General features: G+C 38.4%; 2 protein-coding genes, 3 non-coding genes and 1 pseudogene across 5 annotated transcripts; 5 read left to right on the top strand and 1 right to left on the bottom strand.

Moving 5' to 3' along the window:
* The first annotated feature begins 23179 nt into the window (after positions 1-23179).
* Positions 23180-57531, top strand: LOC108713571 (annotated as a pseudogene).
* A 1218-nt stretch (positions 57532-58749) lies between these two features.
* Positions 58750-59718, bottom strand: LOC108713687 (olfactory receptor 5I1). Its single transcript, XM_018257198.1, has one exon. It carries the CDS (start codon positions 59716-59718, stop codon positions 58750-58752), a length of 969 nt encoding a protein of 322 aa, XP_018112687.1.
* Positions 59719-76383: 16665 nt separating this feature from the next.
* trnar-ccg lies at positions 76384-76456 on the top strand. The gene has a single exon. It is a non-coding gene; the product is annotated as a tRNA-Arg (tRNA).
* A 1943-nt stretch (positions 76457-78399) lies between these two features.
* trnaq-cug lies at positions 78400-78472 on the top strand. Its single transcript has one exon. It is a non-coding gene; the product is annotated as a tRNA-Gln (tRNA).
* Positions 78473-79088: 616 nt separating this feature from the next.
* Positions 79089-79161, top strand: trnar-ccg. Its single transcript has one exon. It is a non-coding gene; the product is annotated as a tRNA-Arg (tRNA).
* Positions 79162-88991: 9830 nt separating this feature from the next.
* Positions 88992-93450, top strand: LOC108713570 (vomeronasal type-2 receptor 26). Its single transcript, XM_041591066.1, has 4 exons — positions 88992-89021; positions 89111-89338; positions 91185-91308; positions 92533-93450. Exons 1-4 carry the CDS (start codon positions 88992-88994, stop codon positions 93429-93431), a joined length of 1281 nt encoding a protein of 426 aa, XP_041447000.1. The 3' UTR covers positions 93432-93450.
* Positions 93451-133279: the final 39829 nt, after the last annotated feature.

Genomic DNA, 133279 nt, shown 5'->3' with positions numbered 1-133279 from the left:
GGGGGGGGAGCAGGGGGGGGACTATTTAGGGTAGGTGTAGGGGATTTTAAGCATAAGGGGTTTGATTCTCCTTTAATACTCCTGGAAGCCAATCTTGGAGTTCAGTTAGGGTGATATATGTGATGAACCCTTATTTGTTGTCCTAGTTATTTTTCTAACTATGGTTAATTAGCTGACACAGCAATGTTTTCAGATTCCTATAACCTTGTTATGAGCTAAAGGGGTAAAGGGGGTTCCTAGTGCAGAGTTAATGTATAGTAGAAAGGCTCACCAGTAGAGGCCTGTGGTCTTGGTGCCAATCGCCAGACATTCAGCTAAGGATGCATTTGTGTAGCACTAGGCTGGAACGCCAAAAGACTTCATAAACAAGCCCAGTGAAAACAATGTTTATTCCTTAGATGTGTCCATTACCAAAGCTTTACGTGTTTCATGCCAACTGACCAGTTTGTAGACTGCCAACTTCATGCTAAACACATATGATCAAATGTTCATTACCAAATATTTGACCTAAAATGGGTGCTTGAAGAATAAGTCTGAATCCACTGATATATTAACTACTGGTCATATTCTACAACAAGAACTGAAAAACGAAAAATCTTCAGGTTCCACATGTTTCAACTGGTCTGCAAAATCTGTGTTGGTAAAATACCCTGCTGTGTAGTGGCTGTCTCCTGCGGTGTTGGCCAAAAAATGTGCTTTCTTTGTTAGTCAGGCCAGTTAAAGCATGTGGGATGAATGAATCACATAGGAAAGTTTGCAGGAAAGACAACAGTGGACGTTTGTAAAGGCAAAGCAACACATTTAGAAAAGGGTACATCTACAAAATATGGTGTATTTTTTATAAAACAATGTTAATAATTTTGTTAGATTTGTTGTGGTGGTTTGATTGGCCAAACCCTAAAGCTATAGTACTGCCGGAGAATTATGGAATCTACTGGGTTGCTAATGGGAATTTGCACACTTTAACAACAACACTTATCTAGTACCACTGAGTGCCAAGTTACACACATATCTGCCCTAGTTACCTTTATGATTCTGAGGACCTACAACAAATGCCCAATCACCTTAAACACAGTTAATGCAGTATTTCATACCCTATTTATCATGGTTGATTACTTTCTAACATTCTTTATATATATAAAGTCGTAGAGGAGCACTCCCAAAGTCAGTTGCAACAGAGCCTAAAGGGATTCTGTCATTATTTTTATGATGTTGTTTTTATTTCTAAATTATACAATTTACACTGCAAATAATTCACTCTACAATATAAAATGTCATTCCTGAACCAGCAAGTGTATTTTTTTTAGTTGTAATATTGGTGTGTAGGCGCCATCTCAGGTCATTTTGCCTGGTCATGTGCTTTCAGAAAGAGCCAGCACTTTAGGATGGAACAGCTTTCTGGCAGGCTGTTGTTTCTCCAACTCAATGTCACTGAATGTGTCACAGTGGGACCTGGATTTTACTATTAAGTGATGTTCTTATATCTACCAGGCAGCTGTTATCTTGTGTTTGGGAGCTGCTTCTGGTTACCTTCCCATTATTCTGTTGTTAAGCTGTTGGGGAGGAAAGGGAGGGGTGATATCACTCCAACTTGCAGTACAGCAGTAAAGAGTGACTGAAGTTTATCAAAACACAAGCAAATGACTTGGGGCAGCTGGGAAACTGACAGTATGTCTAGCCTCATGTCAGATTTCAAAATTAAATATAAAAAAAATCTGTTTGCTCTTTTGAGAAATGGATTTCAGTGTAGAATTCTGCTGGAGCAGCACTATTAATTGATGCATTTTGAAAAAACATTTTTCCCATGACAGTATCCCTTTAAGGGGGTTGTTTATTCTTACATTAAATTTCAGTATGTATATAGAGTGTCCTTGCTTTCCATTTCTGCCTCTTTCCAATTTGCAATTTAAAATGATGTCTGATTGCTGGTTGTCACTGACCCCAGCTACAACAGACAATTGCGCTGTCAGGCTACGATGTTATTACTATTACTTACTTATTTATTACTTATCTTTCTATCCAGGCCTATTCATCTTCTAGTGTATCACTGAAACCACTGCCTGGTTGTTATGGTAAATTGAACACCAACCGTATACTAAAATTTCATTCTTGAGAGCTGCTGAGCAAAAAGCTAGATGATAAAATTGTTCAAAAGTGAATTCCTCCTTTATGGAAAATATGGAACATATGGGATTTATTAGCTGGAATATTTGGGACCTGGGGTTTACCATAATTTGGAGCACCATATAATTGAAACATTATATAAAACCCAACAGAATTGCTTTACTACCAATATGGGTTCATACAGCTTGGTTCCCATCAAGTACAAAGCACTGTTTTATGATACAGAGAAAATGGAAATCAATCAAAAGTTGGAATTGGTTGCTTAAATAGGAATATATGAAAAAAGGGCATTTCCATATGTCGTGGCTTTCTGGATAATGGCTTTCTGGATAACAGACACCACACCTTATTGTTTCATGCTCAATTTTTTGAATAAAATAAGTGCTTATTTAAAAGTTTTATTGAGTCAATATTTCATAGTGTAATGGCCCCTTTAAGACTCTGGCACGGTAGGGTGTGCAAGAAGATAAAGAGTCAACAGGGTTCAATCCATTGCCTAAGCCTTCCCATATCACTGTCCTGTCTCTGAAAACTGTCAGTTGAAAATTAGGTGGAATGTAGCACTGAAAGGTCTGAAGCGCACTAACTTAGATCCTTTGGATGTGGAAAAATGTACTTGCAGGCACGCAGCTGCCGATGATGTTATGTCCCAAAAGAATGAGGACATCTGGTAAAAAATATTACATTATTATTGGAAAAAACAAGCAATATGCAGCAGAACCCTGGAATAGGCCGAGAAGTAGGCTGAGCTTCCCCAGCTCTTTCTGTTGAAATCTGGAAAACATTCCAACCCAATATATTTTAGCTTCTTTCAGTTCTGCATCTTGCACTTGCCCCAGTCAGTAATAACCAACAGCATGGCTTCTCGTTATGGGACTACCATATATATATATATGCGTTTTGATCAATTGTAACGCTCCAGAAGATAATATTTACAGATATTTACAGCTGCAGGTTATCATGGGAAGGTAACATTATGTCCCAGAACTTGAAGGGGTTTTATGGACAGACATTTCTAGGTCTCAAATCCCACATTGGACAAATCTGCAGTGTGATGGGACCTTTCCACAATCCAAGAAAAGCAGGTACTGGGGACTCAAAAAGGTACAAACAGGTAGATGGGAATAGTCTAATCTACTCCATCATTTTAGGACTTCTCTGGGGAGAAAACTAAGGTACCATTTTGGAAATGTAGATTAATACAATTTCAAAATTGAGTAAAAGAAAAAAATGCAACCCTGGAAACAACACCAAAAATGTTCTGCTGAATTGCAGCTCATTCTCACTAAAATGATGGGAAATTGTACTGTTTTCTTGGTAAAAAAAAACCGTGGCAAATTGCATCTGAAAATACACTTTTCACACTTTCGGTAGTAAATTAACCTTAAATAAATTAAGCATTGTCAATCATGAACATCCAATCATGCTGTATATTCTTAAAACTAGTTGTCTCAGGCCATACAGGGCGTTTTGGGGAGATTTGGTCGCCTGGCGACTAATCGCCTCTTTTTGTGGTGACAAATCTCCCCAAACGCCTTCCCTGACTCTGCGCCAGCTAAAAGGAAAAATGCCGAGATTGGTCACCGCAAAGACGAGGCGATTAGTCGTCAGGCGACCAAATCTCCCCAAAACGCCCAGTGTGGACTTACCCTTACAGTCCCGAGAGCTCTCATTCTAAGAAATATTCTTCCACATAATGATATCTCAAATTAGACGGCCAGCTATGAATTGCTCATGAGGAGCAGAGCAATTCTAAAAGAAGTTCTAATCCCATACTGTAGCATACAGCTGCTTCAAGTATGTAGCACAAATTTAAGGAATAAGTAAGAGCAGTTGCCATATTCTCAGCCAAATCTACCCAGGAAGCTGCCATTTCAGTAAGAAGGGGGTACTGTATATAGGAACTGTTTTTCTGCACGCACTAAACAAGCCATTAAAGGGCATGTAAAGTCTAAAATAGAATAAGGCTAGAAATGCTGTATTTTGTATACTAAATATAAACATGAACTTACTGCACCACAAGCCTAATCAAACAAATGATTTATGCTTTCAAAGTTGGCTACAGGGGGTCACCATCTTGTAACTTTGTTAAACATCTTTGCAAGACTAAGACTGTGCACATGCTCAGTGTGGTCTGGGCTGCTTAGGGATCGTCATAAACAAAGCTGCTTGAGTTCTGCATGGCTGGGAAGTAAGGCAGGTGCTCCCCCTGCTGTTCATAAGTATGATTGTTTCCCTGCTCAGCAGTTAGGGACCGTCTGACAATTCCTATCCACAGCAGTAAATGAAGGGAGAATTTCACTGCATACATTCAGGTTTCTTATAAAAACGGTACACATTTTTTAATTAAAGTATATTGGAGATAGATTTCTTTTTCATTAAAGAAAGTAAAAATTGGATTTTTTTTTTTGCCTTTACATGTCCTTTACGATATGTGGAGTTTCTCAGAAAGATACAGTAGAAGCAATTACACTAAATTATAACTTGTTCCTGAAACTGCAGATTACAGCCGACTGTGGAAAGGAAGAGTTCATTATATACAATAATTATGGACTATGTCACAATGTAGAGGAAAAGAGTGCAGTACTATAGAGTTACTCTACATATAAGCTATTGCTTACTTCATTTTTTATCAGTTGCTTTTTAATAGTGATTGGCGAATTTTGACGTACAACAATTTTTATATGCGCCACTATTTTGTTCGAATGCATTAAAGTAAATGGGAGTCTGAATAATTTTTCTGCGTAACAATTTTTCTGCGCACGACTGTTCTGATGCGCGAAAAAAACATTTTGTCGATGTGGATTTTTCACCGTCGAATTTTCACCACACTTTCATGAATTTATTCGCTGGAGGTGAAACACAGAAATTCCCCACAAATCCATGCCTGCCGAATTTATTTGGCCACCTCTACTTTTTAATTATTATTTTAAAATAATGTGTGATCATGTGATCATTCTTTCCTGGTTCCTCTCTACATTGCACCGTCCATGATTATCCCTAACCTCCCCCCCCCACCCAAAACAAATAAATGCAATAATAGCCATATCTAGCTTGTTCCTAGAATAACAAGCTTGTATATGCAGTACAGATATGGGATCCGTTATCTGTAAACCTGTTATCCAGAAAGCTCTGAATTACGGAATGGCCGTCTCCCATTGACTCCATTTCATCCAAATAATCCAAAATTTTAAAAATTATTTCCTTTTTCTCTGTAATAATAAAACAGTAGTTTGTACTTGATCCCAACTAAGATATAATGAATCCTTATTGGAAGCAAAACCAGCCTATTGGGTTTATTTAATGTTTACATTACTTTCTAGTAAACTTAAGGTATAAAGATACAAAGTATGGAAAGATTTGTTATCTGGAATATCCCAGGTCCCACACATTCTGGATAACAGGTCGCATACCTGTACTAAGATAAACATATTTTGTTTTCTCTGGTCCTCTCCTTATAGTACTGTCTGGGATGTGGAAAGCTGTGAAGTTTAACTGTGTGGGCAAGTCTTCTTTCTACTTCAGACCCCTGGTTACCATCATTTAGATAAGGTTGAAAAAAACATGCTAAAAATGGGGTTCATTAAAGCTGATGCTATAGAGTGCCAATCAGGCAAGAATTTGTCCAAATTAATTTTGTCTAAAAACCCATCAGAAGCATCTCCAAGAAGAAAAAAATCTACAGGGCAATCAGACCCGTCCCTGGGTCACTGTTGTGCAAAGTGTTAATCATTTGCTATAAAGGGATCCAATCCTTTCTTATCAGTACAGCCATGTCTGGGTGAGAATTCAATTACTTAATAGCTCTCACTGCAAAAAATTTTTTTGCAACTTGAGATGGAACCTCCTTTCCTCTAAGATGGAGGGCTGGCCTTTTGTTCTCTTTAAAGCCATACATAAGATATAAGAGACTTTATTATATGGTGTCCTTATATATACATACATAGTGATGATCTATTCTCCTTAAATTGGTTGTTCACCTTTGAGTTAACATTTAGTTAAAAAGTTACTTTGTATTAGCCATTCTATAAGGGTAGGACTTCATGGACGTTTTCGTCAAGATCCGATGCGCTGCAGCAAATGCCTGCGACAAGAAATAAGGTAAGAGATAGAAATGTCTGATGAAGTCGCGACACGACTGTCGGATGCAGACGCAGCGTGCAGAAAACGTCCCTGTAGTCCTACCCTAACATACTAAAATGTAACTTAAAGGTGAACCACATCTTTAAGTGCTTTTTATTCATGTAAACATTTCAATCCCTACCTGAACAGTCTTTCTTCATAACTGAGACCTTGCATAGCAGCTTTTTTTGGAACGTTTCTTTAAATATTGTCTCTTTTACGTAATGGAGACTAACACTACACTGTATATTCTAGATGGGATCTTACTGGTTCTTTCCTCTCCTATATCCATTTTCAGTTGGACAATATCTTCATAGACTTCATAGACCTCTCCTACTGTTTACAAAAAAACAAGGAACCTTGATCAAAATTATAATATATATATATATATATATAAGGCATAAAACATAATAATATTATGCCTATGCAAATATATTCTACTATCCATGCTAGTATCTGCCAGGAGTTCTGCCACATTATGACCCCAGGCATCCATGTGACTTCCAAAGAATTATTTTGTATTATATCATTGTTTCTATAATACCTAACCCCAGACAGCTGCCAGATAACTGGTTCTCTAAATGGAAAAAAGTTGCACAGGACTGCTTCATATTGTCACACTGATCAGCATGTACTCAATCTATGAAAACATCCATGAAGATTGCACACAGAGTATAGAAAAAAACCATCTGCAGTTCTCAAGACAAAGTTTATATTTCTTTTAGAACCTCCTGCAGTTCTTACCAAAATGTGTTGTTTTTTGAAGGCCAGTATTCCAATCCTGTATAATTAATTTAGCTATTTCTGACTACATATGACATTTTTGTCACTATACAATAATGACACACTATTCTGTGCCTCAAAAAAAGTTTGATATTAAATATATCTTATCTTTTGGTGTTTTTTTACTATTTTGTGGTTGCTTCTGCGTCTAAATCTCCCATATGCATGTGGTACCAGGTCACTGAATGAAATGTTTTTCTCTTAATGGACAAATGGATGTGATGTTTGAGCAGAACTTTAGAACATAATAAGATTTTTGAGTTCAACCCGTCCCTCATTCCCCCCTTCTATTCAATTATGTAGCAAAAGTAGTAATGAGCATGTCAGGAGCACTCCTGTTAGGAGCACTCAGACCTGTATCAAAGATGGCAGCATTCTTGGTTGCAATACTGTGACATTATTGCCCTTGGTGCAAAATTCTAATTTGAAAAGACACCAGTAACCCAGGTTCAATGCCTGAATATTCTTCTCTCCCGAGAGTTCCTGAGTGCTCTGTAATTCCTATTGGACTGATTTCTGGCTCCTGATCCTTCTGATTCAACATCTGTCTGTGCTGATCACTGCCTGCCCTGACTTTTGATTAGATACCATCCTTGATCTAGAGTCCTGCGCTGAACCAATTTCTAAGACCCAGACCAGAACCGAACCCGCAGCCGCAACCCGACCGCGACTCGCATTTTTACCCACTTCGAACCGCTACCCGACCCGGACCCACAACTGCCTTATCAGCAACGCAACCGGCCGACCACCATCAAACCGGAAGTGATGTTGTTGCAAACCGGAAGTGACATCATCAAACGTGGCCGATAGTCGAGAGGGACAGAAGTGCGCCGTGTGATGTAAGAGAGCTGTGCCGGAAGTCAGAGGGGAGGGGGAAATGAGTGGAGGGAAATCTGCAGGGAGAGAGCCGCAGCAGGAAAAGACTCGCAACCCGACCCGCGTCCCGCAGACCCGTGACCCCGCATATGCTGAACATGTGGCCACCTTCTTGTTTTTTAAAAGTACATAATTATAGCTGAAACAGACAGAAAAGTGTTCAAGGAGCCCATGTGTCATGACAGGCAGTAGGAATGGGAGGCTGTACTTGATGCTAATGAAGGCATTATAGTTACTGTACCTTTTGTGCAAATACTTTGGAAGCAGTTTCTTGGAAAAGTGTTGGGTAAAATGCAAACAGCAGCACCTTTGTAAATGTACCCGTCCACAGCTTAGCACACTAAAGAGTTTATTAGTGAAAGGAAGAATCACAGAACTCCTTACCAGAAACTATAAAATGCATGTATTACAGGGGCACACTCGCAACTGCCGGAAAAATCCATGCAAAGTTTCAAATGTCTCAGTGTTCTTTGTCAGACTCATGACTAATGTGAGCCACATGGAAATATTTAAGCGATCAAAGCAGGTCACGTAACATGCAATTAATCAAGCAATAAGGGGTACATTACTAGTATGGAATAACAGACACTCTTATTCCTTATTCTGTTATGGGGGAAAAAGGCCTGTGAATCACAACAGAAATGAAAATAAGTCCACCAAAAGGATTACATTTTTTCGGCAATTGACTTATCTTTTTAGACAAATATCCATCAGTCAATGAACCAAGTTCACTGGGGCTCTGGGGAAGTCTTAGTTAGAAACAAGGTGGGTAAACCAAGAAGATCACCACCTTTCTCTGGAAATGCATGAAATTCACAGTGCTGCAAATAGGTTTCATTTTTTTTCCCATAGGGGCACAATAAGTTAAATTATCTTTCTTGTCAACAACATAAAGTAGCTACTAATTGCACTGGCAGTTTTAATTCAACAACATCTGAATTCCGAATCCCCAATGGTCCTGATTTAGGTAGGACAGTCCAAATGGCATGCCCTAAAAGGAGAGAGCTTAGCAATAAGCAGATCAGATTTCTGGTGGATAAGGGCGATCTGGGCATGGTCAGGATGTGATGGATAGGGTTTGGCCTTCAACTTTGATTTTTAAAAGTGAGGAGGTGTGTGAAAGCTCCCATTCCTGCTTTAACATCTGAACAGCCCCTATTCCTTTCATACCATGTAAGCATCTTTCTTCAAAGTTTCATAACAGAGATTAATGAGAACCCAACAATAATTCTTTCCCACACCCAAAAGAGATCCAGGATATAAACCTGTCAATATGATCATCATCGTCCATCTTCTGTTTACATTAATTCAATCCAGCTAAAGTAGGTAGAAATCACTGGCTTAATGCTCCCATGTGTACCCAGTTCAATATTTTATTCCAGATACATGATAAGAGGGCATGACAGAGAGCAGGACAAGATTTACAAATGTAGTGCTAGTGCAAAATTTAGATGCAAAGTTCTAACAACTCCAATGCGACATTTTACCCCATCATAATAGTGAGCACCCCACAAGTGGTGTCACAAACTCAAGGTGATGCATCAATATGGATGCAAATTTGTGTCTGTTTTGGCAAATTGCAGCTCGGGCTTTAGTCTACTATGGTACACTTCCATTACTGCTATTGACACAACCCCCTTGTGGGAACCCCAAAATTACTGCCAGGTCCATGCTGATTGTAATCCCAGGGTTCCCTTGCAATAATGTGCACAATTGCCCTGGATCAGACTGAAAGGGCACTTAGGCAATAATCGCAAGGTTTAATGTAGCTTGTATAAAACCAAGAACCTTTGTGAATAGCATCATCATCATCATCATCATTTATTTATATAGCGCTGTCAAGATACGCAGTGCTTTACTGCAGTTATAGCAAACAGGGAATAAATGGTGGCTAACAGACAAGGATTACAGAGTACAATAGGGTTTACAAACTAAAAGGTTAGGGTACAATTGAGACATTAGGATTATATAAACACTTTGTCATTTTTGATACAGCAATGATTAATTAAGGTACAACGAATAGGCCTCTTTAAACAGATGGGTCTTTAAGGAGCGCTTGAAAGTTTGGAAGGAAGGAGAAAGTCTGACAGCTTGTGGCAGAGAGTTCCAGAGAAAAGCAGAAGCCCGAGAGAAGTCTTGTAGACGAGAATGGGCAGAAGTGACCAGAGGAGAAGTGAGGCGAAGATCAGAAGCAGAGCGTAGGTTTCGTGAAGGAGTGTATTTGGAGATTAGAGATGAAATATAGGGAGGGGTTTCATTATTAAGGGCCTTGAATGTGAGTGTAAGTAATTTGAATTTGATTCTAGAAGAGATTGGGAGCCAGTGAAGGGACATACAAATGGGAGCAGCTGATGTTGAGCGGCGAGCTAGATGAATGAGTCTAGCGGCCGCGTTTAGAACAGATTGGAGTTGTGAAAGGTGACTTGTTGGAATACCTGTGAGGAGTGACTTGCAGTAATCAAGGCGGGAGATGATGAGATACTGAATCAGTGTTTTAGTTGATTCTGAACTGAGATAGGGTCGTATTCGAGCAATGTTGCGCAGTTGAATACGGCAAGATTTTGCAAGTGTTTGAATGTGTGGTGAAAAAGACAGATGAGAGTCTAAGATAACTCCTAGGCAGCGTGCCTGTGTGGTGGAATGAAAGGTGGTGTTGTTTACTGTGAGTGATATCTGAGGGACAGGGGAAGATCTTGGAGGAAATATGATGAGTTCTGTTTTAGAAAGGTTCAGTTTCAGGTGGCGCTGTGACATCCAGGAGGAGACAGCAGAAAGACAGTCTGTGACTTGGGAAAGGACAGAATTAGAAAGATCAGGAGTAGACAAGTAGAGTTGGGTGTCATCAGCATAAAGGTGATACTGAAGTCCAAATGACTGAATGAGTTTTCCTAGTGAAGTTGTATAGAGCGAGAACAGCAGGGGGCCAAGAACAGAGCCTTGAGGAACTCCAACAGAGAGTGGGAAAGTAGTAGAAGTAGAGTTAGAGAAGGAAACTTTAAAGGAACGGTCAGACAGATAAGATGTAAACCATGAAAGAGCAGTGTCCCGAATGCCAGCTGAGTGTAGAATGTCAAGGAGGAGTGTGTGGTCAACTGTGTCAAATAGCACAGATGTGCACTTTATTTTAGACCTTTGCTTTTGTAAATGTGCCCTTACAATCAAAGGCAATCTCGGAAATAGACTAGAAGGAAGTGTTCAGGGAATGGTAAAGCAGCCCCATATGAGGCCTTTTTAAAGGAGAAGGAAAGTCATCTTGCACTTGGGGGTGCCAAATGTTAGGCACCCCCAATGTCGGTCTGGGATGCCAGGGGCGCACCAGAAAACCTTAGGGCCCACTTTCCAAACTATTATACTTCATCTCCTCGCTCAACCCCTTTATTCTCCTTATCTTTTTTCTCTACATACTCTACATACTTTACTCAAATCTTCCATTATTAAACCTCTTTGTTCCCATAGTAAATGACTATGAAATTGGCTAAATGGTTAGAAGCAAGAGGCCCACTTACACCTAGCCACTGGGCAAACCCAAGTGATTGTATTTACTTACCTGAAACCACAGGCCGGTGCTCCTATCAGCAGAAAACTGCACCGGCCCGGGATTATACCAGTGAGCACCACGGAGCCATCCTTTTCCGGCTTCTTCTTTCTTTTAATTTCTCTGGGCAGGCGCATGTGCAGTAGAACGAAATAGTCCGATTTTTCGTTAAAGTTCGGCCTTTTGCTCTACTGCGCATGCGCAGCCGTGCAAAGAAAGAGGAAGATGGAAGAGGGTCGCTCCGTGATGCTCACTGAAAGAACCCTGGGCTGGTGCAGTTTTCTGCTGATAGGAGCACCGGCCAGGGATTTCAGGTAAGTCAATACAATCACTTGGGGGTGCCTAACATTTTGCACCCCCAAGTGCACAAGACTTTGCTTCTCCTTTAAATAAAGGACATACCTACTCACGGGATGCACTACATGGCAAATAGGTTTTTTGAGCCCTTTACTAAGACACCTTTCATACAAGTTTATATTGTGTTAATCCAATAGTAGTTTTTAGAATTTACAGTTCCTGAGAGATTGAGAGGTGTAACATTTACTGACAAACAGTTACTTTGCCTGTACAATACCCATCGCCATGTGCCATTAGATTCCGAAGTGCATTCTCTGGATAATATTAATATTCATATCTAGGAAGGAATGAGCAGTACGAGGAACAGACCTTTTCTAGGTTTATTATGTAGACCTTCCATGCCTAACCTGAATTAATGAGCTTATATTTTTATGACCTGTGAAATCTTTTATAATCTACAGAAAAATCTTTTAAAACCTGCGACTGTAAAATCCGAGACTTAATGGAGAATTTAACTTGTAAAACTGCCAAGTCAAACTGAATGAAGAGAGTGACCAATATATGGGGCCATTTATTACATATTAGAGAACAAAGAAATTGGAAACCCAGGTTCACACATACAGTATTTCATGTCTCGCTGCCAGAGCGACCTAAGCAATTCAGAGCCCAATTAGGGACCAAATTATTGTGGTGGAGTCCCTTAGATTTAAAATTATTTGAACATACTTACTGTATTAATTATAAATGGAATATATGCCATCTGTGCCTCAGTAATCAGACAGAAATTTGGTAGGTGCAAGAAAAGGAAATTTGAGCTGATCTGGGTCCTGTTGTTGCAATTTCATATACATTCAGACAGTGACATTGCTAGATACAGTATAAAAGAAATGTAAACCCCCACTTACAATAGCCCATGTTCCTTCCACAGTATTAATGATAATATTGGGTACTGTACAATACATTTCTGTGCCAGGTTTCCTTTTGTAACGATACAATCAGAAAAATATGGATTCAGGGCATATGAGTAATATATAACACATATCTCTCTATACAACAAAATACATTTCTCTCCATGGGGCAGATTTACTAAAGGGCGAATTGTTGTCAGCGACTAATTCGCACACTTTGCATCACTTCACCAGGTGCAAATTCATTACCACTACACTAATTCACTAAAATACGAAGTTGCGTCATGGGCACCAAACCCCGGCGACTATACGTTAGCGATACTTCTTCAGTGCGAACATTTCATAATGAAGATTCGCTAGAGTTTCTTTATGCCTAGCGAAAAGTCGCTAGTGATCTTATGTGTTAGGTTCAATTTGAATAGGGCAGGCAGGGGCAACCTGGCCCCTCTGCGGCCGAGGCAGCAGCAGTTGCCGCCGCCCCTCCCCCGTGCAGAAATTTGGCTCTTAAAGTACCAGGAGCAGCATTTTTGCCGCCCCTGGTACCTAGTGGGGCGTTGCCGCCTGAGACCACAGTCTCAAGTCGCCTCATTGGCGAAGTGCCAATGAGGGCAGGTACATTAAAGTTGTATGGACGTCTTTATTAGAGATGTTGGTGCAAAATGCTTGAAGTGGCCACTTTTTATTACAAATGTCCAAGGAAACTTAATAAAGACAAGAGAGATTATAAAATGCCCTACACATGAGCCCACTGTAAAATGAATGTTCCATGGCCCTCAAATGTCTGGGGAAAAATGTTAACCCAAAAAAAGTTCAAGTCAGGACTTTTGCAGACAATCCTTTAAAAAAAGGAAAAGTCGCCAGCATTTTTTAAATTTTAATTCATTTTCGGCAGACAGGATACATATGATGTAAGTGACATAAGGTTGAAGAAGATCTAGCTTCATTTTAGCATTTCGTCTGGTCTGAGGTGGAAAAGTCAACTCTAGTGAAAGGTCTCTTTTGCTAGCGAATTGTCACCTGTGCCTGATTGCTATGGTGGTGGGGTCCTGAGTTCAGTTCCAAGCTGGGCACTGATCTTCAAGAACTGTGTATGTCCTCCTGGTATCTTTGTGTGTGATAAGAAACAGATTGTGAGCTCCACTGGCCAGGGACTTCTGTGAATGATGATGTGAAACCTAAATTTTACATACCCTTATTTTAAATTTCCCCTCATATTACACTGCATTTTTGTAGTCTCACCAATATATATATAGTGTATAATACTTTTTCCTGATTTTAGATTGAGTTTACACCAATTCTTCTAGGTTCTACTGTATATAAATAAACGTTATTTATAATCATATCAAAGGGCCCTGTGATTATTGGAACTATAATACATCTCATATATATTACCGCCATTTACCCACTTTCCCTCTGTCTGTCACTATACTATTAACCACTACCATATGAGATAATATTTATATACTGCATTTATCTCCAATAACTTCCACAGTTCTGCCCAACCTTACGCCTATTTACAAATACATCTCCTACTTTACACTCTTTGCAGGCATATTATATCCCTTTCCGTGCATACCAGTAAGATTTTAATTTTACTAGGATTCCCTTTCATGTTCCATAAAAACCTCTACTTAAAGAGAAACTAAAGTCTCATATAGAATAATGATAGAAATGCTGTATTTTGTATTCTAAACTTAAACATAAACTTACTGCACTAGAAGCCTAATAAAACAAATGCTTTATGGTTTCAAAGTTGGTCACGGAGGTCACCATCTTGTAACTTTGTTAAATATCTTTGCATGACCAAGACTGTGCACATGCTCAGTGTGGTCTGCGCTGCTCAGGGATCATCATAAATTATCAAAACAGCAAAAGTCAAATAATATCTGCCATAGAATCTCTACACAGTGACCGGCTGCTCTACAGGGAAACAAACAAAGCTATTCCAGTTCTGGGAGATTCCCCCCCCTGCCATTTGAAAATATGATCGTTTCCCTGCAGAGCAGTTAAGGACCATCTGAAGTTTCCTATCCACAGCTGTCAGAGAAAGCAAATGAAGGGAGAATTTCAACATACATTCAACATTTCAAGCATACAGTGAGGTTTCTTATAAAAATGGTACACATTTTTTAAATTAAAGTATATCGGAGATAAGTTTCATTTTCATTAAAGAAAGTAAAAATGGGATTTTATTTTTTTACCTTTACATCCCCTTTAAAACATACATTACTCCCACACATACTTTTCCCAGATTTGTCACTGTGCCAACTCTCCAACTGGGGTTCTTTTGTTGCTTGTAGGTTCCTAGGACAGCCATAAATAGTACCTTTTAATTACAGTATTTCTCTCAGAGAACCACTGCGGTAATAAAATCAGCCTTAATTACAGAACTACTTCAAATATAAGTGAATGGAAAACATTCTGCATAATATTGGTCATCAAAGCGATGATAATCAGAGACCTTGGAAATCAATTTTCTTTCAAAATATTTAGGCAGTCCACAAAATGGTTTGCTATAGGAAGTTCACATCCAGTTCATAAAAATTGGCAGTTTTCTTAAGGGGAGTCTGAATTCCCTAAGGCTCATTTACTGTGGTGGAAGTGATTGAGGGCCACAAAGCATAAAGCGCAAAACTTACATATCCAAGGGAGGCCTGTATCTAATCCCTTTCTTCAGGAGGTGTTCAGTATAAGGCTCTAGAGCTCTTCAATCCCCTTCCTTACGAGTTTTGAATGGGGGAATGCCCATGTCCATTTTTTTCACCATCTGTCTTGTTAGGATATTGTGGTTTCAGGGAAACGTCCAGTTTACTCACTGCTTTTTGAACATCACTAACTAGCCTGATCCTGGCCAAAAGGGATATTTCCTATCCAACAAGAGAGAACGGTAAGGCCAAAGTCATCCAAAAATCAAATTTGTATTTTGAGATGCAGAAGTAAACAGCAGAGAGTTCACACAGATCTGACTTCCAAAGACATTGTAGCAGTTTTTATTACACTGGGCACACTCACTTCCCAATGCCCATACTCGTAACTGTAGAGGAAGCAAACCCTGTGGCCCAGGGGACAGGGGGCCCGGATGATTTGGGTCTGCTATACAGAAATTCACCTCCCCAAGGTTGGCTCCACTTCCACCTGTAGCTGCTGCCTTTCACTTCGGGAGGAGCCCTCCGCTAATCAGATGCCGCCAGGTCTTAATAGGAGAGGAGCCTAGACTGGGCCAGCAAACGCAGCATACAAGAATAGTCAGACAGGCAGGCAAGGGTCAGATTGAAGATTTCAGAATAATCAGGCGGGCAATGGTCAGATTGGAGAGGTTAGAGTGGTCAAACAGACAGGCAAGGGTCAATACCGGGATATACAACAAGATTCATGAGGAATAAGCACCCAGGAACTAAGTAAATTAGACCTAACGGGCAACATTCTCAATACAAAAATCCCCTAAAATATTGTTTGAATTTGGGCAAATGCACGATGATGTCATCATGCCGGTGCTTAAAGCACGGAAGTGCGCCGCTCGCGCCATAGGATAGCCGGCACCAGAAGACCACCAGGGTGAGTCCTTACACCCACCCATTTTCAAGCTGCAAAATTTGCTCGCCTACCGCAGCAAGATAAGCGAGGACACGTGCAAGTGGGCAGGGAGTGGGGGGTTGGAGTTCTGTGTGTGAGTGGGACCCCTCTGAAGACTTTTTTGCGGGGGAGAGGCGGCAACTGTCAATGCCTGAGCAAAATGGCGGGGTTGCCATTTTATCATAAACATTGTCTGCCAAATGCTCTTAACATCTCCTGGATCTTAAAGGACAACTTTACCCCCAAATGAATATTTAAGCAACAGATAGTTTATATCATATTAAAGGGGACCTGTCACCATAAAAAATCATTCCAAATCCTACTTATGATGTTAGTCAAGTAAAATAAACTTCACTTAAGCTGGCCATAGATGTAAAGATTTTTAAAAGATCCAATCGTTATCCCGAAATGATCGTTTAAATGTGTCCATCAATTAAAAAGACCATTTCAGGTGATATTGCCAGCAAAGCTGAAGGGTAGCTGCCTGCTTGGCCCTGCAAACATAGATAGATTGCACTGGGACCGATAAAGATTTTTAAACCTGGCCGATCAATTTTCTGACAGATCTCGGTCGAAAAATCGTAAGATGTACAATCGTTCGAATCCCAATAACCGCATTATAATTTGACGGATTGGTTGGACTGCACTGAAATCGGTCGTTCACCAAAGAAGAATCATCACGTCTATGGGGACCTTAACACTATACAAAATTATTTAAATATTATTTTTTTAGTCAATCATAGCAATTAGGCGGGTGCCATTTTGTAGGCACTGTTATGAAGTCAAGCTTTGTGTCATGCCAGAATTTGGTTTGTGTGCCAGAATGGGGCACCTGAGGTCCATGCCCCTTCACTGGCTACACAACTGGATGATGAGAAGGGAGGAGGAATGTGGGGAGTGCAGTGAAATCTAGGAAGTGCAGAATGGAAAATGAAAGGAATGACTTGCCCCCCCCGCCTCTATGCCTCATCATACAAGAAAATGCACACCTTTGTGAATGCTGGAATCAGTTTATTAAAGTGGACCTGTCACCCAGACACAAAAATCTGTATAATAAATGTCCTTTTCAAATTAAACATAAAATCCAATTTCGATTTTTTATTAAAGCATTCCTAGCTGTTGTAAGCTCATTTAAAAATCTCAGCTGTCAATCAAATATTGTCTGCCCCTCCTCTATGCCTTAGCCATAGAGGCGGGGCAGGCAATTACTTTCACTTTCCATTCAGCACTTCCTAGATGTCACTGCTCTCCACACATTCCCCCGTTCTCTTCACCGTTTAATTGTGTAGACAGGGCATGGGGATTGACATCGGGTCCCCATTCTGGTGCACAAACAAGATTCTGAGATGATACAAGGCTTGTCTTAACAACAATGGCCCCTGCCTGCTTACTATAATTATGAATTCCCAGACTGAAGGAAACAAGATGAAAATAATTTCTATAGTGTAATTAAAGTTCATTTTGCTTGACTAATGTGATAAAATAGGATTTTGAATATTTTTTTGGGTGACGGGTCCCCTTTAAAGAGATTATGTTCATGATTTATCAATTTTTTAATTTTAACTATTCTAATTTTTTTGATCACTCACATATTTACTACAATCTTGTTGCCCATAACAACTTAATCATGTTGCCCAACAATTGGTATATGAATAACAAATCGGAAAAAAAACATAAACTCTATTTTAAAAATATTTAAGATTGTGTCTTTTTTGCTGTGATATTCTCAAATTGCACGAAAAACACAAGCTCAAATTTTAGTACATTTCTCTCTTGCTGTTAATTCACACATAGCAGAGCATTTATTTTACACCACACTTTGCACAGTTTTACAAATATGTCCCAAAGGCTAATCTTTATGTAAGAAATTAAAGAATTCTATGTGAATCTGTCTTTGTATTTAATAGTACAGGAATGGGACCTGTTATCCAGAATGCTCAGGACCTGGCGTTTTTTGGATAACAGATCTTTCCATAATTTGGATCTTGATACCTTAAGTCTACTAGAAAATCATGTTAACATTAAATAAACCCAATAGGCTGGTTTTGCTTCCAATAAGGATTAATTATATCTTAGTTTGGGTCAAGTACAGGTATGAGACCTGTTATAAAGAATGCTCAAGACCTGGGGTTTTCTGAATAATGGATCTGGATCTTCATACCTTAAGTCTACTAGAAAATCATGTAAACACTAAATAAACCCAATAGGCTGGTTTTGCTTCCAATAAGGATCAATCATATCTTAGTTTGGATCAAGTCAAGGTCAAGTACTGTTTTATTATTACAGAGAAAAAAGGTAATCATTATTAAAAATTTGGATTATTTGATTATAATAGAGACTATGGGAGATGGCCTTTCTGTAATTCTGAGCTTTCTGGATAACAGATTATGACGGGATTTAGAATTGAATACTTTCCCACATCTTTAATCATTTTTCAGTCAGCAAGATAAGGTACACAAGACCAAAGATAACAATACAACTAAAATCCCAGGCTGCAAATGTTTTATTCTGTTTATTCTCCATGAACCAAATCACTGAAAAAACATGGCAAGAATTTAGCATTTAGTCAAGAGGCATTTCTGTATTTGACACAGGGTGAAATGTACTTTTCTCTCGAAGTCAGAATTATTCAGAAAGGCAGTGAATAGAGACCACGTGCCAACTCATTATAAAACAAATATGTGTTTTTAAGGAAAAAAAGGAGGTACAAAATAAATAAAAATAACAAATGTTTGACATTCCGGTGGGTTTCCCAATATTCTTCCAGGGTTACCAGTTACCAATTAACTTAGTAGATAGATGAGTCCAGGAGACCAAGCTGGGAGTTGTTCCTCTGTTTGAAACATTTCACCATGGATCTCTGGAAGAGTTATGCATTTTATAAGATACTGCTGATAAATTGGTGCATTGTTTCATTAAGTCTTGGAATCAAGGTGCGGATAATGTTTTTTTTTTTCCCTGTGAATCAGTATTTATGTTATTGCTGATTGTATATAACTGGCATGCAATGAAGATAGCTGAAACAAAGCCAAATATGTGTTTTTGTTTGTATGGGATGTTAAACTTTATAAAGGGATCTTAACACTTGCCTTTATGCATTATACAGTACAGAGATGGGATATGTTATCTGGAAACCTGTTATCCAGAAAGCTCCAAATTACAGAAAAGCCATCTCCTATAGACTCCATTTTATCCAGATAATCCACATTTTTAAAAATTAAAAATTTTGCATTTTTTTCTCCGTAATAATAAAACAGTAGCTTGTACTTTCTAAAAACTATGATATAAGGGATCCTTATGGGAAGCAAAACCAGCCTATTTTTATTTTTATCTATATTTATGTAATGTTTACATGGTTTTCTAGTAGACTTAACGTATGAAGATCCAAATTACTGAAAGATCCATGAGCCGGAAAACCCCAGGTCCCAACTATTCTGGATAAAAGGTCCCTTAGCTGTATTTGCAGTCTTAAAGATATGATGACTGTAAAGCATCAAAGCGGACAGCGAGTAAGACACTAGTAGACAGCAACAGAACCTACAGTACATACTTATGATATTTAGTACAGCACAGAATGCATGTTCCTAATTACAAGTTCCATAATTACCAGCAGATGTCACTCAAATTCCAAGATCTTATGATGGATAGTTTGGGGATACTGATTTCTTCCCTGATATAAATGAATGAATTTGGAATGTTTATAGATATATGTCAAATGAGCGATCAGAGGAAAAGCTGCCTTGCTATGAAATTGGTATGAGAGTTATTTTGTCATACCAGATGGCAAAACTGCATTCCTGTTCAACTTTTAAATTCATGTGCAATGACTGAAAAGGGGGTTGGATGAAGCCAATTTATTATAATCTATGCACAAACAGTAATGAGCTGCAGTTACTGGTCTATTTTCTTTTACTAATTCACTTATTTGTGTATACCTGATTTACAATGATTATGAGTAGGGATTATCGAATTTATTCGGCAGGCATGGATTCGCGGCGAATTTCGACACCTGCAAATTTTTTTGCGAAAACTGCTGCGAAAATTCACTGGCGTAAAAATTTGCTGTAACACAAAAATCGCTTGTGTAAAAATTGTTGTGCGTCAAAACAATTTTGCCGCTCATTGACTTTAATGCATTTGGACACAAAAGCTAATTGTGTAAAAATTGTCGTTCGTGTAAAAATTGTCGCACGTCAAAATAATTTTAAAGCCCATTGACTTTGGAAAAGCGAAACGGTGCTCAAATGAACTCAGAGGTGGGTACACCAATAAAAAAAATGTTGTGGTGCCATGGCAATAATATTTAATGTAATACAAAATTAGCTTACACACACACACTAATGCAAGGAATATAGCCTATTTATTGATGCACGTGCAGTCGGACCTAAGGACGGACGCGCTGGGAGGTAAGAGAACACAACTTCAGGAGTTCCCTCCGGGGCTCCCATAACTTGTCAGGAAATTTTCTGTGAAAAGCTTTGATCAAACGAGAAGCATGAGTATCAGAAGCTTTCACTCAAGACCTCTCCTCAAGCCCAAACCCCTTCCAGTGAATAAATATTGAATATTGCCTCTAAATCTCTGAGAATCCAGAATCTCTTGGACCTCAAACTCTTGATGATCACCAAAAAAAAAGAGCAGGAGGAGGTTGGTCGCATGAAAAAATGTTTCTCACCTGAAATGTTCTTACTAGGAGGAAGATCCAATCTGACAGACACAGGGTTAATGAACTCTTTTATCTTGAAAGGGCCAATATAACGAAGCCCAAATTTGGGAGAAGGCAAACAAAGTTTGACATGCTGAGTAGAAAGCCAGACCGAATCTCCAAGCTGATAGAGAGGACTGGAACGACGACGTTTGTCCGCAGCAACCTCCTGACGTGAAGAGGCTTTAAGAAGAGATTGATGAACCTGAGACCCTATGGACCTAAAGTCACAGACTAATGCATCTGCTGCCGGAACCTTCACTAGTGATGTTAGATGGAAAGGCAGAGGGATTATAACCAAAAACAGAGAAAAAAGAAAACAACCCAGAGAATCATAACATAAATTATCATGAGCAAACTCAGCCCAGGGAATTAGTTCAACCCAATTGTTTTAATTTTGGGAAATAAAACCGTAGGAACTGTTCCAGAGTTTGATTGGTGCTCTCTATCTGACCATTGCTTTATGGATGGTAAGCAGAGGAAAACTTTAATTTAATGCCCTAAAGTTTTGAAAAAGATCGCCAGAATGTGGAGACAAACTGAACCCCACAGTCAGACACAATAGATTGAGGGACACCGTGCAGACGAAAAATCTCCTTGATGAAAACTTGGGCTAGCACAGCAGCAGAAGGAAGTCTCTTTAATGGAATGAAAGAGCCATCTTGGAGAATCTATTGACCACTACCAGAATAGTAGTCATCTCAGAAGATTTAGGCATTTCCACAATAAAAACCATGGCAATGTCTAGCCAGGGTTGAATAGATATAAGCAAAGGTTGAAGAAAACCACAAGGTAAGGAACGAGGAATTTTCTGCTGTGCACAGACAGAACAGGCAGAAACAAAAAGCTTAAAATCTTTGGCAAGTAAAGGCCCCCAACAGTACCTAGAAACAAACTCATGAGTCTTGTTAACCCCAGGATGACCAGAAATCTTAGATGAATGAGCCCACATAAGGATTCGAGGAACCGTTTGTTGAGCTAAAAAAATCTTCCCAGAATGACATTCAGGAGTGGGAAATTCGGACAAACATAGAGAAGTAGGAGCCACTACTAACTCAGGGGGAATAATAGGACAGGGCTGGGAGGGATTGGATTCCTTTTCCATGAGACATCTGTATAGAGCATTCACTTTCATATTCATAGAACCAGGCCGATAAGAAATTAAGAAAATTAATCTGGAAAAGAAAAGGGCCCAGCAAGCTAGACAAGGATTCTGGCAGAGGAAATATATTCTAGATTTTTGTGATCAGCCCTCCAACAAATGACACCATTCCTTATTCCTTATAATTTGCAGTTGCCCACCTCATTTATTTCTGCAAAAGGATGAAGGGTTCCTTTGAATTCCACCCTTTGGGAGAGAACGGCACTGACGCCCACCTCTGAGACATTGACCTCTAGAATAAACTGACAACTAGGATCTGGATGAATGAGAATAGAGGCTGAACTGAACAACTGTTTGAGTTTAGAGAAAGCCATTTGTGCTTCAGGAGTCCATGAAGACTTGTATGGTTTCTTTTTTAGCGATGTAATGGGATCCAAGGTCTGAGAGAATTTCTTTATGAACTTACGATAAAAATTGGCAAATCCCATGAATCGTTGTATGGCTTTCAAGCCTGTAGCAATTCAAAATAGCAGAGACCTTGACAGGGTCCATCACAAAACCTGAGGGAGAAATAATATACCCCAAAAAAGAAATACTGGTCTTGTGGAATTAACATTTCCCAAGCTTGACATAGAGACAATTCTCTCTTAATTTGACTAAAACTTTTTTACTTGGGTAACATGATCAGAACATGAAGAAAAGTAAACTAGAATATCATCCAAATAAACACTAATATGACACAAGTTTGCAAAAAATCACGAAGAACATCATTGATAAAATCTTTAAAAACAGCTGGGGCATTGCATTGGCCAAAGAGCATGACCAAATATTCATAATCATTAAAGCCCAGATAGGGAAATTGGGTAGAGGCTCTGGCCTAGCCACTCGCTAGTGAAATAGTCAAAAATAAATGGAAAGCCAATACCTTGTCTGCTACAAACGGGTGAATCCCAAACTTTATTCCATGGTGCTCACAACACTTCAATGTTCAAACGTTTCGGGACCGCATGGCCCTTCCTCAGTGACCACGCGGTCACTCAGTGGCCATGCAGTCCCGAAACGTTTGAACATTGAAGTGTTGTGAGCACCATGGAATAAAGTTTGGGATTCACCCGTTTGTAGCAGACAAGGTATTGGTTTTTCAAATATTCATAATGCCCATCCTGGGTTTTGAAAGCTGTTTTCCATTCTTCCCCATGGCAGATACGTATAAAGTTATAGGCTCCACATAAGTCTAGTTTGGTAAAGACTTTGGCTCCCCTTAGTCTATCAAAAGGTTCCGAAATAAGAGGAATGGGATAATGGTTTTTAATCGTTATCTTGTTAATAATCTTGTCAAATGCATTTTTTTTTTTTTCAAGGACTGTTGATGGCGTCACAACTATTGGGACAGTGAAGGAGAAGGCTGAAGCTAAGATGCAGTTCCAAAAAGCAGTATCAAAGGGACAAAGTGCTGGTTTGGTTCAGTGGGTGTTGACTTTTATATGATCATCCAAATTCCCAGCAGTTCATAGCAAGGCAGACAGTAACATGGGGGGCCTTACGGCAAGAACAATCTTTAAAGAAGCCATGCAGGGTTTTGTACTGAAAGAACTTGTTATTTTCCCTGAAGAGGCTTTAGAAACAAAGAAAATCTTCAGCAGCACAGTTAAAAAGTTGACATTTTTGTTAAAATGATTTGGTGCCCCCAAGTGATTGATCCTTTCTTTCTTCTTTAAGTTGGGTTGAAAAAAGACCAATGTCCATCACGTTCAACACCTCCAAATGAACCCCATTGAAAATATATACTTATAACATGATCAAACATGGAGTAGATTCAATTTCCCTATTTGACATTTTTAACTTAAGAATAACAAACTCTGCCAAGCCCTATTCATTTAACTGATGATGAACAACGGGTATGCTGCCTCATTAACTCTTTCCCTGTGAATCACATTAAATGACACTATACGTGTTTTGATGGCCTACCGAAAAAAAGTTCTAGTATAAGGGTTCTGACCATCAAAAGAGAAAAGATATACCAAAAATGTGGGAGGCTTGAGCACAGGTCTGAAATAACTGCTTTCATCGATATCCTTTTACCTATGTTTTCCCGAATGCACTTGTGTTTTGAAATAATCCAGGTCTACAGGAAGGAAAATGGAACATTTTAAAGTGACAGTGAATGTTGCTGCCTTTGCAAATGTGATATTTGTACTGACTTATGAAGAGCTACTGAAACGTCATCTTGGGAATTATGAATTGTCTCTCAACCTAAACAGCTTATCGAAAACTTCCAGGTGAATTTATTCAGCTTTTAATAAAAATGCTCTCTTTTACGAGAGTAGTGGTTTGTTGGCTTTTTGATTTCACACACCACTTTGAGGTCCTCCATTTGTTAGCACATAACAATTACTACAATTATAATGATATTCTAATATAATAATAATGATATCATAATTATAATAAAAATAATGTCACCAGCTCACCCTTCTATAGTTGTAAGAATATTCAGGAAGGCAAATAAGCACCCCGCTTGCAGAATCTTGCTTTAACTGGCTGTTAGGCTGGCATTAAAGAAGTATCTAGAACAGCAAACTAGTATTCACCCCAGATCCAGATATCATGCCTTTAGGGTATTTTGTGAAACCCTACCACAGTGTTTGTATAGGAAAATCCTTAAAAGTAGCACAGAGTGTCCACAAGCTAATAAATATAGGCTCATTTACTAATAATGGGCATATTTTTCACCTTTGTAGTAGCAACCAATCAGCAGTTAGCTTTGGTCAGTCTACTGCAGGCTGATTAATAAGACTAATTGTCTTCTACAGATCAATGCATACATTATAGAGCCGCAAGGGATTCGCTTTTTGGAAGCTCATGGAACATTCATCACTAATGAATTAACTAATGTGGTCCAAATAAATCACACAGAGAAGCAGGTAATGTGCTTATATAGGAAAAAGCAGATTTACAAGAGACTTGTTCTTGATGGGAACTTCTGTCTGATCTACAGGCCCAAATCACATTCAAGCCAACGATGGACCAGCAGCGCAAGTGTCCTAAATGCACAGAAACACTGCTTGATGGAGACTTTTTAATAAAATATGATGTTAAGAGGGAAAATTCGGCTGGGAACATTCAGGTAACATTCAGATCTCAACATACAATCTGGAATCTAAAAAAAACACAATGAAAGGTTGAAGTAAGGTTAAAAAGATATTTTTTTTTTACAAAATGCATCAAATAACGCACCTTAAAAATTACACCTTAAAAATCATGACAGAATTCCTTAGGTGTAAAAATTGCTGTTAAATATGGATGAGATCATCTTGAACTTCAGTCAGATTCCTCAGCCAGTCATTTAACACAAATTCTGCAGCTCGACCAAAAGCAGATTTACTGTAGATCTCAAGTTTTTTGTACAGGCATAAGACCCATTATCCGGGAACCTGTTGTCCAGTAAGTTCAATTACGTAAAGGCTGTTTCCCACAGACTCCATTTTATTCAGATTTTTAAAAAAATGATTTCCTTTTTCTCTGTAATAATAAAACATTACCATGTACTTGAGCAAGAGAGAGAGAGAGAGAGAGAGAGAGAGAGAGAGAGAGAGAGAATGCCTAGGTGCTGGAACATATATCAATATCAATAGAGCAAAGAAATCCACACTCATAGGTCTTTTGTGATGAAAACGTTTCGGCTCTTAGACTCTAGCCGTCATCAGGAGTCTAAGGGGCCGATTCACTTACTTCGAGTGAAGGATTCGAAGTAAAAAAACTTTGAATTTCGAAGTTTTTTTTTGGCTACTTCGATCATCGAATGGGCTACTTCGACCTTCGACTACGACTTTGAATCGAAGGATTCGTAGTAAAAATCATTTCACTATTCGACCATTCGATAGTCGAAGTACTGTCTCTTTAAAAAAAACTTCGCCCCTCTAGTTCGCCATCTAAAAGCTACCGAAGTCAATGTTAGCCTATGGGGAAGGTCCCCATAGGCTTGGCTAACTTTTTTTGATTGAAGGATATTCCTTCGATCGTTGGATTAAAATCCTTCGATCGTTGGATTAAAATCCTTTGATCGTTTGATCAAACTATCTGCGCTAAATCCTTCGATATTCAAAGTCAAAGGATTTTCATTTCTAGTCAAATATCGAGGGTTAGTTAACCCTCGATATTCGACCCTTAGTGAATCGGCCCCTAAGAGTCTAAGAGCCAAAACGTTGAATAAATACATTTTTTTCATCACAAAAGACCTATGAGTGCGGATTTCTTTGCTCTATTGATATTGATTTATGTTCCAGCACCTAGGCATTTCCATTGTTTTCTGAGTGCACCTATCCAGTAGTTTGTTTATATATATATATATATATATATATATATATATATATATATATATATATATATATATATATATACATATATACATGCCTTTATGCATATAGCGCACATTAACCAATGCTTTTGCTTGGCTATATATATAATATACTATTGTATAATGTAATGATATTATAAGTCACTTGGGCTCATTTATCAACACTGAGCAGTTACCTATAGCAACCAATAAGTGATTAGCTTTTTAAAGCCAGCTGCAAGTAGAACAATGAATGCAGCAATTTGATTGGTTGCCATGGATTACTGCCCATGGGCAAATTTGCCCATTATTAATAAATGACCCCCACTGAGTAGTTACATGTACAGGTCATGGAACTCCAGGGTGACTTCTAGGGGTAGATTTATCAAGGGTTGAATTTCAAGTTAAAAATACTTTGAAATTCGACCATCGAATTGGAATACTTTGACTTCGAATATCGAGGTTTTTTTCAACAAATTTGGGTATCCTGCGGTCGAAGTAAAATCGTTCGATTGAACGATTAAATCCTTCGAATCGAACGATTCGAAGGATTTCAGCGATCAATCGAATGATTTTACTTCGACTACCAAAAACTTGCTCTAGAAGGTCCCCATAGGCTAACATAGCACTTCAGCAGGTTTAAGTATTGAAATCGAAGTTTTTTTAAAGAGACAGTACTTTGATTATTGATTTGATGGTCGAATATTCAAACTATTTTTCTTTGAATCGAAGTCGAAGTCGTAGTATCCTATTCGATGGTCAAAGTATCCTAAAAATTACTTCAAATTTCGAATTTTTTTTTCTTCAAAAATTCCCTCGAATTCACTTCGATTCTTGATAAATCTGCCCCTTAATGTCCCTATATTTTATAACATGGTTACTTTGTTTATTACACAAGTTTCAGTGAGTCATATGATAGAAATTGCATCACTAAGCACTGATTATAACTGACGACATCACTAAGAACTAAGGATATCATTTACATGATTTACTATCATGATTTATATCTTGTATTATAAAAGGATTAAGCCATTTGGTTATACCGCTAATTCTGCACAATAATAAAAGATTCCAATTTTATTAAACACACACTTTCTTTCTTTTATTTGTATTCATTTATTTTGTCTGTGACAGATTTTGTTAGAAACAACATCTAAATCATAAATAAAACAAAACTGTGACCTTGGTAGGCTGCAGATTGGCTTACACTTTGCCGGTATAAAATAGCAATTAAATATTCATATAAATCTGATTATTTTGCAGATTGCCAATGGATACTTTGTGCATTACTTTGCTCCTGCCAGCCTTCAAAAAGTGCCAAAGAATGTTGTCTTTGTTATTGATCACAGTGGGTCAATGCTTGGACAGAAAATTAAGCAGGTAAATGTATGAACATCTACTAGATTTTGTCAAAATCAAGATAGAGGGGATTATTCACTAAAGCCCAGTTGGGTTTTTTGGTGCCAAACTCAAATTTTTCATTTTTTTTAAACTAAACTTTTTGGGATTTAATAAAGTCTATAATAAATGCTGTTAAAAGTCCAAATTCAAAAATCCGCTATCTAAGATCTGCCGAGGTTTTATGTAAGTCAATGGGAGAGGTCCCTATCATATTTGGAAGTTTCTGTTGTCTGAGCTGGAATTAACCCCGAAAATCCTGGCAAAAATCCGAAAAATTTGGGCTTTTTGGGAAAAAGCCTGAAAAAAATTGAGCTATTTTGAAAAAAATCATATGATTCAGGTTTTCGTTTGGTTTTATTGAATTTTCCACCCAATCCAATTAAATCATGCTTTTTTTAATAATAAATAAGGTCAAATCGTGGATTCTAGTTTGGTCTGACTTTTTTTTATTTAAATAATCAGAAAAATTCGGATTTTAGTAAATAACCCTCAGAATGTGTAGCTACCGGCACCATAGGCTTGAAGTTTGTGGTTGGAAAAAGACTTGCAGGATAAGAGTTCCACCTTGTGGTAGATTTAACAGATCTTTACTGACAATTCCTGCTATACAGAAGGCCTAATCTCTAAGAATTGCAATGTTTTGTTTATCTTCACAGCAGAATTTGTAAAGGATCATATTTTATTTATTTATTTATTTTTTATTGAGTTTTTATGCCAAAGATAAATGTTAACATAAATTAACAAATAAATAATAAAGAGGAAGAGGAAAAAGAGAAAATATAGAATTAGGAGCAGTTTAGGAGGAAGTACCAATAAAGGAGTGGGGGGGGGGGGGGGGACAAGAATCCTAAACCATTTATATACCATATTGTTCTATCAACACATAGCAGTTTTAAAAAAAAGAGGGCTGTTGGTATCAGGGTGTAAAGGATCATATTTACCAGAAGGGAGATATTGTCATTGCATAAGGATTTCATATTCTAATTTAATTATAAACAGTTGAAAATGATCACCCTGTCCCTATCACACAGTGGCAGCAATGCAGAAGAAGTCACTCGTGGAAAAAAATATCCTTTGTGTGAACAGTTTTTCTGTCAACTCATCAGCCAGTAGAAAAAAGTCAACCATTTTATAGTTTGTGCCAAAACACCACCTTCCAGTAGTTCTTAAAAATGTGCTTTTAAATATATTACATTGTGAACTGCAAATTCTTTTCTTAATTATTCAGAAATAAGGTTGTTTTTTTTTTCATTTTTCAAAATATTTCTTTATACTTACATTTTATAGACATACGAAGCATTCTTAAAAATCTTGGCGGATCTACCAGAAGAAGATCATTTTGGAATTGTAATATTTGATGACAAGGTCGATAAGTGACAGAACACCCTTGTGAAAGCAGTACAGATAATATAATAAAGTCAAAACAATTTGTCTCAAAGATCTCAGCAAGAGGAGGTCAAATATTTACACATTCCTTGTTAGAATTGAAATGAAGACAATAGCTTCACTAGCAAAAATATTCCAACGTTACCTTCTAGGTAAAGGTGCTATTCCTACTACTATGGGACTCATTTATTAATATTCAAGTAAACAAATCAGAAAAATCAAATAAAAAAATTGATCATATATTTTTAAATCTGAAATATATTTTTTTCCACAGAAGAAAAAAAAAATTGCAAATGTGCAGATTCAGCCTCTGTGAATACATTTTTCAAAGACTAAGGTGTTAGTACCACATTTTGACCAAAATATGTTAGCTCACGTGGCACGTCAAGGCCTTTCATTTAACGTGAGACCTACACGGCAAAAATTAGACAAAATGCATTGAAGTCTATGGGAGACAACATTTTTTTTTGGCTCGCAACAAATTTTTTCACCCATTAAATTTCACTCATCGCTAAGGGGCGTATTTATCAAGGGTTGAATTTGGAGTTCATGGGAGTTATTTAAAACTCCCAGAAACTCCCATGAACTTGAAATTCGACCCATTGCAATTTATTAAAAAAACGAATTGTAGGAAACTCAGGTGAATTGGATTGACCCGCAAACTCGAATTCAGGAAGGGTGCAAACAACTCCAAATTAATCCCAGGATGTCTTCCACAGGCTAAAACAGCAATTAGACAGGTTTAAGGTGGAGAATAGTCGAATTTGAGTTCTTAAAGGGCCAGTGTATGATAAATCTTGATAATCGAATTAGAATTTTTAAAAAAACTCAAATCTAATTTTAACAATTGCCTAGTCAAATTTCACAGTTTTGGCCATAAAAAAAACGCAAAAATTCGAATTTGAAATTTGAATTTTTACTTTGACCCTTGATAAATGTGCCCCTAGTAGTATTTTCATAAATAAGTGAGTTTTTGTGTTTTTCCAACTTAATAAAACTCACAAATTCACACATTTTAAGTTAGTCAAGGCCTCCAAGGAACAGCTTTACCAGAATGGAATTTTTTTATTTTTTTAAAATTAGAAAGAATTTAAAACTTGAAAATCTTTCAGGATGTTTCGATAAACATACAACATAAATCTTTATTTTTTATTATGAATTGAATATTATGAATTAATCTCAAAATCATGAGTTGAAAACTTAAAATTAAACTCCTATTGACTTTTACATGAAGTCACCAACTTTTAGATGACACATTTTTGGAGTTTTTTGAACTTAATACATTTTAAAAATTTGCATTTCAGGATCACAGGATCAAAAACTTGAATTGCTGTAAAAATTCTAATTAAAATTTTGATAAACCAGTCCCATGACCCATTTACATTGGTATTGCTGTATTTCAAATATTGCCTCATTTAAATTGTTTTTCCCTTTCTGTCTAGTAATATATGAGCTCATAGCAGATAACACTGTAGTAACTGAGTATATGCCAATCAATATACAAGTACATGAAGATTTCATGTGATTTGGAACATCTAGAGGGCATTATTTTAGCTTACAGTTGCTGTAAAAATTACATTTTTAGTTTTATTTGTTTCAAATCTGTGTGTTTACTGCTACTCGATCTTCAGGACAGAAGTAGTGGAAGTTATGGAAGTGACATGAAATATTCCATTCAGATTAATGCATGTTTTTGCTTTTCAGGAATACCAAGCTATATTTACTCCTTGCAGAGTTTGTACAGATGTAGTTACAGATAGCGACCAATCAGCTGCAAGCATTTCCTGATTTCATGTATAAAAGCATTGGTTATTACTACATAGGGTAATTTGATTAAAGAGGCTCACCTTTAAATGATGTAGAAAGTGATATTTGGAGGCAAGTTGCATAACCACTATTCCATTGTAAATTAAGGTAATAAAAAGTTGGCACAAGGTCTAGTTTAAATAAATGATCACTCCCTGCAAATAGCCTGAATTAGAAAACATGCATGTATGTGCTGGTGATGAGTTTAAAATTAAATTAAAATAGATTCAAACCTAAATGACCCAATTTCACAACCAATATCAGACCAATCTCCAAATATATATATTCATGTTTTTTTTATTGAAACCTAAAACATAAAATACAGACAACTTATAAAACATGCCTGGAGGTTATAGACCCCTTCCTCAATGCAATTATACATTACTTGCACTACTTAAAACAATTTGTGCATGTGACACAGTACACATAAGTATCTTGCAAGTGAAAAGTAAAGATGATTTGTTGGTACAATATTACATTGGTGATCCAATAAGCACTTTCCACATGCAACTAGAATGAATGCGCATCACACTCACTTAGTAGTAAGAAAGAGGAAACTCAGCCCTCCAGGCATTGCCATCCTCAAAAGTCATTTTGCCACTAATGTGGATTTGTCAAGAATTCTAGTAACTAGTACACACAGCACGGTGTTTGATTGCTTTGGTTAACTTTATCTGAGCAAGCTCTATTAGTAAAAATGTAAAATGTAAAAATATTTAAAATTATTCTAAAGGAACAGAAAAATTGTAATAAATTTGTTTATCTTCTGTAATTTTATTGTGTTATGATTTTTTCTTGTTACTAACGCACAATAAAATAGATCAATTAAATTTAAACAAAGCCAATGAGAGACAGACCACGCTATACTGTTTGGGATTTGGTAATGATGTAGACTTTAATTTTTTGGAGAAACTGGCTTTGGAAAATGGTGGATTGGCGAGGCGGATATATGAAGACTCTGATGCTGCCCTGCAATTACAGGTGAGATATTAATCATGCAGTATATGGTTTCTCTGTATAACTAATCCCATATGCTGTGTTTAATTCACTCTGTCATATAAAAATACCAGTAGGCAGGACATTAAGCCAGACATTCCCATGTTCAGAGATGGTGGATCTGTCACTGGTTTGGATTTGTGAAATGAGACCATATGTTGCTTCTGCTTGTTCCGTCAGCATTTGCAATGGCACATGTATTAAAGATTTATCTCCAGATATTGTCTACTTTTGCCCTTACACAAGTGACACAGGATGAATCCGACAATATGAATAAGTAGCTCATTAGAATTTCACTTGTGTTTACTCCCTCTTCCTCACCATTTGCAATTTGCAGTGAGGATTAATGATTCAGAGCTCAGCTCAGAGCTGTTGTTGATCTCTAACAGTTCATTGAGAAGAATAGCATTTGATTCCTCAGATAAGCCAAACACATTATAGGGATAAATAATAAATTGTCAATTTGTAAAGTTCCTGACAGTTGGGAAAGTGTTGATGAACAGTAAGGGGCAGATTTATCAAGGGTCGAATTTCGAAGTGGAAAATACTGCGAAATTTGACCATCGAATTGAATATTACAAAATTTGAAGTCGAATTTGTAGGATTTTTTGCATCGTATTCCGATCGTACGATCGTACTCCAATCGAACGATTTTATCGTACAATCGTATGATTTTCCTTTGTATACAAAAAACTTACAAAAATGCTCTGCAAGGTCCCCATAGGCTAACATAACACTTCGGCAGGTTTAAGTTGGCGAAGTATTGAAGTCGAAGTTTTTTTTAAAGAGACAGTACTTTGATTATCAAATGGTCGAATAGTCGAACGATTTTACTTCTAATCGAAGGTCGAAGTCGTAGTAGCCTATTTGATGGTCGAAGTATCCAAAAATTACTTTGAATTTCAAATTTTTTCCCTTGAAAATTCCCTTGATTTCACTTTGACCCTTGATAAATCTGCCCCTAAATATTTCTTTAGCAGGGCCGGAACTAGGGGTAGGCAGAAGAGGCACTTGCCTAGGGCACAACAATTGGGGACGCTGGGCAGGTACTTCTTGAAGAGCTTTCTGCCTCCCCCTAGTCCAGACTTTCATGTCCTCGCTAGAGATCCTCACCGCTTCTCACCACTGTGTGCTCCCTAGTGACAGCATTGCACATAAGTATGCACTCTCAAAGAAGGGGAGTGTGCGATGTGGCTGGTCAGGTTGCCTAGGGGGCCCGGTTGACTTGGCCCAGTATGCCCCAGTTCCATAATTGATAAATAGGTCCCTGTATATTGATTTTTAATTTCTGAAAATATTATATTTGATCATATGCCATCTTAGGCACAACTGCAAATTCACTGAACTATTGTGGTTTCATTCCTTGCAGGGTTTCTATAATGAAGTTGCAAACCCATTGCTTCTGAATGTTCAGCTCCAGTACCTGGAAAATTCGGTATCAGATTTGACCAAAAACAACTTTAGACATTATTACCAAGGTTCTGAAATTGTTGTTGCTGGACACATTAACAATGGAAATCTGGAGAGTTTAACAACAGAAGTAGTTGGACAGGGGGTGAGTCTTTTATCTGTCAATGTCTTTTGTTTTTGAAATGTGACAAAAAAAGCATTGTATTCCTTTACTGCAGCATTTAACAGTTTGGCTGAATAAATTCGAACCCTACAAGTTCCTCAGCTCAGGCAAGTCTCCTAAAGGGGTTTTTCACCTTTGAGTTAACTTTTAGTATGATGTAGAGAGTGGTAGTCTGCGACAATTTGCAATTGATTTTCATTTTTTATTATTTGCTGCTTTTGAGTTATTTAGCTTTTTATTTAGCAGCTCTCCAATCTAGTTGCTAGGGTCCAAATTACCCTATCAACCATGCGCAGAACTGAGAAAGAGACTGGAATATCAGAAGGGGAAGGTCTAAATAAAAAGATGAGTAATAAAATTAGCAATAACAATAAATGTGTAGCCTTACAGAGTATTTGACTTTTAGATTTTCAAGATGGAATGTGTCAGAAGAAGAAGGCATATAATTCAAAAACTATAAAAAATAAATAATGAATACTAATTGAAAAGTTTCTTAGAATTGGCCATTATATAACATACTAAAAGTTAACTTAAAGGTGAAGCACCCCTTAAAAGGACAAGGAAAGGCTTCCACATCATTCCATAATATATTGTAGAGCCCCCTTGCCTGAAGCATATTCGCAATTTTTTTTCTAGAAATAACACTATGGGGCAAATTCACTAAGCGCCGAAGCGCCTAACGCTAGCGTCAATTCGCTAGCGTTGGGCATTTTCGTTACTTCGCAAATTCACTAACGAACGCTGGCGTAAATTCGCTAGTGTTACTTCGCACCCTTACGCCTGGCGAATTTTCGCTACGGACGTAACTACACAAATTCACTAACGCGCGCAGTGTACTGAACTCTACCTTTTACGCTAGACTTCCTTCGCCACCTCAGACCAGGCGAAGCGCAATAGAGTAGATAGGGATTGCTTCAAAAAAAGTTACAATTTTTTCTAAGTCCCAAAAACCGCTGGAGTTTTTTCTATATTATGGGTGATAGGCTGAAGAAAATCGAAAAAATTTTTGGGGCTCCCCTCCTTCCCCCCTACATTTCCTAACTCATGGCAACTTAACTATACTGTGGGCACATGTGTAGGGCAAAATAAAAATTTTATTTGATGTTTTGAAGGTTTCCCAGGTATTTGTAGTGATTGTACGTATTCCTCCATTGAAATTTGAATTTGGCGCCGTATGCAAATTAACCATCGCTAGCGTAACTTTGCTTTGCTTACTGAATCAACGCTAGCGCAACTTCGCAACCTTACACTACCCCTGTGCGCAACTTCGGATTTTAGTGAATTTGCGGAGCGCTGGCGAAACTACACCTGGCGAAGTGTGGCGAAGTGTGGCGAAGTTACGCCTGGCGCAACTACGAATCTTAGTGAATTTGCCCCAGTATGTTCTCCTGCAGTGCGCTGTTAAACTTTACTCCATTCTCTGCCATCTTGGCTCTTCAAACATCATTAACATGGTGCTGCGTACTACATGCACATGCACCGCCTCCCCCTAGATGCAAATATGTTTGGGATTCTTGTGTGCTGTAACATACAGTGATACATTAACAGTGATACAAGCTTCTATTCACAGTGCACAAGCAGTTAAAGGTGCAGTAATGTAAAATAAATTTATAAAACAGCTGTAGGCTTTATTTTTACATTGATTATAAAATGTCAAATGGCAACGTCTTTAATAGGTTGTTATTGGTGCTTGCTCATTGGTGGGAGGGCTTTGGTGCATCATTGTGGTTAAAATATCTTTGCTTGTTCTGAGAATGCTCCTCATTATAATGCACATGCGCTGCCCTCTGGTCTTCACAACTGCGCATGTATACCACTCTTGGTCTCGTTGCAGGAGCGTAGAATTATGGGTATTTCCATTTAAGAACTAAATGGTTTGTTTTTCCTATGCGGCTTCAGATCAGGAAAACAGCTTGAATATGAGGACATTTAAAGGCACGGATTACAGCACTGGAAGCATTCCTCTAGATGGAGATAAACTCTTTAGTACCTTTTCCTTGTCCTCCCAAGTCTCCCAACTTGCATATAACAGATGGTAATTGGGCCCTTGCAGGTTGCTTTTCTTCTGTAGTAGGACAACTAGGGGTCAATTTATCAAAACTCTGGTTTTTTCTTGATTCCAGAACTGCTGTGAAAAAAACACAGATGCAGGCAAAAACACAAGTATTATTATGAAACCTTCAATAGTCAGGATTTCTAAAAGAGAAAAAAACACGAAGTTGCCAAAAGTCTGCACGGCCGAAGGGAAATCGCATGACTTTTTGTCACATAACCAGGAAGTAAAAAATGTTTCCCCCTTCCCACCACTAATTTGCATATGCAAATGTGCATATGCAAATTAGGGTTCGGATTTGGTTCAGTATTCGCCGGAATCTTTCGCGGGTTTGGCCGAATCCAAAATAGTGGATTCGGTGCATCCCTAATGTTCTCTGATGTCCCAGCTATTAAGGTCAAACTGCTATAGTCATCTATTCCAAGTTGTCGCCACTGTAATTTTGTTCTGAAATGAGCTTGATTGCTAAATGTTGGCTAAAGTGATGTGTTTCTTTTGATGCAGGTCTCAGAGCAGTTTTCCGTTAATGTAGAAACAAATATAACAGAAGTAGAAAAAGCAACCAAGGAACTGCAATACATATTTGGAGATTTTACAGAAAGACTATGGGCTTATCTCACCATTGAGCAGCTGCTTACACAGCAGTAAGAGGCATTGCATGGATTATCATCATTATTATTAACAACACATATTTATAAAGCTCCAACATATTCTACAGCACTGTGCAATAAACAGGGATATATATTGAATACAGTGCCGCCCCCCACTGTTTGCGCATGCGCAGAGGACGCGATGTGCAAGTGCGCATGGGCCGGGGATGTGCAAGTGCGCATTTGCAGCCAATACGCAGAGGACGGAAACACAAGTGAGCAGGCACAAGAAGAAAAAACTGCTGCCACTGCTTCTGGAACTAGGGAAAGGCGTCGGAAGAGGTACAAGCCTGGTGCCCCTCTACCTTTGCGCCTTAGGCACGTGCCTCTTCTGCTACCCCTAGTTCCAGCCCTGATTGAATATACAGATTACCAACAAAAATGCGACTGATAAATGATACAAAAAGTTAAAAGGGCCCTGCTAAAATCTTACAATCTAAAATGTATTTTAAGAGGCCATTTAAAGACAGAAAGATTTGAAGAGTTGAAAAAATATCTGACAGGGAATTCCAGAGAAGGGGTGCAGCCCTAGCAAAGTCCTCAGTACATGTGAAGAATGAGGTGTTGAGGAGTAGGTCAGTAGAAGTACATAGGAAGGGATTTGGTGAGTGACTGAAAATGAGTTTAGAGATGAAGGGAAGTGAAAGTTGTCAATTGCTTGAACTGAATTTTAACAGAAGCCATTTCAGAGAGTAACAGAGTGGCGTGGCTGAGATGGAATGGTCTGCTGAGTTATATAAGCCAGGCAGAAGAAATTATTATAGGCTCGAGAGGTGAGAGGTGTCTCTTGAAGGGAAGGCAAATTAACAGAGAGTTACAGTAGTTGATAAATGATAAGATGAAATAATGAATCAGAATTTTGATTGCTACTTGGTCGATAAATGTTATTTTGGAAATATTAACTACGTGGCATGATTTAGTTATTTGTAAAGTCCAAGGAACTGCAGCACACTGTTAGGGTAAATCAATTTTCTATTGTGGTGACTTTATTGGCTCAAACAAAGGTAGACAAAGAAAGGCAATGTTTTGGGCCTTATTAAGCTTCTTTATCAAGGCTTGATAAAGGGCCCAGCAAGGCCCAAAACATTGCCTTTCTTTGTCTACCTTTGTTTGAGTCAATGAAATTTCTAATGTTAACAAACACTTCTAAGATGTGATGAGGGGGATGGATAGGGAAGAGAACTATTTCTATCTTGGAGAGGGTTAATTTGAGGTAGTGTTTTTACATTCATGCAGAAATGGCTGAGAAGGAAAGATGAAACATAAGTTAAGGGATTGATAGAGATACATTTGAATGTCATCAGCATAGAGGTGGTATTGGATACCATATTAATTGGTTTACCAAGGAGGAAAGCATAAGCAAGCGTTATAAGGGGCAAAGGTAAGAGCTTTGTGGGACCCCAACAGAGAGAGATGTAGGGGAGAAGCTAATACATTGTAGGAGATGCTGAAAGAGTGATTTGAAAGGTAAAAGGAAAACAGGACAGGGCAGGCTCACAAAGGCCAAGAGATTGGAGGAACTGGAGGAGAAAAGGAGGTTCAAAGCATCTAGCATCAAAATTAATAATTTTTTTTAGTATAGATTGAAAAATAAACACCAACACAAATTAAACTTTTAAATTGCAAAGCCTTTATTAAAAAATAACTTATTGAAACTCCACTTCCGATCTTCTTGAGAAAAGGCGACAGGGCGACCATCCATTCTGCAGCAGTTGATTTCTCCTCCCTGGCTATCTCTCCTGGCCGCTCTGCTCTGCCGGCAAGATGGGGCAGCACTTCTAAGCGATGCACATGTCGTATCTCCCAGCCGACGTCACCATTGCCTGCCAGTTGCTCCCCGCTTCCCAGCATTGCTCCTCTGTCTCTCCCTGGCATTTTTTTCTTCTCGCACCCCCAGCCCCCACACTGCGCTGCCCCGTACCCGCCATGGACTGCACACTTATTGTACATAGCAAGGCACTCATCTCATGGTGCATAATTAAATTTCGATGTTACTGGTCCTTTAAAGAGAAGTGTTTTTTAGCTTTTGCTGATAATAGGTCATTAGCTGCGTTACAGCAGTTTCAGTGGAACGTTGTGGCTTAAAGCCAAATCGTAGGGGGGTCCAGCAGGTCATGGTCAGAGTGGAATAGCATCAGTCAGTTGTATACTAAGCACAAGAAGTTTCAATATAAATGGAAACAGAGAGCTAGGATGGCAGTTACTAAAAGAGGTATCAAGAGATGGTTTTTCAGAATAGAAATGACATCAAGTGCTTGTTTAAATTGGGATGGAAAGATTCCATTTAGAAAGGAAGGATTAACTTGATGAGTTATAGCTTTAATTAGACAGGAGTTGGGATTGCAGAGAAGTATGGAAGGAATGGGATTGAGAGAACAGGTCTTTCAGTCTGATCTAAAAAACATGTCTAAAATATTTCATTTTCACAAAATAAATTTTCATAGCACAAACTGATTTTTGAGAATCCAACAATTTACAAAAAAATCGGGTTCATTTATTCTCTGCAGGATTTCAGCAGAAGGGGAAAACAAAGAAAGGATCATCAAAAAAGCCTTGGAATTATCCCTCAAGTACAATTTTGTAACTCCAATAACTTCCATGGTAGTTACTGCCCCTAAGGACAATGATGAAAACAAGGAACTTATTGCAAATAAACCACAGGAAGGAGGTAAACCACCCATCTGTTTACTACGAACTTGCGTATTAATTTTTTAAGAATAAGAATTCATAAAATTTTCTTCATTTTTCAGCTATGAATGTTTATGATACAGGTAAATAACACAATGTTATTTAAATATTATTAAGACAGAGGGAATATGGATTGGCAAGTCTATTCTGAGCTACAGTAGTAATGATTGCAAATAAACTTATTGCAAATAAATCAAAGGAAGGAGTTAAACCACCCATTTGTTTACTACAAACTCGCATATTGATTTTTTAAGAATAACAATAATATTTTCTTTATGTTTCAGCTATTGCGCCTGATACAGGTAAATAACACAATGTTATTTAAATATTGTTAAGACAGAGGGAATATGGATTGGCAAGTCTATTCTGAGCTACAGTAGTAATGTGCTAGGAATAAGCCTTTTTATGTGTGATATGTTCTATAACCTCTGTTATAGAACACTTACACTATAATATGCTATTTTTTGCAATTGGATCTTTACCATCTTGAAAAACTAAAACCCTAGTTTGTTGAATTTTACATTGAGCTTTATTAGATTTTACTGGAAGGAGAACTTTTGGAGCTGCTTACTTTTAATAAGTCACCTGTGGACATGAAGATACCCATGCTTTCTGTTATTTATATCCATTATCTAATTGAAATTTATATGGACTAATTAGTGGTGCTTGCGAAGCAAAGCATCACTACTGTTATCTTGCAAACTTATTTTTATTCTTCTTCCGTATGAAAGTTTGGCGCGTAACTAGTCCCGCACCGTTTGTCCTAGACCCATGAATGAGGTGTCAAATCGTGCGGCTTAATCGGGAATGGGGTGGTATGACTTTTCTAAGGGGTGGGTGGTTAATTGCCCCTTGCGGGGGCAATTAACCACCCCGAAAAGTCCCATAGATTAACATTGAGGCCAACTTTTGACGGATTCTAGCGCAGAGAGGGAATCTTGTAGAAACGTTAAATTTACCACATTTGAAGAGGTTTGCGACCTGTGTCAGATGATACCCCACACGAGGGTATAAGTTTTACCCCCGGGGCAGGAGAGGTCCCCAAATTTGTCCCATTGACTTATAATGGGGAATTTATCGAATAATTAGTTTGTCGCAGACCCATGAATAAGGTGTCAAACCGTTCAGCTTATTCGGGAATGGGGTGTTGTGACTTTTCTGTCCTATTTTGGGGACCCAAAAAAGTGAGCGGAGCCGCAAACAACCAATCAGATTTTCCCTATTGACTTCAATGAGAAAATGTAAACAGCTGTAATTCTCACAGTAATAAAGCCAGAGCTCCCAAACTTGGCACCGTGGGTCACTGGGTGACTGCAGCCAAAATTTACAAAAAGTGGGCGGAGTCTACAACAGCCAATCAAATTTCAGCCATTCAATTAAATAGGAAAATTTTAAACTGCTGCCGCTCTTAGACGGTTAATGGCAGGGTCCTCAAACTTGGCACAGTTGGTCACTGGGGGACTGGGATTAAAATTAAGAAAAGTGGGTGGAGCCAAAACCAACCAATCAGATTTCTTTGATTGGTTTTAATGGGAAAAATTAAGAAGGCTGCCATTCTCTCAGTATTGATGTCAGGGACCTTGAATATCACAAATGTGGTCGCTGGGGGTTTCCACTTCAAGTTTAGAAAAAGTGGGCGGAGCCACCAACAACCAATCAAATTTCATTCATTGATTTTCAATAGAAAAAAATAGAAATGCTGCCATTTTTACACATTAAATGACAGCATTCCCAAACTTTGGTATGTTAGTCACTGAGTGACTGTGGTTCACAATTAGGAAAAAAAGGGGCGGGGCAACAACAGCCAATCAGATTTGGGCCTGAGTTTTGCCACGGCAAGCACCACTCACATTTTCTTCAGGAAATGTACCTCTCTAGTTATATATACAATGCTCAAAAAATGCTCAAAAAAGATAGTGCTTTATTCCCAACGTTTCGGTACCCTCACTGGGGCCGTCTTCAAGCAAACTGAAAAATCATGACCTGCTTAAAACCACAGGAATAGCAATATACATTTCCAATTAACTTCTGTGGCATCTTGCAGCAAGATTTGCAGCAAGATTTGTGCCAATAAATAATAAATCTGCCCTCAAGAACTGATATGAAGCTATCAAAACTTTTACATTTAAGGTCAAATACAATCCTCTATGAATTTGGAAGTTCCTTTAACCTTTACATGCTGTCTCTCGTACAAGTTGTAAAATCTACAACACTCAAGAGTGCTGGACGGTTGCATGGGCGGTTTTATTTGTTAAGCAATGCAACATTCTGTTTGGAGGAAATATCTCGGTATGTGAAGGGTTTAGGAAGAGCTTAACACACCAGGAATGTCCAAACTGCCACCCACCTCCTTCCAGCACTGCTGGAATGTATAATAATGACTTATGAGTAAATGAGCTATTGAATGTTTCCAGCCTTTTTAACTGTATACTTTTGTAACACAGAGTATATTTCTCCTTTAAACTGAGTCTAGTGTATTATTAAAGGTACAGCAAACTGCTTTAGGGCAGGTGTACGTGCTCCAAATATTTTCCTGCTTTTTCAAACTTTTTCAGAAATATTGTTTTGTTTGAATATATATATATTCGATTCAAACGATTCGAACTAAAAATCGTTCGACTATTCGGCCATACGACCATTCGATAGTCGTAATACTGTCTCTTTAAAAATACTTTGACTACCTTCTTTGGCAGTTTAAACCTACCGAGGTACAATGTTAGCCTATAGGGACCTTTCCCGTCACTTTTCTAACCTTTTCTAACCTTTTTTTGATCGAAGAATAAATCCTTCGATCGATTGCTTAAAGTCATTCGATTCGAAGGATTTTATTGTTCGATCGAATGATTTTTACTTCGATCAATCAATAGAAGGATTTTCGCTAAATCCTTTGAATTTGATATTCGAAGGATTTAAATTCGAGGGTCAAATTCGAGGGTTTATTCGACCCTTGATAAATGTGCCCTTAAAAATCTTGATATTGTAATAACGACACAACGACAATTTATTGTAATGTTAATGATGTATGCTTTATTTGCAAAACAAATAAACAGAGATATGAGGAAAAAAAACTGGGCTGGTGGTAATCCTAATAACATACCTACATATAGGGGCAGATTCACTAAGCTCGAGTGAAGGATTCGAATGAAAAATACTTCGAATTTCGAAGTATTTTTTGGGTACTTCGACCATCGAATGGGCTACTTCGACCTTCGACTACGACCTTCGACTTCGATTCGAACGAAAAATCGTTCGACTATTCGACCATTCGATAGTCGAAGTACTTGCCCTTTAAAAAAAACTTCGACCCCCTACTTCGGCAGCTAAAAGCTACCGAAGTCAATGTTAGCCTATGGGGAAGGTCCCCATAGGCTTGCCTGTGATTTTTTGATCGAAGGATTTTCCTTCGATCATTGGATTAAAATCCTTCGAATCGTTCGATTCGAAGGATTTAATCGTTCGATCGAACGAAAAATCCTTCGATCGATCGATCGCAGGATTAGCGCTAAATCCTTCGACTTCGATATTCGAAGTCAAAGGATTTCAATTCGAGGGTCGAATTTCGAAGTATTTTTTACTTCGAAATTCGACCCTTAGTGAATCGGCCCCATACTGTTGGACAGAGCTGCAACTCTTCTGTTCATTTATATAACAACCCATGTGTCTCAATGTCCTGAATTACATTTCTTCCTTTAATATATCGTTATATTTAATATATCATTATTATGGTAAGTTGGCGGTATTTCTATTACAGGGCTTATTTTTACTTTTGTTATTGTCTACAATTGTTACACAGTCAATCGAGCATTTATGAAACTCTTTAATGGGTTCATCTCAATCCTGTAAGGTTTCGGCAATAAAACATTATTGCAATTTATAATTTTCAAGCAAACTGAAAAATCATGACCTGCTTAAAAGCACAGAGAAAAAAAAACGTAATAAAAATAATAAATCTGCCATCAAGAACTGATATAAAGTAATCAAAACGTTTACATTTAAGGTCAAATATAATTCTCTATGAATTTGGAAGCTCCTTTAACCCTTTACATGCTGTCTCTCATACAAGTTGTAAAATCTACAACACTCAAGAGTGCTGGACGGTTGCATGGGCGGTTTTATTTGTTAAAGGGGCATGTAAAGGCAAAAAAATAAAATCCCATTTTTACTTTCTTTAATGAAAAAGAAATCTATCTCCAATATACTTCAATTAAAAAATGTGTACCGTTTTTATAAGAAACCTGACTGTATGCAGTGAAATTCTCCCTTCATTTACTGCTGTGGATAGGAATTGTCAGACGGTCCCTAACTGCTGAGCAGGGAAACAATCATACTTATGAACAGCAGGGGGAGCCCCCGCCTTACTTCCCAGCCATGCAGAACTCAAGCAGCTTTGTTTATGACGATCCCTAAGCAGCCCAGACCACAATGAGCATGTGCACAGTCTTAGTCTTGCAAAGATGTTTAACAAAGTTACAAGATGGTGACCCCCTGTAGCCAACTTTGAAAGCATAAATCATTTGTTTGATTAGACTTGTGGTGCAGTAAGTTCATGTTTATATTTAGTATACAAAATACAGCATTTCTAGCCTTATTCTATTTTAGACTTTACATGCCCTTTAAGCAATGCAACATTCTGTTTGGAGGAAATATCTCAGTATGTGAAGGGTTTAGGAAGAGCTTAACACACCAGGAATGTCCAACCTGCCACCCAACTCCTTCTTCTGAATCAGCACTGCTGGAATGTATAATAATGACTTAAGACTAAATGAGCTATAGAATGTTTCCAGCCTTTTTAACTGTATACTTTTGTAACACAGATTTATCCCTCTTTTTCAGCAATTTTTGAAAATTGTAAGTATATTTCTCCTTTAAACTGAGTCTAGAGTGTTATTAAAGGTACAGCAAACTGCTTTAGGGCAGGTGTACGTGCTCCAAATATTTTCTTGCTTTTTCAATCTTTTTCAGAAATATTGTTTTGTTTGTATATATTTATATATATATATATATATATATATATATATATATATATATATATATATATATATATATATATATATATATATATATATATATATATATAGACAAATACAAGATTCCTCTGCACTCAACCCATTATCAATATATTTAAGACAGCGACATTTTGTGCACACTGCCACTGAAAAATGCCTTACCCTTTAAACAACACAGGGATTGTTTGTCCATATATTGCAATATATTTAAGCTGGCCAACTACGTCAAAGTCATCCCATATCTGGCCAGTCCCACGCCCAACCCTCATCTGATTCATTAAGAATTCTATGGTTTAATTATACATTTTATAAAAGGGACGAATACGTTTTACCTGCAACTTACTAGCTGCTTTCAAAGTAAAACTCCCAAACTTGGCTGTCCTTTCATTAGACACCAGCGGGATCACCTGACTATAGTTGGAGGGGGTGGGAGCTACAACATGGAGCTGGTCACTGCTCCTGTATAACTATAACAAACAGGGGAAAGTTGTGCTCACCACCAGCTTAAATATATTGCAATATATAGACAAACAATCCCTGTTTTGTTTAAAGGGTAAGGCATTTTTCAGTAGCAGTATGCACAAAATGTCACTGTCTTAAATATATTGATAATGGGTTGAGTGCAGAGGAATCTTGTATTTGTCTATATGTTTTTTGTGGTCACACCCTCATTGCACCCCCGCCTAATGATTTTAAAAACTAGTGGTGAGCACAACTTTCCCCTGTTTGTTATATATATATATATATATATATATGTATATATATAATTTTGAACAGGAGTGGTGGCCGAGACATCACAGAGGGTGTGGGCAGTAATGTCGTGGGGCGGAGAAGGTGATGTGGAAAGGTGGGGCCATGGCATCAGGGTGGAGTTATGATGTGGTGATCGGCGATTGGCCACTCTGAGAGAAGAAGGAAGTTTTGACCTGGACAGCCCTTCCAAAAACAGGGCTATCTGGGTCACAACTGGCCAGGTGGTAAAAGGACTTTAACTTGACATGCTCTACTGAAGACTGGTCTAAAGCACTGAAATTAACGCACAAGATATCTCCTAAATTTGCAATACGAGAAATGGCCTACAAAGTAATTTCAAGATGGCATTTTACACCAAAACGCAAACGTGCTATATCTTCCACCTCGACTTCACAATGTTTTTGGGGTTGTGGGGAGCTCGGCGATTACAAACATTCTTGGTGGACTTGGCCAATTATAGAACATTTTTGGAATACGATAGTACAGATTGCATCCGCCCTGTTTAATAGCCCTATAACCCCTGAACACATTCTATTGAACTATTCTTATCCAGGAATTGTCTGCTATTCCAAATATGGGCCGCAGCACGATGGGTTATAGCGTTAAATTGGATCTCTTCTACACTTTCTGTAACTCAATTTATATCTAGACTTAACAATATCCAAGAAATGCATCATTTAACTGCAATCATAGAGAATAGAAGGGAGATTCATAATAATATGTGGCAACCTTGGGAAGATTTAAAAAAATCCCCCTCCTTTCTGCTACAATTTACTCAACCATGATATTTCCCCTTGTACTGAATTATATTACTCTGGCTATAAAAGACACCCCAAGAACAACTGCTACTGTCTTCCTAATCATTAGGATACTACCTGATGTATTTATATCTTTTTCAAAGTTTTTCATGTTGATTCTTAGAGGTAAATATCTATGCTATGATATTAGAAGATTATTTTTTTCTTCTTTTTTTCTTCTTTTTTGATTTATTTATTTAGTGAAATGTTTCATATACAATATTACCTGTTAACGTTACTTCTAATGCTTTGACATGTACATCGACACTAAGGGGCACATTTACTAAGCTCGAGTGAAGGATTCGAATGAAAAAAACTTCGAATTTCTAAGTATTTTTTTGGGTACTTCGACCATCGAATAGGCTACTACGACCTTTGACTTCGATTCGAACGATTCGAACTAAAAATCGTTCGACTATTCGACCATTCCATATTCGAAGTACTGTCTCTTTAAAAAATACTTTGACTACCTACTTTGGCAGTTTAAACCTACCGAGGTACAATGTTAGCCTATGGGGACCTTCCCCGTCACTTTTCTAACCTTTTTTTGATCGAAGAAAAATCCTTCGATCGATCGATTAAAGTCGTTCGAAACGTTCGATTCGAAGGATTTTATTGTTCGATCGAATGATTTTTACTTCGATCGATCAATGGAAGGATTTTCGCTTAATCCTTTGAACTCTATATTCGAATTAGAAGGATTTAAATTCGTGGGTCAAATTCGAGGGTTTATTAATCCTCGATATTCGACCCTTGATAAATGTGCCCTTAAAAATCTTGATATTGTAATAACGACACAACGACAATTTATTGTAATGTTAATGATGTATGCTTTATTTGCAAAACAAATAAACAGAGGACTGGACAGGTAGTAACCCTAATAACATACCTACATATACTGTATGACAGAGCTCTACCCCACTAGGGATCTGCAGATCAGGACTCTACTGGGGATATGGATCTCACCCTATATAAAATGGTTTTATTAAAGCTGATAGACGGTATCTACCCTATAAGTGGATTCATTTTTTTTTGTTTCCTCATTCCTCTGAATCACCACTGCTGGAATGTATAATATGCCTTAAAGGAGAAGGAAAGGTTAAAACTAAGTAAGCCTTATCAGAAAGGTCCACCTAAATATACCAGTAAACCCTAAAAGTAATGCTGCTCTGAGTCCCCTGTCAAAAGAAACACTGCATTTCTTTCCTTCTATTGTGTACACATGGGCTTCTGTATCAGACTTCCTGCCTTCAGCTTAAACCTCATTGCCCTGGGCAAGAGCATGCTCAGTTTGCTCCTCTCCCCCCACCCCTCCCTTCTCTACTGTAATCTGAGCCCAGAGCAGGAAGAGACTCAGGCAGGAAGTGATGTCATACCATGTTAATACTGCAGCTCCTATCCTAAAGAAACAGAGAGTTTCTAGAGTTTTTTACTCAGATATGGTAAAACATTCTACAGAATAAATATAGCATTCTAGCTTGCACTAGTGCAGCTAATCTATTGGAAATAAAATGCCTCTATAGCTTTCCTTCTCCTTTAAGACTGAATGAGCTATAGAATGTTTCCAGCCTTGCTAACTGTATACTTTTGTAACACAGATTTTTCCCTCTTTTTCAGTTGATTTTGATGATCAAGGTAAGTTTATTTTCTCATTTAAACTGTGGCTAGAGTGTTATTAAAGGTACAGCAAACTGCTTTAAGGCAGATTATTTCAATTTACCTAGAAGGGCAGCACCAGCCTATACATGCTGCCATGCTTCATACTCAGGTAGGTGGTTGGCCTATTTAGCATGCATCCTTTGTACTGATATCTTAGCTTTTTATACAAAATAATTACCAGTATTGCCCAGTCTCATGGCTACAGAGCTTGGCCGACCCAGTCTTCCCTGAGTTTAACCACTGCATAACTATAAAGGAAACAGACGAGGGTAGCAATTTAAGCATAATCCACATACTTCTAAAGGTATTTTACCCAGACCTGCTATGATGGGCTACATCCTTCAAGGATTTGACCCAAGGGGTCATGGAAGTGCAGACTTTATTATGTCATTTCAACAGAAGCCACAAACTGATACACACCATCAAGTGTTTCCAGTAATTGATTTAAATTGATTTAAAAAATGACTGCAATTAATGGGATAAATATTTAAAACACAGACATTGTTCAGGTTCAAAGGTTAAAGGCAGAAATTGGGAAAAAGGAGAAGGTGGAGTTGTCCCAAATCTACTACCTAAATTATTTCTTTCCCTGGGACACCACAAAGAAGGCGGAGTACCCGGGACTGTGGTCTCAGATTTAAATCTAAGTCCTAGTCTGTGAAGAGCTGTATTAGCCTAAAAAACCCCAAATCCACGGGCTCCTGAGAATTCAGTATCAGAGAAGAAAGAGGTAGTGAACTGAGCACTGGTTGAAGTTTTTATCTTCCCCACCCCTTCTATTACTTCGAGACCCAAATAAATTAAAAGGTTTTCAAAACAAGACTGACGCGCGTTTCACAATAATAGCTCTGTCAAGGCGTTTTTAATATTTATCCCATTAATTGCGGTCATGTTTTAAATTGATTTCTTCTAATGATAGCATTGTTGGGTTATCTTCCAGCAATGGTACAAGGGACTATGGAGAAGTAGCCTAATGTAGGAACATGAACATTATGGAGTATTATGTATTCAGTGTTGAACACCGATTCCACCAGTGAACCTCCCTTTAGGGTCAGACCAAAAAATAAGTGCACCCACTGCTGCCCACCCCAGCTGCCAGTGCTTCCTGCCATGGACACAGATGAGCAGGGCTGTCTCAACCAAATATAGGGCCTGAGGCAAAAGTGAACTTGGGACCCTTATAAAATGCACTGCATGGAATGTCATAACAAAAAGGCTGTTTCATTTGGCACTGCCTTTAGCCATAATTTCCCAGCTATGTTGGCATGTTCACTACAGAAACAGATAAGCACTCCATTGACCCCATGCTAGTCAGATCACTGCAGTGCAATCTGGATTGATATAATAATCATGCTACTGGACTTTTTTTTCAAGGTAATCTTTTTGTTATATTTAAAACTCAATAAAAACAAAAAAAAACAACTTGTTAAAAAAGTTGTTCTGTTGTATGATTGGGACTTAAAACCTACTGCTGAAGGATAAAAGGGGTAACAATGTATTCTATGCTGGGAAGAGGACAATGCTTAGAGTGCCCTCACGCTGTATTTTATTGGTTTTCAGCACCTCTCAACTTCGATCCACAAATGATCATGATATATTCTTCATGGAATATGTGCCTTGGAATTTCTGATGCACAAAATGATATATTGAACTTGCTGCACGATGAGAAAGCAGGTCGGAGCTTTTATATTCATATTTAGATACACTGCAAGATGACAAAGTTGATTGCTTCACTTTGCTGGTATTTTAAACTATTTCACATTATGATGTTTAGAAATATTTGTAAGAGTGTTACAAAACCAGCTGAATATTTCTTTGTTCAGACTGCACTCCCTGCACATTCACAGGGATCTAGAAATTTAGCATTTAGCCCATCATACAGTAGTTGAGCTCTATTTACAGGCCACTAACCTTCACTGATATTTTGATTTGGAATATTTTCTACTTTTCAAGATATTAGCAGTGCCATCTGCTGGTCAGTTCTTCTGAGCAGCCTGACAGTTAGGAGAACATTTCAGTAGAAGAAGATGAGTCTTCAGATGTTGTTCTTCTTAGAAAAGAGTAAAGAAAAACTTTTTTCTTATTTTCCTCCTTTTTTGTTGTATTCTCCCGATTGTTAGGCTGGTCAGAAGAACTGATCAACAGGTGGCCCTTTTGTTGCAGTTTCATTAAATTAGCAGTTAAAAATGACTAATGTTTTGAAGACTACAAAAAAAATTTGAATATAAATTGAAAAAGTGCTCAAATGAGCATTCCGAGGCATTATGCATTCATTATTTTACATTTAGCTTAACTGGTCTGTAATATAAGCTTCAAATTTCAATAAATGTATGTTTCTAATAAGCAAAAAGTGATTTTCATCTATGTTTTTCACTGTTCACAGGTATTACCCTCAATGGTGTAATGACAAAAGACAATATGTTTAACAGATTTGGTATTGTAAATAAGAAGAGTAACTTAAAAGTGGATGTTTCAGTGGAAAACATTACAGTAACATTACATGATGAAGATACAAAAACATATCTGTGGACTTCTTCTTTTCATGAAGATGGGTAACTACAGTATATTACTATATGATGCCATATTTAGGTGGGACTAAGGCAGAGAACACTTTTCAATCCAAGGTTTGGAAATAATGGTGGTTCTTTTTAATTTTCACAACTTCACAAATACAATATATTAGGTTGTTGTTGTAGTGAATTTTGGTGAAGTGCCGTATGCAGCACTGCAATTCATTTTTGGTTCTTGCCCCATCGATCAGATCCGCTGTATTAAAGGGACATTATAAAAGTAAGAACTCCACAGTGACAGTTTTCTACAGCTTTTGATCCAAGGGCCTGCTTTATCCATGTTCTATTTTTTGAGCAATTTAAGGTTTTTTTTGTGCTAAAACTCGAATATTAGATATTTATTAAGCAAAAAAGAAAGGTGAATGTAAAAGTTAGGCATCTAATACCTGACGAATTCATGTAGAAGTCAATGAGAGTTGTCCTTGGCAAAATTTAGTCTTTTACGTTTTCAAATGTTTGGTAGACCCAATGAAAATGATGAGTAGAATACAAATTCGCTGCATTCAAGCTTTTTTTTCACATTTTTATTCGATCAAGTCTTCTATATAAAAGTTTCAAAAATAAGCACACATTTGAAAAATATTCAAGTTTATTTGAATTTAAAAAACTCTACAATTCACAATTTAATATTTTTATAAATAACCCTCCCCGAGTTGCCATAAACAGACAATTGATCAACCTTATCTCACAACTATTTGTGGTGTGTACAAAGAATAATGTATAACACATATTTTTTTACTTATTCTCACCCACCCACTTCTCTATGCACACAGTTTTTGAAAAATGTAAAAATTTTGTGCATACAGCCTAAAAAAGAAATTAAAGGGAAAGTGGAATTGATAGGGCTGAATTCAAGTAAACAGCTCAGCCAAATGCATAACATATATTAGCCCATTGAAACTAAATAAATGCCTGAGTCTTAGATATGAAGCTTTTTAAACCAACTTATGAAGTTTATTTATTAAGGGCAAATTCACTAAAGCGCAAAGCGGCTAACGCTAGCACAAATTCGCCAGCGTGACGTCATTTTGTTACTTCGCCGATTTACTAACGGGCGCTGGTGTAAATTCACTAGAGAAGCGGACCTACTCTAGCGCTACTTCGCACTTACGCCAGGTGAAGTTGCGCTATGGCGAAGGGACATAACTCCTTTTTTAAGGCCGATAGGCTGAAAAAGATCGTAATTTTTTTGGGGGTACCCTCCTTCCCCCCTACATTTCCTAACATATGGCAGCTAAACTATACAGTGGGCACATGTATAGGGCAAAATAACAACTCTATTTTATTTTATAAAGCTTTCCCAGGCTTGTGTAGTGTAATGTATTTGCTGCTACATATACGTCCATTGTACTTTAACTTGGCACTGTAGGCAAATTAGGCATCACTAGCGTAACTTCGCTTTACTTACCTTTTGCCTCCCTGAGCGTAACTTCGGATTTTGGTGAATTAGCGGCACCCTGGTGAAACGTGGCCTGGCGAAGTGCGGCAAAGTGTGGCGAAGCCTGCGCTAGCGCAACTCCGCAGGTAAGTGAATTTGCCCTTAAGATGGGTAAAAACTTTTAAGCAGATAGCAGACGTCATTACATTTAAGGGGTAGTTTATTACGTGCAAAAAATGGTCAAGGAGCAAATAGTGAATAGTGAAGAGGATAGGACAGAGCTTTATGAAACCTCAATAGATATACTGTAGTTAAGGAAAAAAATGACTCTCCATTAAATGAGACACTAAGGGGGCCGTTTATCGAAAATATTTTTTTCTCAACTCAAAACCAAATGTGAATACAGGAAAACCATGGCAGGTGGTATCAAGAGGTTCAGGAGGATTGGGAGAGTGGAGAGAAAAGGGAGATGGATACTGTCAATAGCTTCTTGTCAGGAGCGCATGATGGTGCTCTCGTCTCTGGCAGCATCGCATTCAAGATTGTGGTGCCCATGACCACGAAAATTGAAAATAAAAGGAATTCCAGGTCACAGGTTCAATGACCGATTATAGGAATTGCTGACTTATGTTCCTGGGTTTCCTAAATTCCTAGATTGCTGTTTCCTGGATTCCCGACCCTCTGCTAAGACCCTGATTCTGAGCCTTCCTGCCTGCCTTATTGAACTCTTGCCTGAACTTGTCTATTCTTACACCTGACCCCTTTGGATACTGCGAACTTGAACTTAACCCCTTAGCTTCCTCCTTGGTCCGGACTTCTCCGCTAGGAGCTGATAGGCCCCTGACACTTCTGAGAGATCAAGGAGTATTAAAAAGGAGAAATTGTTTCTTACTTTCCCTAGGGCTATTGCACTTGCTTCTGGCATTAAATTGATACCTAATAAGTTTCATGATCAGTGATAATTGGGTTACAGACATTGTATTACGTTTAATAATTTAAATGCTATTTACTCAGCAAGTCCAGTCACATTAGACTTACCCCATTAACATCTCTGGACCTGGATGAATGAAAACTTTCAAAGAGAAATCAAACTAGATGACGTATTTGACATACTTTGTTTTCCCTGTTTTGTAGGTTTGTGAATTTAAATGGGGAGATCTTAACTGTATCACTGGACAAGAATGCTTTGATTGTGATTTCACGTAAGATTCAGCACCTCACATTTGTGGTACAAAACGACTTGGCTTTAAATGAGATAAGTGGACAAATTGGTATGTATTATTTAATCTCACCTTACATATAATAACATATAGAGGGAAGGACTCACGGTTACATTACTGCATTCATGGAGACCTAGTTGGATTTTTCAGCATAATGCAAGTAGCATAATAATTAAATTAAAACAAATTTGAACATTTTTGTTATGTTATGTTTGTTGTTTACTTTATAAGAAAAAAAACAGCCAGCAAAAGTATTAAAACCATGTGCTATACTTTTGTTTGCATTGCCATTTCTAATAACACCGTTTTTTTCTTTCTTAAAGGGATACTGTCATGGGAAAACATGTTTTTTTCAAAACGCATCAGTTAATAGTGCTGCTCCAGCAGAATTATGCTCTTTTCTCCTGTTTCACTCTGCATTGCTGTTATATATCGACCACCAGGACCAACTGCACAATTTCTGGACAATTTTGCTGCCTGGCTTCCTTACTTTCTTTCATCTAACATCCCATCCCATCATACTAGGTGACTTTAACATACCCGTTAACAACATTAACAACTCTTCTGTCTCTAAACTTCTTTCACTAACCTCATTCCTAGGCTTTGTGCTCAGACTCCCCTCTCACTCCAATGGTAATGCTCTGGATCTCATATTTACCAGACTCTGTTCAAGCACCAATTTTACGAACTCACCATTTCCCCTCTCTGATCACAATATGCTCACATTTCAACTCTCACTAACTCCCTCCTCACCCCCTGCTATTCCCCAAACACGTACTTACCGTGACTTGCAAGCTGTAGACTTGTCACTTCTCTCTCCTTCCTTTGACTCTCTTTACTCCAATATCTCAGCCATCTCATGTCCTAATGTGGCTACGTCTGTCTACTATAGTACTTTCACCACTGCCCTAAATGAGCTTGCTCCTATAAAAACTAAACGTTCTAGACCCAAACCACTTCAACCTTGGCATACTGCTCATACAAAAGCTCTCCAAAGACACTCACGTGCACTTGAGTGTCGCTGGCGCAAATCCCGTTCAGAATCAGACTTTTGGAGCTACAAATCTGCCCTGCGCTCCTATAACTCCAGCCTCTTCCAAGCCAAACAAACTTACTTTACTTCACTCATTAACTCCCTTTCTAAAAAACCAGCACAACTTTTCTCCACCTTTAACACTCTCCTTTCCCCTTCTCCACCCCCTCCATGCACATCTGTCTCTGCTCAAGATATTGCTGAGCACTTCAAAAACAAAATTGACTCTATCAGAAGGGACATTACACTACTCAACCCCCCTAGACTTCCACCACCCTCCCTCCACACTCCCCAATCTCTCCTGTGCTCCTTCACCCCTGTCACTGATGAGGAAGTCTCAAAGCTTTTGGCCTCTTCTCACCTTACCACCTGACCGCTTGATCCAATTCCCTCAAAACTTCTCCGCAATACCAATCCTTGTTTCGTCAAAGCCATAACTCACCTATTTAATCTTTCGCTCTCAACTGGACTGTTTCCTTCTCAACTAAAACATGCTCTTGTCACCCCCATTCTGAAAAAACCCTCTCTTGATCCCTCCAATCTTGACAACCTCCGACCTATCTCTCTGCTACCTTTCATCTCTAAACTACTTGAGCGCCTAGTCTACAACCGACTAACCTCATTCCTCTCTGACAATAACCTGCTAGACCCCCTACTGTCAGGTCCCAGCAGATCTGGCTCAAGCTGAGCCGACGTCTCCTCGGGCCAATATCCCCACACCGGCGCCTGTTGCTAGTTCGGGCGCGTGTTCTGATGCGCGCGCGTTTTGACACGGGCGCGTATTTACGTGCGCGCGCGTTCAGACGCAGGCGCGCGTTCTGACGCAGGTGCACGTTCTGACGCCGACATGCGTCCTGGGGTTAAAAGGTCACTCCGGCCTAGGCTCAATGCAAGGTGATCGTCTCTACTGACACTAAGCGTATTTCTACTGATGATTATTCTGATTACGACTACGGCTTGTTCCTGACTACTCTTCTGATTATCCCTGGATTCCTGTATTTGTTTCTCCTGGTCTCGACCTTGGTTTCCCTGACTACTCTACTGGATTTCCCTCAATTGGCACCTGTTTCTTGATCGTTTCCTGTGTATGACCCGGCCTGTTCCTGACTTCGCTTCTTCAACTGCAGACTAGTGCTGAGTCCTTATTACGAACTGTTATTTCTGCGGGCTCACATAGCACTCCTGCTATTCCTTATCTGGGACCGTCCTGTACCAACCTTCAGGGCGCAACTCAGTGGGAAGCGTGGGGGAGGCTCATACCTTCAGACTCGCCTTGATTCCTGACACCTACAATCTGGTTTTAAGCCACAACACTCCACAGAAACTGCCCTGACTCGACTAACTAATGACCTTTTAACCGCTAAAGCTAACAATCATTTCTTACTACTAATACTGCTTGATCTCTCAGCCGCATTTGAAACTGTAGATCACCCTCTCCTCCTCCAGTCCCTCCATTCGCTTGGCCTTCGTGACAAAGCCCTGTCCTGGTTCTCTTCTTACATCACCAATCGTTCCTTCAGTGTCTCCTACAATGGAGTATCATCTTCTCCCCTACCTCTTTCTGTTGGAGTTCCTCAAGGCTCTGTCCTGGGACCATTGCTATTCTCCCTCTATACTTCCTCCCTCGGCAAATTAATCAACTAGTATGGTTTCCACTACCACCTCTATGCTGACGATACTCAGATCTATCTCTCATCTCCTGATCTCAACCCAGAACTCCTAACTCGCGTCTCCTCCGGCCTGTCCGCTATCTCTACCTGGATGTCGCAACGCTACCTTAAATTAAACCTCTCTAAAACGGAAATGGTTCTCTTTCCTCCAACTAACACCAGTAACATCCTGGAAGTATCCATCATAGTTAACAATTAACCCCCTCTCCCCAGGCCCGGTGCCTTGGGGTTATCCTAGATTCTGCTCTATCATTCACTCCTCATATCCAGTCACTTATTAAATCATGTCACTTCCACCTAAGGAACATATCCAAAATACGATCATTTATCACCCAAGATGCTGCCAAAATTCTTATTCACTCTCTCATCATATCACGCCTAGACTACTGTAACTTCCTTTTAATTGGCCTTCCCCTCCAGAGACTGTCACCTCTCCAGTCCATAATGAACACTGCTGCGAGGCTCATACACCTCAGCAACCGCTCCTCCTCTGCCTCGCCATTCTGTCAATCCCTGCACTGGCTTCCGTTACCTTTCAGAATCAAATTCAAATTAATGACACTGACTTTCAAAGCACTTCATAACTCTGCCCCACCCTACATCTCTGAACGCTGCACCCCTCCTCTGGAACTCTCTCCCACGGTCTGTCCGTCTTTCTCCCAACCTTTCTGCTTTCAAGAAATCTCTTAAAACGCACTTCTTTCGAGAAGCCTACCCTCACACTGCTTAACTACCAAACGCAACACCACATACAGTACAACATTTCTCACCCACTTAATTCGATCTTGCCCACTCCCACACCTTGTGTATTACTCCCCTCCATTTAGAGTGTATGCCTATGCATAGGGCCTTCCTCACCTTTTGTACATGTATTGATTGTGATGTATGTAACTCCATATTTTCTACAGTATGTATATAATTCATGTGATTTAGTTGTATAATCACATTTACTTTACAGTGCTACGCAATATGTTGGTGCTATATAAATACATGTTAATAATAATAATAATAATAATAAAATCTGACATGGGGCTAGACATACTGTCAATTTCCCAGCTGCCCAAAGTCATGTGACTTGTGTTCTGATAAACTTCAGTCACTCTTTATTGCTGTACTGCAAGTTGGAGTGATATTGACCTCTCCCTTTCCCCCCAAACAGCCTAACAACACAAAAATGGGAAGGTAACCAGATAACAGCTCCCTTACACAAGATAACAGCTCCCTGGTAGATCTCAGAACAGCACTCAATAGTAAAATCCAGGTCCCACTGAGACACATTCAGTTACATTGATTTGTAGAAACAACAACCTGCCAGAAAGCAGTTCCATCCTAAAGTGCTGGCTCTTTCTAAAAGCACATGATCAGGCAAAATGACCTGAGATGGCTGCCTATTCACCAATATTACAACTGGTTCAGGAATAAATTTTTATTTTGTAGAGTGAATTATTTACAGTGTAAACAGTGTAATTTAAAAAAAATTACACCATAAAAACCATGACAGAATCCCTTTAAATTGTAGATGTTTGGGGCAGATATTCACTGTGCCTTATTATTGCATACGCTAGAAAATGCACTATGAATTATTATATGTAAAAATAAAGATTGTGGAAATTAAAAAACTAGGACACACTGGAAAGACTTCCAGGAAAACTTTGCCTTTTGCCCATGGAAGAAGGGGGGACCAATGGAGGGAAGGGGATGGGGGCTTTCTCTTAAAGGGGAATTAGTTCTCCAGTTTAAATTATATTCATTATCGAAAACAATACAGGACTTTTTTCAACAATGATTTTTTTTTTCATTGCAGGACCATTGCTGGGTGATGTTACGCTTCATGAGGGCACAGGAGAAATTGTGGTACAGGGAAAACACTTTCAGGGTAACCGGTAAGTGATACAAATGTTTCACCAAACAAGAATCTACTGTTTTTAGATACAAGACACAGGCATTTACAGGACTGTTTATAATGATAGATTCTCCATGTTCTCTTGTATATGAAGGTATCCCACTCAAAATAGCATGTTTGCCCTTGGGCTGGCAAACATTGCTTTAGACCAGTGGCTGTCAGACACTTATAACTCAAGCCAGTTTAGAGGTGTAATTTTTTTGGTCAGGGCCCCCCTTAGTTCACAACAGGTTACATTCACCCTAATTAAGTTCTAGGATTACCCAAAGCAGCAAATAAGGACTCCAAATTAATAAATCATTGACTTGCTCATTTATTGGCAGTATAATATCTTAAGTACAAATCTAAGGGAAAAAAGTTAGGAATTTGTGATAATAAAGTTCAGTTTCTACAACTTAACATACTGTTGCTGGTTTGTTTCAGTGAAAGGTTTTGCAGCATCGTATCAAGTGGGAATTTTTGTGGATCATGTTGGAAAGTCAGTATAAAATCTAATGAATTAACCAACGGGACCAGCAAAAGCGTTTTGAATATTTTCGATAGTACTCATGAAAAACCTCTTGAGTCAAATTGAATAACATAAGTAATTGTCATGTTTCCACATTTGTACTTTATTCACTTTTTAATGGAAAAAATCCACCAATTTCCAATCTGAAAACTATGGTATCAGTAATACATCTTGAAGTCTTACATTCTTACTGTATTTTGCTTTATTAAATGAATTATCCTTAACATTTGTCTGATTTTATGCTAGGTATAAATATCAGTGCTCAGAGTTCTGTGAAACAGTGCTTGGAAGACATGTATGTGTGGCTTAGAATAGTACAGTATGGTGTATGTTCTGGGCCAAGGAGCATGTGATGTTCTTCTGATCAGGTAATTAAACTGCAGCTGAGTGCAGAGCGGCAGAACTCAAACCTGGTTACTCTGCACTGGATATGAGAAGGAGAGATGGCTCTTCAATGTGAGAAGGAGAGCCATGGGTCTGACTGGACCTTGTGAGTAAGATAACCTGACAGTAAGCGAATGAACTGTAAGAACGTCAAGTGGCCCGAGAGAGAACCTGGGAAAAAGCAGGAACTGCAAAACTTTAGAGACTGGATATGTCGTGTGTATAGGCCTTGAACAATAGCCCCTTGTCCAATAATGAACAGGAAAGACACTTAAAGGAGAAGGGAAGGCGTTGTGCACTTGTGGTGCCAAATCTTAGGCACCTCCAAGTGATTTTATTGACTTACCTGAAACCCCGGGCCTGTGCTCCTATCAGCAGAAAACTGCACCAGCCCGGCGTTATACCAAGGAGCATTATGGAGCTATCCTCTTCCGTCTTCCTCTTTCCTTCACGCGGCTGCGCATGCACAGTAGAACGAAAAGCCAAACTTTAACTTAAAAGTAGGCTATTTCGTTCAACTGCACATGTGTTTACGGGAAATTTGAAGAAAGATGAAGCCGGAAGAGGATCGCTCCGTGATGCTCACTGGTATAACCCCGGGCCGGTGCAGTTTTCTGCTGATAGGAGCACTGGTCCGGGGTTTCAGGTAATTCAATACAATCACTTGGGGGTGCCTAACATTTGGCACCAAGCCTTTCCTTCTCTGTTTATTAGGTAGTGCTCGATACTGTGGCATAACTAACAATGGGCCCCCCCCTATGAAATCGAGCACCAGCATGCCCCTAAAAGATTCTCTCTGTCCTGCAACCCACATAGCATAGCATTTATCAGGGTTCAGTTGGGCTCCAAAGGGGTGCGGGCCTGGTTGCGATCACCCCCCCCCCCAGTAGTTACAGGTTGGGGTACAGGATAGATTTTCTTATTCATTGCAAAATTGTTGCAAGCTATTTATTCATTTTATAAATGTATACTTGCATGCAATGTACTTTCCTTAAACAGAATTTTCCTAAGTGATTTCTTTATTTCCTTATTTCTCAGGGTATATATCATAGGATTCAGCATTGGGGTGATGATAGAATAGAACACTGTTATGAACTGATTAGCAGACCAATACACTGCCATGGGTTGGACATAGACAAAAATACCGGTCCCATAAAAGATAGTAACCACAGTTAAGTGAGAAGCGCATGAAGAAAATGTCCTGTACCTTCCCTGAGCGGAATTTATTTTCAGAATGCTGATGACAATATATCTGTAAGACACAAGCGTTAATATGAAACAAATAGGTCCTAAAATTCCTGGTGTCGTCAGAAGCATAATTTCATCCATGGTCGTGTCCGAACACGATAGTTTAATAAGCGGCGTAGCGTCACAGAAGAAGTTATCCACTTTATTGTAATGGCTGAATGAAAGTCTCAACAGGAAAGCTGTATGGAATGTGGAATGAATAAAGCCGCCAAGCCATGAACAGACTTTCAATGTTATAACTACGGATCTTCTCATAATAACACTATACCGCAAGGGATTGCATATGGCTACGTAGCGATCATAGGACATTGCAACAAGGAGGAACATTTCAGAGCTCCCTAATACATGAAAGAAATACATTTGGGCTATACAGCCATAGAAAGAAATGCTCCTATTGCCAGTCAGCTGAAGGTCCAGCAATTTAGGAACAGTGACCGAGGAGTAGCAAATGTCCAGAAATGCTAAATTGGTCAGGAAAAAATACATGGGAGTCTGTAGTTGAGCATCCAACTGAACAATTAAGATAATGACTGCATTCCCCACCAAGGTTATGAGATAGATGAGCAAAAATGAAATAAAGAGAAGCAGCTGGACCTCATAAATAGTGGATGTGCTCAAGAGAAAAAATTCCTGTACATTGGCCTGGCTGGAATTTAAATGAAGGGGACAAACATTCATCTGGGAGACAATGGGAAGACATAAAATGATTAAATCAAGTGAAAGAAAAAAAAAATACACAGCATTGAACACATTAATAAATATATGTGCTTGCTTTGAACATTACCAACCACTATATTCCCTTTATATATTATTTTAGGAAATTTTTATTTCTAAAATTACTCTTAACATCCCTCAGAATAGCAAACCTTTCTCCAAGCACTGAGCCTTATTTGCTTTCTAAATTACAAGCAGCTTAACTTTAGCACTTTTAGCTACTTCCTTGTCTAGAGTGAAACTCTGCTCCTGAGCTCTTCACTCTTCAACTATTAAGACCTCAAAGAGGTGCCTACTGCGCATGCCTATTTGATTTCTATTGAAGCAGAGGCAGTGAGCATGCCCAGTATGTACCTTTTTGAGGTCTTCATAGTCCAAGAGAGAAGGAAAAGGCAGAAAGGAAAAGAGGGTGGAGCTTCATTTTAGACAAAGAAGTAGCTAACAGAGCTGAAGTTGTAATTTAAAAACCCAATAAGACTCAGCGCAGGGAGAAAGGTATATTGTTAAGAGGGGATGTTAAGAGTAATCTTAGGAGATTTCAGAATTAGAGGCTTGTCGAAAGGGGCCATTACACAATGAACAATATTATCAGAAAAAAATGGACATTGTATATAAAAATAATGCAAATTGTTACGTATTTTGCACATATGTTCAGCCCAAAATGAATTAAGTGGAATATATATCACAGTATTGGATAAAGGGGCAAGGCAAATCAGAATGGAGCTCACACTTCTTCTAATTCTTCTAATTTCTATTGTTTTCATGATTTTATTTTTTCTCTAAAAAATTTTTTTAAAAATTTCTCTAAAACCCTAAAAATGTGGGGGATTTATAAAAAAAACCCCACAAAATCTGTAATACAAAACATCAGCAAGTGAGGTCCTATAGAAGTCAATGGGCTCTATGCTGATTCTATTGGGAGTTTTTTTTAACCATTACCAAGTACTTGTCAGAGAAATGATACGGCATCCGTGGTTTTAGAGAAAATTAGTTTATTCATGGTTTTGAAAGCCTCTAAAACAATTATAATGAGAATGTTGATAAATTGGCCTCTTTTTTTATCATATCTCATATAAAAAAATATGCACAAAATTATTCTCAAACATTTGCTCTGTTTTGTTGTTATAACCATTCTTTTTGCCAATAAGACTATAAGGTTGCAGGATCTGGCTGTCATCTTCAGCAATAAGTAGCACTGGCTACTATATCTTAGCACAGGCATTACATTGGATTATCTATTGGCCTTTAAAAAAAACACACGCCCCATTTGCCGTAAAAATGTTTTGCATGAATGACAGAAACACTATTTCTGGGATGGAAGCTTATTCCCTTGCTCTGAGTGTAAACAGAGAATAATTTGTTCTCTGCCAGTGCATACCATGCTTTCCCAGAATGCCTAATAAAGAGCATATACAGTATATATGTAATAATAAGATAAGATAAGAAGGGTTTTAATAGTGACCATGGTTTGAAGGGAGTTCTGGGACTTTTGAGAGAGCACTGATAGGAATTATGATAAATACGATAAATATCAGTCTCATGTTTTAAATAATGATGATAAATAGAAGTTAAATATGTCTTAAATACAAGCTATTAATTTGGCTACTTTATAAAAGGTGGCTATGGCAGCGACGTTAGCTCTTTTGGTTTCATTAGGAAAATAAAACTAGATATATTTGTAGTGATCAAAAAAGATGGTGTTGTATGCATTCTCATCTACACTAACCACTCTAATCCGACTGCTGTACGAAGTTGGATCTATGGAAGTTGGATGGAGTCCCAAGCATATGATCCAGCACAAACTGTAAGTAGTTGCCATAAAGGAGAACCTTAAATATGAATATGACTAAAAATGCCATATTTTATATACTGAACTTATTGCACCAGCCTTAAGTTTCAGCTTGTCAATAGCAGCAATGATCCAGGACTTCAAACTTGTCACAGGGGGTCACCATCTTGGAAAGTGTCTGTGACACTCACATGCTCAGTAGGCTCTGAGCAGCTGTTGAGAAGCTAAGCTTAGGGCTCGTCACTAATTATCCAGCAGAAAATGAGGTTTTCTATAATATAAGCTGATGCTACAGGGCTGATTATTAAATTCTGATGCTAATTACACTGGTTTCTGTGCTGCCATGTAGTAATTATCTGTATTAATTACTAATCAGCCTTATATTGTGACAATTCTATTCTATGTGTACTATATATTGTGAGTGGGTCCCTAAGCTCAGCAAGTGACAGCAGCACAGAGCATGTGCAGTGAATCAGCAGAAAAGAAGATGGGGAACTACTGGGGCATCTTTTGAGACACATATCTTTACTGCTAAAGGGCAGTGGTTGCTTTGGTCTGGTACAGAAGCCCAAAATATAATGTACAACGATTCTAAACTACTTCTTTGGTACTTCAGCTTTAGTTCTCCTTTAAAGCAGGGGTGTCCAAAAGGTAGGATCTACAGTAGCCCTTTAGCTGGTGATCAGTAGATCTCAAGACACTGTCAACACAGCTTGACTAAATGACGCTTCTATTTTATTCTTTTCATTCAGATATTTATTCTGTTAAGGTAACATAAGAAATAGTTGCTTTTTGGATATAGTAAGTACATTTTCTTATAAATCAATATAATGTTTAAGTAATATTTTCCATGGAACAGAATGCTAACAGTGATATTATGGATGTAGATCATAATGGGACAATATCACTAAAAGTAGACCCCATATTAGTAAAGTTTGGGCGCTCCTGCCTTAAAATGATAACATGCTGCAAATTTATATCTGACAGTCTTTTTTCACCTCTGATTAAAATGCAAGTCAGTGGATATGAGTATGTAGTATGTGATCCAGACAATTAATCCAATGGTAGCATGTCCGACTGATTTTAAAATAAAATCATAGACCTTAGAAATCAGTAGCAGACTGGGAGGAATTAGAAAGCAGCTGTGAAAACTGGACATCATGAATGATGAAAGAAAGAGAGAAAAAGAAAGAAAAAGAAAGAAAGAAAGAAAGAAAGGAAAGAAAGAAAGAAAGAAAGAAAGAGAAAGAAAGAAAGAAAGAAAGAAAGAGAAAGAAAGAAAGAAAGAAAGAAAGAAAGAAAAAGAAAGAAAGAAAGAAAGAAAGAAAGAAAGAAAGAAAGAAAGAAAGAAAGAAAGAAAGAAAGAAAGAAAGAAAGAAAGAGGATCATGAGAATGTAGATGATACTTTCCGCTGCTCTCAATGCCTGCAATGACTCGGAAAATTATAATTACTCACTTACCCTAAATCCAAATGAATATTATTTTCTTGGGGCTGATTGCTCTCAGTTATTTTATGTATATATACAGTATATCAGCATCAGATAATTATGTATGACATATTATGAAGCTAATTGGGTGTACACGGTATATCCAGTCGTTCTCTGGAGCTTTTATATTCTCCCTGTGGTTTTGCAGGAATGATAGAAAGGTAAACAGTCAATTAATGATCTTAATAAAGGACCAATATGTTAAACAAACCTTTTGTATTTAACTATTTTTACTCCACTCCACTCAGGGGCAGATTTATCAAGGGTCAAATTTGAAGTAATGAGAGTTTTTTTAACTCAAACAACTTCGAAATTCGAATAAAAAAAGGCCAACTGAAACTTATTTAAAAAATCGAATTTGGACTATTCCCTAGTCGAAGTACACAAAAATTAGCTCGAAATTCCAATTTTTTTAATTCAAATTTTCACTTCGACCTTTGATAAATCTGCCCCTCAGTGTCACAAATCACTAGTGATGTGGTTAAAAAGACAAGGCCACTGTCAGTGTCAATCGTGTTGAATTCTATTCTAAGCCTTTACTGGTACACTCTCTTAAATAACAATTAACCCTTTGAAATCCAGGGCCCTGAATTCCCTTTGCATGAAAGATACTGGGAACTGGGATTATAGAGCAGTGCCTCCACCTAGTGGGTACTGAGAACTTTTACCTCAGGGGAATTCTACTAGGAAAATAAACCACACAGTTTTCAGTAACTAAATATAACTTTATATTAAACTGAATGCAATAATTGTAACTATAAATCACACAATATAACTCTGCTTTGAGGACCCTGTGTGGACTATATAACCTTTTGCGCAGTCTTTTAATGCCACAGTCCCACACTCCACTCCGGGTGGACCAATGCAAATTATCACAGTTCAGTTCCTGGTAATTTGTCTCCTTCCCCAGGTGCTCTTATGTCCCCAGATAGCACTACCTGCCCCAAGGTACCGTTACCTTTGGATTTAGTAGCCACTCCCACGTGGCAGGTGCACAAGCAAGACCTGTCCTTACCTTGAGAAATCACACGTGGCAAAAGTATCCGCACACAGGAGACAGAAACCGTGCACCCTAAATGTCTGAAGCTCAAATGCTTACTCAAAGCAGAGCACACAGCAGCCCTTTCCAAGCTCTCCCTGGTCAGTCTATCCAAGCAGCCCTGGCACCCTCTCTAAATGAGTCTGTCTAAGCAACTGACAAGTATGTTGTCATGGAAGTAGCCCTTCTCCTGAAATCACCCTCACTCAATCACAAACACACATTTTAAATACAGTATTCATATCTCTACACAAACCCATGTAATCAGCAGATTGAAAGGTCTACTTCGTTTTTGGCCTAAATAAAGAACCCAAATAATATCTCACTTAAGTGGATAGGTCACCTTAAAACCATAATAATATATACCGTGACAGCTAGACCAGTAAGGGGACCTGTGTCAGTGTCTAAGGCCGCTGTCCACAGTCTTTTAGGGTAAACAAAGCTGTCACAGAAGTCACTCTCTTAAAGGACAAGGAAAGTCTAAAATAGAATAAGGCTAGAAATGTTGTATTTTGTATACTAAATATAAACATGAACTTACTGCACCACAAGCCTAATCAAACAAATGATTTATGCTTTCAAATTTGGCTACAGGGGGTCACCATCTTGTAACTTTGTTAAACATCTTTGCAAGACTAAGACTGTGCACATGCTCAGTGTGGTCGGGGCTGCTTAGGGATCGTCATAAACAAAGCTGCTTGAGTTCTGCATGGCTGGGAAGTAAGGTGGGGGCTCCCCTGCTGTTCAAAAGTATGATTATCTAGTATAGGTAAATCTAAAAACAACTGGACTTGCTGAGTAATCTGAGTAAGCAGCTTTGTTTATGACGATCTCTAAGCAGCCCAGACCACACTGAGCATGTGCACAGTCTTAGTCTTGCAAAGATGTTTAACAAAGTTACAAGATGCATACCTCCCAACTGTCCCTTTTTCGGAGGGACAGTCCCTCTTTTGACAGCTCAACCCGCAGTCCCTCATTTGTACTGGAAAGTCCCTCTTTTCTCTGCACTAAACAGCCAGAAAAAGAAACAAAGTTTCTCACTTAATTGGCTTTTAGCAGAGTGCCCAGAACAGCTAACAGGTACAAATAAGATACTTTGTAACAATTTTGAGACACAAAAACACAGTTTAGATAAGGAGAAATATTTTAAAACTTTCATAACCTGCCAAATTTTGTAAAACGAAGATGGTAATTAGGGGGTGTGGCCACAGAAAGGGGTGTGGTCAAAAAATTGCTGCGCTACGTGCGGAAAAAAAATTTTTGTCCCTCTTTTTACTTCCAAAATGTTGGGAGGTATGAAGATGGTGACCCCCTGTAGCCAACTTTGAAAGTATAAATTATTTGTTTGATTAGTCTTGTGGTGCAGTAAGTTCATGTTTATATTTAGTATAGAAAATACAGCATTTCTAGCCTTATTCTATTTTAGACTTTCCTTGTCGACAGGGTGTCAGCTATATTTACCTCTGGAGCTTTCTCCATTTCAACAGGAGACTGGGATGCCATTAACACCTCTCTGTCCTTCCATGACTTTAGCAGGTTGTCGTGGTATAACTTCTTCATTCTACCTGGTTGCTGTATTTTATTCTCTCCAACTCTCTTGATTACTTCAAAGGGGCCATGCCGAGTTGCTAGACATAGGCATAAGGGCCTCAATCCTATCTTGCATCTGAGCCACATGCTCTATCACGTTATGGAAAGGGGTAGTTTCATGCTCCCAGGTTTCCATGGCTATGTCCAGCAAATTTCTGGGGTACCGACTAGTGATGGGCGAATTTATTCGCCAGGCGCGAATTCGCGTTGAATTTGCGCGATCCGCTGCCAGTGAATAAATTCGCAAAACGCCCGCGAAAATTTGCGGCAAAAATTCGCCGGCAGCAAAAAAAAATTTTCCAAAAAATGTACGCCGGCGTCAAAAACGGGCGCCGGCGTCAAAAAATGGCCGCCGGCATCATAAACGAGACGCCGGCGCCGTTTCGCGAATTTTTCGCGAAGTGAAACGGCGCAAATTTGCCCATCACTAGTACCGACCATACAATAATTCAAATGGGGAAAATCCTGTTGAGGATTGGGGAACTTCCCTAATTTAAGATGCTTTATTTGCAACCATTTGCATGACTTTTTAATGACTCTAGACATAAATGGCGTCGCTTGGTTGGTTACCATTTCCTTTGGGATACCAAACATTAACATTAGTTATTTTGCAATAGTCTTTGCTGTCTATCTATTGTGTAAGGGGGATAGCCTCAGTGTAACATGTGGCATAGTACCCAACAACTAGAATATATAGGTGTCCTCTAGCAGACTTTATAAGTGGGTTAACCAGGTCCACGCCCATCCTATCAAATAGAATATAAATTAATGGTATAGGTACCAGTGGGCTACTATAAACTTTTCAGGGGGCAGTACACAGGGCATGAGGAACAATAGTTGCTAAAGGCAACAAATACACCCTGCCAGTAAAATCTCCTTAGAACCTGTTCCCTTGTTTTCTTCAACCCTAAATGTCCTTCTAACACGTGACTATGCACCAGCCTAAGCAAAGTATTATGGGAGACCTGGGCAACCAGCAACTGTTTATGTATGTCATTATTTCCCTTTTCTTCATGATATAGGAGGTCATTAGACACTTCAAAATAAGTTGTGAAAGTGAGCAGTCTGGGTTATTTACAACACCATTTGTCACATGAACATTATGCCTCGGTTCCACCAAATGGGATCCTCCCACTGAGAACTCTTAAAATTAATGGGGCCAACTTCTAAGTCAGCTAATTCCTTATTTTGCTCATCAGAATTATGGGGCTCAGTATAACTACTTGTGTTATCCCCTACCAAAGCATGGAGAGTGGTTGGAGTCTCATCACATGGTACTCCATCACATTGTATGCCTGCAAAGGGAAATAAATACTCAAGGTCATTTGTATCCCTTAAAGGGGAAGGAAACCTAGTCGGCGCAAACCCCCCACCCCCCCCTCCCGTTTGTTGCCCACCCTCCCTCCTCCCCCCTGGCCTAACCGTACCGCTGGGCAAATGCCCCTAACTTGTTACTTACCCTTCTGCGCAGGACCAGTCCAGGGAGTTCACAGACGACATCTTCTTCCACGCGATCTTCTTCCTGCTGTGAACGGCGTTTTGGCGCATGCGCAGTAGGATAATTTCGCCGGTACGATCTACTGCGCATGCGCGTGACTTTTGGCGCATGCGTAGTAGATCCGTACCGGCGAAATGATCCTACTGCGCATGCGCCAAAACGCCGTTCACAGCAGGAAGAAGATCGCGTGGAAGAAGATGTCGTCTGTGAACTCCCTGGACTGGTCCTGCGCAGAAGGGTAAGTAACAAGTTAGGGGCATTTGCCCAGTGGGACAGGTAGGCCAGGGGGGAGGAGGGAGTGTGGGCAACAAACGGGAGAGGGGGTGGGGGGTTTGTGCCGACTAGGTTTCCTTCCCCTTTAAGGGTTCTTGCAAATTACTATTAACAAAAGCACATACAGTAAATCAAGAAAATGAGGGAAATCTCTTTCCAAAACCACTTCAAGTGCAAGCCAGTGAAATGTTCCAACTTTGTACTCAATAGACCCACATGGGATTAACAGGGTGACTAGTGCAGTAGGATAATCCTGTCTATCTCCATAAACACAGACAACTCCCACTCTTTTTGTCTGATCAAATTTACACTTGGGTACAAGGGAGCGGTTTACTAACTAACTTGTGTGCTTCTCAGTATATATTGTGCACTAGCACCAGGACCAAGTCGGGTCAACGGAAAGCCTGAACCACAAGTGCAGTTTGTTTTAATTAACGGGTGTGCGGTGGATCAACTGCCTACAACAAGGAAATAAGACATTTGTTCTATTATAAAGGGATTTCATTAGGCAACTCTTAATGAGACCCATATGAATTTCCCTTTGATATAATGGTTATTTTGAATCAACTTCTTCAAATAACGCTAATTGCTGTTTCAACACACAACAGATATTCAAAACACCTTTATAAATAGGAAAATTAGCACTTTAATTATTATTTATAGAGAATACTGTAGGCTGCCTATCATTAGAAAATGCATATTTTCATTACTGCCACTATATAATGATGTTGTAAAAAAATTTAATAATAATAATAAATCCAAAATATGGGTTAAAATATCCTCCACTGTTTTCATTGTTGTAGCTGGTTTATTTGTCTTGATCTCTCAGGACAAGTTCATTACATCGTAGCAACTTTTTTTTACTATAAGGGCCTCATTTTCTGCTATTGGGCACAGTATCAAGTACAAAAGCTTTCCCCTTAAACATTGCTCCAGTGGAATTTGTGAAATTAGCTAAGAAGTCTGATTCCCATGATGTTTATAATAACGTTGATGCAAATTGTGTACCGTTTAAAAAAAGGATGAACAGAGATACTGGAAGTTTAAGAAAAAATGCTACATTATGTAAAAAAACAAAGAGGATTGTTCTGTTTTTGTTGCATTTTACATATAGTGCCCTTAGTAATAAGGTCCAAAATCTGGAAATGAAACATTTGAGTGCATGTTAGAATTTTACCAACTCTACATAGAGCAGAATGGCCTAATACTGGGTCTAAAGGGCATCAGTCCTTAACGCTGGGGATTGTGGACTCAAGTCCCCATTGGGAGATAGGCTTTTAAATTAATTGTGAACATTAGTCCAATCAACAGCCAGCCATTTAGAGTACACGGCAATAAAATTATATAATTAGTAAATCTCGAATATCAGAGTCCGGAAAACGCAATTTGAAAATAACAGTGATTGCGGGGTTTTTTGTTGTCTCTGAAAAATACAATCTTGAATTTTGAGTAACCAGTCCTTTACTGCATGTATGCTGAGAGGGGCATTTTTACACTTCCCTTATTACGATTGGTATCCCAAACCTAGACCAAACCCCTAGGTCCTGGTCACGGCTCAGTCTTCTGACTGTAGCAGCCACCTTTGGCTTCGGGAAGAGCCCACCGCTACTCGGGTGCCGTCATGTCTTAATATGAGTGGACCCAGGGAAGAGTTCTAGGCAAGCAAGGAAACCGCACGTTAACCTTACTGGGAGAACAAAGAATGTAGTCGGGGTCACAGTCTGGGTCAATACACCAGATGTAGCTGAGCATAACTATAACAGTAGGCGGTAGCATAATCGGGGTCACAAGCCAAGTCAGTTACCAAACGGGCAACGCAGTACCAAACAGTAATCAGTATCGTAATCAGGTCACAGGCCGGGTCAAAATACCAGATGGTTTTCAGGATCCAAGAGAATGGTCAGAATTCAGGCAGGGGTCAAAGGCAGGTAACAATCAGGACTTGGTCAAAACAGGCAGTGTCAAACACTAATAGAAACACAAAGAATCACACCCAGGAACTAATAAATAGACCTTTACATTGGGCAAAGAAAACTAAACAGATATTTAAATTTTGTGGCGCCGATGACGACACGTTCGGCAGTTTCCAGATAAATCCGGAAACAGCCAAGAGGCATGAACCGGGAATATGCTCATTCAAGAAGATGGCACCAACAAAGACGGACGCGGCGAGCGTCCCTGTCGCACCCTGACTAGACCACCAGGGTGAGTCCTCAGACCCCTAGAATAACTTAAAATACTAGGTGAGGGTAAAAAAAGACACATGTCCATCAAGTTCATCCTTTTTGTCCAAGTGAAACCTGCCTAACTGCTAATTGATTTAAAAATACACAAAATTTAGAAAATCTAAACATCATAAATTATACAAATAAGCTGTCAAGCAGATTGGTTTGTTGTTAGAAAGGCTCACAAGCAAGCTGGTATAATTTTGCAGTTCATCTTACTAAGAATTGTCATTAGTCTACATAGGACCTCTTTCTAATGCAGCATTTACCATTATGTCCATATAATATAATTTTCTCAGCAGTTTTGCGAAGACATTTGCAGTCTGCGAAGTGTGGAAATTCACCCATCCCTATTCTCCACTCCATACATGTGAGGACTGCTATTTAATGCAGATCCAACTTGCCTCTGAGGGGACAATGCCTTCCTGATTCCTTCCTTCTGACCAGTCCCATTTCAGTAACTATTTTATTTGCTAAAAAAGCATCCAACCCTGTTTTGCAACCATCTAATGCAGTAATCCACAGCCAGTAGCTCGTGAGCAACATGTTGCTCACCAAATCATGGGATTTTACTGCCAGTAGCCTCAAAGAAGGTGCTTATTTTTGAATTCCAGGCTTGGAGGCAAGTTTTGGTTTCATAAAACCAGATGTACTGCCAAACAAAGACTCCTGTATCTGCCAGGCTACCATATAGCCAATCACAACCCTTATTTGGCATCCCCAGGGACTTTTTGCATGCTTGTGTTGCCCCCCAACTCTTTTAAAATACGAATATAGCTCAAAAAAGCTTGAGTACCCCTGATCTATCTAATCTGTCAGTACAACTGCTTTGAGAATTCTGCAATTTCACAGCTCTTGTTGTAAAATGGAAATTCTTTTCTTCTAAACCGAATGGATGCTCTCATGTCACTTACTGGTGAATAAAGCCCCCGAAAGTTTATTTATATATTCCTACACACCTATTGACAAACACAATAACTAATTTACACACCCATACATACACTCACACAGACATTTACACATCCATACAAGACAGCTGTATGATACCATGTTCTAAAGTGTTGCTCGTTGTTTAATATGCAGTGGCCTAATGGATAAGGCATCAGCCTCTAGGGTTGGTGATTGTGGATACAAGTCCCACTGGGGTGTGTATTTTCGACAAAATTACGTGCTTGCAAAACATCTAGCAATTATACTAACCAGCAATTAAAAGTCACTGAATGTTTTATTACACTGGAGATTATAGCTGTAGAGATTTAAAGGGGTTGTTCACCTTAAATTAACGTTTAGTATGAAGTAAAGAGTGATATTCTGAGACAATTTGCTACTGGTTTTCATTTTTCATTATTTGTGGTTTTTGGTTTATTTAGCTTTCAGCAGCTCTCCAGTTTTCAATTTCAGCAATCGGGTTGCTAGGGCCAAAATTACCCTAGCAACCATGCATAATTTGAATGAGAGACTGGAATATATATAGGAGAGGCCTGAATAGAAGGATAAGTAATAAAAAGCAGCAATAACAATGCATTTGTAGCCTTACAGAGCATTTGTTTTTAAATGGGATCAGTGACGCCTGTTTCAAAGCTGGACAGATTCAGCAAAAGCAGGCAGGCACGCTTTACTTCCCAGCCATGTAGAACTCAAGCAGCCCAGACCACACTGAGCATGTGCACTGTCTTAGTCTTGCAAAGATGTTTAACAAAGTTACAAGATGGTGACCCACCCCTTTAAGTGAGCACTGGGCATCCAAATATTTCATAATAACTACTCCAATGGGCATAATGACTTATACAAATTGTAATTGATACCATTTTGTATTTTTAGTAACAACTTGGATTGTTTGCCAAGGACCCTCTGTGCGAATGACTTTTGTGGCAGTCTGCACAGCTGTTATGGCAGAACCCCTCTTATCTGAAATTGAAATGTTCATATTATGATTAGCAAATTACATGTAGTCAATTATGTCCATGACTTTGGAGACTGATAATGTAGTAGATCTCCACTGTGCAGCAATATGAATCCTTGTGACCATACATATATGTTGTTTCAATCTTTGCACTGGGTTATTCATCCCTTCAAGCTTGCCCCTTAATAAAATATATTTTTGGCATCGGGAAATAATTGTATAAAATAATTTTGACATTTTGAACCACTGGACAGGTCTACCATATGTGCTACATGATTCTATGGTGGGACAGTTCCTGAAACAAAGGAGAAGGAGGAGGTGCATATTGACGTTCTGATACATAGTACACCCTGTGAAACAGTTTGAGTGAGGTTTCCTTGATGGAAACATTGTAGCTTCCTTTAGAGGCTGTTTGATAACATTTGATTCTTCTTTCTGGGGAAAGTGTAGATCCCAAGTTTTTCTCGCAGTCCTCCATATTCTTCTCAGGTGTTGTTGAACCAGATGGTCATCTATCATGTACAGTGTCTTTCTGCCCATTGGAGAGGCGTTAAATACGATTTCCACTGGAGTTTGAGTCAATGTTTCCTTGCCCCACAGGTATGGTACAAAGTGAGCTAGTTGATCTGCACAGTAATGTTTGGTGGGGGGAATTCAAATTTTGGTTAGAGTTGTGTTAACTGTAATGGTTTGGACCCCTCTGTGTAATTGATAGACATATATACGTCTTTTGGTGGTGCTCCACCATCTAAAAGACTTAATTGATTAACCTGGTGTGAAATGTTGGTTCCTAAATAATGGGATCATTCCAGATGGTTTCTATGCAAGACGGTATTTCGTAGGGTAGTCCAAAGTTGTAAAATGTAGTATGCCAGGTTGCCAGCTGTGAGGTGGATTTGCATATATTAAAGTCTTAAGTTGGATTCCATAGGAGGCTAGGTAAAGATGTAGAGCCTAGCAAATCATATTCTATATCCATCCAAATTGCATATTTTCTGTCATGTATCTTTGGGATTTGTGCAAATCTTTCCAAGTGCTGCAAGTGTGGGACTCCCATTCCGCGATCTGTTTTATGCAGGAAAATTATTTTTAGGATAATTCTTGGTCTTTTGTCATCCAAGATAACGGACATGATTGTAGTTCTTGTTAAGGTTTAGCAATGGGTAAGACTCTAAAATAGTACAACAGTCTAGGTAATGTTAACATTTTCACACAGTTGATCCTGCCTATCTAAGAGATATGTTGTGTTCTACAATCTAGTAATTCACTTTTGTTTTGGTTGAGTCTAAGACCCATTACTGTAGTTAATTGTTGTACCAAATTAACCATCAGTGAATAAAGAAACTTGTGTTTCCCTGCTATGGACAGACCTCTAATGCTTTGGTTCTGCCTTATCACTATAGCCAGTGGTTACATTGCAAGTATGAATAGAGCTGGGGAAAGGGGGCACCCTTGTCTTGTGCCTTTTTGAATTTTTAAAACCATTGATTTTAGATGAGGGTAGCTGTAGGGTAGCTATTGGGGTTGTATAACAAGTTGTATAATATGTTATTATACCCAGAAATGGCCCTGTTATCCCTATTGCCAGTTAAGGGAATTAGATGCCTTTTCTATGTCTAAAGCTAGTATTCTCAACTGTGTGTTAGTACAGTTAGCAAAGTGAACTACAGTATATTGAGGACTTTTCTAATGTTATCTAATGAAAGGTACTGCATATTGGCACTTCATAAATGCTGTGAAGATTGAATTTTGAACACAGCAGCATCATGGGACAGGGTTCACATGAGCTCAAAATACTGCACTTGAGTTTTGGTCTATTGCTGGATGCAGTAACATAGACTAAATGCACAATTTGTGATTTTGTATATTTTTGTAGCTGTATATTACTACTTTCTACAGTTATTTTTACTTCAACTATTTGCCCAGTGGCCTAATGGATAAGGCATCAACCTCCAAAGCTGGTGGTTGTTGGTTCAAGTCCCACCTGGGACCAAGTGAGGTAATTGCAGCAAATCATCAGGGTAGCAATTATAACGAATAACAATTCAAAGTTACACAGTAACTACTCCTAGGAGCCAAATGGCTTATACGAGTCAATGTAGTTATAATTCACAGAATTTTTGATTTTTTCTAGAACTCTCCATGCTTATGACTTTAGTTACAATCTGCACATCTGGTTAACAGAAACCTTCTTAACTGAAATATAAATTCTCACATTTTGATTAACAAATTGCACACCCCACTTGCAAATGACCATGACTTAGTGGCCTAATGAGGATTATGTGTTTAATTCCCACCTGGGTCGCAGGTTGCAAATCAATGAAATTAGGTACTTGCAACAAATCATCCAACATATTAAACAGCAATTATAGTGAATAGCAATTAATAGTTGCTGAATTAATTATGACCCTGGGGAATATAGCTATATATGTTTTTATGTATGGGCACTCCTGCTATATCTGTACAAACTCAAACAAAATGATTTGCTGTTTACCAGAACACCACACACATAATAAAAGTCAATTCCCAGGTTTATTTAAATATTCACAAGAGTTTTTCAAGGTAATTAGTGTTAAACTGCAAAGTAAAGGATTTCTAAGCGGAACTCTGAGTAAGAGACCCTTTATAGATATAAAAAGTATTTTATGCCACTAAGTTCAAAGTTCAGGAAATTCACATTGTAAAAGCTGGTATTGTGCAATTGTTTTTATTTTCCTGATAATTGTAAGAGAAATGCTGTACATAACTGGTTTGTATAGTGAATTTTATAGTAAAGTCTGTACAGTACTGTTAATTATTCACCCTAAAACTATCTTGTAAATATTTAAATAAACCTGGGAATTTACTTTTATTATAAGTGTGTGGTGTTCCGATAAAGGAAAGATAACCTGGTAAACAACACATCTGAAAACATTATAGATTGATAATGGTGGATCTTTTTTCCCATAGAAAAGATCAATGAACCAGAGGTCACTCGTTTAGACTTGAGAAAATTAACTTTCATTCAAGCAGTGTAGGTGGTTCTTCACGTTCACGGTGAAGACAGTGAGGTTGTGGAATGCACTGCTGGATGATGTTGTGATGGCTGATTCTGTTTTTGCAGTAAGTGTGGCTCAGATAATTTCTTGAACAAGCATAATATCCAAGGCAATTGTGATCTTAAAGAAGAAGGAAAGGCAGCCATATGAAGCATCTCCCATATATTAGTTTAGGTTCTCCTTACTGAACCGCTAAACTCTGCACATAGCAGTAGAGGAATGGGAGGAAAAAAAGTTTCAAAGACAGCTGTGGGGAGAAATGCGCATGTTCTCTTTGTTCCTTTTTCAATACATTTAATTATCTTTTATGACTTGGAGGCTTGTTTCTTTTGTTTTCAGTATTGTGATGAAGATTTGCTTTGAAAATTGGGTTTCTGAGCATCACAATTTTATAAATTTATAATGAAAGTCTAGCATAAAATCACATTCAGGACGGACAAAAATCAAATAAAAAATCCACCACTATTTTGCAAATGCAAAAACTATGCACAAGGCTACATAGTCTATATATTTGTAGCAACATTATATTCCAATGCCTAAGTGTATTTTCCCACGTCCTTATAGAAGACTCATTTACACGTCTATAGATGAACACAAAGGCTCAGTAACACACTCATAGGGCTCATTAAAACAGTCAATAACTTAAACAAACACTGATTTACACATCTGTGCTAGCATACAGCCACCGAAACACACATATAGAATGACTTGATCGGGGCACTTCTTTGCTTACCCCATGGTTTATTCTTTGTGGAGCCTTGCAGAAGTTATAATAGAGAACAAATATGGGGTGAAGCATGAAAGCCAACTCTACAGGGACAGTCTCATTCTAGTCCTCAAAGTATCTGCCTTTCTGGAGGAGGAGGTTATTACAATATCCAGTAGTCTTTCAATTTTTACAGCATAGCGTTGAAAATTTGCTGACAACTGCCAATAAAATATTTGCAGATATTAAATGCTTTAAAATCAAATATAGATACTTATTATTTTGTGAACAAAAGAAGACAAAAGTAAGTTGTGTCTGTTATATGCATATCATCTCACAGTCTCAATGCAGAACACCTATGGAGCAAAGGAGCATCTGGACTCTGATTAAGACAGGAATGTAAATAAAATGCTTTCTTGTCCCTTTGCACATTGTACTTTGTGCCAGATGAACTACCAACAGCACAACAAGCACAAGGCACTAGGGTAGGACCAAGGAGCTAAGGGCATGGCAACTTAACAACACTTAATACCTCCAATGTAGTTCAGAGTCAAAGTATTCATTTTATTAGCAATATTATTGTCTCTTTGGTAGCATTGTTGCCATATATCAATATCAAAGGGTTTTCATTTATCCAGAATATTCAACTGAATATCCTCCTCCTTAGTTTGTATTCTGAGTGATGGGACTGTTTATGCTCATGTCTAAGGGTAAGGGCACATGGGGAGATTCGGGGAGATTTGTTGCGAGTGCCATTCTGCTGGCGATTTCTCATTGAACCCGGCGGGAAGGTAGGGGAAGGCAGATCCAGGAGATTGTCGCCCAGAAGAAGAGGTGATTAGTCACCAGGTGACTAAATCTCCCCGAATGATGTGCCCTTACCCTAAGGCAAATACATTATGATGTAGTTTCATTAGATAATATTTGTTTATTTGTGCATTGTGGGAATGTGTTGCTTGAGCATTACAATAGCAAGGTATTTACTTGTTTTCAGAAGATAGGTCTAAGTATCTTCCACCATCTTCATAGTTAAACATTTGGGTTTTGTCTAGACCCTATGCTAACTCTATGAGAGACGAAGGCCCAGTGGCCTAATGGATAAGGCATCAGCCTCCGGAGCTGGGGATTGTGGGTTCAAGTCCCATCTAGGTCGTTCATTTTACATTAGTTTACTTAATGATGCATGGTCTGTAAACATATGGACAAGTGGCCATTTATGTTGTAATGAAATGTTACAAATGTATTATTCAAATATCTATCTACAAAATATACATGCATATATCCTGCTAGCACATTGAGAATTGTTGTAATTTGCACAATTTAATATCATTAACCCACAAAGTTTAGGTGCTTTTTGGATTAATGTTTTCTTTAAGTCAAGTTGTTTTATGATAATTAAGGCAGTTATTGATTTTAAGCAATACTATGCCTTCGTTGTTGGATCTACTTACATTATAATTCATCCATATTAAAGCAAGTTTAGGTATCCAGAATATTACTTTAAATATCCTCAACTATGTTCACTGTAATAGCAGGGCTGGTTGCCTAGAACCCTTGGGGAAAATGCATTCTTTTGCACAATTTTCGCCACATAATCTTACTTTTTATTAAAAAGTGTCATATTTCTAGGACAAAAGCAAGTAGTCTTTTGTTAATGAATAAGGTGTCAGCCCTAAAAGTCTAGTGACTCTAGGCTCAAATTCCACCTAGGGATTCAGCCATGATTTTTATGGTTTACTTTTTATTTTTAAATTACACTGTTTACATTGCAAATAATTCACTGTACCATTTCAAATTTTATTTATTTTTTAGCTGTTATATTGGTGTGGAGGAAACCATTTCAGTGAATTGTGCCTGATTCTGAACTTTGAGAAGGAGCCTCACTTCAGGATGGAACTGCTTTGAGACAGCCATTGTTTCTTCCCTTCTCACTGTATTTCACCATGACCCAAGTCTGCTCCCTAGCCCCACCTAGTGTTAGACATGTTCTGTTGATAGGCTGTTGGGGGGGAAGGGAGGGGGGGATTTCACTCCAACTTGCAGTGTAGCAGTAAAGTGACTCAAGTTTATCAGAGCACAAGTAAAATGCTTTGGGGCACCTTGGAAATGGAAAACATGTCTATCCCCATGCCAACTTTCAGAATAAAATATAAATATTTTATATATTCAATGAGAGATGAAAGTATTCTAGTATTGTGACATATATCTCTAGCTTCTTCATAGTCTTTTAAAGCCTATATTTCAAGGAACATTAAGACAAAAAATGTAACATTAAATTGGATTGACCTGAAACCAGGCATTTTCTTACATGCATTTGGTAGCACAGTTTCTTAGAAAAGAATGTAAAAAGAAGGCGGCTCATCTAAAGAAACTGATCTGAATATCAGCTACTATCTTTATTTTAATAGCCAGGATGGTTCTAAGTAGTTGCATGTGCGGTTTGACCAGTGGCCTTCATGAATTCAAGTCCAACCTTCTCAGTATGGAGAGTAATGGTTTCTATAACTCAAGATGATTATGATAAAGCCAACTTATTTTTTGGCAAACACTACGCCATGATTATTGGTTCTATTCAACATCAAAAGGCATTTCATTTATCTCGAAGATGAATATCCTCCACTATTTACACTGTGATAGCTGGGCTATGTTGTGCATTGTGTTTAGTTTTGTTTATTTTGGTACATAAAGGCTTACTTTTTGTTAGAGCTAGCATATTTTCAGTTGTAAAAGAAAATAGCAACGCTGACTAACAGATAAGGTGTCCGCCATTGAGGTCTCGGTCTTCAAGGTTCAACGCCCATTTGTTGAAAGTGGACTGATTAATGCTGAATGTTATTCAGATGTTTTCACAGTACATGGAACTGCAAAGTTATAAATTATATGATTATAACTATAAATAACTGAGTTTACATACATGCCATTCAAATGATTTAATGCAAGTTCTCTAATTTCTTTTGAAAGAGTAAGTTTTGTCTCATCATAATAATAAGCTATTTTCCAAGTATCCAGTATCAACATTGTTAAAACTGGCGTTGTTATTCTAGAACTCAACGAGAATGCATTTTATTGATATGTGCACAACAGGAGCATTAAAATGGCCCTGTGGCCTAATGGATAAGGCATCAGCCTCTGGAGCTGGGGATTGTGGGTTCATGTCCCACCAGGGTTGCAGTATTTTAAAAAAACTACATTAATGGCAGAGAATAATACCACACTGTTGAAAATATTAGTGTTTGCACAACACTTTGTCCAAAACGTGGTACTAACACCTTATTATTTGTAGCAATTATCTTTAAAGGTAGAAACAGTGCACTGACAAGCAGTCTCCTTCTATTCTTAGAGCTGGTTCGTTAACAATGGTATTTAAAAAGATGTGTTTTGCTTGATACTTTGAATGTTTTTCCAATGTGTTTTTCCAAATGTGTGTTTGAGTAAAACTGCCTTTTCCATCTTTCCAATTTTTCCAACTTACATTATAAATATTGGGACTGGTTAATGGTGAATGATCTTCAGATGTTTTCACAGTACGTGGAACTGCGAAGTTACAAACAACAAGATTATAAATAAAAATATAAATAATTGAATTTCCATACATGCCATTCAAATCATTTGATGCAAGTTCTTTAATTTCTTTTGAAAGAGTAAGTTGTGTATCATCATAATAAGAAGCTATTTTCCATGTATCCAGTATCAACATTGCTACAACTGGGGTTGTTTGTCTAGAACTCTGTGAATTTTGTCTAGAACTTATTTTATTGATAAGTGCACAACTGCTGCATAGAGATGGCCCTGTGGCCTAATGGATAAGGCATCAGCCTCCGGAGCTGGGGATTGTGGGTTCGAGTCCCACCAGGGTCGCAGCTTTTTGAAAAGCTACATTAATGATAGAGAATAATAACACATTGTTAAAAACATAAGTGTTTGCACCACATTTTGTCCAAAATGTGGTACTAACACCTCATCATTTGTAACAATTATCTTTAAAGGTAGAAACAGTGCACTGACAAGCAGTCTCCCTTAGAGTTTGTTCATTAACAATGGTATTTAAAAAGCTGTTTTTTGCTTGCTACTTTTTTTTTGTTTTTTCAATGTGTTTTTCCAAAAGTGTACAAGAGGGGGGTTGTGGGTGCACTCCTAAGGCCATATAAAAATATATATAAATACAATAATCCCCTGTCTAAAAAAAGAAAAACAGGGTTTTTTGTTACAAAGTTATGATCATAAAATTGGTAAGCCGCCATACCACGTTTCCAAATGTGTGTTTGGATAAAACTGTCCTTTCCATCTTTCCAGTTTTCCAACTTATATTATAAATATTGTGACATGTATTTGTTGGTTTTCACGTGAGGACAGGAAGTAGCAAGATAATTATAAATCACCCCCCCCCAGACTCCCACCTCATAATTCTTTATAAATCCTTATATATATATATATATATTGCATAACTTGAGATACTTACATTACTTTAATTTATATTACTATGACTAATCACAATTTAACAACATAGAAAAGAGTGGCCGAATGGATAAGACATCAGCCTCCGGCGCTGGGGATTGTGGGTTTGAAAAGCAGGACGAAAGAAAGGGATGGAGAGGAAACACTGAGGGGCACATTTACTAAGTTCGAGTGAAGGATTCGAAGTAAAAAAACTTCGAATTTCTACATTTTTTTTTGGGTACTTTGACCATCAAATAGGCTACTACGACCTTCGACTACAACTTCGATTCGAACGATTCAAACTAAAAATCGTTTGACTATTCGACCATTCGATAGTCGAAGTACTGTCTCTATAAAAAAAAATTTGACCCCCTACTTCGCCACTTTAAACCTACCGAGCTTCAATGTTAGCCTATGGGGACCTTCCCCATAAGGTTTCTAAGCTTTTTTTGATCAAAGGAAAATCCTTCGATCGATGGATTAAAATCCTTCGAATCGTTCCATCGAAGTATTTGCGGTAAATCCTTCAACTTCGATATTCAAAGTCAAAGGATTTTACTTTGAGGGTCGAATATCGAGGGTTAATTAACCCTCGATATTCGACCCTTAGTAAATGTGCCCCTGAGAGTAGACAAGTACAGGCTCTGTAACAAACAGAAAAATAGAAAATGATAGAGGCAATAAAAAAAAGGGAAATGTCCATAGTTTGCGCTTGTTGAGAGTAAAAAAATAAGGGGAAGAGGACAGCAATTGGGTGGGAAGAAAATGGAACAGCAGTAAAGAAACAGAAAAAAGAGACTTCAGAAATCAAGAGAAGGAAGGACATAAATATGGGTTATTTACTAGACCAGTGTTCCCCAACCAGTAGCTCGTGAAATACATGTTGCTCTCCAACCCCTTGGATGTTGCTCCCAGTGGCCTCAAAGCAGGTGATTATTTTTGAATTCCTGGCTTGGAGACTATATTTGGTTTCATAAAAACCAGATGTACTGCCAAACAGAGCCTCAATGTAGGTTCACAATCCACATAGGGGCTACCAAATGGCCAATCACAGCACTTATTTGGCACCCCAAGAACATTTTTCATGCTTGTGTTGCTCCCCAACTCCTTTTACTGCTGAATGTTGCTCACGAGTTCTAAAGGTTGGGGATCCCTGTACTAGACCTATATTTGAGTGCCAATATCAACTATGAATACACAGAAAAAGGTGCTACTGTTCCTAGCATTATTTGTTTTGGTACAGCAAAAATATATTAATATATATATATAATATTTTATAGATTTACATTGTTTCATATGTGATATCTGTGCGCATTTGGCCACCTTTACACACAAGTGACTACAAGGAAATTGGTCATGATATCTTGTACTTGTAATTTAGTACATGATACTCCCCAAAAAATTTTTAACCAGAAAAACTCAGGCACCAAGCATTCTGGAAAAAAAAGATCTCATACCTATACATATGCTTATTTCCAGCTATGACACTTTCTTCATGACGAGGTTCAATTATAATAATTATAAGACTTTCAAATGATAATTAATGAGGAAGCACTTGACATCCATCTTTCCCAGGGGGCCCCAGCTGGAATGTCACTTTTAATTATCATCGTTTGTAAGTTATCATGTCAGCGCTTTACACTATGATTATCTTATCCTGGAATTAAATTAATTGTAGTGGAAAAGTTGCAATTTTTGTTCAACCTCAGCTGGCCAATGGTCACATCATTTCAATTAAATGGCACTAAATTCCAGAGGGGCTAACACCAACATATATAAATGAATAACATGCACAAAGATTGTCAGAACCTTTGCACTTGTACCTCAGATCTATCCTGTCAGACCGGTAAGTTGCCTGCAGTGTAAAGTCATTATCTGCGAGGAAATGATTTACCAATAAACATTTGTAATTGCTGAACGTACCATGTAAATGAATGTAAAAATATTGCTTAGAATTCTGCTTTTTGCTCGTAGTTCCTCTTCATGCTTAATTTTGTGCGGCATTTTAATTGTGATCATCTGTTGGTATAAATGCTGTTTAGTAACATTAAACACATAAGGAGTAAATATTCATTTTAATTTTTTAATATCCACTAATTTTATCCATGAGAGTTAAACATTACGGGGGTCATTTATTACCATACCACACTGTGCAAAATTCAATTTTGGGTACAATTGCCATTTTGTTTTACCCAAAATACAGCATTTTCTCCCATGATTCCAGTATAATTGCAGTTGCAAGGGTAAAATATTCATGAGGCTTCTGGCCACGGGGGGAGTGCATGATAGAATTGTGGCTGATTCGTCAAAATTGACACAGTTGTACTTTCATATTAACGAGAATCAAACAAAATACTAATTCTGGAGTTTGTGTGTGCCAAAGCAGTCATGTAGTGATGGGTGAATTTATTCACCAGGCGCAAATACCCACAATTTGCCGCCGGCGAATACATTCGCGAAACCGCCGGCATCCAAAAATGAGACCCCGGTGCCGTTTCTCAAATTTTCCGCCATTTCGTGAAATTTGCGAATTTTTTGGCGAAGCGAAACGCCACAAATTCGCCCATCACTGGTCATTGACAATTGCCACAACTGCACTTAATTCAGAACAGAAGGTGCCAGAATGAACTATACAGAAGTGCAGGGTGTGCATCATTATGCACTTATCTTTAATGAATGCAATTTTTCATGCAGCTGAATGCGGCTATACAGGTCTGTGATCCGTTATCCAGAAACCTGTTATCCAGAAAGGGCATCTTTCATGGACTCCATTCTATCCAAAAAAAATTCTGTAATAAAAACACAGTACCTTGTACTTGATCCCAACTATGATATAAGTAATGCTTATTGGAAGCAAAACCAGTCTGTTGGGTTTAATTAATATTTAACTGATTTTTTTAGTAGACTTAAGGAATGAAGATCCAGATTATGGATTGATCTGTTATCTGGAAAACCCCAGATCCCGAGCATTCGGGATAATAGGTCCCATACCTGTACAACTGTGCATGCAATAAATGACCCTTTATTATACATGATTTTATTTTCCTATAGAGTTGATTTAATAAATTGAGGCTTATTTATATTGTCTAAAACATATTGAGAAGCCCAGTAAAATAAATGTGTTTATACAAAGAAAGCTGATTTCTAATGCAATTAATCAACATCACCTCTAGGTAACTTTTAATGTACATTCATATTTTAAAATGTATTTTTTTAGTGTCTGTATCACTTTAAATCAACTTCATAATTTTTTATAAAATGAACATTTCATCCATAACCGTTACTTCTCTTACTTTCCCCAAACAGGAAATGCTACTTTTTATTTTACGGTTTCTATTGATAATGACAAAAGCTTCCTACGCCTCTTCTCCTTGTCATTATTCTCCTTCTCCTCTCCCTGCCTATATCCACGAAGGGGAAGTCATCATTGGGGGACTGATTCCTGTACATGAGAAAACTGTAAAACAGACCATAACATTTAAACAGAGGCCACCGGAGAGGATCTGTGAAAAGTAAGTCTATAAAAAAAAAATACAGTCAAACCTTAATTTTGGGGGTTATTTACTAAAACTCAAATTTATCTCATATTTCCATTAAACCAAACTTGACCAAATTCCCATCCACGATTTTATCTTATTTAACAATAAAATAACTCGAAAAAGTTAGTCCAGGAAAAATTCAATAAAATTGAGAGAAAACCCTAATCGTACAAATTTTGAATATTATGCCAGAAACACTACATTTTTTTGGGTTTTCTCTCAAAAATCCTGCATGTTTTGGATTACTGGGCGAAACACAGTGCAGAACATGATATCTGCAAATTGTAAAAGGGACATCTCCCATTGATTAAAACATAACCTCAACAGGTGTTTGAAATGGTGGATTTTCAGATTCAGACTTTTTGCAGCTTTGGGGTTTTAATAAATCTCAAAACATTTGAGGTTTTTTTGCCCCCTAAAGTTTTTTTTTGCCCAAAAAACCTTGACCAGAAAAAAATAGAGTTTACTACATAACCCCCTTTATGTACCTTTATTTTATATTTTATGCACAGTCCCAATACATTCTAATGCATCTCAGTGACATTTCCCAGATTTTAAGTGGTTTTCCCACATTTTAGGTGGTAATTTTACTTAAAAACCAGTTTTCTCTGTGAATGTGACATTTCCTGAATTTTAAGAGTTTTTTGTAGTTTCCAGCATTTTTACAGAAAACCCCTGATTTTATATAACCCTATTTTACATTTTTCAAGATTTTAAAATGCTTTCAGTGAGCCTGAAAAACTGCAACTGGTTTAAAAAGTTTAAAGATGGTGATGCCTATATCTGTTATCAAAGCAGGTTTTAGTTGAGGGTCATTTTGAGATGAAAAGGTCATGTTTTAATCATAAATCTCAAAAAAACTAATTTGACACAATTTTCATACATCATGACAAACTGTTAATAAATGTGCCCATTAGAATCCACATTAAATTAGAAGAAGCTCATAGACACATGAAAAAAACCCATAAAATTATAAATAAATATCCAAATATGGAAAAGTATTCTTAACATAGCATGCCTTAAGACTGGATCTTCCATCAACTGTTGGGCCTCCATGATTGGCCAGCCCCACAGGTTGTAGGAATATACAATCAGCTAACATGTCATGTTAATATGAAATTTCACAATTCATTTTCATAGGCAAAAAATATCAAGGGGACAAATTATAAGATTTGTTGTGCTATTTGCTATGATTTGTGCTATGAAACTGTCTATAAATCAATTAAAATATTTAAATTAGTCCTGGTATCACACCTCCCTGTGTTGGTGATTTATGCAGGACAGCTCAGATACATTTTCATCCACACTGACAATTTTAATATAATTTACGTTTATATTCCCTCCTCTTTTCTAGGTTTTATACTGAAAAATATCAATATACTCTTGCTCAGTTGTTTGCCATTGGGGAAATAAACAGAAACCCACAATTAGCACCAAATGTGACGCTGGGTTTTGAGCTTTATGACTCATGCTATTCAGATGCAGCAGCTATTGACGGTGTCATGTCTTACCTATCTGGAAAGCAAAGGAAGGTTCCCAATTACAGCTGCAACACAGCCCCCCCTAAACTATCTGCAGTGGTTGGAGACTCCCCATCTTCTGGCTCGGTTGCTATTGCACGGATCCTTGGGCTTAGTTTGTTTCCTCAGGTATGAGAGAAATTATGAATTCACTGACTTCAGACTATGCTGGAATAAAGTGATCTATTCTCTGGGATAGGCATGTACTGTATGACTGAAATTAAAGGTTTGCTATGAAACAGTCAAAATGGTTGTTAGGCAGATAGATAGGCAGATAGATAGATAGATAGATAGATAGATAGATAGATAGATAGATAGATAGATAGATAGATAGATAGATAGATAGATGATAGATAGATAGATGATAGATAGATAGATAGATAGATGATAGATAGATGATAGATAGATAGATAGATAGATACTGTAGATAGATAGATAGATAGATAGATAGATAGATAGATAGATAGATAGATGATAGATAGATAGATGATAGATAGATAGATAGATAGATAGATAGATAGATAGATAGATAGATAGATAGATAGATAGATAGATAGATACTGTAGATAGATAGATACTGTAGATAGATAGATAGATGATAGATAGATAGATAAATAGATGATAGATAGATAGATAGATGATAGATAGATAGATAGATAGATAGATAGATAGATAGATAGATAGATAGATAGATAGATAGATAGATAGATGATAGATAGATAGATAGATGATAGATAGATAGATAGATGATAGATAGGTAGATGATAGATAGATAGATAGATAGATAGATAGATGATAGATAGATAGATAGATAGATGATAGATAGATGATAGATAGATAGATGATAGATAGATGATAGATAGATAGATAGATAGATAGATAGATAGATAGAAAGATAGATGATAGATAGATAGATGATAGATAGATAGGTAGATGATGGATGGATGGATAGATGATGGATGGATGTTTCACTACTTGTCCGAGCACTGGTGTGGGAAGTTCTCGGCACATAAACTCTTCCACTAATCCAATTACGATGGCACATTGTAACTCTTCCACAGCAGTAAATGAAGGGAGAATTTCACTGCATACAGTCAGGTTTCTTATAAAAACGATACACATTTTTTAATTAAAGTATATTGGAGATAGATTTCTTTTTCATTAAAGAAAGTAAAAATGGGATTTTATTTTTATGCCTTAACATGCCCTTTATATAGTTATATGCCCTTTATATAGTTCTATAGTTTGCCCTGCATAATATGTATGGGTTTAACAATATCACGATATAGCACCCCTATATTCTGCACAGTCATTTCTCAATAAGTTGCCAAACTTTCCCTTACATTATCAGTAGAATAGGTTACATTTTCCTCTGTGTGTTGGATCTGCATGAAATCATTTTTGGATGCAAACACACTGATATTGATTGCTCAGTCAGGAAAAGCCAGTCAGTTTTTTGATGGTGTTTGTGGAGTCATTCAACTGCCAACCAGTGATGTCAAACTGGCAGATAACAGGTGATCCTTTCATTTTGTCCATGTGAATGGCACCACAACAGTGCAGAGTCGTATCCTGGTGTGCACTTGTGTTTTGCTCTTGCCCATTCTGCACTAATGAACGTAATGGAGCACTGTACTTGGCACCTGCAATAAATACAAGGCTTCCTAGTGCTTTATTTCCCCCAGTGACCCCAGCTAATCTACTCGAAATGACACGGAAGCTAGGGGTATTCCACAGGATGCCCATGTGCCACTCAACTCTTCACCCACATTCAGAAGGAAACACAGCACTTTGCACCCTTTTGACACATCGTCCCTTTCCTTTATTTTCTAAATAAGCCATGTATATGCTGTTCATTTGTATGGGCTACTGTAATAAATCCATTTGGCATGTAGATACTGTTCTAAATGCAGTTGGAGATTGTAGGATGAGATTTTACTAAAAGGAAAATTGTGCCAAGCCAGTGAATAACTTATTCAAAGCTTTTTATTTTCCTTGCAGATCAGTTATGCCTCTGCTCTTCCTACATTGGCAGATAAAGTCCAGTTTCCTTCCTTTGTTCGCACCGTGGGCACAGTTGACTCACAGCCTGATGCGGTGGTGCAAATGATAACACATTTCAACTGGACCTGGGTGGGAATCTTGTCTTCCAATAATGATTATGGGGATCAAGGCGCTCAAAAGCTGAAAACTGAGATGGCAAAACAAGGTATCTGTGTTGCTTTTGCCAAAACCCTATTGACCCCACCGACCAAAGAAAACCTGGATACCATTGTCAGTGTTATACAAAAATCAACAACAAACGTTATTGTACTTTATGCCTACGCCACTGAACTGATTGCTTTATTGCAAGCTGTTACGGATCAGAACATCAAAGGAAAAATCTGGATCGCTGTGGGTAGCTGGATACCTTCAGCTGTTTTTTCCCAAAAGGACTTATGGGGGACCCTAAATGGCACAGTTGGACTTGCCAAATACAGTGCTGACATCCCAGGCTTTAGAGACTTTTTATATAGCATACACCCCTCTCAGTATCCCAACGACATATTCATAAAGGAATTCTGGGGGCATGTATTTTCATGTAAGTGGGTAGATAATAGAACAGAAAATGACACCCTCTACTATGGAAACAGTACCACATTTTGCACAGGCAAAGAGAAACTGACCACTCTGGATAGCTCCATATATGACACCACAAACTTTCGACTTGCCGTTTCAGTGTACAACGCCATTTATGCTGTGGCAAATGCCATACATAATATGCTCTCCTGTAAGCCTGGAGCAGGGCCATTTTACAACGGGACATGTGCCACCATTAAGGATTTTCAACCTTGGCAGGTACAGTACAGTAAACTACTAAGCACAAATGGAATAGAAAGAACTGCTATGCGTTTGATCGACATTATTGTTGGCCATTTGTGCTACACACGCAGCAAGGGTGCATAAACCACATTTAGGAAGTATCATATGATAATACCAATAGGATTAAAGCAGCCAAGAAATATACAAGGACTATATAACTTTTTAAAGAAATCTATCTATCGCTACTAAGTCTGTTAAATGAATGCAAAGTCGAAGTTGTAATAATTTTTCTTTGTTGCTGGTTATTAAGTCTCAACTCAGTTTCAGCCTATGGGGCAAATTCACTAAAGCGCGAAGCGCCGAACGCTAGCGTTAATTTGCTAGCGTTTGGCATTTTCGCTACTGCGCAAATTCACTAACGAACGCTGGCGTACTTTCGCTAGTGTTACTTCACAACCTTACGCCAGGCGAATCTTCGCTAGCGACGAAACTACGCAAATTCACTAACTTGCACAGTGTAGCGAACGTGCTACCTTTTACGCTAGACTTCCTTCGCCACCTCAGACCTGGCGAAGCGCAATAGAGTAGATAGAGATTGTTTCAAAAAAAGTCAACATTTTTTCTAAGTCCCAAAAAACGCTGGCGTGTTTTCTACATGATGGCTGATAGGCTGAAAAAGATCGAAATTTTTTGGTACTCCCCTTCCTCCCCCCTAGATTTCCTGACTCATGGCAACTTCCCTAGACAGTGGGCACATGTGTAGGGCAAAATAAAAATTTTATTTCCAGATTTGAAGGTTTTCTAGGCATTTGTAGTGCAGATACGTGTTCCTCCATTGAAATTTGAATTTCGCGCCGTATGCAAATTAGCCTTCGCTAGCGCAACTTCGCTTTATATAGCGAAACAACGCTAGCGCAACTCCGCAACCTTACGCTACCCCTGTGCGCAACTTCGGATTTTAGTGAATTTGCGAACCGCTGGTGAAACTACGCCTGGCGAAGTGCGGCGAAGTTGCGCCTGGCGCAACTTCGCATCTTAGTGAATTTGCCCCTATGACTCATCCCTTCCCGTTTATAAAACTGTTTTGAAACCATCTGATGAACTGCTGTATTCTAATTGGTTCTTTTTTAAGCCTACTCTTTGGATAAGGGATCTTTCTGTAATTTGGATCTTCATAGCTCAAGTCTACTTGAAAATCCTTTTAACATTAGTTAAACCCAATATAATCGTTTTGCTTCCAATAAGGATTAATTATATCTTAGTTGGGATAAAGTACAAGGAACTGTTTTATTATTACAGAGAAAAATGAAATCATTTTAACATTTTATGGGGTCTATGGGAAATGGCCTTCCCATCATTTGGAGCTTTCTGGATAAGGGGATTCCGGATAATGAATTCCATAGCTTTATGTGAAACTTTGGTAATATTTTAATATATGTGGAAAATAAGCAAATGGGACACCAATAACCTGTTGTACTAATTAATTGAAATTTCTTCTGTTCCTTCTAGCTTTACTATTACATTAAAAATGTGCACTTCCTGAACACTGCTGGAGAGAGGGTGGCTTTTGATGAAAAGGGAGAGCTGAAGGGTCTCTATGATGTATTAAACTGGCAAGTTTCACATGACATGAAAGGCAATATGGCAAAAGTTGGAATTTTCGATGACTGGGGACCGAATGGGGAGAAGCTGGTTTTGAATGAAAATTCCATAATTTGGGGAGAAAAATATTCACAGGTACTACAGAAAATACTCAGCACTACTTATTCCTTTAAGGGATTTACTCAAAGTATTCTCTTTATTTATTTACAATGGTACAGAGCAAATCAAAATCATGTCTCCGTCTGCGAATGCCCATAAACAAAAATCTAACTAATGTTTGTTTCACAAAGATGCCCCCAGTAACTCCACTTCTTATGTTTTGTTGATTCTATGCACATGTCATATGCACTTACCTGAGTTTAGGGACCAACTCACAATATACAGAATAAAAAACATCATTCATTAATGCAGTTTCACATTACATGACAAAGCAACTAGTGAATTCTGCCTCATTATTTATTAGATGAGCCCTAAAGTTACTGGTTTTATATTGTGTTTGTAGCCATAATCTTTTAAGTGAAACACTTGCGATGAAATTGCCTGACTTTTTAAAACAAAAACAAATCATGTTCAAACATGTACATGTTCATTCTACTTGTGCCCATGCTAAAATAAATATTTTATTTGCTACTGATTGCAATATAAGACACTAGGGGGGTTATTTACCAAAATCTGAATTTATTTCAAGTTGTATTTAAAAAAAAAAACCACAACCAAACTCCCACGCCTGACTTTAGCTTATTTATTAATTATCTGATTTCATCAGATAGCGGAATTTTTTTTATAAAATCGAGCGAAAACCCGAATAACTCAAATTTTTCTGTTTTTTCCCCTGAATTGCTCAAGTTTTTGAGCTTTTTTTCTCGAATTGCTCAAATTTTTCGAGTTTTGCCCGAAAATCCAGAAAAAGTTAAACCCAGTGCAGGCCAAAAAAATTTCAAATTGAGATAAGTGTTTTTCCCATTGACTTTTAGGGCTAGTCCACACGGGGAGATAGCGACGCGTTTGCGGTCGCGGCGACAAAGCGCCGCGACAGTCGCCGCGACCGGCGCAGGCGACAGTTTTGTATGGGCGCCTATGTAAAAACGCCTGTGCTAACCACACGAGGCGATGCGCTTTTCAACAGTCGCCTGAAAAAGCCTGGCGAGGCATTTTCAGGCGACTGTTGAAAAGCGCATCGCCTCGTGTGGTTAGCACAGGCGTTTTTACATAGGCGCCCATACAAAACTGTCGCCTGCGCCGGTCGCGGCGACTGTCGCGGCGCTTTGTCGCCGCGACCGCAAACGCGTCGCTATCTCCCCGTGTGGAATAGCCCTTAGAGGATTTCGACAAGTCTGAGATTTTCAGATTCTGGCTTTTTGCAGCATCGGGGTATAAATAAATCTTAACATTTGTATTTTTGTTTTTTTTATTTTTAAATTTGTGCCATGAATATGGCCATAGACTTCTTGCAACCTGTATTATTACCTCAAGTAATTTGCCATCATTTGTACAGGTATATCATCTCTTAAAAAATAGTTTAACTATTGAAAAAAATTCAGTAGGATTGTTTTGCCTTCAATAAGGATGAATTGTATCTTCGTTTGAATCAAGTACAAGGTATTGTTTTATTAAAAGGAAAATCATTTTTAACAATCTTAGTTATTTGATTATAATGGAGTCTATGGGAGATGGCTTTGCCGTAATTTGGAGCTTTCTGGATAACGGGCTTCGGGATAATGGATCTTATACCTGTAATTAATTTTTATTGATGGTTAAACAATCCTATTGGGTTTAATGTTTAAACAATTTTCTATTAGACTTAACTGTATGAAGATCCAAATTACAGAAAGACACCTTATCTGGAAAACCCTAGGTCCCAACCATTCTGGATAAGAGGTCCTGTACTACTGTTAGTTAAAGAATTAAGCTTCACCAGTAATTTTCATAAAATTATATTCAAAGAATAAAAATACATGTCTGATTAAATCGTATCCTTTAGGTGCCTTCCTCTGTATGTTGCCAAAGCTGCTTGCCTGGATACAGGAAAGCCCCTAGAGAAGGAGAGCCTTTTTGCTGTTACGATTGCATTCCATGCTCAGATGGGGAAATTTCAAATGCCACAGGTATGTTCGATAAACTTCATGCACATTGGGGCACATTTATAAAGTGGGGAAAATTTGAACCCATAGCAACCAATCTGTGATTAGCTTTTTTCAGCCAGCTGCAGGTTGAACCATGAAAGCAATAATCTGATTGGTTGCCTTGGGTTACTGCCCAGTTGCAAATTTGCCCAGTGTTTATAAATGACCCCAGGCTGATTTGCACAAGTGATGTTGCTAATAGCATCTAATTAGCTGTTGATTTGTCTACTACAAGTTTGAAAATGAAAGCAAACACCGGACTGGGTCTATTGACCACTGCCTCAGTCTGTATGCAGCAATGCTGATCTAAGGGTGAAGACACAAAGAGCTACTAGTTGCAGCTACTTGTCATGACTACAAAAAAGACAAAAGTGATAAATGGATTAGCTAAGACACTACGGGGTTATTTACTAAACCTCAAATTTATGTGGTCAGGCTTTTTGGGGAAAAAAATAGAATTTTGTTGAGATTTATTACACCCCCGATTTCCAAAAATCCGCCATCTCAGACCTGTCGAGGTCATGTATACAAAGCTGGGGATGGGAGTTTGGTCAAGCTTTTTTTACTGAAGCAATGAGATAAATTCGGATTTTAGTAAATAACCCCCTACGTGTGTTTTAGCAGAGGCAATTCTCAATATTGTCTATGGCAGGATATTTTTTTTTGCCATTTTGTAGCCACAAGTAGCTGCTACTAGTAGTTCCATGTGTCTTCGCCCTTAGATGTGTTATTTTTATTTGAGGCTATTTCACATATAAGCTGCACATTCTTTTTCTCAAGCAATATGTCAGGTTCACACAACAACTCCATTTAGATCATCTAGTTATAAGTAATAATACCAGTATGTTTTATGTGATTGTCGTTCACTAGCCCCATGTCCCATAACCCAGTTCTTAAAATGTAGCTCTTGCAAGAAGCTTTATAACATGGTGTCTTGTGTAAATGATCGATAGATCATCTTGTAAATAATGTATAGCCTAAAAACTTTTACCTAATAATGTGAATTAGGTGAAGTTCCGGTTATTTCTAAATAATTAGGCGAAGTTCCGGTTATTTCTAAATAATTGTTTTAGTTGGGTTGAGAGTGTCTCGGTAGGGTCATTGTTAGTTATAGTAAGTAACAATATTCTTGTATTATATTATATTTAAAGAAGGAAGCTATAAGCACAGATCTCGTTTAAATTGGGTGCTGTTCTGTTTGCTCAGATACAACCGACTGCATGAGGTGCCCAGAGGATCAGTGGCCGAATGAGAACAGGATTTACTGCATTCCGAAAGTCATTGAGTTCTTGTCCTATGAAGAATCACTGGGCATGGCTTTATCTGGTGTTTCCACTGTATTTACACTGCTGACTGTTTTTATTCTTTGCATATTTATTCGGTACCGGGAAACCCCATTGGTGAAAGCCAATAACAGAAGTCTGAGTTACCTGCTCCTTGTTGCCCTCCTTCTTTGTTTCCTTTGCTCGTTCTTGTTCATTGGCCATCCTTTACTGATAACCTGCCTTATCCGCCAAGCTGTATTTGGGATCATATTTTCACTCTGTGTGTCCTGCATTTTTGCCAAGACAATGACAGTTGTTATTGCCTTTAGTGCCACAAAACCAAACAGCCCCCTAAGAAAATGGGTGGGTTCTTCAATTCCAAACTACATGATACTCGGTGGCTCCAGCATCCAAACTGTAATATGTGCATTATGGGTTATCACATACCCTTCATCCCCAGACTTGAATACCAAGGCATCCAAAGGCAAAATAACAGTAGAGTGTAAAGAAGGATCACCAGGCTTTTTCTATGTAATGTTGGGCTTTTTAGGGTTTTTAGCTCTTTTGACTCTTACAGTTGCTTTCCTGGCAAGAAAATTGCCCGATGGTTTCAACGAGACCAAGTTAATTGCATTCAGTATGTTGGTTTTCACAAGTGTTTGGATCACTTTCATTCCAGCCTATGTCAGTACTGTAGGCAAATATACTGTTGCAGTTGAAATATTTGCTATACTGTCATCCAGCTTTGGCCTTTTGGTGTGTATCTTTGCTCCCAAATGTCATATCATTATTCTTCGACCTCATCAGAATACTAGAGACTTTCTAACTGGTAAAAAATAGCTAAAAAAATAAATAAAAATGTGGAACTTACTACAGCGCACTGTGATCAACCTTGATATATATGAAATGATAGTGTTCTTATATCCTACAAACACACACACAGCATATCCATATACAGGTAAGGGATCTGTTATGCAGTAACTGTTATCCAGAAAGCTCCGAGTTACGGGAAGACCATATCTCATAGACTCCATTGTAAGCAAATCATTTTCATTTTTAGAAATGATTTCTTTTTTCTCTGTAGTAAAAAAAAACAGTACCTTGTACTTGATCCAAACTAAGATATAATTAAGCCTTATTGGAGGCAAAACAATCCTATTGGATTTTACCTAATGTTTAATTTATTTTTAGTTGACTTTTAGGGAGTTATTTATCAAATTCTGAATCCAAAAAACTCCAAAAATTAAATGGGAAAAAAACCTAGAATTGTTTGAGATTTATTATACCTAGAGGATATAAAAAGTCAGATTCGGAAATTTTGGCATCTCAGACCTGCCAAGGTTGTATATAATCAATGGGAGAGGTCCCTATCATATTTGGAAGTTTCTGTGGTCTGCACTGAAATTAGCCCAAAAATCTGATTATTTCGGACTCTTATTGCAAAAAACTGAAAAAGTCCAATATGATTCAGATTTACGCGTGATTTCTTTTGCGTTTGTCCCAGATCCGATTATGTTGTGCTTTTTTATTAATAAATAAGGTCCAATCGTGGATTCTAGTTTTGTCAGACAGTATATATATATATATATATATATATATTAAGAAGTCTGTGATTTAAATGCTTATTATTTTAAAGGATGAGGAAAGTCTAAAATAGAATAATGCTGTATTTTGTATACTAAATATAAACATGAACTTACTGCACCACAAGCCTAATCAAACAAATAATTTATGCTTTCAAATTTGGCTACAGGGGGTCACCATCTTGTAACTTTGTTATACATCTTTGCAAGACTAAGACTGTGCACATGCTCAGTGTGGTCTGGGCTGCTTAGGGATTGTCATAAACAAAGCTGCTTGAGTTCTGCATGGCTGGGAAGTAAGGCGGGGGCTCCCCCTGCTGTTCATAAGTATGATTGTTTCCCTGCTCAGCAGTTGGGGACCGTCTGACAATTCCTATCCACAGCAGTAAATAAAGGGAGAATTTCACTGCATACAGTCAGGTTTCTTATAAAAACGCACACATTTTTTAATTAAAGTATATTGGAGATAGGTTTCTTTTTCATTAAAGAAAGTAAAAATGGTATTTATTTTTTTTGCCTTTACATGCCCTTTAAGAAATGTATCAAATTTTTTTGGCAACTGACTACGCCAGAGAGATGCCATTTTTGCGGCACCCGTGTGTTTCCATGGTTTAAAATATTATCATCATCATCACAAGCTACCACGCAGAAGTTATTTGCATATATTAATTGATGTTACCGTATGTGTTACCAGTGCCCTCTCAAATCCTACAGTACCAAACAAATTGCATCACAAAATATCCCATCTGAGATACTCTATGTAAGAAAACCAGGGTTGCTTTCTGCAGTGATACTATAATCAGTCCTTCATTCTCAAACAGTATACTCCAACCTAAGCAAGACTTCCACTGGTTGCAGTGAGAGCTTCAATAGATGTACCAAATACATAAAAGGATTTGCAAAGATAATTGTAAACACAGCCCAAATTAATATAATGATAACAATTAATTGTATATGTCTCCTGTCTGGAGCTGTATCTTTTGTGTAAAGAAAAACATAATAATGTTTTATCTTTTACTGCATATTTTTCCCCCTCCAGTTGGCCTGTACCACCATTCCTCTCTGACCACTGCACTGGTTTTGTTGCCAATACCCAGGATAGATCTTGGAGCTTTCCATCTTTTTCACAAATTTCAAAGTGATTAAATATGTCAAATTGTTTTATGGTACTTTATGGGAATTGCACAAAAGCACAGCATGGCATGTGGGTCAGCAGACAAGATGTTGTCTGATGGTCACAGACTGGAGGGAAAAATATTTGCTGGGGTTGACACATGTCAACTGGCAGGTTAAAAAAAGTAAAAATGTTGAACTTGATGGACGTGTCTTTTTTAAACCAAACTTACTATGTTACTATGTTATTAATACAATTTTCTGGATAGAATTTTAGTACTGACATAACCTTTTCAATATGTGATTTCCATTATGTATCACTAATATTCTTAATATTATATAGCACCAACATACTATACACACTATACAGAGTCTGTTCATTGTTCCTGTCCCTACATCAGAGGAGCTTGCAACTAGATTCCTTATTCTATTCACCCAACACAGACACAAGTCTAATAAAGCTCAACTTTTAGCAGTTACCTTTGAATTTAAAGTGTGCATTCAGCTTTATACTGAATTTATTGGGACCATGCCCACTAAGGGGCTAAATGTGTTCACAGTTTATTATATAATTTACAGTTTGGCTTTATGACCTCACATATTTATATAGTCATGGAAGTCAGAGGTGACATAATATATACTGTATATAATGCTTGGGACCTGGGGTTTTCTGAATAAAGGATCTTTCCATAATTTGGATCTCCATATATTGTCAGCTCAAAAATATTTTAAACATTAAATAAACCCAATAGGATTGTTATGCCTCTAATAAGGATGAGAAGGGTGAGGTGATCTAAGATATCATTATGCAAGTTGAATATATAGGGGCTGATGTACACACATCACACGTACAGCCATTTTAGCACTATTATTAAAGGGCATGCAAAGGCAAAAAAATAAAATCCCATTTTTTAATGAAAAAGAAGCCTATCTCCAATATACTTTAATTAAAAAATGTGTACTGATTTTATAAGAAACCAGACTGTATGCAGTGAAATTCTCCCTTCATTTACTGCTGTGGATAGGAATTGTCAGATGGTCCCTAACTGCTGAGCAGGGAAACAATCATACTTATGTACAGCAGGGGGAGCCCCCGCCTTACTTCCCAGCCATGCAGAACTCAAGCAGCTTTATTTATGGCGATCCCTAAGCAGCCCAGAACACACTGAGCATGTGCACAGTCTTAGTCTTGCAAAGATGTTTAACAAAGTTACAAGATGGTGACCCCCTGTAGCCAACTTTGAAAGCATAAATTATTTGTTTGATTAGGCTTGTGGTGCAGTAAGTTCATGTTTATATTTAGTATACAAAATACAGCATTTCTAGCCTAATTCTATTTTAGACTTTCCTTGTCCTTTAAAAGTAATTATGTCTCGATACACTACTTGTATCAAAAAAAAAAAATTAGTTTTACAGCAACAATGCATACAAAGTAGAGTAATTAGAACAAGGCACAAGAAAAGATGTGAGGGATCACGTGCAAGGTACCTGCCTTTATTAGAGGTTTATTCCAGGGCTCCCTTTGCCTTTGGAAATGACATGCAAATAAAAATCACACACTAATGTCAGTTGTGGCACTATAATTTATGCCTATTGCAACAAGACCATAGAAATAACAAATAAGCTGCTCAGATTGTAAATAAAGGTAAGTAACCATGTTAGTCTAGACTCCAGGCTCAGTGCTTAAATCAACAAAACCACATAAACCCTTTAGACCCTATTCTCATAATAGACTCGGTGCCTTAGCTCTTACACACATGGGTAAAATTTTTTAAAATCCATACATGCCGAGGAGAAAAACAAAAGGGTACACTTATATGTGACCCAGGTGCATTTCCCCAAACCCATAACTGGAGGTTGTTCCAAATTAATATATATATGAAGCAAGTACTTCTAGTATCGACAAAATCATGCAACAGTTTGAATCGTACAACTTAACGAATATGCCGATCAAAACTTTAGATTTTTTTAAATTTTCACTGAAAAACCCATATGAACAAAAACCAGCGCACACCACAATGTCAAGAAACATCTTCATATAGTAAAAGGGATATCTGCCATTGACTTCTACATGACCTCGACAGGTTTTAGCTGTAATATTTTCGGATTTGTATTTTTAGCAGCTTTGGGGTAAAATAAATCCCTTAAAATTAGTTTTTTTCATCTAAAAATGTAAGTTTTACCCTTTAAACAAACTCGACCAGAACAAATCTAAGCTTCATAAAAAGACCCTATGGACTTGGATAATCCTCCACTGGCAGAGAAAACCCTGTTAAGTTCTTGTAAGTTCTGTAATGTATTAAACAGACTTGAAAAAAAATCTAAAAGTGATGTGGGTAAATCTACGATGGGGTCAGAAAGTAGGGTGATGATGAGAGCAGCTAATTTTTTGGAAAATTCTTTTCAAAGCTGCTTGTACTTCTTTGTTTCTAAGACTGTATATAATTGGATTAAGGCAGGGAGTAACTACACTGAAGCAAAGAGATATTATACTTCCATTGGCCACTGGTGATTTTGGGTTGTTATGAATGTTGTGGTACTGTAAAACAGAGTAACCACCAAGAGGTGTGAAGAGCAGGTTGAGAATAGTTTCCATTTCCCTTCCAATGTCTTTATGGATAAAATGGTGGCACTGATATAGATATATGATATCACAATGACAACAGCTGTAATCAAGTCTATGATTACACCACCTAATCTAAGAACAATTTCATTCACTGTTGTATCAGAACAGGAAATCTGGAAAAGGTTTGGAATATTAATTAATTAAGCAGTTCATTTAAATGTCAGAAATGTAGTTGAGAAGTCAAACCTATGTGGAGAACTGTATGAAGGAATCCCACACACCAGCTGAAAGTTGCCATCTGGAGACACACAGTGAGGGTCAAGAGTGCTGAATAGCGGAGAGGGTAACATATCGCCACAAAACAGTCATAAGCCATGAAACATAATATGAAGCATTCGGTGGCAAGAAGTATATTTGCACAAAACAGCAATGAATTGTAATCGCATTACTTCCCTTTTCAAAACTAGCCAACATTTTAGGAACAGTTACTGAAATAAAACTTTTTTCCAGGAAAGATAAATTGGCGAGAAAAAAAGTACATTGCTGTGTGAAGGTGGGAATCAGTGAGAACGATGCACAAAATGGCAAGATTTCCAATCAAGGAGAAAATATATACACCCAGGAGGAGAATAAAGAGCAGAAGCTGAGTTTTCATGTGATAAATTGAGAGATAACTTTTTCTCACTAAACTGAATCTGGCTTAAAATATTGTGCTGTTGTATGACAAGGTCTTGTGGGTCTGATAAAGTCTGACCCACAAAATCTAATTTTCTATGCAGTGGTATAACTAGATATTACTGGGCCCCACAGCAAATTCTTTTTCAGGTCCCCCAAATACATACAGGCTGACCTGTTTTACCAATATTTTTTGAAATTGTATATAAATGAAGGCCTCATGGGGCCCCCCCCTGCAGCCGCAGGGTCTGCTTCCTCTGTAGTTATGCCTCTGCTTCTATGTATTTTAAGACCAGAAAAAGCTGGATGGTGTGTTTCTTTCCTGATTCCCCCAGACCCCCGTGCTGGAAAGATAAACTGGCGAGGGGGCAGCATGGCTGCCTCAGAAACATCCCTGCCTAACACAGGTTAAAGGATCAGGTTATTGCAATAACTCTTAAGGTATAATCATACAAACAAGCACACCTAGCATTTATATATATATAGTTGTACTATAAACATGAAATTTATGGAAAAACACTCTTTTATTCCTTTAAAACATAGTCATATAAAATAAGCTATGAAGCACTGGTGTTTTCACAAATATGTGATTTAAATGTTCCTTTTTATTATAAATTTGTTAACACTTGACAAGTGACTACCCCAATCTTGCAGCACTAGCATGTGCATGTTATAAATGTATCACCAGCATCACAAGACACCACAGCAGAAGTTATTTGCTGGAAGAGATCTTTTCATGTATAACTATTAATAGATGTTGCACAAACTATATGAGCAGCATCTCACTGATGGGTTGTTGTTCTGGAATGCGTAGCATAGTTTATCCAAGGCACATCCTTTGCTGGTGTAAGCTACAACAAAAGAAAAATTGTTAGTAAACGTACCAACAAAGCTGCAATGCTATTAAATATTACAGGGGACCTGTCCCCCTTATAAATAATTCCAAATTCCTTTCTATCATGTTTGTCAAGCAAAATAAACTTCACTTACACTATATAAATTATTTAAATCTTGTTCCCTTCAGCCTTGGAAAGTAAAGTCTAAAATAGAGCAAGGCTAGAAATGCTTTATTTTGTATACTAAATACAAACATGAACTTACTGCACCAGAAGCCTAATCAAACAAATAATTTATGCTTTCACAGTTGGCCACAGGGGGTCACCATCTTGTAAATTTGTTGAACATCTTTGCAAGACCAAGACTGTGCACATGCTCAGTGTGGTCTGGGCTGCTTAGGGATCTCAATAAATAATCAATGCGGACAGGGGGTGGAAACTGTCATGTGGTATGATATGAATCTGTTTTTTAAAATGTTGTAATTAATTGCTTGGGGATTTTGCACTAATAAATGTCTGAAGTAAACTACTGAGTATATTTGTTTGATGACCTGATGAACATGCCCATGCACTGGCTGCACGATTAGACAATGAGGAGGGAGGGGGAATGTGAGGAGTGGCGGGACATCTAGCAAGTGCAGAATGGAAATGGAAAGCAATTGAATGCAATATATAATTGACATAAGTCACATCATTGTTATCCGCAACTGGCGCTGACCAACATATCCAATGGAGTCGCTGCTATTAATATCAATGCGGCTTTATTAAAACACACAATGTGACATTACCGTGGCAGTGGGTGTACAGATAAACTAACGCATTCGTGCCTGTTGAAGTGCCGAGTTTGTAGGCACGAAACACGTTAGTTTATCTGTACACCCACTGCCACGGTAATGACATATTGTGTGTTTCAATAAAGTCCCATTGATATTAATAGCAGCGACTCCGTTAGATATGTTGGTCAGCGCCAGTTGCGGGTAACACTGATGCGAAGCATTGCAAGTTTCGGATCGAAGTTGCCGAACTCCCGCAAGAGCAGCGACTGACTAGGAGACGCTACTACACGAGGGTGAGCTCCGCCATTTACGCATCCTAATTTTGTGAATATATAATTGACGGCTGAGATTTTTAAACTTATTGTGGGTATGAGTTTGATGTTTAATTTGAAAAGAACTTTTATTATACAGATTGTTATGTTCAGGCGACAGTCCCCTTTAACAGGGTCACTGTTGCTATATTATTTTATACATTAAAACATAACGAAACAGCTTCAGTTCAAATTTATGTCATGATTTATCAAATGAAAATATTGGGAATTCTGGCTGGTGTAGGAATCTAATGTTGTGCTCTCTAGATTCTAGTTCTTTTATTCCTATAGGCTCTCTTTGAGTCCAGGAGATGCGAGAAGTGTGAGGACTTAAGAATGGAACTGCTTTCTGGCAGGCTGTTGTTTTTCCTACTCGATGTAACTGAATGTGTCTCAGTGGGACCTGGATTTTACTATTGAGTGCTGTTCTTATTTCTACCAGGCAGCTGTTATCTTGTGTTAGGGAGCTGTTATCTGGTTACCTTCCCATTGTTCTGTTGTTATGCTGCTGGGGGGAAAGGGAGAGGGTGATATCACTCCAACTTGCAGTGCAGTAGAAAAGAGTGACTGAAGTTTATCAGACCACAAGTCACATGAATTGTCAGGGGCAGCTGGGAAACTGACAATATGTCTAGCCCCATGTCAGCTTTCAAAATTAAATATAAAAAAATATTTTTGCTCTTTTGAGAAATGGATTTCAGTGCAGAAGTCTGCTGGAGCAGCACCATTAACTGATGCGTTTTGAATAAAACATTTTTTCCATGACAGTATCCCTTTAAAATTCAGGACTGGATCATTATCACCCCGTGACATGAGGCTTTCCTGTTTCCCAGGAAAACTGTCCCTGTGAAATGCCCCCCACACCCTGTGAAATGCCCCCCACCAGTAACTTTAAAAATCCCCTGTGAAATGTGTTCTGTAGGGGAAACTAAATTAATTTTAAAAATTAATTCTAAATAATTTTTTAAAAATTTAATTAATTAATTTTAAACTAATTTTAACAAATTATATTTGATGTTTTTATATTTTCTACCTTCATCTACAGTATAAGAATGTTACGTTACCATATTAGGACCAGAAAGGAAACTGAAAGCAATGGTGCCAATTGGTCAGATAACACAGAGGTCACTACATGTTTAGCCACCTACACTAAGGGGCAGATTTAGGGTTGAATAGTAAATTCGAATGTGAATTCGAATTTTCGAGTGTCAAAAAGTACACATTTTCATTTTAAACCCCCCTATTTGAATTGAGATTTATCACACCTCAACAACTCGATTTTTCACCGCCTAAAACCTGCCGAGTTCTCTTACAAGTCAATGGCAGAGGCCCATTGAGCCATTTGAAGATGTTAATAGCCTTCCTAACATTCAAATTTTATTTCAGGAGGAAAAACTTGATTCGTACGAATCGAATATGATTTGAATTTTTGGGTCGAATATTAGACATTCTAATTTTTTCTTAAATAACCTCCCAGTTGAATTGTGAGTATATTTGAATGAAAAAAAATTCACATGAATTCGAAATTTGATAAAAAGTCCTCTAAGGCTTTCTCCAAGTAGAATAAGACAAACCTACACTTTGGGACTAATGTAAGCTACTGCCCACAGCAAACAATCAAGTGAAATGACCTGGTCTGCTGTGTGACAGCAAATGTCTAATGGCCAGTTAACCTTGATCCTATGCAGTTAGGAATAAGATAACAGGAATAAAATGTGAGGGGGGGATAAAGCAACCAACAAAATGCATTTTTTAAAAACTTACAGTCTTGGCTCATAGTAACACAGCTAGTGCCTGGCGAACAATCAACTGGTTTATAAACGCATGCACCCTTTGAACCGCAGGAGCCCTGAAAACACACCAAGGATTCAGCTGGAAAAAATAAAAAATATTTTGATATGTAATATAATTGATGATTCTGTTAATCAAATACCTAGATTAATACAGTACAGTACCTATCGACTTATCCATCTATCTATCTATCTATCTATCTATCTATCTATCTATCTATCTATCTATCTATCTATCTATCTATCTATCTATCTATCTATCTATCTATCTATGTATCTATCTATCCCAAGAATAAAAGTACTATTGTCTGCTGTGTGTTATCCTGATAAGGATAACTGGAATTAATCATGTTGGGACAGACAAGCCCTATATATATATATATATATCAAACAAGGGAAAGTTGTGCTCACCACTAATTTTTAAAACCATTAGGTGGGAGTGCAATGAGGGTGTGACCACAAAATACATATAGACAAATACAAGAGTCCTCTGCACTCAACCCATTATCAATATATTTAGGACAGAGACATTTTGTGCATACTGCTACTGAAAAATGCCTTACCCTTTAAACAACACAGGGTTTGTTTGTCCATATATTGCAATATATTTAAGCTGGCCAACTACGTCAAAGTCATCCCATATCTGGCCAGTCCTATGCTCAATTTTCATCTGATTCATTAAGAATTCTATGGTTTCATTATACATTTTACAAAGGGACTAGGTTTTACCTGCAACTTACTTGCTGCTTTCAAAGTAAACCCCCATACTTGGCTGCCCTTTTATTAGACACCAGTGGGATCACCTGACTATAGCTGGGAAGGGTGGGAGCTACAACATGGAGCTGGTCACTGCTCCTGTATAACTATAACAAACAAGGGAAAGTTGTGCTCACCACTAATTTTTAAAAACATTATGCAGGGGTGCATTATTCAATCTGATTTTTTTCCCGCCAATGTATGTATATAAGGCATTTGATTTGTACACTTCTCACCTTGAGAAAGGCCTTGGAATAGGCCAAAACGTTGGTCCCTTTTATCAATAAACAAATCTAAGATTTTATAAGACCTGAGAGTGCGGATCTCTTCTGTTGGACTATATATATATATATATACAGGTATAAATATATATATATATATATATATATACTTCAACTTTGTGTTATAATATTATGGCAATAATAAACATATAATTTCTAATAGCAATTTGAGTGTGTTTGATTTTACGCTGCCACTATAACATATGAGTTAATACAGTTAAAGATGACCCAATCTTTACAGCAAGACAGCACCTACCTATCTAGTTTAGGATCTGACAAACTTACACTCTTGTAACATATTTCAAAAAGACTATATATAAAAATAAAGCTATAGAAAACATTCTAAAATAAAGCACCATAATGATCTTTAGACTATTACTGTTAGGGTTATAACTGTTACCTCTGAAGCATAGGAGGGCGATGGCACTTATTGATTGTTTTATGCTTACTGCTTAGTACAACACATGCTATTTAAACAGAATAGACAGTTGCAGAAATGGCAGGCACTTGCTAAGAGCTTGTTAGGAATCAACAGGAATCAAACCCTGGTCTGAGTGTTTGGTCGATCCGGTACTATTTTGGTGAGCCACTGGAGGGTCTTAGTGCTTATGCTGGACACTACCCTGGACAGACTTTTAATAATGTTTCTTGCAACTCCATTACCTCGTCTTGCCTCGTTAACAACATGTGTTATCATTCAAGCAATCAAGGCCCTTTAGAAACCTGTCCCTGACCAGTGAGCCTTGCTTGATCATCTGAGCTCCTGAGCCAGATTTAGCCTCTGATTCCTGTGACTTCTGTGATTCCTGATTCCTGTGTTCCCTGCCTGTTTCATTTGCACCTGTTCCCACCTGGTTCCCGATACCCGTCTTCTCTGGATTCCCTGGTTTGACCTCCGGCCTGTTACTCGACCCTGCTTGACTGCTGCCTGCCACTGACCTTGCCTGCCATTCGGACATTGCTAAGTCTTCTGCCAGCCCTGACCTTCTCAGCCCCTTACTGGATTCGCTCAGTCTTCTGTCTCTACCCAGGCCTGTATCTGGTTTTTCAGTTTCACTTCTGTTAATAGTTGTTTTCAGTCTAACCATTAAACCTCCTTCACTTTACCATGGCTTCTACTGTTAATCCTGCAGTAAATGTGTGTCATCTGGGTTATTTAGGCTTCAAACTGCTGGACATACACCAGCTTTAAGACATGACAAAGCCATCACTCACCATGGACAATGAATGCCATTAGAATCAGGAGAGCAGCTGCCTTCATAGTTTCTCTGTGTGATAAATTCTTCCTCCGTCTCTCAGAGTCTTTTATCTGCTCTGTGCTCCCATTGGGTTCTGGCTTTTATACACACTGTAGAACTTACTGATTCCATTGGTACAAGGAAACAGGATATAACATATTAATGACTGGGTTTAGAGAAAGACTTATACTTGAATGTAAAAAGTATTCTAAAAATGATAGATGACATTTCCATTCCTAGATTAAATTCCTCATAACACTGCAACGTGGCAAAAACATATTTTAGAGATATGAGGAACTGTCTTTGCAGTTCTGGCATATTGACATTGATGTTAACTGTGATGGATCTGTCAAAAACACTGAGAAATTGATCTGATTCTTTCTATAGACCTCAGTCCAAAAGGTCAAAAGGACATCAAGGTGTGTCTATACCAGTGGTCCCCAACCAGTGGCTTGTGAACAACAAGTTGCTCTCCAACCCCGTGGATGTTGCTCTCAGTGGCCTTAAAGCAGGTGCTTATTTTTGAATTCCTGGCTTGGATGCAAGTTTTGGTTGCATAAAAAACAGATACTGCCAAACAGAGGCTCCTGTAGGCTGCCAGTCCACATAGAGGCTACCAAATAGTCAACTACAGCCCATATTTTGCACCACTGGGAACTTTTAAAATAATTATTTTGCTCTCCAACCTTTTTTTAAATTTAAAGGGCATGTAAAGGCAAAAAAATAAAATCCCATTTCTACTTTCTTTAATGAAAAAGAAACCTATCTCCAATATACTTTGATTTTAAAAAAAATGTGTACCATTTTTATAAGAAACCTGACTGTATGCAGTGAAATTCTCCCTTCATTTACTGCTGTGGATAGGAATTTTCAGACGGTCCCTAACTGCTGAGCAGGGAAACAATCATACTTATGAACAGCAGCGGGAGCCCCCACCTTACTTCCCAGCCATGCAGAACTCAAGCAGCTTTGTTTATGATGATCCCTAAGCAGCCCAGACCACACTGAGCATGTGCACAGTCTTAGTCTTGCAAAGATGTTTAACAAAGTTACAAGATGGTGACCCCCTGTAGCCAACTTTGAAAGCATAAATTATTTGTTTGATTAGGCTTGTGGTGCAGTAAGTTCATGTTTATATTTAGTATACAAAATACAGCATTTATAGCCTTATTCTATTTTAGACTTTACATGCCCTAAATGTGGCTCATGGGTAAAAAAGGTTGGGGACCTCTGGTCTATACAGACAATAGGAATCAGATAAATACTGATATTTCTAGAGGTTCCATCAAGTCTTTGCCTGCTCGAATAAGAACAAAAGGCAGAGCCAGCAGGGGTGTATAATCCTATCATCCAGGCTATGATCTCAACTGCATGAGAACAATAGTGAGGCAGGGTTAGTAGGGGAATAAAAGGAGCCAACAAGAGAGACTTTGGGGAGTCCTCCGAGATAGAAGAAAGGACTCCTGCACATTGGATCTTCTGTTTTAGTTACTTTTTTATAGCTATCATTTACTTAGAACTGTGGCTATACTTTTGTGGAAGTTTAGAACTGTCTTTTTATTATTTTACTTCCATAAAGGAATTTGTTGCCGCTGTATTATCATTTGGTCTTCACAAAATAAAGAGAAACATGCCATGTTTTCTCTCCAATGTTTTGGCATGAGGTTATGCAATACTAGGAAAGAGAGTTTCTCCAATAAGGTAAAGAAGGTAGAAGGCTGACACCAATCAAAGTACACAACCCCACTTCATTATTTAGAGCTGTTAGCATTCCAGATGAGCATCATATTGCACTTCACAGTGCCAAAAATGTGCATCACATGATATGTGTTATCAACAACATCCTGGGCAGCGTGCAAAGTGCAAAGAAGGGGGGGTGGGGGCAACAAACGGGAGGGGGGGTGGGGGGTTTGCGCTGACTAGGTTTCCTTCCCCTTTAAACACGTAATTTTAACACGTCTCTGCACTTTCTCCAGCTCATTTTTATCCCTAGAACTGGAGTCCAAAACTGCACTGCATACTCCAGGTGAGGCCTAATCAGGGACATACTGTATAAAGGGGCAAAATTATGTTTTCATTAATGGCCTTTTTAGGCATGACAGTACTTTATTTGCTTTAGTAGCCACATAATGACACTGCCTGGAATTAGAAAACTTGCTCTACAAAACCCTATAGATTCTTCTCTGTTAAGAAACCCTCAACACACTGCTATTTAGAGGCACATTTAGTAGGGGTCGAATTTCAAATTCATGTGAGTTTTTTTTAAACTCACATGAATTCAATTTTACTCAAAATTAGAATATTCAATTATTTATTAAAAAAACGAATATGTCAAACTAAGAAAAAAACACCAATGTCAGGAAGGCTACAAACAACTCCAAGTTTGAGTTGAGTTGAAATTCCTGCACACCTTCTCATAAAAAGAAATTATATTAATCTGGCAAGATCTGTTATGCATAAAACTATGCTGGCACAAACTCGTAGTATTATGATTTGCTATATAGTCCAGTATCTTATCCTTTATTAACCTCTCCAACCACTGACGTCAGACTAACCGGCCTTTAGTTTTGAGCATAACAATATTCCTTTTTTAATAGTGGCACCGCATTAGCAATTCGCCAGTCTCTCTGCACCATGCCAAACCTCAATGAATCCTGAAAAATTAAGTAAAGAGATCTGACAATCACAGAGCTTAGCTTGTTTAGTCCCTGGGAAGAATAACTCCGGTCCCAGACGTTTATCTTTACATGTTCTAGTCTCTTGAATTTCCTGTTACGTGAACCATTCATCATTAGTTGTATTGACAGAATTAGGACTATTTAGAAGGAAACTTTCAATAACTGGTTCTTCATTTGTGTAGCCTGATAAAAATAAATAGTACATGTATCCCTTAATATCTTGGAATAAAAAAAAATAATGAATGTAAATTGAAGAAGTGTCAGGCTCTGCTGGGATTCAAGCCTTTGAGCCAGAAACCTTTGGGTTTCTGGCTCAATACCGTAACCATTTGGGCAGGTGAGCAGCCTGTAGGGTTGCTCATTATATGTTACCTGGCCTCTGCACTATTTAATTAAAGGAACATTTTTACACTATATGAAGCGCTCTTCCTTTAGCAAACTCGGCCAACACTTGGAATAGAAGCACTGAATAAACCCACAGATAAGCGCATAATTAATCTAAACATCTGTGAGTACCCACCTTCCCTTGACGGTGACCCTTTAAAAATGAGGCTAATTACAGTTTGGTGGATGTTGGAGTGGGTTCCACAAGTAATATAGTGTTTTGCACAAAGAGGTGGCTAATTACCAAAATATACTACACTATATTTCGACCATTTTCTTTTTTTTTGTCTTCCCCTGGGCTTCCTTGTAAAACGATGTTTTACAGATTATTTGATTTTAAGTTTTTTAGAGAACGGGATAGAAACAGCTACAGGGACGAACTTCTGGAAACCTTAAAAACCATTGCAGTTGCAGTCAGGCAATCAGGGCTGACTCTGCCCTATATAAGACCAGCACTCAAACACTCCTTGCCTGAGCATTGGTTCCCATCCTAGCAGTGCGGCATTGTCCCTAGCTATGGGTTCCTGTTCTAGCCTCCTTCCTATTCTACCTTGCCTCGTCTTGTCTTGTCTGAACCTTTCCCTGCCTTGTCCTGCCTAGCTCTGAATCTTGTCTTGATCTGCATTGTCTTCCCCTTCCTGTTCTGCTCCAGTCCTGCTCTTAACCTTGCCTTGACTGTGCCCTGCTCAGCTTTCCTTGTTATTCTGAATCTTGCTCTTTTCCTCGCTCCAATCTTCAACTTGCCTTAACCTTATTCTGGTTCCTGCTTCCTGTTCTGTTCTGACCAGTACCCTGTCTTTATCTTCCCTTGTCTCGCTCTGAATCTTGCCCTGCCTTTTCCAGTCCTCTCCTTGGTTCCTCTCCTGCTTTCCATTCTAATCCTTTCGCTATCCAGTCCTCTTGCTATCCTCCTTCTGCTCTAGTCTCCTTCTGCCCCAGTTTCTTCTGCACTCTACCCCCAGTTTGATCTGATCTACGTCTGCACCTTCCTGTCCCATCCAGTCTGTTCCTGTTCCGCTCTTGCTCCATCCAGTCTGTTCCTGTCCTGAGTCGTCGCCCTCTTCGTCCTGTCTAGTCCAGTCCTGATCTTCGCCCTCTCCGTCCTGATCCGCTCTGCACCTGTTCCAGGCTGACTCATCGCCCACTTCAACCTGTTCCTGCCTTCCTTTACATGTTCCCTAGGCACATACAGCTCCTGCCTCAAGGACTCCACAGCGCCCCCTACCTAATCCTTGCCAATAAGTGCTTAGAACAGCACTCTACTTGTCCTTTAGTAGTGAAAATTGCAATTCTTTCATCTGTTTTATTCAAACATCAATACAGTGAACATTTTAAGAGCCATAAAGAAGAAACAAAAATGCAGGCATGCGTGAAGAACACACAATGAAGTGAACAGCCCAGGGCAAGATGAACTATTAGATATGCAGGAATACACTGAGATTCTTAAAAAGGGTGAGGCAATGTATATGTGAGATATCATCTTGCAAGTTGCACATAGAGGCTCGTCCACAACACAAGAGCAAACTGGTGGATATTTAAACACAATCAAAGGTACTTGTGTGTGTACACACTGCTTGTGTCGATACATTGGTTTAGCAACATTTATGGATTGCATGCGCATGGATTGTATGTATGGTGTCTAGCACAGGGTGCTCAGATGCAAAGGGAGCCTTGAGAAGCGGTTGATTCCAGAGATACCTTTGCATTTCTGAGAGCATCTCCACTTGGTGACTTGTACATAGTGAATCACACGCTAAGGACATATGTGGCACCATCAATATGTCATTTGCACTCACATGGACAAAAAAAGAATGGCACAGCAACTTGCAGGTGATTTACCAGTAAATGCTTTGGTAACGCAAGCTGTGACTATTTGTGATCACCTTCTATGTGAACTTCAGTGAATAAACATTCGTAAATAAGCCATATCTTTTGAATGCATCAACTGATACACAGAATAATTAACAAGAGCTTGGGTTTTGCATCAGATTTGAAAGTTGACATATATCATATTTAATAGCTATTATATGTAGGTTAGCATATCTCCCTGGGCTGCTAAGGGATATTCAGTTTGCCAGCAAAATCACAAAGTATTGCTATGTAAACAGGTACCTGTTTTATATGGGTTGCCGTTTGTCCCAAATACATTCTGTATACAAAACTATCCCTAATACACAGAATGAATGTCTCTCATGGTATATAAGTATTTGTGGCCATACACAGATAAAAAAAAAAAAATATACAAAAGACTTATTTCTATTAAAGAATGTGAACAAAATCTGGTTAGTGCACAAAAGAATGTCATTATATCACAAACTCCATTCTGTACATTTTAACAAGCAGTCTGTCTCACAAATGTATAACCTCCATGTACATGTGCAGAGTTACTTACAGAATGAATTATGTAAAAAAAAAATTGGACATAATATATAATAGTGTAACTAACTAGTGCATGTCAAGCTAGATTTGAATGACAAAATAGATATCTGTGACAGAAAGCAAGATTTTATAGTACAGGATTCATTCTTTCCACAAAATGAAAGTTTTGTTTCACAAAACAGATAAAATAACCATTCTGTGAAGCAACACTGTTGTGAACAAAATCTGGTTAGTGCACAAAAGAATGTCATTATATCACAAACTCCATTCTGTACATTTTAACAAGCAGTCTGTCTCACAAATGTATAACCTCCATGTACATGTGCAGAGTTACTTACAGAATGAATTATGTAAAAAAAAAATTGGACATAATATATAATAGTGTAACTAACTAGTGCATGTCAAGCTAGATTTGAATGACAAAATAGATATCTGTGACAGAAAGCAAGATTTTATAGTACAGGATTCATTCTTTCCACAAAATGAAAGTTTTGTTTCACAAAACAGATAAAATAACCATTCTGTGAAGCAACACTGTCAGTCACATTCCTGAACCAATAAGAACAAAGCTTATTGCCATATAACAAACAAGATGAGAAGTTGCCAGCTCTGCTCCACATGGCTGCATCAGCCCTAAGGCCTGATATAGAGGGCGCGCTCTAATGTCGCCTGTGCTGCATAGTAATAAACATCAACAAACATTTCCTAAAAGAGCTGCTGTTAAACACTACAGGTTCATAATTGGAAGTTTTTACAAATGGCTGAGAAATATAATTCTGCACTTAACATGATTGTAAAGAAAGAAAACTATGCAAAACATAAATATGATCATTTTAGGTGAAATGGCTATTCTTATTATAGTAACCTGCTTGTGTGGCCATTTTGGTTAAGGGCATTCCTGCTGTTTTGCCATTGTCTTATGATTCACTCCTGTTCCTGTTTCCCTCTTCCTGTCTAAGCTGAGAGCAATAATGGGACAGGCCACACCTACCTGCCATGTTGTAATAAATGTAGCAGAAGCAGGGGGGTAACTACAGAGGAAGTAGACCCTGTGTGTGCAGGGTGGGCCAGGAGGTATACAATTTCATATACAATTTCAATAAATATTGATACTACAGGATGATAAAACAATAGTAATTAAACCAGCAGATAAAGGAGGTGGAATAGTGATAATGAAGAGAGACTACTACATTAATGAAATTCAAACACAGCTATCAGATGAACAAACCTATAAAAAATTAAAACAGAATCCAACTACTATTTACAAAAAAGAACTCTTAAATATTCTAAATGATGCTAAAAAACAGGAAATCCTAACTAAGCAGGAATATACATATTTAAATAACAATTTTCCTAGGATTCCAGTAATTTATACATTACCGAAAATCCATAAAAATCAAAGAGAAGCTCCTGGACGTCCCATTATTTCGGGATGTGGCTCACTCACCTCCAATCTTTCGGATTATATTGATCAATTTCTACAACCCTTAGTAAAAAAACTCCCTTCCTATCTGAAGGATACTATGAATACAATTGAATTTATAAGTAATTTTCCATGGGAACCTGGATATATTCTAGGTACATGTGACGTGACATCTCTTTACACTATTATAGATCACAGTCAGGGAATTTCCGCTGTGAAATATTTTTTGGATGAAGACAATACAATTGAAAATGAACAAAAATAATTTTTACTAAAAGGTATTGGCTTTATATTGAGAAAAAATTATTTCTGGTTTGAAGGGGATTACTATTTGTTGAAAAAAGGGACAGCTATGGGAACGAAATTTGCGCCCAGTTATGCAAATTTATTCATGGGCTTTTGGGAAAAATCTGCAATAACACCTTTATTATCAAATAACTCAGGTCTATTAACATGGAAACGCTTCATAGACGATTATATATTCACCTGGAAATTGACTGAACTCATAATGGAATTAAATATGAACAATTTTAATATAAAACTAACCAGTGAATACAGTACAGACAGGATCCATTTTTTAGATCTCTCCATTTTTGTTAACAAAGGCAAACTAGAGACAAGTTTATATAGAAAACCGACTGACTGCAATGGTTTCATCCTAAATAATAGTTGCCACCACAAAGAGTGGCTGAACAATATTCCTTACAGCCAATTTAATAGGATAAAAAGAAATTGTAGCTGACAAGAAGACTATGAAAAAGAATGTCAAACACTAACAACCCATTTCCTGGAAAAAGGATACAAAGAAGAACAAATCAAAAAGGCAAAGGAGAAATGTGATACAAGGAATCGAAAAGAACTATTAAACAGCAATAAGGAAGGAAAAAGGAACCTAGATGTGTCAGAAAAAATACCGTTCATAACAACATATAATGAGTCGAATAAAAGAATGGAAAAAATTATAAAGAAACATTGGCATATATTACAACAAGACAAAGATTTACAAACATTTCTATCAGATCATCCATATGTAATATACAAAAAAAAGACAATAAAACAGATGTTGGTACCCAGCTGTCTCCCAAAAAAAAATAGAAAACACAGCAATAGCAGGAATATTTTTCAATGAGAATAATAAAGGATTTTATCCATGTCATGCATGTAAAGCTTGCAGAACATGCAAGAGACGAAATAAAAAGATAGCATTGTTCAAATCAAATATAACCAAAGAGGAATTCAATATAAAAACTACTATAACATGCAATAGTAAAAATGTCATTTATCTATTAGAATGTCCGTGTAATTTACAATATGTAGGTAGAACCAATAGATGTCTAAAGACACGGATTAGGGAACATGCCAATAACATTAAAAAAGGTTTGATGACCCACAGTGTGTCAGCACATTTTAAAAATTCACACAATTCTGATCCATCATTATTATCATTTATGGGAATTGCCCAAAAACAGCCACAATGGCGGGGTGAAGATATCGTACAATCAATTTCCAAAGAGGAAACATACTGGATCCACAGATTAAAAACACTAACTCCACATGGACTTAATATTGTTATCGATTTACAGTGTTTTTTAAAAGAATAAAAACTAATTTTGTTACTTAATTAAACATACTATGTTTTTTAATTCATCACAACTTTGTTTAAAAATGTTTAACCATGTATTTGTCACATAAGTGTATAATTGATCAATTAAATGTTAATTGCAACAACCTGCTACAACCCTTTAAATAACGCCGAGAGGTTGAAGTATTATATACGAAACGCGTTGGGTTTTTATGGAAGAATAAAAAGTTTATTTATTTATTTATTTAATTCCCAAACGAAGCGTCTCTTTGTTGAACAAGAAACTGTGCACTACTACTCCCACGGAACCATAATTCACCAAGGTTTCGCTGAGTTCAAACAGTAGTGAGCTGAATGAAAGCAATCTGAGACCGGAAATGCGGGAAAGAAGCGCCATAAGGCAGACAACCCCCCCTCCCTGGGAAGACGGAATGACAGCCTTCATATATTAAACGCCGAGCTGCAGGACCTGGCATCTAACTACACATAGTGATCGTAAAGCCTTACATCTTGTAAGTACAAGCCCAGTGCGGGCCATTTGAAAATCTTATCTGTACTTCACTATGTGCAGTTTTTTTTATCAGATACAATCCCAGAGGAGATCCGCATCATATATATGTATACAGGCGCTACAATTTTACATTGAATGTGAGTAGATCCAATTAGATTAACCATCTAATTCACACCAACGATATTACACTATAGCACATTTCTTTTTTGCAGACATAAAGAAGCGCAAGAGCGCACCTGCCATTCTATACTTTGAATATATTTTCCAGGTTCAAAATGATACTTGAAAAAAAGTACTTTAAAACTACCGTATGTAGATCTGGATATTTTGTCTATTTAAGAAGATATTAGAAAAAAAAGTATCCTAGAATCCACAATTGGAGCTTAATAACTATTATAAAAGCACGATTTAATCGAATCGGGGACAAGCACAAAAAATCGAGGAAAAAATTGTATAATTTTATTTTCTTCGAAAAGCCTGACCGAATTTTTTGAATTTTTGCCCATATAGTCTGCAATAGTAGGATTTTCAGGCTAATTCCAGGGCAGACCACAGAAAATTCCAAATAGGATAGGAACCTCTCCCATTGACCTATATACAACCTTCGCCTTCGGCAGGTCTGAGATGGAGAATATTCGGATTCAGACTTTTTTAATCCTTGGGGTATAATAAATCTCGAAAAAATTAATGTTTTTTTTTCCAGGAAAAAAAAATCAGATTTTATAGTAAAAAAAAACCTTGAATTTTTCGAGTTGTTTGCATTCGGACTTTAATAAATAATCCCCTTATTGCTGTTGCTATTTTTTAATACTCATCTTCCGATTCAGGAACTCTTCTTTTCATGAAACTTGAATTTTTATTTTTCTTATTTATTAAAGCCCGATACAGCCATTTTAATACTCATCTTCCGATTCAGGAACTCTTCTATTCATGAAACTTGAATTTTTTATTTTTCTTATTTATTAAAGCCCGATACCGCCATTTCAGACCTGCCAAGGTTGTGTATAAGTCATTAGCAGAGGTCCCTATCCTATTTGAAAGTTTTTGTGGTCTGCCCTGAAATTAGCCCAAAAAAAATCCATTCCTGGCTTTGCAGACAAAAAATCTAAAATTTCAGGCTTTTTGGGGAAAAAAAGCAAGAAAAAATTGAGCGATGTTTTTTTTTTAATTTCAATAATGCGATAAATTTGGATTTTAGTAAATAGCCCCGCAATTTAATTTATTTAAAGGTGAAAAACCCCTTTAAAGAACCCAGCGCATATGACTAATGAAAATACCCGAGGTATTCTCTCTTAACCAGGCCCAGATTTCTGACGAGGCCACAAAGGCCTGGGCCTAGGGCAGCAAGTTGGTAGGGGCGGCATGCCACCCAGACGCTTGCTGAGGAGCACTGGGGATGCGCATAAATTAATGTTTCAATTACTTTTGACAAATTAGTTAATTAGATTTGAATTATTAGTTGCTTGTTCAGGCTCAGCAAGCTGCTGTACTGCACTGCAGAGCATGGTGATGTAAAAACTGGTATTAAAAACTGTGCTGAATACTCAAGTTGTGGTCTTACCAGGGATTTGCAAAGAAGCAACACTTTGCAGCGCTTAAGATAACTTTGTACTCATAAAAGTCATGCTTAACAAACTGTAAGTGAATGCTTGACTGCTGCACTGCTGCCCAACCTGCTACCCACAATAACCCTGAAGTTCTTTCTTATTTAAGAAGGTTGTCATGGAAACTCAAGTGACACTGGGTGTGACTATATGGGGTAACACATTTAGGGGCCCATTTTATTACAAGCAAATTCGTTTTTTTCCATGAATCTAAAAAAAATCATGGTTTTCCTATTTTTTTTTTTTTAAAAAAAAAGAGCTCTAAAAATTCGAGATTTACTAAAACCCATTAAAAGTAAAGGTCAAAATCCGGCAACCAGCTGCTGAATCAAGTAACTATCTATAGAAATACTGTGTAATAGGCAGCCTTAATAAAGCAACGCCCAAGAAAATTGCTGTATTCAGGCTTTGCACCTATTCCTGAATAAGCCCCACTGCTCTCTTTGTATACTCTACTTCGATACTCTAGTCCCTGCTCTCTGTATATTCTAATGAGTTGCAGTGGCAGCTATCCAGTGTCACAGCCTGGCTTTCTCTCTAGTACCGAGGATGCCTTTAGTGCCCAGGCTGACTTCCCTGCTGCTTGAGTGACTACAGTGTAATTAACTGCTGTAAAACAGCAAGGATCTATATCTATAGAAAAACTGTGCAATACACAGACTTAGTACAGCAAAGCCCAAGAAAGTTACTGTATGCAGGCTATGCCCTATTGCCAATTGAACCTCACCACCCTCTCTGTATACTCCAACTACAGCTCTCTGAATACTCTAATGAGTTGCAGCAGCAGCAGCTCAGTGTCACAGGCTGGGGTTCTATATACAGGTAATACAGAGGATGCCTTTAGGGCCCAGGCTGACTTCCATGATGCCTGTGACTACAGTGAAATTAACTGCTGTAAAACAGCAAATATACAGCAAGAGACTAACCTGCAGCTGCCCAACTAATTCTATTCCCAAAGCCAGCAGTATAGTGAGGATTTAGTGTGTTTATACTGCAGCTAATAACGTTATATCACAGAGAGAGCTCTGCCTCATGTTTCTACCTGCTCAGATGATAACAGGGTTGGCAAGTTTACATTTCTAAACCAGCCAAAGACTATCAAAAAAGTAGCCAAAAGCCATTTAAAAAGTAGCCCAAAAATAGCCCAATTCCTACATTGAAAAATCTTAATAAAATAAAGTAAAAAATATGGTCCACAGAGACACTTGGAAGGTGAGGGACAGTCGATAGTACACAGGCAATTGTATTAATATTATTAGTAAATATGATGCTGGGCAGTGCCGGACCTTGGGAAATTGTGCCCAAGGCAGTTCCAGATGCTTATCACCCCTCCCCATCTACAAAGCGTTTTCCCGTTTCGCCTCACTAAATAAAAAGCAGAGGTGATAGGGCTACAGTGATTAGCAAGTCAGGGGAGCAGCACCAAGGCAGTATTGGGTGGAATGGCAAGTGAGGAGCTAGAACCATAAACTATCTGCTGTCAGCCAGCACAGACATATAAATCCTGCATACCTGCAACCGCTCCGCATCACCCCTCTGCTTATCACAGATCACGGGTGGGGGGAAGCAGAGAAAAGCAGGTTGGGATCGGAACTCAGGGAAAGCAGGCAGAAGAGGTACCACATGTCATTTCGGCACTTCGCCGATTTACGGTCGCTGGTGTAATTTCGCTAGCGAAGGAGATGGACTCTGGCGCAACTTCGCACTCTAATGCCAGATGAATTTTCACTCTGGCGAAAGAGCGTTACTACTCAAATTCACTACGTTTTTGATTTTACTTGCACCAGAGTTTACTTCGCCAGCTCAGACCAGGCGAAGTGCAATAGAGTAGATAGGAGTTTGTCCAAAAAAAGTTGAAAGTCCCAAAAAAACGCTGGCATCTTTTACTTTTTACAGGGTGATAGGCTGAAAAAGATCGACATTTTTTTTGGGGTACCCTCCTTCCCCCCTACATTTGATAACATATGGCACCTAAACTATACTGTGGGCTCATGTGTAGGGCAATATAACAACTTTACATAATTTTATTAAGGTTCCCTGGCCTTGTGTAGTGTAATGTATTTGTTGCAGCATATACACCCGTTGTACTTTAACTGCACGGAGTATGCAAATTAGCCAACGCTAGCGTAACTTCAAACTGCTGATCGTATTATCACTAGCGTAACTTCACAAGTGTTCGGTACCTGTGCGCAACTTCGGATCTTCATGAATTAGCGTTGTCCAGGCGAATCTACGCCTGGCAAAGTGTTGTGTTGTGCGTGAAGCCAGCACATCACAACTCATGGCGGATTTTTGCAGGTACGTAAATTTGCCTCCTTGTCTCACTTTGCTATAATTTGCATAAAAAAAAACCCAAAAGAATTGGGCAGGTTTTAAAGTCCAAACCTGCAGCAACCTCCAAAAATAGCCCAAATCCTTACGTTGGCAGGTTTGGACTTTTAAAAACCGCCACAAACTTTTACAAATAGCCCGATTTGGCTATAAAACTGCAAACCTGGCAATCATGGATGATAAGGAAGTGAACTGCTTCTTCCCCTGACATCACATCCCTCTCTAACCCTGGGCCCGGTCATCTCCTGCTTTAATTTTATTCCTTCAAACCTAAACACTACTACATGTGATTCTGCCCACCTTTAACCTACTTGTGTATAATTTGGCTGCTGGTCATTCAGATCCCTTGTCATGCAGTGTTTATAGCTCCAGGACTTTCCTTTCAAATTAACTACAGCCACTGTTTGGTTTTTAACCCCTGGTGGGTAAAGCCTAGTGCTAGAATCTGTGTACGTGAGTTTCTGTATGGATTTATTAACCATGACTAGCCTCATGAATTTTTAGCTACACTTCTGTAAATAAAGAGTGTTATTGTTTGTTTTAAGAACCACTGACACCCAGTTGTATCGCTTGACTTGAGAGTTGTAGCTTTGTGATACCCTTTCTCCAACAATAAATTTATAGTTTTCTGGATCAAAGCAACTCCAGTTACAGTGGATTAACTATAGAGGAATACAAGAGATAGTCTGCACTCAACCCATTATCAATATATTAAGGACATTGAAACATTTTGTGCCTTAAGCTACTAATAATGCCTTACCCTTTAAACAAAACAGGGATTTTTTGTCCATATATTGCAATATATTTAAGATGGCCAACTACGTCAAAGTCATCCCATATCTGGCCAGTCCTACGCTCAATTTTCATCTGATTCATCAAGAATTCTATTGCTTCATTATAGATTTTACAAAGGGACTAAGTTTTACCTGCAACTTACTTGCTGCTTTCAAAGTAAAACTCCCAAACTTGGCTGCCCTTTTATTAAACACCAGTGGGATCACCTGACTATAGCTGGGAAGGGTGGGAGCTACAACATGGAGCTGGTCACTGCTCCTATATGAACTATAACAAATATTGATGGGCGAATTTGCGCCGTTTCGCTTCGCCGAAAAATTTGCTAATTTCCCTCGAACTTCGCAAAACGGCGAAAAATTAGCGAAATATCGCCATTTTTTATGCCGGTGTCCGTTTTTTCCGACGCCTGCGACAATTTTTTTGATGCCGGTGAATTTTCACGGGCGTTTTGCGAATTTATTAGCTGGCGGCGTATCACTCAAATCGCGAATTTGCACCTTCCGAATAAATTCGCCCATCACTAAAAACAAACAAGGGAAAGTTGTGCTCACCACTAATTTTTAAAAATATTAAGCGGGGGTGCAATGAGGTTGTGACCACAAAATTCACATAGACAAATACAAGATTCCTCTGCACTCAACCCATTATCAATATATTTAAGACATTGAAAATTTTTGTGCCTTAAGCTACTAAAAATGCCTTTCCCTTTAAGCAAAACAGGGATTGTTTGTCCATATATTGCAATATATTTAAAGTGGACCTGTCACCCAGACACAAAAATCTGTATAATAAAAGTCCTTTTCAAACTAAACATGAAATCCAATTTATATTTTTTATTAAAGCATTCATAGCTGTTGTAAACTCATTTAAAAATCTCAGCTGTCAATCAAATATTGTCTGCCACTCCTCTATGCCAGTGGCATAGAGGCGGGGCAGACAATTAATTTCACTTTCCATTCAGCACTTCCTTCATGTCACTGCTCTCCACACATTCCCCCAGTTCTCTTTACCATTTAATTGTGTAACCAGGACATGGGGACGGACATCAGGTCCCCCATTCTAGTGCACAAACAAGATTCTGAGATGGAAGACAAGGCTTGTCTTAATAACAGTGTCCACAAAATGGCTGCTGCCTGCTTGCTATAATTTTTAAATCCCAGACTGAAGGAAGCAAGATTCAAATAATTTATATAGTGTAATTAAAGTTCATTTTGCTTGACTAATGTGATAAAATAGGATTTTGAATAATTTTTTTGGGTGACGGTTCCCCTTTAAGCTGGCCAACTATGTCAAAATGAAGCAATTGAATTCTTAAAGGGATCCTGTCATCGGAAAACATGTTTTTTTCAAAACACATCAGTTAATAGTGCTTCTCCAGCAGAATTCTGCACTGAAATCCATTTCTCAAAAGAGCAAACAGATTTTTTTTATATTCAATTTTGAAATCTGACATGGGGCTAGACATTTTGTCAATTTCCCAGCTGCCCCTGGTCATGTGACTTTAGCCTCCACTTTAGGAGAGAAATGCTTTCTGGCAGGCTGCTGTTTTTCCTTCTCAATGTAACTGAATGTGTCTCAGTGAGACATGGGTTTTTACTATTGAGTGTTGTTCTTATATCTACCAGGCAGCTGTTATCTTGTGTTAGGGAGCTGTTATCTGGTTACCTTCCCATTGTTCTTTTGTTTGGCTGCTGAGGGGGGGATGGGAGGGGTGTGATATCACTCCAACTTGCAGTACAGCAGTAAAGAGTGATTGAAGTTTATCAGAGCACAAGTCACATGATTTGGGGCAGCTGGGAAATTGACATTATGTCTAGCCCCATGTCAGATTTCAAAATTGAATATAAAAAAAATCAGTTTTGAGAAATGGATTTCAGTGCAGAATTCTCCTGGATCAGCACTATTAACTGATTCGTTTTGAAAAAAATTGTTTTTCCCTTGACAGTATCCCTTTAATGTAACAGATGAGTGTAGAACTGGCCATATTGGGGATGACTTTGACATATTGATAATGGGTTGAGTGCAGAAGATCTCTTGTATTTGTCTATGTGAATTTTGTGGTCACAACCTCACAGCAAGGAGTGAGTGGAGTTTCAGATAGGGATCATTTACTTATTTACTAATTTATATGCCATTGTAGGAAATGTACCCCAAACAGCCAACCAAGCTCGTTATATTTCAGGTTCATTTTAGATTTATTTAATATATATATAACTTCAAACAGAAATGCAACAGACAAAGATTTATTTAACTTTCCTGTATTTTAAAAGTGAAGTGTAACATGAATCAGGAATGACCTATAGGCAAAATAGTTTCCATTTCATGTTTCTTATTGGCTGTCATTGCAGAAGTCGCTGGAGCAGCACAGAACGCGTTTCACAGAATTTCCCATTGCTTTACATTTTGCTAGAGTGGTGCATCCAGCTATCTTTATATGTCCTACAAAAAATAGACAAGAACAGTGTGAGGCAAACTATGTTAACTAAATGCTTCATGTTTCATTCCATGAGACCCATCAAGTAGAATGTGATGTGCAATGTCCCGGGCATATTTTTCAGCCCTTAAAGGATACGTAAGCCCTAAAAACAAGTGAATGTAAAATCGTTGGATTTAAATCCTTCGAATCGTTCGATCAAAGGAATAATCCTTCGATCATTTGATCGTACTATCTGCGCTAAATCCTTCGACTTCGATATTCGAAGTCGAAGGATTTTAGTTCCTAGTCGAATATCGAGGGTTAATTAACCCGCGATATTCGACCCTTGATGAATCGGCCCCTAAGTAATCTACGGACATTTCCACTAGGCTTTTCAACTTGTAATTATAGGACTACAAAGTGACTGGACAGTTTTAGAATGGCCAATTCTTAGCAGCTATTCAACTGGCCTTCATTTTTATGTTATTATTTGTTATTATTTCATTATTTCCTATTATTTCATTATTATTTATGTTATTTACTATGTTATAGAATTACCAGGTCTTCACAACTATTGAACTGCCATTAATTTTTAATGGTTTTTGACTTATTTGCCGTCAAGCTTCCAAATGAGGGTCACTTTACCCTGGCAGCCCATAAACAATTGCTTCTCTGCGAGGCTACGATGTTATTGTTACATTTTATTACTTATCTTACTATTTAGTCTAGCAACCAGATAGCTGCTCAAATTCCAAACTGCAGAGCTGCTGAACAAAGATTAAATTTTTTTTTTTTAAAATAATTCAAACACATTAACTAAATGAATAAAAAACAAAGACCAATTGCAAATTGTCTCCGAATATCACCTATATTGTGTTAATTTAAAGTTAAAGGAAAACGAGCCCTATACGGCCCATACCTGCCCTCCCTTACATTGGGGCAATGTATTGAATATAAAGCCCAGTGTAACCCCGCTGCCAAAAACGGATCCTGTAATAGAGGCATCACATCTATGCCTTTCTTTATATTAAGAGGACACCATATTTGCACTAATCTATAGATAACCTCAAGGACAAGGGATTTGATTATGAATTCTGAATAGGCAGCTGGAGTCTCTAGATGAGAGCTCAATAGAATGATGAAAAAAAGTGCAGAAACAACCAGGGGAATTAGGAGATGTCTCAAAAGTAAAGGAGCTCAAAACAGTTTTAAAAAGGAAATCGGATTTTCCTGATGCACCTAATACATGAGGTTGTATGGTGAAAGCACACCTTTTCTATGATCTTGACTGTTAATGATTTTGCCAACTATCTTTAATTTCTATATCATTGTGCTCATAACTTACTGTCAAAGTAGTTTGTCTCAAAAAAGCAGGTTGTTTCTTCTTGTTTACATGTTTGTTTATAGCGTCTGCATATATCCTTGTTAACGCAATTCCTCTGCCAACACGTCAGAGCTTCAGCTGCAACAAACAAAACAATATTATCATTATAATCAATATATATGATCAATATACTCTTAACATTTAAACAATTGACTCTTGTAATAACTGTAAAGGAATACTGGAACCTTGATCCCAACTCTACTGTCCACTGCTACTGTTTAGGAGTCATTTTTTAGTCTGATCTTTCATTTAAACACCAATTCCAAACCTTTGGCAGATCATGCAACTTTTAGCTGTGCAGTATTGCTCCAATTTTCCCAGGTGATGCGCATCAGGTTAGAGGATATTCCTGGAGGTTTCACTGGAGGTGATTCAGCTCGACTAAAGAGTGTCACAGTCAGTGATGTAACTATAGAGGAAGCAGCAGGACTGGGAGTCAAAATAGGCCCTGCCATTTCAAGTACATAGAAGTCCAAACAGCCCTCAACCAGCCCACTAAATAGTGACTTTCTATTGCATCATACAGCAGCCCCTCTGGCATTTGCAAGAACCCACAGATTGCCAGTCCGGGCCTGGGAAGCAGACCCCGCAGTCTAAAGGGGGCCCAGACTACTAGGCCCATAGCTAACATGAAAACACCCCCAGCACTCTCTTACCTGGGGGACCTTCCCCATAGGCTAACATTGGCCTCGGTAGGTTTTAGGTGTCCAACTTGGGGGTCGAAGTATTTGTTAAAGAGACAGTACTTCGACTATCGAATGGTCGAATAGTCAAACAATTTTTAGTTCGAATCGTTCGATTTGAAGTCGTAGTTGAAGGTCAAAGTAGCCTATTTGATGGTCGAAGTAGCCATATTCGACCATTCAAAATTCGAAGTATTTTTTCTTCTATTCCTTCACTCAAGCTAAGTAAACGGGCCCCATAGTGTTAACGATCTGCTCTGCAGTTGTATTGTTATAATAGAGAATAAAACACTGCGTATGCAGACTACCATGAACCCCCTTGACTAGGATGGATTCTGTTCTCAAGCTAGCCTTGGTCACTAGTACCCTGGCCTTGAGGGCAGAGCCACCTGCTTGGCTATAAGAGCAGTTCTTTGTTTTTGTGTACTGTGGAGCACTGGAGCGTGATCTCTGTGCTCTCCCACCAGTAACTCCCTATTGACAAGTCGATAAAAACTCTGTCATTCCTTTGTTCAGTGTTCTGACTCATTGTAAGTTCAGACTTCAAGGAGCTTGTGGGCCATACGAGGAGATTCGGGGAGATTTTGTCGCCTGGTGACTAATCGCCTCGTCTTCTGAGCGACAATCTCCCCGAACTGCCTCAGCGTGTTTTCCCATAGGCTACACTGAAAAAGCACACGCAGCGATGAGTTTTCAATAGTAACTCCGTGAGGCAGTTCGGGGAGATTGTTGCTCAGAAGACGAGGCGATTAGTCGCCAGGCGACAAAATCTCTCCGAATCTCCTCGTGTGGACTAACCCTAAAAGTTACATTAGCAACAGCCAAAACACTGACATACTCTTGTATGATTTCCTGTTTAGACTACTGCAACTTCCTATTCACTGACACACAACTTCAGTCTGTTCTAAATGCTGGTGTTGCTAGACTCATCAGCATATCTTTTGGGTCAGTTTCATCCAAAATATATTGGGGCAGATTTACTATAGGGCGAAGTGGCCGTAATTAGCAAAAATTCGCCAGAAATCCAATCCGCAGGCACATTGCCAATTTACAAACAGGCGTAGAGGACAATTCGCTAGCAAAAGAGACCATCACTAGCTGAGTTTTGAACCCTATTGCCAGGCAAATTTTTGATCAGGCTAACATACATTAGTCCTCAAATTCACTACGGTGCAAATTTTACAGAACATTACCCCTTTTGCCAGTTTCCTTCGCCACCTTAGACCTGATGAACTTATAAGATGAAGCTACATCCTCCTCAATCTTATGTCAGTGACATCATATCTTGTATGCTGGAAAGTCAGAAAAGTTTGTTTTTTTCCGTATTTTAAAGCGGGATTGTCTTCAAAACTCTGATGGTATTTTTGTGCTAACATTTTTTTCCAACCATTTGAGGGGCATGCCACATATGTTTTTGGGTGAGCTCAAGTCTAGGGCATTAGAGGATCTCTTTTGTCTTTATTTTGCTTCCTTGGACATTTGCAATAATAAGTGACCACGTCAAGCATTTGCACCAAGACATATGACCTATATCTACCCGCCCTATTCAAATTGACCTATGCGTAACAGTACTAGCGAAGTTTTGCTAGGCAGAAATGAATGCTAGTGAAAGTTCACTATGAAATGCTTGCGCTGACGAATTAATGCTAGTGAAATTTCACCAGCGTTCGGCTGCTGAGACGCAACTTTGCATTTTATTGAATCAGCGTAGTGGTAGCAAATTTATGCTTGGCGAAGTTGTGCGAAGTGTGACCTCTGGTCTTCATTTTTATAATTTTTTAAACTATTTGTTGCCTTCTTCTGACTCTTTGCAGCTTTAATATGGGGGTCACTGACCCAGGCAGCTAACAAACTATTGCTATGTGAGGGTACAATTTTATACATTGTAACATTAACAAAGCTTATCTTATTATGGTCTTCCCTATTCATATCCCAGTCTCTCATTCACACTAGTGCTTGGCTGACAAATTGCAAACTGAAGAGCTGCTAAATAGAAAGCCAAATAATGAAAAAAAAAACCCAGAAAATGACTAGTCTCAGAATATAATTTTTTTATATCATACTAAACATAATTTAAATGCCAACTACCCCTGTAATAAAAATGCCTGTTTATGTACCACACAAGGGAATTTAGAAATCAATTAATAAAACATGAAAGGGCCAATTTATTTACCATTTTTTCATGTTAAATAGCATATTTCCGATGTTATTCTAATCTACGATTTTTTTTGTAAATTATTCAGTGTAAAAACCATGAAAAACTCTACATTGTCATCTAAAAGCTGCTGAGGTCATGTAGAAGTCAATGGGAGTTGCTTTGCTGTGTAGTTTTAGTGGTTTTCATGTTTCTGAATATTTCTAATTGTACAAAAATGTATACAAAGATAATGATTTAGAGGTTTTCACATTCATCCTGTTTTTTTGTTGTTGTTGTTGGTGCTCTTAAAGAAAATTCGTTTTTCCATGGTTTCAGAAACCTCTATCACACAAATAGGAATTTTGATAAGTGGCTGTTTATTAACAAATACATATAAGTTAATTATCATTTTAAACTACTCAAAATACTAAAAACTTACTGTGTATAAGAAGCAGCCCCAAAAAGACCAATATAATAGCAGTTTTCATGTTGGGTTTCGAATTGTTCTCTTCACTGCTGTGTGTGTGCTCGGCGCTCTGCCTTCACGTTTTATCTCTCTGAGCTCTGCCTTCCCCTTTTATCTGTACGGATTGCGCAGCCGCAGAAACATTTGTATCAATGCTGTTTTGCTCACAATTTATTTGTACAAACAAAATGTTTGACTGAAAACAAAGAACTCAGCGGTTATGGTAAATGTTGAAAGGAAAAGAACAACACAAGAATTCCTCATATACAATGTTCAAGATTACTAAGTGCTTTACAGTTTACAAGCATTTCAAGAATGGATAGAGTAGGAGATGGATAGGTTGACTGTGTTTACCGAGGGATTTCAAATGGTATTTCACTGGTCTTCACAGGGGGGCAATATGCGAGGCATTCCCCAGTGAATCAAATCACTGACTGGTGTTCCTGGGGAAATTACTAACAGGGCATCCCCATTTTATCTTATTTCTAAGCTTCCCTGGGTTGGGCTTACTCATGTACAGTAGAGTAAAAATGTCCTGGTTTATTCTACTGAGTGTCTGTCCATGATAGGGGAAAAGGTAAATAAAAAGTCACCATCACTTTAAAAAAAACATTGTAACAGAATTCACTGGGTTGCCTTTCATTGCCCTTTAAATGGGTTGTTCCCCTTCCAATACTTTTTTTAGTTAAGATGTTTTCAGTTCACCAGAGATAAAGGGGCAGATTTACTAAAGGGTGAATTGTCGCCAGCGACAGATTCGCACACTTCGCCAGGAGCAAATTTGCTACCACTACGCTAATTCACTAATATACGAGTTGTGCCCTTGGCGCCAAACGCGGGTGATTTTATCGCTAGTGTTACCTTGGCAGTGTGAGCATTTCATAGCGAAGATGCACTAGCGTTCGTTTGTGAAAAATTCGTTGGTGATCTTGCGCATAGGTCAATTTGCATACGGCGGGTAGTTTAAAGTTGTATGGACGTCTTTATTATAAATGTTGGTGCAAATGCTTGAAGTTACCACTTTTTATTACACATGTAAAGGGAACCTTAATAAAGACAAGAGAGTTAATATAATGCCCTACACATGAGCCCACTGTAAAATGAATGTTCCATATGTAATAAAATGTCTGGAGAAAACCAGTTACCCAAAAAAAATTTTAAGTCAGGACTTTTGCAGGCAATTCAGCAATTCCAGGAAAAGTCGCCAGTGTTTTTGGAACTTAAATGCATTTTCGGCACACAGGATATGATGTAAGTGACAGAAGATTGAGGAAGATCTAGCTTTTTTTTAGCATTTCGGCTGGTCTGAGGTGGCGAAGTCAACTCTGCGAAAGAGGGAATGTTCAGTAAAATCCGCACTTTAGTGAATTTGCAGAGTAACGATTGTTTGCCAGAACGATAGAGTACGCATGAACACTAGTGACGGTCCCGTCCGCTAGCGAAGTGGCGCCAACGCCTGTTAGTGAATTGGTGATGTCCCTGCGGGTGGCAACTCTGGCGAAAAATCACTAGTGTTCACTTTGCCTCAAAGACTTTTTGAAATTCATTTTCTATTTCAAATATTGAAGTTTAAAGTCGAATTTTTCACTTTTTTCTTATTAAGCAGTTTTTTGTACATATAATTGAAGACAAATTTGTGATTTCCATGATTCAGGTATGGGGAGCTAAAGTATAAAGTATTATTTGCCCATGTATGATGTAGGCAAAATGATACACAAAGGGAAGGGCAGGTTCTTAAAACCAAGGAGTATAATAAAAGCCGGCTGAGAAACTTCACAGTTGGGGCAACATTGCAAGGGTTTTGAACAAAATCCAGATTGTGACTAACCAACCATCATGTAATTCTATACTGACCAACTGTGGTTTCTATATTTGCGTTGTTTAGGGTAACTGAGATTTCATTCCCATCCCTAAATAATGAAATTCAACACGTTGACTCTAATGATAACATTTGTACAAGAAAAACTTGACCTATAAAGCAAATAATATTTTTTCTACCATACACGAAAGATTGCACATTGTTTCAAGCACAAGTAAAGACATTCTGTACAAACAGAGAGTAATGACTCACCATGCACTGCATAAACAGAGTAATAAAAAGAATAACATAACCATCAGAAACAAATAGTCTTGGGTGGGTCCCAGTCTCAGGGCTTGTTTTTCAGTGCTGCGTGTGGTGCCAATAAAAATGTTGTCACTCACTTTAAATTGCCTACCCATCACTTCAGTGGTAAATGCCACAAGCCTCCTTTTTCAAACAGCACTTGATGAAGTAGAGCCCAACAGTGGGTCGGGTACCAAAAAAGTGGGCAACCTGCAGGTTAAGGGCAGGGTTTGCGAATGCGGGTATGGGTCAGCAGATCTTAATCATAGCAAGTTTTACTGCTTTAAACCTTTTTTTTCTTTTATCCCACACTCTTCTGATGATGCCACAGTTTTCAGCAACAGCACTTCTGGTTAAATGGTGGTTAGTGGGTAGCAGGTCAGGTTGAGTACCAGGTCTAAGTGTGTAAAAATGCAGGTTGTGGGTCTGGGTTGAGTCAAAGTTTAAAAAACTGGACCCCTGCAGGACTCTAGTCTAAGGTGGTGCACTTGGACATCATGATAACTTCATTATAAGTAGAGATGTCGCGAACTGTTCGCCGGCGAACTTGTTCGCGCGAACATCGGGTGTTCGCGCTCGCCGGAAGTTCGCGAACGTCGCGCGACGTTCGCCATTTTGGGTTCGCCATTGTTGGCGCTTTTTTTTGCCCTCTCACCCCAGACCAGCAGGTACATGGCAGCCAATCAGGAAGCTCTCCCCTGGACCACTCCCCTTCCCTATAAAAACCGAAGCCCTGCAGCGTTTTTTCACTCTGCCTGTGTGTGCTGAAGAGATAGTGTAGGGAGAGAGCTGCTGCCTGTTAGTGATTTCAGGGACAGTTGAAAGTTTGCTGGCTAGTAATCGTTTTGATACTGCTCTGTTATTGGAGGGACAGAAGTCTGCAGGGGTTTGAGGGACATTTAAGCTTAGGTAGCTTTGCTGGCTAGTAATCTACCTTCTACTGCAGTGCTCTGTATGTAGCTGCAGTGGGCAGCTGTCCTGCTTCTGATCTCATCTGCTGACTGCTGCAATAACAGTAGTCCTTGTAAGGACTGCTTTTATTTATTTTTTTGTTGTTTTACTACTACTACTACTACTACTACTATAAGAGCCCAGTGCTATTAGTCTAGCAGTGTTGGGGAGTGGGACTGGTGTGCTAATCTGCTGCTCCTAGTAGTTCAGCAGCACCAACTTTAATTTTTTTTTTTAATATTCATTTTTTTTTATTTTACTTTTTTTATTTTACTACCGCTGTAGTAGTGTATAAGTTGACCTTTTAGGCATTATTTGCCCTGTAGGCATTATTTGCACACTGTTTTCTTCAACCCGCCATCGAGCTGTGTGACCTTGTTCACATTCTGTCTAAATATCCATAATATTACCGTCTCCAGAAAAAACACCGGAGTCACTTTTTTCAAGCAGCCATAATATATTTTACGTAATCCGTATCCACCGCTGTAGTAGTGTATACGTTGACCTTGTAGGCATTGTTTGCCCAGTTTTTTTGGCCGCAGCCACTGAAGCACAGAGGCCAGAAAAAATATGCCATATAAATGCTGAAAATAGTCATTTTTTGCCATACGTTGACTCAACGTATATGGCAAAAAATGACTATTTTCAGCATTTATATGGCATATTTTTTCTGGCAACTGTGCTTCAGTGGCTGCGACCAAAAAAATGCATATTTTCTGCATTTATATGGCATAATTTTTCTGGCCTCTGTGCTTCAGTGGCTGCAACCAAAAAAATTTATATTTTCAGCATTTATATGGCATAATTTTTCTGTCAACTGTGCTTCAGTGGCTGCGACCAAAAAAATGCATGTTTTCTGCATTTATATGGCATAATTTTTCTGGCCTCTGTGCTTCAGTGGCTGCAACCAAAAAAGTTTATATTTTCAGCATTTATATGGCATAATTTTTCTGTCAACTGTGCTTCAGTGGCTGCGACCAAAAAAATGCATATTTTCTGCATTTATATGGCATAATTTTTCTGGCCTCTGTGCTTCAGTGGCTGCAACCAAAAAAATTTATATTTTCAGCATTTATATGGCATAATTTTTCTGGCAACTGTGCTTCAGTGGCTGCGTCCAAAAAAACTGGGCAAACAATGTCTACAAGGTCAACGTATGGCGAAAAATGACTATTTCAGCATTTATATGGCATATTTTTTCTGGCAACTGTGCTTCAGTGGCTGCGTCCAAAAAAACTGGGCAAACAATGCCTACAAGGTCAACGTATGGCAGTTGTTTAAAGAGAACAGTAGATTACTAGCCAGCAAAGCTACCTAAGCTAAAATGTCCCTCAAATCCCTGCAGACTTCTGTCCCTCCAATACAGAGCAGTATCAAGCAGATTACTAGCCAGCAAACTTACTATCATCTGTCCCTGAAATCACTAACAGCTCTCCCCCTACACTATCTCTTCCAAGCACACACAGGCAGATTTTTCAGATACATTTTTGCCCTTGATCCCCCTCTGGCATGCCACTGTCCAGGTCGTTGCACCCTTTAAACAACTTTAAAATCATTTTTCTGGCCAGAAATGTCTTTTCTAGATGTTAAAGTTCGCCTTCCCATTGAAGTCTATGGGGTTCGCGAACCGTTCGCGAACCGCTCGCGTTTTTGCGCAAGTTCGCGAATATGTTCGCGAACTTTTTTTCCGACGTTCGCTACATCCCTAATTATAAGGGACCATTTATTGTCTGCCTTATTCTATTCAGTTTCAACTACTTCAGTGTCGCATTGTCATCAAGCTTTTTTGTTGTTGAGATGTCTAATAAAATATTTGCCCTGTGCCCACTGGTACATGAAGCTTATCAGCTGTCAAGGCTACTGTAAGGTCTAAAAGCACAAGTATGGAATAGTGACTTTACGATTGTGCTAAGAGAAAATAATTTGTTAAACTGTTGAGCAGTTTCTGTTAAATGATTTTGGCAGAAGCCGATTGCAAGGGGTCAGGTGTAGAGTTGTGGGTGAGATGTTGGATAAGACAATTTTGAGATAGAAATGAAAAGCATAGAGGCACAGTGTGTAGTGTTGTTGTCCTACACAATAAGCATCCCAAAATATAAAAACATACTGGAAGATGGATGAAAATGTGCTTTAGGGCATTATATTGGAGGCTCACTAAAGCAGCACTGATTGAAGTACAAGGTTACACTGATATTTTCAATTTAATAAATTACATTTTTAGATAGTATTTTAAAACTACCGTATGTAGCTCTGGATATTTTGTCTACCTAAGAAGATATTGTGGCTCCTGAACAAGTTAATTTACATTTATTAACACCAGACAGGACATTCTACAAACATACTTCCTTCATGTAAAAGGGGTGTTTCACCTTTAAGTTAACTTTTAGTATGTTACAAAATGGCTAATTGTAAGCAAGGCCTTCCATTTTTTATTTTGTATAGTTTTTGAATTATTTTCTTCTTTTTCTGAATCTTTCCAGATTTCAAATGGAGGCCACTGACGCCATCTACAAAACAAATGCTCTTTAAAATATATATGGGGGGCCTTATTTATCAAAATCCGAATTTATCTATTTAAATAAAAAAATTCTGACCAAACTAGAATCCACGATTAGAGCATAAGCACAATTTAATCGGATTGGGGACAAACACAAAAAAACGAGCTAAAAAAAATTCAAATAGTACAATTTTTTTGGAGTTTTTTCAAAAAGCCAGTCTGTCAAGGATTAGGTAGGGGGCGCTGTAGAGTCTGAAGGGAAAGGGCGAGTCCTTGAGGCAGGGGCTGTATGTGCCAAGGGGAAACTTGAAGGGAAGCAGGAACAGGTAGATGAGGGCGAAGAGTCAGACTGGAACAGGACGGATAGGACGACGATCAGGACTGGACAAGACAGGAAGAAGAGGGCGACGACTCAACAGGAAAGGACTGGACCTGGCAGGAGTGGAACGGCTTGGATGGGACAGGACGGTGCGGGCGTAGATCAAACTGGGGGATAGAGTGCAGAGGGAGACAGGAGCGGATAGCAAGAGAGGACTGGAGCAAGATAGCAAGAGAGGACTGGAGCAAGAGAGGGCTGGAGCAAGATAACAAGAGAGGGAGACTGGAGCAAGATAGCAAGAGAGGACTGGAGCAAGATAGCAAGAGAGGGAGACTGGAGCAGGATAGCAAGAGAGGGAGACTGGAGCAGGATAGCAAGAGAGGGAGACTGGAGCAGGATAGCAAGAGAGGGAGACTGGAGCAGGATAGCAAGAGAGGGAGACTGGAGCAAGATAGCAAGAGAGGGAGACTGGAGCAAGATAGCAAGAGAGGGAGACTGGAGCAAGATAGCAAGAGAGGGAGACTGGAGCAAGATAGCAAGAGAGGGAGACTGGAGCAAGATAGCAAGAGAGGGAGACTGGAGCAAGATAGCAAGAGAGGGAGACTGGAGCAGGATAGCAAGAGAGGGAGACTGGAGCAGGATAGCAAGAGAGGGAGACTGGAGCAGGATAGCAAGAGAGGGAGACTGGAGCAGGATAGCAAGAGAGGGAGACTGGAGCAGGATAGCAAGAGAGGGAGACTGGAGCAGGATAGCAAGGGAGGGAGACTGGAGCAGGATAGCAAGGGAGGGAGACTGGAGCAGGATAGCAAAAGAGGGAGACTGGAGCAGGATAGCAAGAGAGGGAGACTGGAGCAGGATAGCAAGAGAGGGAGACTGGAGCAGGATAGCTAGAGAGCTGGAAGCTGGATAGCAAGAGAGGAGTACAAGGTAGGGTTGGAACAAGGTCGAGGCTAGAAAGGTACAAGATAGGAAAGGTAAGCAGGACAAGACAAGGCAGACTAACAAGGGAGAAGGGGCAAGAGCTAGAAACCTAGTTAGGGGCGATGCCGCAGTACTAGAAAACCATGCAATGCTCTGGCAAGGAGTGGTCTGAGAGCTGCCCTTAAATAGGGAAGAGGCAGCCCTGATTGGTTGATTAAGATAGGCAGCAGCTGAGCTGGGGCTGGAGAGGCCAATCAGGCGGCAGCTGGGCTGGGACTGCAGAGGCCAGGTTACACACAGTGAGTAACCCTACAGGCTGCTCACCTGGCCAAATGGTTAGGGTATCGAGCCAGAAACCCAAAGGTCCCCGGCTCGACTCCCAGCAATACCTGACACAGTCTGAATGTTTTGGATCTTTGGTCAAAAAGTCTTAAATAGTTGGGGTTTCAGGCTAATTTCGGGGCAGACCACAGAAAATTCCCAATAGGATGGGGACCTCTCCCATTGACCTACAGTATATACAACCTCGGCAGGTCTGAGATGGAGTATATTCCGACTCAGACTTTTTCCATCCTGGGGGTATAATAAATCTTGAAAAATTCAAGTTTTTTTTTTCAAGAAAAATTCAGATTTTATAGTAAAAAAAAACTCGGAGTTGTTGCTACTTTAAGGGGCCGATTCACTAACTTAGAGTGAAGGATTCGAAGGTAAAAAACTTCGAAGTTTTTTTTGGGCTACTTCGACCATCGAATGGGCTACTTCGACCTTCGACTTCGAATCGAAGGATTCGAAGTAAAAATCGTTCGACTATTCGACCATTCGATAGTCGAAGTACTGTCTCTTTAAAAAAAACTTCGACCCCCTCGTTCGCCATCTAAAAGCTACCGAAGTCAATGTTAGCCTATGGGGAGGGTCCCCATATGCTTGGCTAACTCTTTTTGATCGAAGGATATTCCTTCGATCGTTGGATTTAAATCCTTCGAATCGTTCAATTCGAAGGATTTAATCGTTCGATCGTAGGAATAATCGATCGTACTATCTGTGCTAAATCCTTCGGCTTCGATATTCGAAATCAAAGGATTTCAATTCCCAGTCGAATATCGAGGGTTCTTAACCCTCGATATTCGACCCTTAGTGAATCATCCCCTAATACTCATCTTCCTATTCAGGCCTCTTCTATTCATATTCCAGTCTCTTA

Source organism: Xenopus laevis, chromosome 4L, assembly GCF_017654675.1.
Source record: "Xenopus laevis strain J_2021 chromosome 4L, Xenopus_laevis_v10.1, whole genome shotgun sequence".
NCBI classification, from domain to species: domain Eukaryota; kingdom Metazoa; phylum Chordata; class Amphibia; order Anura; family Pipidae; genus Xenopus; species Xenopus laevis.
The sequence above is the reverse complement of the archived record's forward strand: the minus strand, read 5'-3'. Positions and strand labels throughout refer to the sequence as shown.

Bases quoted from the DNA above. Each gene is read 5' to 3' on its own strand.
- LOC108713687 (XM_018257198.1), bottom strand. From the start codon at position 59,718: ATGAATGTTTGTCCCCTTCATTTAAATTCCAGCCAGGCCAATGTACAG.
- LOC108713570 (XM_041591066.1), top strand. From the start codon at position 88,992: ATGAATTCCATAGCTTTATGTGAAACTTTG. The intron at 89,339-91,184 runs GTACTACAGAAA...CGTATCCTTTAG, and splicing joins GGGGAGAAAAATATTCACAG to GTGCCTTCCTCTGTATGTTG. The intron at 91,309-92,532 runs GTATGTTCGATA...CTGTTTGCTCAG, and splicing joins GGAAATTTCAAATGCCACAG to ATACAACCGACTGCATGAGG.